Genomic DNA, 130388 nt, shown 5'->3' on the forward strand with positions numbered 1-130388 from the left:
CTACTCAAACTTACCTGAACTCTGAACCTTTTAAAAGGGACAGCACAGCCTGACCAGGTGGCGCAGTGGACAGAGCATTGGACTGGGATGCAGAGGACCCAGGTTGGAGACTCCGAGGTCGCCAGCTTGAGCACGGGCTCCCTTGGTTTGAGCAAAGCTCACCAGTTTGAACCCAAGGTCGCTGGCTCGAGCAAGGGGTTACTCGGTCTGCTGAAGGCCTGCGGTCAAGGCACATATGAGAAAGCAATCAATGAACAACTAAGGTGTCGCAATGTGCAACGAAAAACTAATGATTAATGCTTCTCATCTCTCTCTGTTCCTGTATGTCTGTCCCTGTCTATCCCTCTCTCTGACTCTGTCTTTCTCTCTGTCTCTATAAAAAAGAAAAAAAAAAGGGACAGCACAAATATTCTAAACAGTTACTCTTATCTATAATAAAAAGGGTAGCGGGACTAGTCCGGGTCTTGGGGAAAGGGGCGTGGCTCCAGCTGCAGGTTGGGTGGGGAAGAGGGCGGGAGTTGGCTGGTTAAAAGCAGCAGAGCGTGAATATCTGGCAAAGTTGTAAGTGAGATTAAAAACAAACAAACAACAACTAAAAAAAAAACGGAACCAAATTGGATTTGCCACGAAATACTGTGTTATAAAACAGTATGCTGACCAAGGCTTGTGGCCTGACTTGGGAGCTGGCTCCTCCCACAGGGGTGGAGCCAAAAACCCAGAACAGGCGGAGTTCTGCTACTGAGCATGGGCACACAGTCCAGCCTGGCCTGTGGAGCCAAGGCTTACAGCCGTCCCACAAGTGGGCTCCTCCTGCAGGGGCAGGGTGAAAGCCCAGAATCAGACCCGCAACTGAACAAAGGTGCTCGCCAATGCCCTCAGGGCCGAGCATAATGCCATCCATGGGGGCGGGGCGAAGGCCAAGGTCGCCAAGGCTTGTACACCCAAGCACATGATCACAGCCACCCCGTGAAGGGAAGACGGAAACCACAGAAACAGCCCCAGTGGGAAGGCACTGGCAATGCCCATACCTAAATGCCCTAGGCAGCAACAGCAGAGAGGGTGGTGCAGACAGACCACACCTAGGGAACAGAGGACATACCCAGTGGACTTCAGTGGCCAAGACCTTCTTTTACACAGAGAAGATGAGAAGGCAGAGAAATGCAACACAAATGAGTCAAGAGAAATCCCCACAAAAGAACCTGAATGAATCAGATATAACCAAATTACCAGATGCAGAGTTTAAAATAACGATTGTTAGGATTCTCAAAGATATTAGAACAACAATAGATGGTCATTATGAACACTTAAATAAAGAGACAGCAGATATAAAAAAGGACATTGAAATAATAAAAAAGAATCAGTCAGAAATGACAAATATAATATCAGAAATGAAGAACATAATGGAAGGAATTAAAAGCAGGATGGATGAAGCTGAGAATCAAATCAGCGAGTTAGAGGACACAATAAATAAAGGCATGGAAGCAGAGCAGAAAAAGAAAAGAGACTCAAAAAGTCTGAGGAAACTCTAAGAGAGCTCTGTGACAACATGAAGAGAAATAACATCCGCATCATAGGGGTTCCTGAAGAAGAAGAGAAAGAACAAGGGATAGAGACTTTGTTCAAGCATATCATAGCTGAAAACTGCCCTCAATTAAGGCAGGAAAACATCTCACAAATTCAGGAAGCACAGAGAATTCCATTAAAGAGAAACCCAAAGAAATCAACACGAAGACACATCATAATTAAAATACCAAAGCTAAGTGATAAAGAGAAAATATTAAAAGCTGCTAGAGAAAAAAAGACTATCACCTACAAAGGAGACCCCATAAAGATGACTTCCGACTTCTCAACAGAAACACTTGAGGCCAAAAGGGAATGGCAAGAAATATTCAAAGTAATGCAGAACAAAAGACTACAACCAAGACTACTTTATCCAGCAAGGCTATTGTTTAAAATTGAAGGAGAAATAAAAAGCTTTCCAGACAAAAAAAAACCCTCAAGGAATTCACTACAACCAAACCAAGGCTGCAAGAAATGCTAAGGGGCCTGTTGTATACAGATCAAAGGAGAAAAAGAATATAGCAAAAGAGGAATACAATTTTAAAGAATAAACAATTACATATCAATAATAACCTTAAGTGTAAATGGATTAAATGATCCGATCAAAAGACATAGGGTAGCTGCGTGGATAAGAAAACAGGACCCGTACATATGCTGTCTATAAGAGATACACCTTAAAAAAAAAAAGATGCACATAGACTGAAGATAAATGGATGGAAAAAATATTTCATGCAAATGGAAATGAAAAAAAAAGCTGGGGTAGCAATACTTATATCAGACAAAATGGACTTTAAAACAAAGACTATAGGAAGAGATAAAGAACGTCACTACATAATAATAAAGGGAGCAATCCAACAGGAAGATATAACCATTATAAATATCTATGCACCTAATATAGGAGCACCTAAATATATAAAGCAGACTTTGATGGATTTAAAGGGCGAGATCAACAGCAATACTATAATAGTAGGGGATTTCAACACCTCACTAACATCACTAGATAGATACTCAAGAAAGAAAATTAACAAAGAAACAGCAGACTTAAAGGACATACTAGATCAACTCGATTTAATAGATACCTTCAGAACCTTTCACCCTAAAGCAGCAGAATATACATTCTTTTCAAGTGCTCATGGTACATTCTCTAGAATAGACCACATGTTAGAGCACAAAAGCGGTCTCAACAAATTTAAGAAGATTGAAATCATATCAAGCACTTTCTCTGATCACAATGGCATAAAACTAGAAATCAACCACAACAGAAAAGCTGAAAAATACTCAAACACTTGGAAACTAAATAGCACGTTATTAAATAATGAATGGGTAAACAATGAGATCAATGAAGAAATTAAAAAATTCCTAGAAACAAATGATAATGAGCATACATCAACTCAAAATTTATGGGACACAGCAAAAGCAGTCTTGAGAGAGAAGTTCATAGCATTACAGGCATACCTCAAGAAGCTAGAAAAAGCTCAAATAAACAACTTGACGCTACATCTAAAAGAACTATAAAAAGAATAGCAAGTAAAGCCCAGAGCTAATAGAAGAAAGGAAATTATAAAGATCAGAGCAGAAATAAATGACATAGAGGCTAAAGAAACAATACAGAGGATCAATGAAACCAGGAGCTGGTTCTTTGAAAAGGTAAACAAGATCGATGAACCTTTAACCAGACTCACCAAGAAAAAAAGAGAGAGGACTCAAATAAAATTAGAAACGAGAGTGGAGAATAACAACTGACACAACAGAAATACAAAATATGTAAGAAAATAGTATGAAGAACTGTACGCCAAAAAAACTAGACAACCTAGGCCCTGGCCGGTTGGCTCAGTGGTAGAGCGTCAGCCTGGCATGCAGAAGTCCGGGTTCGTTTCCCAGCCAGGGCACACAGGAGAAGCGCCCATCTGCTTCTCCACCCCTCCCCCTCTCCTTCCTCTCTGTCTCTCTCTTCCCCTCCCGCAGCCAAGGCTCCATTGGAGCAAAGATGGCCCAGGCGCTGGGGATGGCTCCTTGGCCTCTGCCCCAGGCGCTAGAGTGGCTCTGGTCGTGGCAGAGCGACGCCCCGGAGGGGCAGAGCATCACCCCCTGGTGGGCAGAGCGTCACCCCCTGGTGGGCGTGCCGGATGGATCCCGGTGGGGTGCATGCGAGAGTCTGTCTGACTGTCTCTCCCCGTTTCCAGCTTCAGAAAAATACAAAAAAAAAAAAAAAAAAAAAGACAACCTAGATGAAATGGACAAATTCCTTGAAACATATAATCTTCCAAAAATTAATCTGGAAGAATCAGAAATCCTAAACAGACCAATTACAACAAATGAGATTGAAACAGTTATCAAAAAGCTCCCAAAAAAGAAAAGTCCTGGGCCTGATGGCTTCACAAGTTAATTCTACCAAATATTCAAAGAAGAACTAATTCCTATCCTTCTCAAGCTATTTCAAAAAATTCAAGAGGAAGGAAGACTTCCAAGCTCCTTTTATGAGGCGAGCATAACTCTGATTTCAAAACCAGGCAAAGACAACAAAAAGAAAGAAAATTATATGCCAATATCCCTGATGAATTTATATGCTAAAATCCTCAACAAAATATTAGGAAACCGGATCCAGCAATATATGAAAAAATCATACAGCACAATCAAGTGGGATTTATTCTTGGGAGGCAAGGCTGGTACAATATTCGCAAATCAATCAATGTGATTCATCACATAAACAAAAGGAAGGAGAAAAACCACATGATAATTTCAATAGATGCAGAAAAAGCATTTGTTAAAATCCAGCACCATTCATGATCAAAACTCTCAGCAAAATGGGAATACAGGGAACATACCACAACATGATAAAGGCCATCTATGACAAACCCACAGCCAACATCATACTCAATGGGCAAAAATTAAAAGAAATCCCCTTAAGATCAGGAACAAGGCAGGGGTGCCCCCTTTCACCACTCTTATTCAGCATAGTCCTGGAAGTCCTAGCCACAGTAATCAGACAAGAAAAAGAAATAAAAGGCATCCAAATTGGAAAAGAAGAAGTAAAACTATCATTATTTGCAGATGATATGATAGTGTATATAGACAACCCTAAAGTCACAGTAAAAAAACTACTAGACCTGAGAAATGAATTCAGCAAGGTGGCAGGATATAAAATTAATACTCAGAAATCAGAGGCATTTTTATACACTAACAATGAACTGTCAGAAAGAGAAATTAAAGAATCAGTCCCCTTTACCATTGTAACCAAAAAAATAAAGTACCTAGGAATAAATTTAACCAGGGAGATTAAAGACTTGTACTCGGAAAATTATAAAACATTGATAAAAGAAATCAGGGAAGATACAAACAAGTGGAAGCCTATACCGTGCTCATGGTTAGGAAGAATAAACATCATTAAAATGTCTATATTACCCAAAGCAATTTATAAATTCAATGCAATACCGATTAAAATATCAATGACTTACTTCAAAGATATAGAACACATATTCGAAAAATTTATATGGAACCAAAGGAGAACACGAATAGCTTCAGCATCTTGAAAAGGAAGAATAATGTGGGAGGTATCACACTTCTGGATATCAAGTTATACTATAAGGCCATTGTACTCAAAACAGCCTGGTACTGGCATAAGAACAGGCATATAGATTAATGGAATAGAACAGAGAACCCAGAAATAAACCCACACCTTTATGGACAACTGATATTTGACAAAGTAGGTAAGAGCATACTTTGGAGTAAAGACAGCCTCTTCAACAAATGGTGTTGGGAAAATTGGAAAGCTACCTGCAAAAAAATGAAACTAGACCACCAACTTACAGCATTCACAAAAGTAAACTCAAAATGGATAAAAGACTTAAATGTAAGTCGTGAAACCATAAGCATCTTAGAAGAAAACATAGGCAGTAAGCTCTCTGACATTTCTCGCAGCAATATATTTGCCAATTTGTCTTCACAGGCAAGTGAAATAAAAGACAGGATAAGCAAATGGGACTATATCAAACTAAAAAGCTTCTGCACAGCTAAAGACAATAAGAACAGAATAAAAAGACAAACTACACAATGGGAGAACATATTCGACAATACATCTGATAAGGGGTTAATGACCAAAATTTATAAAGAACTTGTAAAACAATACTAGGAAGACAAACAATCCAATCCAAAAATGGGCAAAAGAAATGAATAGACACTTCTCCAAAGAGTACATACAGATGGCCAATAGGCAGATGAAAAAATGCTCAACATCACTAATCATTAGAGAAATGCAAATTATAACCACAATGAGATATCATCTCACACCAGTCAGAATGACGCTCATCAACAAAACAACACAGAATAAGTTCTGGCGAGGATGTGGAGAAAAGGGAACCCTCCTGCACTGCTGGTAGGAATGCAGACTGGTGCAGGCACTGTGGATAACAGTATGGAGATTCCTCAAAAAATTAAAAATCGAACTGCCTTTTGACCCAACTATCCCACTGTTAGGAATATATCCCAAGAACACCATAGCACTGTATGAAAAGAAGAAATGCACCCCCATGTTTATGGCAGCATTGTTCACAATAGCGAAGATCTGGAAACAGCCCAAGTGTCCATCAGAGGACGAGTGGATTAAAAAGCTTTGGTACATATATACTATGGAATACTACTCAGCCATAAGAAATGATGACATCGGATCATTTACAACAACATGGATGAACCTTGATAACATTATACTGAGTGAAATAAGTAAATCAGAAAAAACTAAGAACTATATGAATCCATACATAGATGGGACATAAAAATGAGACTCAGAGACATGGCCGAGAGTGTGGGGGTTACAGGGTGGGGGAGAGGAGAGGGAGGGGGATGGGAGAGGGAGGGACACAAAGAAAACCAATTAGAAGGTGACGAAAGACAATTGGACTTTGGGTGATGGGAATGCAGCATAATCTAATGTCAAAATAACCTAGAGCTGTTTTCTCTGAACATATGTACCCTGATTTATCAATGTCACCCCATTAAAATTAATTTTAAAAAAACAACAAAAAACAAAAAACCCAGTATGCTAAATAAGTCTAAAACATCTGCAAGAATCGAAACCAAAATGTCTATGGAGGCCCTGGCAGGTTGGCTCAGTGGTAGAGCGTCGGCCTGGCGTGCAAGAGTCCGGGTTCAATTCCCGGCCAGGGCACACAGGAGAAGCGCCCATCTGCTTTTCCACCCCTCCCTCTCCTTCGTCTCTGTCTCTCTCTTCCCCTCCCACAGCCGAGGCTCCATTGGAGCAGGGTTGGTCCGGGCGCTGAGGATGGCTCTGTGGCCTCTGCCTCAGGCACTAGAGTGGCTCTGGTCGTAACAGAGCGACGCCCCAGATGGGCAGAGCATCGCCCCTTGGTGGGCATGCTGGGTATCCCGGTTGGGCGCATGCGGGAGTCTGTCTGACTGCCTCCCCATTTCTGGCTTCGGAAAAATACAAAAAAAAAAAAATGTCTATGGAATTTTTTGCATGGCAGGATTTGTTATATTTTTTACTTATATCTTCCATTTTATACAATTCATGTCCTTGTTTTGTAATTAAACTAATTTTTAAACAATCACTTTATTAGCCTGATTTTTGGGAGATGCTATTTGACTTCCTACAAGAAATAATTTAGTCCACAAAACCTTAAAAATGTAAATGAGCAAATTTTGGAGGGCCTGTTTGAACTTATCGATGTTGTAACTGTATAACCTCTGTGGTAAGCAATCCAAATTGCATGAATTTTTTAGAGAACTGTGCTGTTGACAAGCTACCAGGGATGTTTGGAGCAACATTTTTTTTAGTAGTGACAAGTGGGAACAACCTAAATGTCCATTAATTGTGGACTAGTTAACTGAATTATCATACATCCATGCCACGTATACTTTGTAGCCTTTAGAAAGAATGACGTTGATCTGAGTGACGGGCATGGAAGATACCCAAGACAGACTAAATGAAAAGACAAGTCAATGGGCAGTGTTTAGTATGTTTCCATCTACAAAATAAGCTCCTACACATTGAACAACACTACATTTATGAATGTTTTAAGGTGTGACTTTGTCTTTCAGGTACCAAAAGGTACTAACTGCTCTCTTTCAATTCTTCTGAACCCAGTTTCATCCTTGTATTAGTCTGCTCAGGCTGCCATAACAAAATACCATAGACTCATTGGCTTAAACAACAGAAATTTTCACAGTTCTGGAGGCTGGGAAGTCCAAGGTCAAGGTTCTGGCTGATTCAGTCCCTGGTGACTTCCTGGCTCTCTTCCTGCCACCTTCTCATAGTGTGTCCTCACTGTCCTAAGTGAGAAGGGAAGCTCCTCTTGTGTCTCTATTTTTTTAAGTGACCTTTAAATTTTATTTTTCAATGACAGTATATATTCAATATTATTTTGTATTAGTTACAGGTGTACAGAACAGTGGTAAGACAATAATATGCCTTTTTGTGTCTTTTCTTATAAGAACACCAACTCTATTATGAGAACCCCACCTTCATGACCTCATGGAACCCTAAGTACCTCTCAGAGGTCCCATCTCTAAATGTGGGAGGACAGAAACATTAAGTCCATAAGAATCCTTCCAAAAAAACTCAGTCTGTAAAACAATGCTTTGTATCTGAACCAATCAAAGCTTTTTAAAATTAGCACAAAGGAAAACAATGCCACAAAGGACCTGGATTGGTCATTCAGATACTTGATGTAGAGATGGTTAAGACAACTTCCAAGATAGCTGACATTAATTACCAGAAAAAATCCAGAGTAACAAGCTAGAAGAAACATGTTAGGCCATCAGTAATATGTATATATCATCATGACTCATGCTATGGCTCATTTTATCCTTTAATGGGAACTGTGGGAATGGCAATCCTCCCAGTTTCCGAAGCAAGTGCCGGAGGGAAGTGCTATAATGGGGACTTTTTAAAATGTGAATTGCACAACAGTCCTCCTGAAATGAAAAACAATTTGCTAACGAAGAATAGTATTACTAACCCACATCTTCTCCCAGCACCATACTAGTTCATGTCACTGCTGATAGGGTGAGGTGACACTACAGAGCCACGAACCAGACAGAGAAATGATTCAGAGACCCAACAAAAAATAGCGAGGTAGGATCTTATAGAAAAAAAAATTATTAAAGAGGTTTGAAATGCAGAGACAAAATTTTTCCTCGTTAAGACCCCATTACTAACATAGAATAAATTGCACCATGAATAAAATAGTGTAAGGTGGTGGGTGGTCCTTTTCAGAAGGCAATAAACAGTAGAGTTAAATAACACAAATATCTGGGATTTTCAAAGAAAGCCCATTTTACTGAAGCTGTCAAAAGGTTTAAAAGCTTTTAGAGCAAACTGGGGAATTGGTTGGATCAGTAAGGATAGGCATATAGAATTATTATAGACGTTAAATAACATAGACTTCAAAACTTAAAACATATCTATAAAAGCTTTTTATTTTTTTACTTTAGAGGGATCTAGTCTTGTAAATCTGGTTTTCTGAACAGAAAATTTTCTTGTTCAAGTTTCAATCCAAATGCAACTGCTCTGAAGAGAATGTCATACATATTAGAATTAGTCAGCTTTCTTAGATTTCCAAAAAGAGGTGGATGAGTGTGTGGGGGAGTGAGATACAAAAACCGTGTAGCTAGCACAAATTATAAAAGTCAAACAAGACAACTGGTATGACCTATGGAATCATGGTGTGCTTTCTCACAGTTTAATTAAGCATTTGCTCAAAGGCACAAAGTAAGCAAAGTTTAAAATTTATTTATTTTAGTGAGAAATAAAGAGAGAGAGGGACAGACAGGGATAGACAGACAGGAAGGGAGAGAGATGAGAAGCATCAATTTTTCGTTGCAGCACTTTAGTTGTTCATTGATCACTTTCTCATATGTGCCTTGACCAGGGGGTTCCAGCTGAGTGGGACACCTTCCTCAAGCCAATGACCTTAGGCTCAAGTCAGCAACCTTGGACTTCAAGCCAGCGACCATGGGGTCATGTCTATGATCACACGCTCAGGCTGGTAACTCCGCACTCAAGCTGGTGAGCCCGAGCTCGAGCTGGCGACCTCGGGTTTTTTTTTTTTTTTTTTTTTTTTTTTATCTTTCTTGAAGCTGGAAACGGGGGCAGACAGTCAGACAGACTCCCGCATGCGCCCGACCGGGATTCACCCGGCATGCCCACCAGGGGCGATGCTCTGCCCACCAGGGGGCGATGCTCTGCCCCTCCGGGGCATCGCTCTGCCACAACCAGAGCCACTCCAGCGCCTGGGGCAGAGGCCAAGGAGCCATCCCCAGCACCGGGGCCATCTTTGCTCCAATGGAGCCTTGGCTGCGGGAGGGGAAGAGAGAGACAGAGAGGAAGGAGGGGGTGGGGTGGAGAAGCAAATGGGCGCCTCTCCCATGTGCCCTGGCCGGGAATCAAACCCAGGTCCCCCGCACGCCAGGCCGACACTCTACCGCTGAGCCAACCGGCCAGGGCCCGACCTCGGGTTTTGAACCTGGGCCCTCTACATCCCAGTCCAATGCTCTATTCACTGCGCCACCGCCTGGTCAGGCGCAATGTTTAACATTTATTTTTACAATTTCAGTATTCCGATTATTTTCTAATTCAAGTTTAGTCCAGTAGCAGGCATACAGGAGGCTCTCAAAAACTATTGATTCTTTGCTTACTTTGTGAAAATTCAAACCATGTTATTCTAAAACAACCAAATGCTGTAGTCAGTGGTTTCAGTCCTTGTTCCTCAGTAGAATCACCTGGAGAGCTATAAATAAATCTTGATGCCCACCTTCCTCCTAAAGCAAATGAATTAAGAATCACTGGAGGTGTGGCCAGGGTATCAGTATTTCTTCAGAGCTCCCAAGGAGTCTCCTACGAATTGAGAAAAGAGAACCATTAAGCTTCTAGGTTTAGAATCATGTTATAACAGGGGTAAAGAGAGGGTGAAATTAGTAAAGGAGGTCAAATGTATGGTGACAGATGGAAACTAGACTTTAGGTGGTGACCACACTATAGTGTACACAGATAATGAATTATGTTGTACACGTGAAACTTATGTTATTACCTAGTTACCTTACTAAAAATTATATATATATATATTTTAAATTTTAATTGACATAACTGACATAACATTAAATTAATTTTAGGTGTACAGCTTAATGATTTGACATATACAGGATGGGGAAAAATTAGGCTTACAATTGTTTGTATGGAAACTACAATAAATAATAATTCATGTACTCACAACTGTAAAACTTCTTTGGTCTCACCCTGTATATATATTTACAACAAATTTAGTTAACATCCATCACCACACAGTTACATTAAAAAAATTAAGTTTTTGAAATCCAAAATTGGTACCTGCACAATGCAGAGGAAAAGTATAGAAAAGTACAATTTTAAAAAGTTAATCTGGGCCTGACCAGGTGGTGGCGCAGTGGATAGAGCGTCGGAGTGGGATGCTGAGGACCCAGGTTCGAGACCCTGAGGTTGCCAGCTTGAGCGCAGGCTCATCTGGTTTGAGCAAAAGCTCACCATCTTGGACCCAAGGTCGCTGGCTCGAGCAAGGGGTTACTCGGTCTGCTGAAAGCTCACGGTCGAGGCACATATGAGAAAGCAATCAATGAACAACTAAGGTGTCGCAATGCGCAACGAAAAACGAATGATTGATGCTTCTCATCTCTCTGTTCCTGTCTGTCTGTTCCTGTCTATCCCTCTCTCTGACTCTTTGTCTCTGTAAAAAAAAAAAAAAAGTTAATCTGAAATCCTATTACTCCTTTTGTTTATCGTTTTAGTTTTTTTCTATGAATATATATGAAATAATATGCAAAATGTAAAAAAAATATGCAAAATGTATGAAAACATACATTTTAAAATTAAAAGGTAGCATAGAAGTCATCTAGTATTAAGTCCCTCGTTTTATAGATGAAGAAATTAAGGCTAAGACAGTTCCAGACTAAAAGTGACTCAGGTAGTTCATTTAGAATTAGATGCTAGGTTTCCCTTAATTTTTTTGCCAAACAAAATTTGTACCAAGACTGGAATCCTCAAAAGTTTAATTCCAAGTTAAAACTCCATTTCCATAACAAGTAGAGTTTTATAAAGTGCCTTCATCTCTCCTGAACTATAGCATACAGCAAATTGCCCCAAAGTGTTCTACGGAATATTGATTCCACAGACAGTAACAGATATGATAACAAAAGAGGGGGTGGGTTCTTATTTAGGTAGATTGGGAAACAAAATTATAGGAGAGTCTTACTGAATCACTTCTTGTGATTTTTATGTTAAAGTAATAGCACTGACCATCTCTGGGGTGGGTATACTCGCAGAATATACTATGCAGTATTTGACCTTGGACCCCTTCCTCAGCTTAGTCCCAGTATCTTTACATTCTTTGGAATGTTTTAGCAAATAAGACTGTGAGGCCTCCCAGGATAAAGGAATAAAAGATCTGGAACGCAGTGGTCCCCTCGTCTATCATGGGGGTTAGGTTCCAGAACTGCCCCCCACATAGGCGAAAATCCGTAAAGTAGCAATCTTGTATTTATTTTATTATTTATGTATAGTTTAGGCTTTATAAACCCTCCCCACACTCCTATAAACCTTTCCTACACTGTTATTAACCTTTTCCCACACTTATTTTGCCTAAAAAATAATTAAAATAATATATAAAACTACCTATATACTGCAAAATCTCGTGATATAGCGAAAAATCCACAATACCAAATTAGATATATACAATTTAAAAATCCGCAATAGAATGAGACTGTGAAAAGTGAACCGCGATATGGTGGTGAGGAACGAGTGTACTCTATTGAAGTCAGAGCAACTTTGATTCAGGTTATAATTACATTTTTTTTTTTTTAGATCTGGCCGGATAGCTCAGGTTGGTTGAGCATTGTCCCAAAGAACAGAGTTCGCCAGTTTGATTCCCAGTCAGGGTCCATAAGGAAAAGATTAATGTTCTTGTCTCTCTCCTTTCCTCACTCACTAAAATCAATAAATAAAAATAAAAATAAATCTTTTTTAAAAAGTAGGAGAATACTTAAATTTTTTTTAGAAATGTTAATTTTTATAGAGAGGAAGAGGGAGAGAGAGAGAGAGAGAGAGAGAGAGAGGAACATCAATCTGTTCCTGTATGTGCCTTGACCGGGGATTGAACCAGCAACCTCTGCACTTCAGGCCAGGGTAGGAAGTACTTTAAAATGGAAGGAATATATGAGTCAAGTGACTAACAATGTTTTAAAGTGTTCCTTTAAATTTTATTAAAGAAGCATAATAAAAATAGCTTGAAAATCAGACAAAATTGCACAAAAATAATTACCAGAAGACAACATATAACATTTTTAATGTATTCCCTTCTAATTTTTGTTTTACTTTATGTTATTATAGTATATTCACAGTTTTTTTTATTTATTTTATTTTATTTATTTATTTATTTTTTTACAGAGACAGAGTCAGAGGGATAGACAGGGACAGACAGACAGAAATGGAGACAGATGAGAAGCATCAATCATCAGGTTTTTAAAAAATTATTTATTTATTTATTCATTTTAGAAAGGAGAGAGAAAGGGAGAGAGAGGAGAGAGACAGAGAGAGAAGAGAGGGAGGAGCAGGAAGCATCAACTCCCATATGTGCCTTGACCAGGCAAGCCCAGGGTTTCGAACCAGCGACCTCAGCATTTCCAGGTCCATGCTCTATCCACTGCGCCACCACAGGTCAGGCAATCATCAGTTTTTCGTTGCGCGTTGCGACTTCTTAGTTGTTCATTGATTGCTTTCTCATATGTGCCTTGACTGTGGGCCTTCAGCAGACAGAGCAACCCCTTGCTGGAGCCAGCGAATCTGGGTCCAAGCTGGTGAGCTTTTGCTCAAGCCAGATGAGCCCGTGCTCAAGCTGGCGACCTCGGGGTCTTGAACCTGGGTCCTTCCACATCCCAGTCCAACGCTCTATCCACTGCACCAACGCCTGGTCAGGTGTATACTCACAGTTTTGTATTACTTTTACTTTCAATTAACTTACTCATATTCACTAAACATTTATTCAGTGCTTTATAAATGTAAGGCAACCCAGGCTGTGGAATCAAAGATAATTAACATATAATTTCTACCCTTAAGGAATTTTTTTTTTAATTCACTGAAAGGAGTGGCAGAGACAGACTCCCGCATGCGGCCTGACTGGGATCCACCCAACAAACCCACTAGGGGGTGTTGCTCTGTTGCTCAGCAACCCAGATCTTCTCAGCACCTGAGGCTGAGGTCATGGAGCCACCCTCAGCACCCAGAGCCAACTCGCTCCAATCGAGCCATGGCTGCAGGAGAAGAAGAGAGAGAGAGAAGAGGGGAGGGGTGGAGAAGCAGATGGGCACTTCTCCTGTGTGCCCTGACTGGGAATTGAACCCAGTACATACACACGTTGGCTGAAGCTCTACCACTGAGCCAACTGGCCAGGGCCACCCTCAAAGAATTTGAAGGCCAAGGCCTTTGTGAAGTGTTAGATGAATCTCAAAGGTTCATCAGAGACCATAGGAATCAAGGCAGAAAAGTAGAGAGAAGGAAAATGATCTACAAGCTGGGTCTATTATCAGATAGGAATACATTATAGAATCGACTGGAAGGGGAAAAGTCCTTTTCATTCCTGCCTTGTTCATGCAGTCCTCTATAAACACATAATATCTCTAAAATCAGAAAACAAAGTGGGGGGAGTGGAAACCTTCAGCCTCTTCATATCACCATCATCTTTAAGGGTCTAAATTCTTTAGTTGGCCAATGAAGCTCTTTTCAATCTTATCTTTCAACCATTGTCACAGTACTCCTCCCACTTGCCCCCAACTCCCAGCCATATCAACTATCGTGGAGTCAAAGTAATACAAATATAAAAATTATATGGTACCATTTTCAAATTTAGCAATTGAATTATTTTTATAATTTTATAGCTGGTGGAATGTAAATTGATGGAATTTTCCTAGTGGGCATTTTAAATGAAAATTCCTTTAAAATGTGCATACTTTGATACAGCAATTGCTGTTCTGGTATTTTAACTTAAGAAAATAAGACATGCAAGAATGTTCACATTAATATGGATTATAAAAGAGAAAAATAAAACAGAAAACAACTTAAATATCCAATAATAGGTTAAATTATGATAAAGGTGTACAACTGAATACAAATCCCAATAATGTTGTAGATTACTTAATGAAATTAAAAACACATTATGTGTCCTGGCCAGTTGGCTCAGTGGATAGAGCGTGGGCTTGGGGTATAAACGTCCTGCTTCAATTCCCTGTAAGGGCACAGAGCAGAAGCATCCATCTGCTTCTCTCCTTCTTCCCCTCTCGCAGCCAGTGGCTCAGTAGGTTCCAGTGTGTGCTCGGGGCGCTGAGGATAGCTCCTTTGCTTCTACAGTCAGCCTCAGGTGCTAAAAATAGCTGGGTTGATAGGAGCATGGTCCCATACAAGGGTTGCCTGGTGGTACCCGGTTGAGGCACTTGCAGGAGTCTGTCTCAGTAACTCCCCTCCTCTCACTTAAAAATAAATAAATAAAAACAAACAAAACATAAAACACATCATGCATGTGTGACAAGCACACCATTTAACCTTACCAGAAACCTTGAAAGTAGGTAGATTATTCAACTTTTACGTATGAAGAGGTTTGAAACAATTTAACTTGCCCAAGGTCATACAATTAAGCAATGAAGCCAGGATTCAAATGAAGGACATCTGAATCTCAAGCCACGAGCCTTTCCTTTCCAAAACTGCCTCCTAGCTTTTGTGCAGAACCGGGGTACACCTATCAACCTCGCAGGGTTACTGTGAGAATTAAATGAAGTAATAAACACAAAGCTCCTGGAACACAGCGGACATTCAATACTTGGAAGCTGCTAAATAACTCAAAGTCGCATAATCCGCGCTGATACCAAGATTTCGCCGGGGTAGTCAACCTTTTTATACCTACCGCCCACTTTTGTATCTCTGTTAGTAGTAAAATTTACCGCCCACTGGTTCCACAGTAATGATAATTTATGAAGTAGGGAAGTAACTTTACTTTATAAAATTTATAAAGCAGAGTTACAGCAAGTTAAAGCATATAATAATAATTACTTACCAAGTACTTTATGTCAGATTTTCACTAAATTTGGCAGAATAAATCTTTATAAAACAACTTACTATAGTTAAATCTTTTTATTTACACTTTGGTTGCTCCGCTACCACCCACCATGAAAGCTGGACCGCCCACTAGTGGGCAGTAGGGACCAGGTTGACTACCACTGGTTTAAGGGGAGATTTGAACTTTTTAATTTCCGGGAGAGCGCAGAACTCAAGCACCTTTTCTCGGCTTCAACTCTTAAAGCAGCGTCGAGGATGGACCTTCCCTCTGCCGCGTTAAGTGCACCTCAGCGGTCAGGGAACACACACCAGACCTCTTCAGCAAGGAGGGGACGCGGGAAAGTCGCTTTAGGAAGAATTAAGCTCTGTCAGCTGCCCTACTTGCCAGCCTCAGAACCTCCACACACGACCAGTTCCGCCGCCAGGCCGTGTCCGGAAAAGACGTATTACTCACGCGCCGGAAGTGGTTTCGCGGACTGAGACGTAGAAGGCGCGGTCGCCGGCGAACCTGACGTTCCTTCTACTCCTTAGGCTAAGGAAGTTCGCCGTTTTGGAAGGCGTCCTTTGCCATGACGGCTCAGGGGAGCCTGGTGGCCAACCGAGGCCGGCGCTTCAAGTGGGCTATTGAACTGAGCGGGCCTGGAGGGGGCAGCAGGTGAGGAGCCTGGGCGAAACGCGGCATCAGAGCCTTCCGCCCAGAACTGCCCCGGAGGCATGGAACCTGGACAGGCTAGGTGGCCTAAAGACGACTCCCGGGGAGCTAGCAGCTAGTATCTCTTGGAGGTTTTTGTGCCCAAAGGATGCTTATTTAAGTCTTTCGAATGGGCAGGTGTCTGACGAACCCACGGGAGTGCTTGATCTAAGCTGCGTAGGTGCATCCAAAGATCTTCTATGAGCAGTAGAACACGAAATGTGGCATATGAAGTGTGGGAGTCTGCAGCCTTAATTTCTTGGTTTGGTTCTTTAGGGGCCGAAGTGACCGGGGTGGTGGCCAGGGAGACTCGCTGTACCCAGTCGGTTACTTGGACAAACAAGTACCTGATACCAGCGTTCAAGAGACAGACCGGATCCTGGTGGAGAAGGTATAGAGGTATAGATGTCACTGCAGTCATGGGGCTAGTCCTGACCACAGACCCACTTGTCTCTCCCAGACAGCATACGAATATCTTGCTGTCCATGGTCCTTATACTGAATCTTTGGTAGCTCGGCTGCTTGAGATTAATGTTATGGTAGTTTACATATCAACTCCAAAAATGCTTAATAATTGGAAAAAGTAAAGACATTTGAAACATAAGGCATAATAAAGTAGGTTGAATATTACTTGTTGTTGGCGCCGCCTTCCAGTTGCCTTCGTTTTCTACTCTAATTTCCTTACACCACATAGTCTGTCAGGATATTCTGTTGACTTTACCTTCAAAATAGATTTAAAAATCTTACTTTTTTTGTGTGACAGAGACAGACAGACAGGAAGGGAGAGAGATGAGAAGCATCAGTTCTTCCTTGCGCATCTTAGTTGTTCAATGATTGTTTTCTCATAACGTGCCTTGACAGGGGTGGGGTGGGGAGGGCTCTACAGCAGAGCGAGTGACCCCTTGCTCATGCCAGTGACCTTGGGCTACAAGCTAGCGATCTTTGGGCTCAAGCCAGCAACTATGAGGTCATGTCTATGATCCCACACTCAAGCCAGGGTCGCTCAAGCTGATGAGCCCGTGCTCAAGCTGGATGAGCCGGTGCTCAAACCGGTGACCTTGGGGTTTGGAACCTGGGTCCTCTGTGTCCCTCTCAGATGCTCTATCCACTGTGCCACCACCTGGTCAAGCCAAAATCTTACTTTCTTACTACCTTCACCTATCATCCTGGTCTAAGCCAATACTATTTTTCACCCAGGTGCCTGCAACAGACTAAAAAAAGAAATGAATTCTTTTGAGTTGTGGTTTATTTACAATTAACTGTATTCATTTAAATTGTGATTTCCTGGCCCTGGCTGGTTGGCTCAGCAGTAGAGCTTCGGGCCTGCGTGTGGAAGTCCTGGGTTCGATTCCGGTCAGGGCACACAAGAGAAGTGACCATCTGCTTCTTCACTCCCTCCTCCTTCTTTCTCTTTCTCTCTCTAGCCCCTCCTGCAGCCATGGCTCCAATAGTTTGAGCAAGTTAGCCCGGGCTGCTGAGGATGCTTCCATAGCCTTGCCTCAGGCACTAAAATAGCTCATTTGCCAAGCAACAGAGCAGTGGCCCTAGATGGGCAGAGCATGGTCTCGTAGGGGGCTTGCGGGTGGATCCCAGTCCAGGGCCATGCTGTAGTCTCTCTGCCTCCCACCTCTCAATTAAAAAAAAAAAAAGGTGGTTTCTCAACCTCAGTCCTGTTTGAGTTGAATAATTAATTCTTCATTGTAGGGGCTGTACTGTGCACTGTGGAATGTTTAGCAGCAACCCTGGCCTTAACCATTAGGTGCCAAAGTTCCCTTCCCCAGTTGTAATAATCAAAAACGTCTCCAACGTTACCAGTCTCCAGGGAGACAAGTTGCTCTCCATTGAGAAACACTGATGATGATGATGATGATTTTGATTCTGAGAGTACATTCATTAAAGCTGGGACAGTGTAACAAGGAAGGTCCTAGGATAGAAGAAGCAACAGGAGAGAGACCAGTTGGGCTGCTTTGGCTCTCTAGAAAAGTTACAGGAAAGCAGTGAGCCAAGGCAAGGCTGCTGTCAGCTCACTGGGAAGTCAGAGAAAAGGGAGACTTGGAGACAGGTTGAGGGGATTGGCTGGGGGTGAGCTGTCACTCGATCCCTTGCAAGTCTTGTGAGGTCCCCCAGTCAGGAGATGCACGCCTGTGGGTGAAGAACACGAAGAAGGGAAGGGTGCTACTAGGAGGGAGAGTATATTGAGAAGCAATGATTATTATTATTTCTTTTTAATTTTATTATTTTTATTTTTTCTGAAGTTGGAAACGGAGGCAGTCAGACAGACTCCCACATGTGCCCGACCGGGATCCACCTGGCATGCCCACCAGGGGGCGATGCTCTGCCCATCTGGGCCATTGCTCTGTTGCATTCAGAGCCATTTTAGTGCCTGAGGCAGAGGCCATAGAGCCATCCTCAGCGCCCGGGCCAACTTTGCTCCAATGGAGCCTTGGCTGCAGGAGGGGAAGGGAGAGACAGAGGAAAGAGAGGGGGAGGGGTGGAAAAGCAGATGGGCGCTTCTCCTGTATGCCCTGGTCGGGAATCAAACCCAGGACTCCTGCACGCCAGGCCGACGCTCTACCACTGAGCTAACCGGCCAGGACCTATTTTTCTTTTTTTTTTTTTGAGAGAGAGAAAGGGACAGACAGAAGGGAGAGAGATGAAAAACATCACCTCAGTTTTCATACGTGCCTTGACTGGGGGGCTCCAGCTGAGCCAATGACCCCTTGCTCAAGCCACGACCATGGGGTCATGTCTGTAATCCCAAGCTCAAGCCGGTAACCCTGTGCTCTAGCTGGTGACCTCGGGGTATCAAACCTGGGTTTCAGTGTCCCAGGCTGATGCTCTATCCACTACTCCAGCACCTGGTCAGGTCCATCTCAAGCTTTTTGTACTTATTCTTCCCTTTTCCTGGAATACTCTTCCCCAGCTACCTTTGACTTCTCTCTCATCTCAAATGTTATCTCCTTAATGAAGCCTACCCTCGTGGCACTCCCTATCCTGTTTTCCCACTTTATATTTCTCCATGTCATTCATAAGTACGGTAGAATTTACTGTCTACCGTTTCATTCTTGTAAGCTCCATGGGAGCAGGATTTTGTTTCTCAAGTGCTTAGAACAGTGCCTGCTTTTTCTTTCCTCTCAGCCTTGCTAATGTTCAATACTATATGATCTTGGTTTTTTGAAATTCAAGTGATTTTCACAACATGAAAATGACAGATATTATCATTTCTTTCTTGGTAAGATCATTTTTCATCTTGGTATCAAATTGTAACAATACATGAGAGTAAAAGTATTAAAATGGCCTGATATTAAAGGTAGATTATCATAAAATATATACTTTCTTTAGAACAGTTCTGTTGTATGGATGATTTAAGTATGGCCATTTATTCTTTTAATAGAGTAAACCCAAGTGTATAGTGGCATATTATTTTTATATAGCTTAACTTTGTTAATGGTTTGTTTAGAATTTTTACATTTAGGTTCATGACTGATAGTGAACTTGAACTTTTCTCATAATGTTCTTGTCAGGTTTTGGTACTTATGAGGCCCCATATAATGAGTTGTAGAATGTTCATTTTTATTCTCTGAGTTTAAGATTAGCTTTATATTCTTCGTAAATGTTTAGAATTTGCCAAGAAAGACCATCTGGGCTTGATCACAGATTTAGTTTCTTAAACAGTTACAGGATTATATTTCCAATTTCTTATGCCATTTAGGTAGGTTGTATTTTTTCTAGGAATTGAACCATTTCCTAATATTCATAATATCACTTTAGTATTTGCAAGATTTACAGAGATGTCTTTTTTTATACTGATGTTGAATATTTATTTCCCATCCTTTTTTTCATCAGACTTACCAGTGTTGACCTTATTAATCTTAAAAAAACAAACAAACCCAAACACCTTCCGCTTTCTTGATTTAAAGATCATTTCATTAATTACTGTTCTCATTTTTATTTTCTTCCTTTTCCTTTCCTTGGGTTTGTTCTTTTTCTAACTTATTAAAATAGATGCTTGCCTGACCTGTGGTAGCGCAGTGGATAAAGCGTAGACCTGGAAATGCTGAGGTCGCCAGTTCGAAACCCTGGGCTTGCCTGGTCAAGGCACATATGGGAGTTGATGCTTCCAGCTCCTCCCCACCTTCTCTTTCTGTCTCTCTCTCCTCTCTCTCCCTCTCTATCTCTCTCTCTCCCTTTCTCTCTCCTCTCTAAAATGAATAAAATAAAACAAAAAAAACCCCCTCACTTAAAAAAAAATAGATGCTTAGTTTGTTTTTAGTCCTTTGAATATGTATTTGTTATATATTTTTAAAGTTTTTGCTGTGTCACACAAATGCTAATAATTATTTTGATCAGTTAAAAATATATTTTTCATTATTTAATTCATGAATTATTAAGAATATATTTGTTAATTTCAACTCAAGGGATTTTTTGGTTACCTTTTTGTTATTGATTTCTAGCTTAATTGCATAGTAATCAAAGAACATGCTTTGTTTAATGTGAGTTGTTATTTATACTTTATGGTTCAGCCTGACCTATGGTGGCGCAGTGGATAAAGCGTCAACCTGGAAATGCTGAGGTTGCCGGTTCGAAACCCTGGGGCCTGCCTGGTCAAGGCACATATGGGAGTTGATGCTTCCAGCTCCTCCCTTCTTTCTCTCTCTCTGTCTCTCTCTCCTCTCTAAAATGAATAAATAAAGTTTAAAAAAAACAAAAACAAAAAACCCTCTCGATATACTTTATGGTTCAGCAGGTGGTCAGTTTTGTGAATGTCCCTTTTGTGTTTGAGAAGAATGTGAATTCTGCTGCTGTTCGTGCAATGTTCTATGTCAGTTGGGTTAAGTTTATTAATAATGTCTTTCAATTCTTCTATATCTTGATTTCTTTGTTCTATTAGTTACTGATTGAGCTTTGCTAATTTCCTGCTATGTGGATTTATCTATTTCTTCAGTTGTAAGTAGAACAATGATAGATGCAGAAATACAGGACAGAAGCAGGGAAACCTTTGTTTAGTTAGGGGGAAGTGACACCTGAAGAACCTATAGGGAAAAATTTTAGGTGACATGGAGGCCAGAGGTGGTAGAATTGGTATGTCAGTCAGAGCACAAAATTGAGACTTGTGTTCATCTGACTTTAACATCAGTGATACAATTAATGTGAGACTGAGGGTAGTAATGAGAAGTTACCGTCGTGTCTTTTGTTTTAGCGCTGCTGGGACATTGCCTTGGGTCCCCTCAAACAGATTCCCATGAACCTCTTCATCATGTACATGGCAGGCAATACTATCTCCATCTTTCCTACTATGATGGTGTGTATGATGGCTTGGCGACCCATTCAGGCACTTATGGCCATTTCAGCCAGTAAGTATTCTTGAAGTAATAATCCTTCCCAACGTTTTAAGAGTTAAAGGCAAATTCTTAGGCAGAACCCATATTGGAAATCTCTGGCATGGATCTTGGCTAGTAGCAGGGGTGGAGGGTACCCAGGGTGGGTGATGGTAATGGTGGTGAAATGGAGGAAAAAAACAGTGCTTACCATGGTTATTTGTTCACTTTTAATAGTATTATTTGCTATTTTTACTGTGGGCCTGTTTATATTATTTATACTGTTTTAATATGTGGCCTGATTCATACTTTTTTTAAAAGTTGTTTTGGTTTTGACACTTTGTTATCCCAACAGCTTTCAAGATGCTGGAAAGTTCAAGCCAGAAGTTCCTTCAGGGTTTGGTGTATCTCATTGGGAACCTCATGGGTTTGGCATTGGCTGTTTATAAATGCCAGTCCATGGGACTGTTGCCTACGCATGCATCAGATTGGTTAGCCTTCATTGAACCCCCTGAGGTAAGGCAAAAGGAAAATTAACTTTGGGGCCACTTGTAATGAACAGTAAATAGCTGATCCATTTGATGATGGGGGATTCGAGTTGGTATTAACACCCATTTCTTAAGAAATAAAATCCATTAGGAGTTTGGAAGTTATTTCTTAAGGATAAAATAACTTGTGATTAAAATATTAAGTACTTGATTCAGGAAGTTATTTCAATGCTCATTCCCACTCATCAGTTTACTCTTTCTTGTTTCAGAGGATGGAGTTCAGTGGTGGAGGACTGCTTTTGTGATCCTGAGAAAGAAGCACCTGGTGCCTGTGTATTTGGATCTCATTTACAACCTTCTTTCGCCCTGTGGCTCCTCCTCAGCATAGTCACCCCTAACATTATCACTCGTGCTGAAAAGAACCGAGGCACTCTTTTCTCCATGTGAGGAGGCCCACAGCCTAGAAAGATAATGTACACATCATTATAAACACAAAGAAACTGCATTGCAACCTTTGACCGAAAATAATGTAGAAAACTTTATTTATGTTTCCAGTATAGAGCAAACAGCAAATAAAATCATAACTCTATGTAAACAAAAGAATGGTTGCTGCAAAATCAAGAACCACAGCAGCATCTTCTTTCAATAAATTAAATGGTCAAGAACAGTGCTTTAAAAAATATTGTACACATTTCCCTTAAATCTGTTTTCCTTAATCTTTCACTTCCATTTAACACAAGCTGGGACATAAAAATTCTGTTGGAGACACTTGCGGAGGATGTGAGAGGCTAATGCTGGATTCTGATTATACATGATGAAAAGAAAAATAAACCAGACAAAAAGAGCACATAAATATGCTCCTAGTGTAATTGCTACTTGAATATCCACAATGGATTTTTAACGTTTAGGGGGAATGAGGATTGGAGGAATGGTTGAGGCCACAGGATCTGAGGCAATGGAAGATACAAGTAGTCATCTTCCCCTGCCAAGAGGAAACCAGTACCTGTCAAGTAGATGCTAGAATTCAAACTTCAGCTCTTAAGATAGCTACAGAAGGCAGAGGGGCAGCAATGGAAAATGTATTATTATAACCTGCCCTGATAAAGTCATAGCTAAGACTTAAAAGCTGGATCTTACTCTAAAGGTAGGAGGAGAACTGTCTCTCTTTCCTTCTTAAAACACAGAACCCCTTCCCCTAAGGTGCATTCTTATCTAGTTTTCAGTATTGCTTTATTTGCAGTGATTAAAAGAGACAAGACGCTTTGCAGACAAACAACATAAGCAACACATGGACATGAAATGCTCTAGACAGAGACAAGTTTAAATCTGGCCTCATAACCATTTTCCCATGTAACAGTGATTTTGTTATAGGGGCTGAAGCAGTGGCTGTATTAGTAGCCACTAGTTCCCTTATCCCTTTAAAAGATTCTTATAGAGCTCCAACCACAGAAACCTTTTAAAACTAACCTTAACTTCTGCCCACATTTTATTATATATGGAAAAAATATATATATGTAAATATAATTTTGGCCAGAGGGTGTGTAGAGGAATTCCTGGGCAGGCTGACCTTTAGAGCATGGACCTTTAATATCTTGGGTCTTGTGGAACCTGTTCTATTGCTGGACTCAACAATGGAGGGTTGCAGTGGAAGTTGTAAACAATGCTTCTACCCTCTGCCAGATTAGCAGAATAAAAGATAAAGATTCTGTTGAAAGAAAAAACACAAGGAACATACTGAAATGACCCAGTTTCTTAAGCCACATTGAAGGGTTTTCTTCTCTTTCTGTAAGGGTCAAATGAACAATCTGCTAGCACCTACGTCAGCTTGTTCCATATCCTCTAGGGTAGTCAAAAGCTCCATATTTTACTGGGTAATCAAAAAAGTGGCACTATCAGTCAATAAAGTGAAATTCAAAAGCAGCCATAAATATAGGCAAATAGTTCCTCTAAATAACCTATCCTGTAAAAAATGATTTCACATATTTGAAATAACCACTTAGTCACACAGGGTAATTTCCCTATGCTTGAAAGCCAGTTGTTTTCTGATCAGTAAGTTAGCAAATAAAAAGTTAAGCTCGCATACGTATTTCTGTAACACAATGCTTCTAAAACAAAATAAATAGCAGAAGACAGCTTGGATAATCTCTTGGTTTAGAGTCACATTTCTACAGTCAGAATGAAGAATAAAATTGAAAGGAAAATGCATATATTAACATTTAAGTGATGGCCTCAAGTCTTCACTATGGCTTTAGAAATGAATCCACAGGTTTCTTAGTGAAATAAATTTCTTGAATCAGGACAGTGTCAATTGTATCCAATTTTTAGTGAAGTAGGAAAGCAGAATAACAGCATCTCAGTAACTTTGGCACTATGGAAGGAATATGGCTCTGGAACTTCGAATTCCATTGCTGGGTTTCCCCTTTCAAAGACAAATCTTTTAGGGAAGGTTTTAGCCAGTCTTCCTTGTGTTTGTTCCTGTGATTTTTGACCTGTGCCTACTCACCCAGAGGGCATAAAAGGGAGAAAGAAAGGTGAACCTATTGGTTGGTCAATGTACATTATCATCTCTATTTCTTTTCTTTCCTGTATTTTTTAGATAACAGCTTGTATGTTTTGATCATGTCACAGGTAACCAGATTATATTTCAGTAAATCTTAATAGCTATCTTTAGAATTTCCTTAGTTTGGCCATTTGAAAAGAACCTGAAAGAAATAATTTTTACTCCACTGTTTAAAAACAATTTCCACAGTAACACTGCCTGTATTACAATCTTAACTACAGAGTGGGTTTTGAGAAACAAACAGCTGAAATATACAACAACCCAGTATGTGTACCTAAACTTGGTATTTTGGGGAAAATCTTGTTTTTGAGGAAGAAGTAGAAGTTGCAGCCCATATTTAAATTTTTGTAAATTAGTACCCTAATATAACTTTAGAGTCCTGGAGAAGAGTGGATACACTCAAGAAAATTAGCTAAAAAGGTTTTCATCTTGGCTGGCCATAATGACCTTCACCAGGATGTTATATGCCCCTATTCTTGGCCATGAATTCCTTAGTATGATAGTGTTTCTGTTACCCTCATGGTGCCATCAAAGAACCATGACTTCTGAGACTCATCTTTAATATTTCATATGTACTTGCTTTTTGTCTTCAGTTGAATTTCTAGTGCCCCTTCTGCCAATTCATTTTATTGGTTCAGCTTGTTAAGTCTAACTTGCCTTCAACTGGTACAGACATGGCTTTAGGACTTGACCATTTTTCTAACGTTGAGGGAATATTTGCTTCTGCAAGGACAGCAGATCATCTGGGAGCAAAGAGCAGAACTATTGTTACTTTTCTGCACAAGTACTTGAGGCTCAGCTCATCAAGAGTTCATTCAGGTGATGCGTACAGAACACAGGCCTCTGTGAGAGTGGTAGGAAAGAGCTGGTGCTTCCATGAAGGATGGAAGCCTTTTGGGAAACATGAAGCCAAGCAGAGTCATTCAGGAGTAGATTACGAATAAATGGTGATCACTTCACTGCCACCACCTCGAACAAGGAGAACTCGCTCTAGTCCCTCGGTGAGCACTTCTAGGAACTCCATGTCTTCAGAATTTGTCAAGGAGACAAGCAGAAGAGCACACTTTACAACCTGGTATCATGATCATCAGAGTTTATCTGATTACAAAGGTGTAAAATCAACATGCTTGTTTTAATTATTTAATACTCAGAAATGGGACTACTTTGTGATTCAATTTCACTTTGTGAATCAATCCAGGGATCTAGTCCTTTTGCATATATAATACAGGGCACTTGTTAGATTTTTTTTCTAAATTTTTTTTTAAATAAGCAGAAACCCATAAGTAATGTGTTATTTGTAGCAAAATAAGCAAGAAACCCAAACAAACCAAACAAAAAAACACAGCAGGGCAGGTCATTAAGATTCCTAGAAAGAACCCAAGCAATTTCTTTTTTTTTTTTTTTTTTTTTTTTTTTTTTTTTTTTTCATTTTTCTGAAGCTGGAAACAGGGAGAGACAGTCAGACAGACTCCCGCATGCGCCCGACCGGGATCCACCCGGCACGCCCACCATGGGGCGGCGCTCTGCCCACCAGGGGGCGATGCTCTGCCCATCCTGGGCGTCGCCATATTGCGACCAGAGCCACTCTAGCGCCTGGGGCAGAGGCCGAGGAGCCATCCCCAGCGCCCGGGCCATCTTTGCTCCAATGGAGCCTTGGCTGCGGGAGGGGAAGAGAGAGACAGAGAGGAAAGCGCGGCGGAGGGGTGGAGAAGCAAATGGGTGCTTCTCCTGTGTGCCCTGGCCGGGAATCGAACCAGCAATTTCTAAATAAGTTGCTCAAGTTGAATTTTTCTGCCAGCTTTTTCCTTTTCAAAAAATCTCTTCCTGGCCCTGGCCATTTGGCTCAATGGTAGTGTGTCGACCCAGTGTGTGGATGTCTCGGGTTGGATTCCTGGTCAGAGCACACAAGAGAAGCGACTATCTGCTTCTCTGCCCCTCCCCCTCTCACATCTCTTTCTCTCCTGCACTCCTGCAGCCATGGCTTGATTGGCAGGAGTTGGCTCCATGGCCTCTGCCTCAGGCACTAAAAAAGAGCTTAGTAGCTAAGCAAGGGAGCAAGGGCCCCAGATGGGCAGAGCATCGCCCCTTAGTGGGCTTGCCAGGTGGATCCCAGTCAGGGCACACGCAGGAGTCTGTCTTTCTATATCTCCTCCTCTCACTTGGAAAAGAAGAAGGAAAAAAAATCTCTACCTGCCCTTGCTGGATAGCACAGTTGGTTAGAGCATCATCTGGAAGTGCAGAGGTTGCCGGTTTGACCCCGGGTCGGCACATACAGGAACAGATTGATTGTGTGTGTGTGTGTGTGTGTGTGTGTGTGTCGGCGGCACATACAGGAACAGATTGATGTGTGTGTGTGTGTGTGTGTGTCTCCTCCCCCCCTTCCACTCTCAGTAATACCAATCAATAAAAATTTTTAAGCCTTGACCAGGTGGTGGCACACTGGATAGAGCATCAGACTGGGATGCAGAGGACCCAGGTTCGAAACCCTGAAGTTGCTGACTTGAGTGTGGGCTCACCAGCTTGAGCACGGGGTCACTGGCTTGAGCGTGAGATCATAGACATGACCCCATGGTACCTGGCTTGAGCCCAAAGGTCGCTGGCTTGAAGCCCAAGGTCGCTGGCTTGAGCAAGGGGTCAACTTGCTCTGCTGGAGCCTACTGTTCAAGGCACATATGAGAAAACAATCAATGAACAACTAAGGTGCTGCAACAAAGAATTGATGCTTCTCATCTCTCTCCCTTCCTGCCTGTCTGTCTCTATCTGTTCCTCTCTCTGTCTCTGTCTCACAAAAATAAATAAATAGAAATAAATTAAAAAATCTCTGCTACTGGTGGGAATAGGCCCGTTGATACCACTGAAGTGCTAAAGCAGTGCCATAAAAAAATCCTGGGATCAGAGTATAATAAAAACCTTCATCTCTTTTTCCCCTCAGAGAAGGGTCTACTTCATCTGCTTCTTTCTAACACCATGCAAAAGAAGGAGGCTTTGCAAGTGGGTACAACCTGAAAAGGAAAAAGGATGTGGGTATTCTGTCTCTAAGATTGTCAGAAAGGGTCTTATACAATGTTAGAAGTAATGTTGCAAATATGCCACCTAAAAAGTCACTTTAGGGTTCAGAGAGAACATACGCCCCAACTCTGTAAAAGAAGATTAATTTCACTGCTTTGTAAGATCCTTGTCTAAGACACTTTTTTTTTTTAAGTGAGAGGAGGGGAGATAGTAAGACAGACTCCTGCATGCACCAAGACCAGGATTCACCCGGCAACCCTCTGTCTGGGGCTGATGCTGGAATCAACCAGCTATACTCAGTATGCAGGGCTGATGCTTGAACCAATTGTGCCACTGGCTGCAAGAGGTGAAGAGACAGAGAAGGAAAGGGAGGGGATGAGAAGCAGGTGGTCACTTCTCCTGTGTGCTCTGACTGGGGATTGAATCTGGGATGTCTGCATGCTGGGTTGATGTTCTATCCACTAAGCAAACCGGCCAGGGCTGCCTAAGACTTTTAAAAATCTTCCCTCTTTAAGAGGGGAATTCTGGCACAGACAGTGACTTTACAGGTACCTAGCCATCTCATCTAAAAAACAAGCTAATATTTTCCCTACTGGTAGCTCTACTTTAAAAGGATACAATTTTCATCACCCTCAGGGTTTCGGGGTGGCCCTGGCATATTCAACAAAACCAGCTTTGCTTCATGGGACTTGTTGACTATAACCTCATTGAGCTTCACAGCTGTATGCATTCGTCTCACATTTGACTTGTCCCTGGGGAAGGAAAGGAGAGGGAGGGGGAGAAAGAGAAGTGGTTAAGACAAAGAGAAAACTAGGCACATAGTCAACAACCTTAAAAACCTTGGGGGTATAGGCCCTGGCTGGTTGGCTCAGTGGTAGAGCATCGGCCTGGCGTGCAGGAGTCCCGGGTTTGATTTCCGGCCAGGGCACACAGGACAAGCGCCCATCTGCTTCTCCACCCCTCCCCCTCTCTTCCCTCCCGCAGCCAAGGCTCCATTGGAGCAAAGTTGGCCCGGGTGCTGAGGATGGCTCTGTGGCCTCTGCCTCAGGCACTAGAGTGACTCTGGTCGCAACAGAGCGACGCCCCGGATGGGCAGATCATCGCCCCCTGGTGGGTGTGCCGGGTGGATCCCGGTCGGGCGCATGCGGGAGTCTGTCTGACTGCCTCCCCGTTTCTGGCTTTGGAAAAATACAAAAAAAAAAAAACAACCTTGGGATATAGAGATTTTTTGCTTTGAGTATGAACAATGTAATGAAGAAAATGACTTCCTTATTAAAATATTAGTATCTTGGGTCTACTCATTCTTTGCTTGTTTTATACCAGGGACACAGTATAGAGAAGAAGGATAGTTAGCTGTGTACAATGTTAACTGGTAGCTGATATAAATAGTCAAACAACAGAGAGATGGCTGGATTTGGGGTGAAACGAACAGATTCCATCCTCTGTGACACTGACTAGGATACTACGTTCTGTGATAAGCTTGTGAGTTGGAAAACTTACGGACGCATGTTGAGCAGGTCCTGGAACCCTTCCATTGACTTGGCCTTTTGCCCCCGGGATGCCATGTACTTGTCTTTTGTCCAAGTCATGTGCACCTTCTCCTGATAGGTTTCTGTCTCTTCATCCTCATCAGAGCCAATGCTGGTCAAGCGTAGCATTGAATTCCGGTCTTTCACCAGCTGTGCCTGAGGAAGGCCCAACACAGCTCTGATTCTATACCCAATTTTCTTTCATGCTCCATCTTTCAATTATTTTCAAACAATAATGTGATTATAGTGGGATAACTGACAAAGCAAGCAGGAAAGAATCTGTCATCTTATAAAAACAATACAGACCATCCCTGTCAGTGACAGACTTCATAGGGCCAGGATCAGATCAATGCAACAGGGTCTCACCTCTCTGTCCCGCTCTGTTTTGGAGAGTCGCATGTGCCGGAGCATCTGGGACCTTTGCTCCATCATCAGAGTGCGCTCATAAGTATAAGCTGATATGTCACTGTCATGCTGCCACATTCATCAGAGTGGGCAACAAGCAAAAAGGAGAAAGAAGGGTGAACCACACATTTCCATTTCCACTCACTAAATTAAACCAGGGAGAGTATCACAATATCCACCTAAGTTTCACTCCTATTTTGTTTTGTCATTGAGCTACAGAAACACAATACTGTGGACTGCAGATCAAATCCAGGAGCTCTGATAATCTTTCTCATAATCGAACCATTACTTGTGTTTCCTTAAACCACAAAACACAAACTCTAGCCTTTTTTTAAAAAAAAAAAATACTGGTAGGTTATAAAAAAAAAACCTCTCTGTGATTTTAGCTTAAATATATGAATGAAAATGTAATAAAATTATATTAAGCAGACAAAAACCTGACAAAAATATACTGCTCACAAAAATTAGGGGATATTTTTCAAATGTATATGAAGCAATAAAATATCCCAATTTTTGTGAGCAGAATATAAGGGCTATGTAACAAATAAAGAAGAAAACAAAAATTAAGAAAACCATGGCTTTGGCCAGTTGGCTTAAACAGTGGAGCATCTACCTGGCATGTGGAAGTCCTGGGTTCGATTCCCGGCCAGGGCACACAGGAGAAGTGCCCATCTGCTTCTCCACCCTTCCCCCTCTCTTTTCTCTCTGTGTCTCTCTTCCCCTCCCGCAGCCAAGGCTCCATGGGAACAAAGTTGGCCCAGGTGCTGAGGATGGCTGCATGGCCTCCACCTCAGGTGCTAGAATGGCTCCGGTTGCAACGAAGCAACGTCTGCTGGTGGGCTTGCTGGGTGGATCCCAGTCGGGCACATGCGGGAGTCAGACTCTCTGCCTCCTCACTTCTCACTTCAGAAAAATATATATTAAAAAAAACACCCAACACATATCAAATACTATATACATATTCTACTTGTCTCTATCAATATGTTAGGGTTGTGTTGAACTAAGGGATTAATCCACATTTGCAGTTAAAGAATTTACCAAACCAGAAGAGGTACTAGGAAGACAGGATTGGGGGTGACGGGAACAGAGGGTGGTTTCTTTGATCTCAAAGTCAGCTATCTCACCATCTCCACCACTTCCACCTCAGCCTCAATGCGCAGGTGATACAGGAAGGTGGCCAGGTCCTTCTTCATCTGGATACTGTTATCCTCTAGTTGGGCTACTGTGAAGATCCGTATGCTGCATTTTCGCCACACCTGAGAAAGTGCCATACATACATGGAGAATTTGATGTAGGAAGGCAAAGTGAGTTATTTCTCAAAACACAAGGCATTTTTACCTGGAACACCTTGCTATAGTATCAGAGTATTGGTTCCTAGCTTCCTGCTTGCAACATTATTGTAGTACTAGGCAAAAGCTTGACTAAGAAACACATTAAGTACTATTTTAAAGAGTTCTTAAATTCATTAGGAAAGCGTCTGGCAAAAAAGGCATGTGATACATTAAGAGAGTGCTTTGTTCAGCTAGCATATTGATGGCCCCATACATTCAGACTATATTTATTATTTAAAATTACAGTTTAATTGTCACACATGCATGCACACACACACCCTTGGGTTTCCAAAATTTGAGACCCTGGCCTTTTTTTCTTTTTTTTTTTAAAGAATGTGTTTACTTGTTAGTGTTTTTTCCCAGGCCTCACAGAAAACTTGATCAATTTATGGAATTTCATTAGGAGATAGGTAAATATCAAACTACAAAGAAAATATTTCTCATAAGGTTGAAGTTGGTATGAGGGGACAGCCAAGAATAATCCCAGACTCTTCAATTCTAAGCCCTAACACTATATAAACAAGGAGGAAGAATTTCTCTAATAAATAAGACAAAAGTTAAGAGAGAAAGACTTCTTCAAAAGATGTCTAACACACCTTGTGCTGTTTGAGCAGGAACGGTAAGAGCATGAGCATCCCCCCGTCGTGCACAATCCACCAGACATCAATGTTGCCCTCAGAAAACTGCTCCACGTTGCTGGGAAAGAACGAGATGTTTTTAGCCACTAGCAGGGCCAGATGGGCAGCAGTTGTCACTCGAACTGTTCCTACGGAGAAAAAAGAGAATCAGGATGAGCAGAGAAGCCTTAGGATTGTCCTGCCTCCCACCGTGACAGGAAAGCAAGGATAAGGTCCCTTTACATTTGTTTGAGCAAGGTGTACTATTTATATAGCAGGTTGTTCCCATCAAGTAACAAAAACCACTGAGAAAAAAAAGAAAAGCTAACAGAATTAGATTAAATACCAGGACGTACATTACTAGATATATTCTGTTTACTACATCTCTAAGGGGGGATATGTGAATTTGGGAGATTCTGGAGCTGAAGGACAATGCTTCCAGTTCTTGTGAGAATGCCAATGTGGGAGCTCGCAAATGAAAACTTCCATTTCTGCAATACTTCCTAAGATAAGACTTGACAGAGATCAACACTCACAAACATAATGTAAAGCTGGGGGGGTGCATAGAATTAGGTGATTACTACTAGTAGCTACTTAGGTGCCCTTATAAGACTATGCTTAAGCAATGGCATGGTCTCTACTCAGGGGGGTAGGGGATGGGGCTGGGGTAACAGGGATTTAACTATACCCCCTATTGGGACCCTTGAGATAGTATGAGAAATAAATGTTTGTACCAATAAAAGTCTTCCAAGCTCGAGCATCTTCACTTTGGCGCCAGCCATTAGGCCATCCCATCACCACTGTGTTGTGCTTCATGCCTCCAAGGCCGCATGACTGGATGAGGTGGGAAATGCCCTCTTTCAGCTTGGCGGCCACCACCAGCTGGCTGAATCCTTTCACCTTCTCTGCCTCCATGAGGTGCTTTATGGTCTGAAAGAGAGACAGAACTTCAGCACTGAATTGCTTCGTCCTGGACCTTTCAACTTCTTACTCCTTCTCTAATTCCCTCCCTCTTTCCAGTCTGCCTGCAACTGTATCTCCCATAGAAAAGTCCAAAGAGTTCAATTTATCCCATTGAAATTTCATGATCCTTTGTCTTTTGCACTTTCCAAGTGCTTAATATATCTAGGTGGTTGTCTACATGTAGTTCCTCTGCCTTTTTCTCTATTCTACTTTTTTTTTCTTTGTAACATACCCCCAAAATTGAGAAATAGGGATCTTCACAAAATGAATAGTCGATATTCTTTTTTGATTGACCAAGATGAATATGATCTTCCTTCCTCAGTCAGGCATGCCCTGACTCATATTACTAGAAACTTAATCTGATAATTCAGTTTTGCTTGAGAATTTTCTCAGGTATGTTTTCTTTTTTGTCTCTCCTATTTCCATATTCTTTTTTATATTTTAATGATTATTGATGACATTTATATTTGCTTTATTATTCTTTTATTTATTCAAACCAATTTGGACATGTTTTTCATTTAATCTTACTCTACCCTCTTGGTGGAAAGGTGAAGGGAATAATGATATGGAAAATGGAAATGATTTTCCCAAGATTAAGTTAGTGGTATAGCTAGGATATTATAGTTTTTATACAGTTTTTAGGGTTTCAAAGAATTCTAAAATAAAATCCAATAAAAATTTTGAAATATATATATAATTGGAAATGTGTCCAAACATAGGCTTAGTTCTATCACTTATAAGAAGTATTAGAGTGAAAACTATTTTCTTCTTCAGGGAGAACTTCAATATTTAGTTAATCAGAAGTAGCAGAGAAATCTTGCTTATGATACAATGTAGACTAGCAAAGAAGAAGAAAAGTTGCTCTTTGCTTCTTGTAGTCAAAAGATTGAGAAAAATCATCCCCATACTTGGAAGGGTAGATTTATTTACGACTGCTCTCAGGGCTGAGACAATGTGTGGAGTCTTCTGGAAATAGTGCTTAGCCTTGATACCCTTATAGTTCAGTGATGCTTTAAATAGGAAGGAAGGCGCCCTGGCCGGTTGGCTCAGTGGTAGAGCGTCGGCCTGGCGTGCAGAAGTCCCGGGTTTGATTCCCGGACAGGGCACACAGGAGAGGCGCCCATCTGCTTCTCCACCCCTCCCCCTCTCCTTCCTCTCTGTCTCTCTCTTCCCCTCCCACAGCGAGGCTCCATTGGAGCAAAGATGGCCCGGGCACTGGGGATGGCTCCTTGGCCTCTGCCCCAGGCGCTGGAGTGGCTCTGGTCACGACAGAGCGTCGCCCCAGAGGGGCAGAGCATCACCCCCTGGTGGGCAGAGTGTCGCCCCCTGGTGGGTGTGCCGGGTGGATCCCGGTCGGGCACATGCGGGAGTCTGTCTGACTGTCTATCCCTGTTTCCAGCTTCAGAAAAATAAAAAAAATAAATAAAAAAAATAAATAAATAAATAGGAAGGAAGGCTACATTACTATCTTTTGGCTTATCTTATTATTTGGGAGAATATGATTGTTCAAAGCCATCCTGCAAAGGGAAATCTAGATTACTCAGGAAAGGGAGTAACTTGGATCTATGAGGTCTTACTACTTAACATCACAAAACCATAAGCTAAATTCCACTGAGCTAATAAGCCTTGACTCTTACCTGTTCAGCAGCTAAAGCTTCACCATAGTTCTCCAGGAAGTTCCCCACAATGACAGAGCCCACAATTGTGAGACCCTTTCCTGCTTTAAGCTGTGAAGCAAAGGTGAGGAGGCGAGGATGCTTGACGTGTAAGTCTTCATCCAGTTTCAGCAACACAAGCAACTGAGGCCTGTAAAGAAATTGTTGGGGAAGTGGGGGACGCGGGTGTGGGTGAAAACAGAATGGCAGTTCTACCCCTTAATTCTTGAGATCTGTATCAAGTATATACTTTGACAGAAGGAAGAGATTAGCAGGAATGATAAGAGTATAGAATTGTTTTTAATCCTTCCAGTATTATCTCAAATTGATCAATCTTCAAGGAAGAATAAAAATGGTAGAAACTTAAATCAGAAAAAACATAAAGAAAAGTAATAAAAAAAATCAAGGATTTGAAACATGAAGAAAAAAGAATAAAGAAATACAAGATTTGGGACAGTTCAAAACAGGTCCATTATACCAATTCCTTGAGCCATGTGATTTCCTTATCCTGTAATCAATGATACACACATTTCTGGGTGTAGCTATGTGCCAAACACTACTAAAACTCTGTTAATTTTCTTTCTTTTTTTTTAAAGTCTTGTTTATATATATATATATTTTTTTTTTTTTTTTTACTGAGGTAACTGGTTAATAACATTATAATTCAGTATCTGTATATGCTATTACATGCTCACCACCAAAGTCTAGTTTCTATCCATTACCATATATTTGGCCCCTTTAACCCACTTTGCCCTGCCCCACCCCTTCGTCACCTCCAGTTTTTAGTGTGCGGAGGGCCTTCCTCCAGCCGAAGCAAAGCAAACCGGGCTGCACTGAGGGATAACCCCCGGATACCATCACCCCATTCTTTCTCAGCTCTGGGAAGAAGGAGAAAGGAGAAAAGAACAGGAACAGATTTAAACTAGAGCAAGTACAATTTCAAAAAATAACATTTATTTTTTCTGAATCTAAAAGTAACATATACACAAGGCAGAAGATTAAAACTATTAATGAGTTCTGTAGTGCTCTTTACCAACATCATGAACTCACTGTAAGCAGATCACCACTACTGTTCATCAACACACAGCACTAAAAACAGTTCAGAATAATGGCTGGACGGGTCACTTACTTGTCCATCTATGTACTACTCAAAATAAATTATGTAAAGTAGCAATTTGAATTATGAAATTAACACAGACCCAAAGTTTATTTTGAAAATAATGGAAAAAAGTAAAATTCAATGTAAATTTGTGAATCACTGTTATTTACACACATTTCTGTGTGTAGCTTCCTGAATTGCCAATTGTTGGAAGTTATTAGTCAAGTCTTAGTTGTTACGAAGTTATTTAGGACTAACTTCTTTTTCAATTCAGAGAACTCCCTTGACAGAGGTCTTTATATCTATGTTATACTTTGTTTAATACTCATTACTATTTGGATATGTGCTTTTAGTTATTTTTCCATCACTTCATTCATACTTTCTCAACAGGTTTCCCTTGTAATTAAAAGCTGTGTCTATAGGATGGTTAAGAGAATCAGCAGGGGTTGATTCCTAATGCAATTTTCTTTGGGTTGACTTGAACTAGTTAGTTTTGATACTTTTAGCAGTGATCAAGGTCAAATCGACACTCACCCTTGGTACTCAATGTACTTGTAGATCATACCAGCTATTATCATAGCTACGATGGCATAATACCAGGAAGAAATGAACATCAGCGCTAGACAGACACTCATTCCCATGAAAGAGAGGGCCCTAGAAAATTAAAAACAAAAACACAAACACAAAAGTGTTCTAAGTAGCTCAAAAAGAAGTCTGTGCTAGAGGTGCTTTTTATTTTTAATTTTTTTCATTTACTTATTGATTTTAGAGAGAGAGGAAAGGAGAGAGAGAGAACAGTGATTTGTTATGCTGTTTGTTTATGCACTCATTGGTTGATTCTTGTATGTGCCTTGACCAGGAATGGAACCTGCAACCTTGGTGTTTCCAGATAATGCTCTAACCAACTGAGCTACCTGGCCAGGGCCTGGAGGTGCTTTTTAACCCTTTGAGCGTGAGTTTTTTTCATGCTCGCTGACTCCTAGGAGTGAGTTTCTTTTCAAAAAATGAAATTAGTTCCAGTTACAGTTTTATTAACTTAAAATCATGTTTGATAACCAATTTATGGAAACAAGAAGTACATTTGCCTTTTTTTTAATGTTGCTTTACACATTTTTAAAATAAAAATTTTTGTACGATCGTACTCTGGATGGTCAGGAGGCACGAGGACATACACGAACGTTCATACTACTCAAAGGGTTAAACTGTGGCAAGATATTATTTTTTTAAACAAACCAAAAAAAACACACAAAAACAAAACAAAACCCTAACTTGTGTAAAATGCAATAACAATGAATTAGACAACTATATTTACTGAAGTTTTTCTGTGTAATTTCTTAGCTCTATAATTGGTTTCAAAGAATAAATAGGAGAGCTGTTAATCTGGAGAAGATTAAGATCTAATGAAAATATAGGGGAGTAAGAGAAAGAGAAAACACAAAAGCAAAATAGTAAAAAAGTTCATAATGAACTTTTAACTAAAGTTAAAGCTAGGAGGAGGATTAGAGGTGTTAAGATTGTTGAAGATCTAAGTTTTTGTCAGATAAAGGTCACATGAATGCCTACTGGTAATTGAAGCAGAGAAGGGTCAAGGAGAAAGAGGAATGTAGCAACAGGTACATACAGGATATATTAAAGAACTTTTAGCTATGAAAAAAAAAGAAATGGGAAAGAAATGGGGTGGTGGCTAAAAACATGATGGCTCCCTTAGCACTGAGGAGTCTTGAACATGATAGCAGCAGATGCAGCAACATTTCACTGCGAGCTTTACTGTGCGATAAGCACTTGAGAGTAACTCAAAGCAACCCTATGAAAAACATCCCTAGGAGACAGGTAACACTAGTTTATAAATAAGTAAAATAAAATTTTTGTGGTTATGTGCTTTGTTGAAGGTTACAAAGCTAGGAAATAGTAAAGCTGACATTTCAAGTTAGCCAATAAGGATCAAGTTAGTACAGTTAAAAGTGTGAACTTTCAACTGTACTAAATGAAATTGTCATAAGGAAGAGAGTTTGAGGATAATAATGATGAGAACACTAGAGCACAGACAGAAAACAATGAAGTCCACTGCTTAGCCAAGAGTGAAATGGGAAAAGAGACATACAAAGGGAAAGTGGTTTTAACCTGAAGAATGTAGCAGGATGAACATATTTATTTCATAATTTTGACCTTTATTCTTAAGTGGGTGTTATCAATTATTATAAAGCAATATATAAAAAACATGGTAGTAGGTTGGGAATTTAGGTGAGCATTAAAAGTTGAACTAGCTGGCCAAGAAAAAACTTGGAACTAGCTGGCCAAAAAAGTTTGGTCCCAAACTTCCTGGTTTCCTAAATTCAATGATAGGCTCTCTCCAAATGTGAGGGTGTGGGGGGAAGAAGAAGGACAGAAGACTCACCAGTGGTAATAGCGGAACCGGGGTCTCCAGTTGGGTGTTCGAAGTAACGTTTGCAAGGCACATGCCAAGTTCACAAAGAGGTAACACATGAGAAAAAACCTGGCAGAGTGAAAAGTAAAAGGAATGATTCTTCAAGGGCTATTTTAAATAACCCGGATCTTTGCTGAATTGAAACCTTTGTCCTAACCCACTAGCCTTTGATTAAGATAGGAAGTAGAGAAATGTAAACTTTTTTCCTACAAAGCTGCTCACTCACCTGTGTTCTCTCTTGGCGATGATACAAATATTCCTCACCCAGATATTATTCGCTACTCATCCTGGTCTCAAATTCACTTATCAAGTCCGATGGATTGTACATATTTAAAAATCTCTAACACTATCACCTTAGTTTAGGACCTAATTGCTTCTTTGCTAGATTAGTTAAATAAGCTTCCAACTGGCACTCCTAGCTTAATTTTAGCTTCCTTCTGTCTTTTGTATCAAATTGATGATTCTAAAACATAAATAATCATTTTGTTCTCAAAGTATTACCATTCTTCCAGGTAAAAGTTCTAGGTACTTTGTGATCTGGCTCTACCTGCTTCTCTGGTCTGCTGCTTCCCAACACGCACCCTCCACTAACTGCTTTCAGTTCCCCGGATGTTCTGCATTATTTTATCCCTCAATTTCTTAACACACATGTTCTGCCTGGAATATCTTTTACCCCTTTGTTACTTAGCAAATAGCTTATCTTCCTTCAGGATACAAATGTCACTTCCTCTAGAACACCTTTCTTGATTCTCAGTCCGTTTAGATGCCTCACTTAAGAGCCCTTCTAGCACTCAGCGTGCACCTTTACCACAGTCTTCACCACACTGTACAGGGATCATTGCTTCCTTCACCTACGCATTCCAAGTATAGTGCCCAGTGCTATGTAGGTATAAGTCATGAATAAGTCCCAGCTGAATGAATACAAGCTAACAGTGAGAGTAAATGCTACTACCAACTGATAACAATCAGACATGAAAGCAAAGAGCCTCTGAAGTTACATAGGAAGAAACCATGACAATTAGCTATACTTTCATGTAAATATTTATCGCGAAAATACTTATTATTTAGGTGAAGTTACACCTGTAATTTGCTCAATCTGTTATCACTACTGTTATATGCCTGATGGAAATCAACATATATTTTACATTACATAAGCAAGAGTAGTGAAGCCAATAAATGGCTCTTACATGGAAAGAATTGGGGCCACAAGATCCAGAGAAGCGATCAGGATTCCCAGCTCTGCAATGGCAGCAGTCAGAAGTAAAGCCCAGGTAGGCTCGCCGTTGGCTTTGCTGTGACCAAAAACCTGTACAGAGAAGGGAAACATCAGACAATGGAGTGTGGGGAGTGTTTGAGTCAATGCTACAGTTTTAGATATCCAAAAATAATAGTCTTACAACTGTACTATCTTTTTATTTCTATTTTTTCTTTTTTTATTTATTGATATTTCGAGAGAGGAGACAGAGAGATAGGAAAGAGAAAGAGGGGAAGAAGCAGGAAGCAGTACTAGTTGTTTCCCACATGTGCCTTGACTGGGCAAGGCAGGGGTTTCAAACTGGTGACCTCAGTGTTCCAGCTTGACGCTTTGTCCACTGCGCCACCACTGGTCAGGCAATTTTACCACCATTACTCAACTTACATATAAACTTATGCTATAGATTTACAGCCTTATACTAAAAACCCACATATATATATTTTTTTTATTCATTTTAGAGAGGAGGGAGAGACAGAGGAGAGACAGAAGGGGGGGAGGAGCTGGAAGCATCAACTCCCATATATGCCTTGACCAGGCAAGCCCAGGGTTTCGAACCAGTGACCTCAGCATTTCCAGGTCACTTTATCCACTGCGCCACCACAGGTCAGGCCACATATCTTCATAATATATGATCTAGTAATTTCTAAGCCTAAAAGACCACACTGCTTCTCATAAGACCTGAGGAAAAAGGCAAGCGGAGACAAGAAAGGGTGACTCACCCTCAGAAAGGGTATGATGTTATCCTTTGCAATAGCCTGCAGCAGCCGCGGCGCACCTGTGAGACTCTGAAGTCCAGCCCCACATGTTGAGAAGAAGGAGCCAATAAGGATCACCCATGGGGATGGCCAAGATAAGGTGCCTACCACCAGATTACCCTTCACAGCATCCCCAAACCTGAGGGAGAAATAAGAGTGAGGAAGTTTAATGTGGAAATAACTTTAGACTGTTTGGTGCAAGAGGCCTAGCTCTTGGTCTGTCTTGGCATTCGGCATGCCTTCCTCACTAAGCCTAATGATTTCTAGCTTTTTGATTTAAAAATGAGAAACGTGAGACACTTTCTTTCACTTAAAAACATAGAGGTCATTGTAGGGTACTGTCTGGCCCAATTTCAATATTGTTGTGTCTCAGGGAATGGGGAAGCCTGAGGAGGGGAGGGAGAGAGACGGGGGAACTGCAGTCAGAGGAGCAGTGAGAACAGATAGAACATTTATTAAGTTTACAGTCTTACATGGGCATGGTTTGTAGTGCCCCAAAACAATTACAATAGTAACATCAAAAATCACTAATCACAGATCACCATAACATATATAATTTAAAAGTTTGAAATACTATGAGAATTACAGAAATGTAAGAGACACAAAGTAAGCAAATGCTATTGGAAAAATGGCACTGATAGACTTGCTAGATATATTGTTGCCATAAACCTTTAATTTGTAAAAAAACTCAGTCTCTGTGAAGTGCTATAAAATTAGGTATGCCTGTATTAGTGTTCCTGTTCTCAAAGAACTCAATCTAGTAGGGGAGAGAGATATGAAAAAAAGCTGCAATATAGTATGGTGACTGCAATAATACAGCATGTTCAATACAGTGGTTGAACAAAGGGAGGGGTGGTTATCCCAGTTTGGATGAGTCTGGGATGCTTCACAGGATAGGAGATTCTTAGTTTATTTACTTTTAAAGAAATGATGTCAGAGTAATGGCGGCATGAGAGATACTCCTGATATCTTCACTTGAAATTTCAACAAATTGAACAACTATAGTGCAGTGAAGGAATCCCAGCTGGGCTTGCAGGCATGCCTGAAAGATCTGTGTATCACATGGGCTAAAGGTGGGATGGGGTGAAAAGGGGGGTGGGAGATAATACACAATCATCATTGGCTTCGGAGAGGAGACAAACCCAGGGTTTTTTGTCTGTTTTTAAATTTTTTTTAATTTATTCATTTTAGAGAGGAGCGAGAAAGACAGAGAGAGAGAAGAGGGAGGAGCAGGAAGCATCAACTCCCATATGTGCCTTGACCAGACAAGTGCAGGGTTTCGAACCAGTGACCTCAGCGTTCCAGGTCAACACTTTATCCACTGCGCCACCCCAGGTCAGGCCAAACCCGGGTTTTTTTATTCTCTGCCACACTAGGGAGGAGGGGAACTCAGGCTGTTTGGAATTTGTCTGAAGGGTATGGAGAAGGGAACCTAGAATGACTGGGTCTCCTTCTGCCAGGAAGAGTGGTAAGATAGAGGGGCAGAGAAACCAAAGTGGCCAGAGCACAGGGTCATGGCCAGTGTTCCTGCAGTCTGCCTGCAGTCTGCACTCAGCAGACACAGAGAAAGCTAAGGTGTGGCTCCCAGCCTTCCAGATACTGCCTCCCTCACCTCACAGTATGAAGAGTGGCAGAGACAAACCCCACAGCTAGCTCTCCAAACCCACTCTCCCCTAAAGAACAGAGGTGGTCCCTGTTTGGTCTCCAGGTCTGTGGAAACAAGGGGAGGAGCACCCAGAAGCTTGAGATTGTCATTGCTAGAGCCATAATGCTGAAGTCGTAAAGCCCCCATAACACGCCCCACCCACCAACATGACTGGCCCTGCCTACATCATTTCCACAGCAACACCTCAGTGGAGGACAGCCAGGAGTTTCACAGAGCTAAAACTTATAATAATACAGCAACACCTACTGGAAGAAACCTCTCAAAACCGAAATTTATCTTTCATGTATTTTCTTCATTTTTTTCCTTTTTCTTTCTTATTTTTTTTCTCTTCTCTCTTTTGGATTTTGTTTTCTTTAATTTTTATATATTTTATTCTTATTTTCTTTCTGGGTGTTTTTTATTTATTTTTTTGGTTTTCAATCTTTTTTTTCTGAGGTTTTTCTTCTTGGCATAATTTTTAAATTTTTTATTACATTGTTTTAATTTTTCTTTTTTTTTTAAAGTTTTTTTTATGTTAGGGTTCTTAACACCACCACTTTCAAATGATATCAAGGAAGAAGAAATCGAATACCATGGCTACGTAAGACAAAGATGTAGTTCAGAAAGAAAATAAAAAATCCCTAGGAAAAAAATCTCAATCACATGGAAACCTTGGAGTTAAATGATAAAGAATTCACAATTGAAGTTCTGAAAATACTCAACAAGGGGCAAGAAGACACCAAGAGGCAACTTAATGAGCTCAGAAAACAAAATGAACACCTTACCAAGGAGATTGAAACTTTAAAAACAGAGATGAAGAATTCAATACATAAAATGAAAACTGAGGGAGCAAGTTTGGCTAATAGAACAAGACAGATAGAGGAAAGGATCAGTGACATTGAAGGCAGGCAACTAGAGATGCTACAGAGAGAAGAGGAGAGAGACTTGTGAATTAAAAAAACTGAGAGCTCTACAAGAATTGTCTGACTTCATCAGAAAGAGCAATATAAGAATGGGTATATCAGAAGAAGAGAGGGAGAAGGGAATGGAGAGCCTATTCAAACAAATAATGGATGTGAATTTACCAACCCTATGGAAAGAGTTAGAGCCTCGAATCCAAGAAGCAAACGGAACACTGAGTTACATCAACCCAAACAGACCTACTCCAAGGCACACCATAATAAAATTGTCAAAAAACAATGACAGAGAAAGAATCCTCAAGGCAGCTAGGGAAAAGAACATAACATATAAAGGAAAGCCCATTAGGTTATCATCAGACTTCTCAGCAGACACTCTACAAGCCAGAAGAGAGTGAACCCAAACATTCAAAGTACTGAAAGAGAGGAGTTCCCATCAAAGTTATCCTTCAAATATGAAGGAGAAATAAAAACTTTTATAGACATAGAGAAGCTGAGGGAATTTATCACCAGAAAACCCCCACTACAGGAAATACTAAAGGAGGTTATCTGACCAGACACAAAGAACAAAACAAATCAAAACTACAAATAAAAGTTCTAACAAGGTCACAATAAAAAATAATCTGTGCCAACAATAAACATAAAAGGGGAGAGGATAAAGATAAGCAGTAGCAAAGGAGGATGAACTGCAGGAGCACTCATAAGACAAAGTTTACTCTTAGAGGATGAATGTAAATTAGGCGGGGGGGGGGGGGGGGGAATAACCCATCCTAAGAAAGGAAACCACAGAAATGTGTGAATAAGTGGAGATCTGAAACAAGGTACATTTAAGCTATGGAGCACAGGGAGTTTATGATGAATGACAGTAGGTGAAATTAGAAAAAGGTAGACAGGGCTTGATCAAAGTAATAATAGGTCTTAAATGGGCATTGACAGGTCCTGAAGCAGGAAGGTTAGTATGATCAAATTTCATGTTGTAGGAAAATCATTCTGGTGGCAGCATGGAAGGAGGATTGTTAGAAGCTGGTACAACTGAAAAGGTAATTAAGATCCTGAAGCCCTGTACAAAGTGATGGGGATAAAGAACAGTGGAATGAATGAGATCTATTAAGGTGAAAGGTGGAATTTATAGAGCTTAGAAACCAATTGGATGAGGGAATTAATGGAAAAAGTCTAGGATGACACTGAGGTTTCTGTGAAAGTGGTGAAGGGTGAGGCTATTAATCCCCCAAGATGGGGAAAATGAGAACAGATACAGCAGATTCCAGGGAAAAGTTTTTCTAGAATTTTTTTGCAAAAACATATTTTATACTCATAAGTGAGAAGAAAGGAAAAACATTTTCATGAAGGATACAAAGAGAGTAAGTTTCAGCTTTTATTTAGAATGGCAAATAGATACACACTTATGTCTTAGAGGAGATGCTATAGACAACTGAATGCTTTTTTTTAAAATTTTTGTTTGTTTTTGTATTTTCCAAAATTAGAAGCGAGGGAGAGGCAAACAGACTTCCTCCCACATGTGCTCGATTGGGATCCACCCAGCATGCCCACCTGGGGGTGATGCTCTGCCCATCTGGGGCGTTGTTCCATTGCTACCGGAGCTGCTCTAGTACCTGAGGTCGAGGCTATGGAGCCATCCTCAGTGCCCGGGTAAACTTTGCTCCAATGGAGCCTTGGCTGCGGGAGGGGAAGAGAGAGACAGAGAGGAAGGAGAGGGGGAGGGGTAGAGAAACAGATGGGCGCTTCTCCTGTGTGCCCTGACCAGTGAATGCTTTTTTTTTTTTTGGTTTGTTTTTACTTGCCTTACTTTACTTTTGGTCTTGGTTTTCCAAAAGCTCTTAATGTACAGGAAAGTCATTATTATTCAGACAAATTCACTATTTCATTGAGAGCTATATTCATTGTATGTCACATATTTAGAACATAATGACCCTTATAATTCACTAATCTTTTTGGGAACTATATACTGTACATATATTTCCTAATTGTTAGTTATAATAGGTACCTCAGATTGAGTTTTCAGTCTTGGAACTATGTGGAATGATCAGATATTAATAGAAGATAGACACATAATTATTACAAAGAAATCAACTACTCACTTGTCTCTGAGAACAACGCCTTCAATACATGCACCAAAAAGGACAACATTGCTTAAATCTACCATATTGAGAGTCAAGGAAACTGAAGTTCACTCTCTAAGATGAGACAAAGTAGACATTTAAGATATATACAAATACATATGTGTGTGTGTATTTTCTTTTTTTTAGGTGACAAAAGGGGAGATAGTGAGGCAGATTCTCATATGCACCCTGACTGGAATCCACCCAGCAACCCCTTTAGGTCCAATGCTCAATATAGAGCTATTTTTAGCACCTGAGGCTGACGCTTGGACCACCTGAATTATCCTTAGTGCCAAGGGCCATGCTTGAACCAATCGAGTCACTGGCTGTGGGAGGGTAAAATGGAGAGAAGGGGGAAAGTGAGGGGAAGAGAAGATGGTTGCTTCTCCTCTGTGCCCTGACTGGGAATTGAACCTGGGATGTCCATACACAGGGTTGATGCTCTATCCACTGAGCCACTGGCCAGGACCAAGATATTTCTCCTATCAGTAAAATGAGTTGTTACATTTACTATTCTTATAAATCCTTTCCTGAATTTTAAAGATGAGGTGGGCAGACTATCTGGTGAAAAGTGATGTTGTAGAAAGCAACTATATTACGAGTATAAAAACACTGATCACCCTAGTTCCTCTAGATGTTCCTATGACTAAGACTCAGGCTGGATCCATGAAAAGGATACACACAAAGGAGGTGGTCAGGATGGCGAGGATAGTGCCAATAGGAATGGATTTTTGAGCATCTTTCAGATCTCCAGATCTGTTTGATCCAGCCATAATACCTTTAGAGAAGGAAAAGAACAAGTTAACTTATTGAGTTCCTGGACACTTCTATAGTCACACTAATACAGACACAAATCAAGAAACCCTCAGAATATAATTCTGTCACCTGAGAAAAATCACACCTGTGCCTGATAGCTTCTAAAATAGACAACAAACTAAATGCTTACCTGTGACAGAGGGAAAGAAGATCCCCACCAGAAGAGTAAAGGAGGTGGTAATGTCAACAAAGACGTATTCATGGTCGTAGCTGCCTAGAACGTCAGAAGATTTGGCTGAGGGCTTTTCAATGATCTCTCCTTTTGGTAGATAATTACTCCAAAGATTCTCTGCAGTGGGGAAAAAAGGGGAATAAAAAACAGCAGTAAGAAAAGATGATAATTAGATAATTTTTCTATCTAAATGTCCTTCTAAATCAGATTCCTCATTTATGTAGTTTTTAAAGGTATGTTTGTTTCTACATGAGCACAGAAATATGCACATGTATATCGTACCATAAAGCACACATAAGTGAAAAACCCTTTTCATTTGGTTCAAAAATAATTTGACAAAATGCTTTGCTAAACACAAGTCAAGTTTACTAATGCAAATTAGGAAAATTTAAACAGACTAAAGCTAAATGCTTTGCAAAGCCTGTTATTTTTTTTTTAGTAGTCATCAATGCTGTTTCTTAGGGTAATCTTGTTTATGTGCAAAGAAATTTGTGGAACAAACCAGTAAGTCACAAGGGAAAAATTGCAGAAGTTAAGTCAGGAAAACACACAATGTGGATGTAGTGACATTAAAATAGTTATATTCCGTCATTGCAGGAGGAACATTAACAATTTTACAATAATATAAATAACATTTTATTAGCTTATTCTAGGTTAAAAAGTGATTTGCTCAGCTCTGCTCTCAAAAGGAGGTAGTAATTTTTAGCAGACAAAACTGTTGAGTCCCGCAAAAGAATATTTTCACTTATAGAAAAGCAGAAAGACATTGAATTAAGAACTGTGTGCTGAACTTCAGGGAGAAGTGATAACTGGCAGTGAGTCTTCATGGACTAAAGAACAGTCTAAGACAGCGGTTCTCAACCTGTGGGTCGCGACCCGGACGGGCGGGAGTCGAACGACCAAACCACAGGGGTCGCCTAAAGCCATATGTATTTTCTGATGGCTTTAGGTGACCCCTGTGGTTTGGTCCTTCGACCCCCACGGGGGTCGCGACCCACAGGTTGAGAACCACTGGTCTAAGATGACAAAGCCCATTTTCCTCAGAGAAAAAGGAAAAACCTGTCCAAAAACCTCCCAACTTACCTTTAATGACACCACTAGCCAATCCAGGAATGCCCTGGATCAAAGTGACATTATTGTGAACAAAGTATTCATCACAGGTGGCATTGAAAAAGTGACTTGAGTTACAGAATAGGCCCCATAACTTTGATGGGACTGTTGTGTTGTTCATTTCGTTGGTCTTAGAGCATTCGCTGACATTGTCAATGTGTCTTGATGAGAGTGTACGGTTACCCAGCATGCAGACCCTAAGTAAAAACAAACAGGGAGACAAATGAAGCAAAGGGAAACAAAATTTTAAAAGAAAATAGGTTAGCTTGGCCTGTGGTGGCACAGTGGATGGAGTGTCAACCTGAAATGCTAAGGTCACCAGTTTGAAACCTGGCCTTGCCTGGTCAAGGCACATACAATGAGCAACCAATGAACAGCTGAGGTAAGGCAATTATGAGCTGATACTTCTTGCCCTCCACCTCTCTGTAAAATCAATAAATAAAATCTTTAAAAGAAAAAAAAAGTTTATAAATGGGTTATTAAATAATAAATAGGTTAATAAAGGAAAATAATTCATTTATAAGAGCTTCACTGTCATGGATGGGCAAGAAACTATTGACCAGCTCTGTAAACAGTGACTTACATTTTCTGCCAATTTAATTATGATAGCAGTCTTACAAAATAGGTATTATTTTGATTTTGTGGATGGAGGAACTGAAGTTAGGGAGACAAAGTAGCCTTCATGAGGTCACACTGATGGGAGGTGACAGTGACAGAATTCAAATAGAAGTGTCTGAATACACTGCTGACTCATCTTCCAAAACTTCTAGGTTATTAACCAATTGTTAGGTCTAAAAGAATCTTGGGTCCTTTTGTTCTTACAAAAAAAAATATTTCCTCTAATTTTATTTTCAGCTTAAAAAAGCTAAAGGTCAAACCTCTGGCTACTGTTTGGAGGAGTATAGCTTGGCTAGAATTAAAAAGCACATCTCTCTGTAGCCTAACAGACAACTGTATTTATTTATTTATTTATTTTTTTGCATTTTCTTTTGCATTTTTCTGAAGCTGGAAACAGGGAGAGACAGTCAGACAGACTCCCGCATGCTCCCGACCGGGATCCACCCGGCACGCCCACCATGGGGCGACGCTCTGCCCATCCTGGGCGTCGTCATGTTGTGACCTGAGCCACTCTAGCGCCTGAGGCAGAGGCCACAGAGCCATCCCCAGAGCCCGGCCATTTTTGCTCCAATGGAACCTTGGCTGCGGGAGGGGAAGAGAGAGACAGAGAGGAAGGCGCGGCGGAGGGGTGGAGAAGCAAATGGGCGCTTCTCCTGTGTGCCCTGGCCAGGAATCGAACCCGGGTCCTCCACACGCTAGGCCGACGCTCTACCACTGAGCCAACCGGCCAGGGCCGACAACTGTATTTAAAGATATACAAATATTCATTGCTTATTTTATTTTTTCTTTAACCTGGAGATACAAATATGAACAAAGGAATAATATACTCCCAGTTAAAATACCTTTCAAGAGGAATAAAGCAACTTTTAAAATATGCAAAATGATAGCATGCACACACATTGTACCATGAACCATGTACCCACTGCTCAACTTCAACAACTTTCAACATTTCCCAACTTTGTTTCATGCATTCCTCTAGGTTTCTGTCTTGTTTTGTTGGATATTTTAAAGAAAATACCACATATTTTGACCTTTTATGCACCAAAAAAGATAAGTATCAAACGAGAACTAGAGGCAAAATGAAATTTCCCAAGTCAAGGTATCTTCAGAATGTAGCCATTAGTATTTTTATGACTAACATGGATCTGAGGCTGCTCTGTAGTCTCTTGATGATCAGACTAAAAGAGTACGGTGGAACCTATTGCTGACATCATTCAGCACAGAAGAAGCACTGGACTGGGAGTCAGAAAATCACAGCGTTCATGTTCTTGCTGTGCTATTAACCCTTTAAGAAGTGAGTTTTTTTCAGGCTCGCTGAAGCCCGGGAGTGAGTTTTTTGTTTTTTTTTCTCAAAAAATAAAATTAGTTCCAGTTTTATTAACTTAGAATCATTTTTGTTTGATAACCAATTTATGGAAACAAGAAGACCATACATTTACCTTTTTTAAATGTTGCCCTGCACATTTTTAAAATAAAAATTTTTGTATGATCCTACTCTGGATGGTCAGGACATACATGAACATTCATAGTACTCAAAGGGTTAACTAACTTTGGGGCAACTAATTTAATTTAATCTCTATGAACCTAACTTTTCATCTTGAAAAATCTATTTTCTGCAGTCAGGTTAACTCAACATAGGACCGTTGAATTGAATTCCTGGATAATTCAGATGACTTTTTCAAGGCAATCTCTGTAACAAGATTACAAATAACACTCAGTGCTGGCTAGTGCCTATGCCACTAGTCAAATGGAAAACAGGTGGGCCTGTGAATCATATAGCCGCACAGATCCACTACTGCTTCAAAAAATATATAATACTTTAGGGTACCTGAACTATTGAATACTTATGATGTGTAACTTATATACAGAGAAATCATAAATGTAAATGACATGTATTTCTCTTTATTTTATGACTAGGAATTCCATTATGGTATTAAGAGAATTAAAAAATGTGGCCCTAGCTGGGTTGTTCAGTGGATAGAGTGTCATTCTGACATTCTGAGGTCACAGTTTCATCCTTGCTCAGGGCACATATGAAAAGCAACCAATGAGTATACAACTAAAATGGGAATTTTTTTTTTTTTTTTTGAGAGAGAGGCAGGGAGCGAGAGAGGCGGGAACATCGAGCTGTTCCTGTATGTGCCCTGACTGGGGAACTGAACCAGCCATCTTCACACTCTGGAAAAACCAACGGAGTTATCCAGCCAGGGCTTAATTTTTATTGATTTTTAGAGAGACAGAGAGGGGAGGGAGAAGAGAAGCATTTATTTGTTGTTCCACTCAGTCGTGCATTCTTTGGTTGCTTCCTATGTGTGCCCTGACCGAGGATAAAACCCACCACCTTGTTGTTTGGGATGATGCTGTTAACCTATTGAGCTGACTAGCCAGGGCCATTTTCTCTTCCTTTCTTTTTATTTTATTTTATTTTTTACAGGGACAGAGAGAGAGTCAGAGAGAGGGATAGATAGGGCCAGACAGGAATGGAGAGAGATGAGAAGCATCAATCATCAGTTGGTTTTTTTTTTTTGTATTTTTCTGAAGCTGGAAATGGGGAGAGACAGTCAGACAGACTCCCGCATGTGCCCGACCGGGATCCACCCGGCACGCCCACCAGGGGCAACGCTCTGCCCACCAGAGGGCGATGCTCTGCCCCTCCGGGGCGTCCCTCTGTCGCGACTAGAGCCACTCTAGCGCCTGGGGCAGAGGCCAAGGAGCCATCCCCAGCGCCCAGGCCATCTTTGCTCCAATGGAGCCTTGACTGCGGGAGGGGAAGAGAGAGACAGAGAGGAAGGAGGGGGTGGGGGTGGAGAAGCAAATGGGCGCTTCCCCTATGTGCCCTGGCCGGGAATCGAACCCGGGTCCCCCACACGCCAGGCCGACGCTCTACCGCTGAGCCAACCGGCCAGGGCAATCATCAGTTTTTTGTTGTGAGACCTTACTTGTTTATTGATTGCTTTCTCATATGTTCCTTGACGCAGGCCTTCAGCAGACCGAGTAATCCCTTGCTCAAGCCAGCGACCTTGAGCTCAAGCTGGTGAACTTTGCTCAAACTAGATGAGCCCGCACTCAAGCTGGTGACCTCAGGGTCTTTTTTTTTTTTTTTCCTGAAGTTGGAAACGGGGAGAGACAGTCAGACAGACTCCCGCATGCGCCCGACCGGGATCCACCCGGCACGCCCACCAGGGGCGATGCTCTGCCCACCAGGGGGCAATGCTGTGCCCCTCTGGGGCGTCGCTCTGCCGCGACCAGAGCCACTCTAGCGCCTGGGGTAGAGGCCAAGGAGCCATCCCCAGCGCCCGGGCCATCTTTGCTCCAATGGAGCCTTGGCTGCGGGAGGGGAAGAGAGAGACAGAGAGAAAGGAGGGGGGTGGTGGAGAAGCATATGGGCGCTTCTCCTATGTGCCCTGGCCGGGAATCGAACCCGGGTCCCCTGCACGCCAGGCCAACGCTCTACCGCTGAGCCAACCGGCCAGGGCTGACCTCAAGGTCTTGAACCTGGGTCCTCCGCATCCCAGTCCGACGCTCTATCCACTGAGCCACTGCCTGGTCAGGCTGTCTCTTCTTTTCTTTCTCCCACTTCCCCCTTCTCTTTCTCTCTTAAATCAATGGGCAACTTTATTTATAAATTTAATGAATTATAAATATTTAGTACGAGTTTAGGTTTCCTTTGACTTGACTTTTTATTAATAAAAGAAATCCAATATTTATATACTTCATAAAGGTTGCTAGCAATAACTATACTATTTGAAAAGCCCTTTGTGAATAGTTTAACTATATGCAATCATTATCAGATGGTTTTGAAAAACCTACTATTTGTAACCCAATGACGGTTACAGCTACCAGTTCTATGCCTGGGACAAAGAAAGAAGACCAACAGCAACCACAACAAACTAGGCAGTTTGCCAGGAGGCTTCCTGCCTGACTTCTAAGAGTGAAGTTTCAGAGATATTGTAAAATTCTTTTTATTGATTGATTTTAGAGAGAAAGGAAGGGAAAGGGAAGGGAGGAGGGGAGGGAGAAAAAGCGGGATGAAAAAGAGAAAGATTTGGTGTTCCACTTATCTATGCATTCATTGGTTGATTCTTCTACGTGACCTGATTGGGGATTGAACCCACAACTTTGGTGTATTGGAAATGGTACTCTAACCAACTGAGCTACATGTCCAGAGCTGAGACTGTAAAATTCTAACTTGAAATGATCATATCATCAGATAATGTCAATGACTACCCAACAATGATTAGTCAGAGACAGACACGTACGAGAATTGCGGAGGGGCAAAAGATGACTTGATGGCTCCAGCATAGATGGCCAAGATGGACACAATGACACAAGCCAGAAAAAGTGAAGCAAACTTGTTCACATAGCGTACGCCGATGAATACCACCAATACCATGAGGACCAAGAAGGCTGTGCCATAGACACGCATGTTATTTAGCATGGCTGATTCCTTGGCATCATCGCTGCGAAAGATGGCAGCCTGGGGGACCATATATACCTGTTAAGCAAATAAAGTAGAAAATTAGGTAATTTCAAAGTAATCAAGTAAAAGGATATAGTTTGATATGCTTTCACAAAGGAAAGCAAAGCTGAGGCAGAAAATGGCTGGAGACTTAGCCTAATTCCTATTTGGATCTAGAAATGGGTTGAGGTGGTCGAGTGGTGGTGGTTGGGTGGAGAGGAAGGAGGAGGCAGTCAAGGATACCCTCAACCTTTCTCCTCCATATTCTCACTAGGAGGCCATATGTATCTGTGGAGGGCAGTAAAGCAAGGCACAACACAGTGAAGTGCAATAAAATGAGGTATGCCTGTAACAGCTGATTACAATCACTCACTCATAGCTGATCTCTCAGAAGCTTTGACATCAAAGAACAAAATAAAACCAAATCTATATTATTATCTATACAGCAGTGGTTTCCAACCTTTTTACACTTCAGGACTGGTGAAAATAGGAGAATTATTTCAGGGACTGCTAAGGCAGAAATCACTCTGAGCATTAGTGAAGTCAACTAAGATCATTGGGTCTATAATCTTCATACAACATCAGGGTGGTTAACTCTTTTGAGGACTGACATGAAATTTGTGGTGGACTGGTTGGCAGATTGGCAGTTGAAAAATGCTGCTGTAGAACACAATTAAATCATTACTCACCAGAAAAATCTCAATGGCACCAAGGATATACATGGCTGCTGCAAATGTGGTACCAAGATAAAAGCAGAGGCCAACAGCTCCACCAAACTCTGGGCCCAGAGCCCGGGAAATCATAAAGTATGAGCCTCCAGCTAAAACACAATGTAGAAAGTGATCAGGATAAAGAAAGTACATTAGTGCCCTGGCCGGTTGGCTCAGTGGTAGAGCATCGGCCTGGCGTGTAGGAGTCCCGGGTTCGATTTCTGGCCAGGGCACACAGGAGAAGCGCCCATCTGCTTCTCCACCCCTCCCCCCTCTCCTTCCTCTCTGTCTCTCTCTTCCCCTCCCGCAGCCAAGGCTCCATTGGAGCAAAGTTTGCCCGGGCGCTGAGGATGGCTCTATGGCCTCTGCTTCAGGCGCTAAAATGGCTCTGGATGCAACAGAGTGATGCCCCAGAGGGGCAGAGCATCGCCCCCTGGTGGGCATCCTGGATGGATCCTGGTCGGGCGCATGCGGGAGTCTGTCTGACTGCCTCCCCGTTTCCCGCTTCAGAAAAAAAAAAAAAAAAAAAAGGTACATTAGTAAGAGGTATGTAAACAAATCATAAGTAAGAATAAAAATATGCATAAAGAATAAATATTTGAGGCTTCTGAGAAGGTAAAATGTGATAAAAAGATTTGCTAGTGGGAAGTAAAAGATGAAATCTTTATGGTAGTATATACTGCACATCTGTGCTCTATAGGAAGCACAATTTGTCAGCATTAGAAAACTATCAGGCTCTGGCCAGTGGATCAGTGGATGGAGCGTTGGCCCAGTGTATGGATGTCCAGGGTTTGATTCCTGGTCAAAGCACACAGGAGAAGCAACCATCTGCTTTTCCCTATCTCCCTCTCTACTTTCCCTCCTCTCCCTCTTCCCCTTTCACAGCCAGTGGATCGATTGGTTCGACATTGGCCCCAACGACTGAGGATAGCTTGGCTGGTCCAAGTGCATTAGCTTCAGGCACCAAAAATAGCTTGGTACTCGAGTATCGGCCTAGACAGGGTTGCTGGGGAATTCCAGTCAGGGCACATGCAGGAGTCTACCTCCATCATCTCCCCTCCTCTCACCAAGAAAAAGAGAGAATATTTACTGTAGGCATGAGACAGCCTAATAAAATATATCCTAACTAAAAGAAGCAAAGAATGCAATAAAAATTAATGATTTTAGCCTAGAACATAAAGAAATTTTTAGTTTTTTTTTATTTTCTTGTTCTTAAATTTACTTATTGATTTTACAGAGAGAGGAAGGGGGAAGAAAAAGAGAGAAAGACAGGGCCATAGATCTGTTTCTGTATGTGTCGTGACTGGGGATTGAACCAGCGACCTCTGTGCTTTGGGATGATGCTCTAACCAAGCAAAATATATGGCCAGAGTAACTTTTTTTTTTTTTTTCATGAAGAAATTCTAGGTAGCCTGACCTTTGGTGGCACAGTGGATAAAGCATCAACCTGGAATGTTGAGGTCACAGATTCAAAACCCTGGACTTGCCTGGTCAAGGCACATACGAGAAGCAACTACTATAAGATGTTTCCTACACCTTCCCAACTCCCTTTCTCTCTCTCTCTCTCAAATCAATAAATTAATTAAAATTCTTTAAAAAAATAAAAAAGAAAAAAAGAAATTTTTAAAGAAGATATCCTGAAGTCAAATAGCATTAGTGTCTATGGCCAACAGATTAAAATAGTATTCTAGCCCTGATCAGGTGGCTCAGCCGGATGGAATATTGCTCTGATGAGCTGGTGTTGTGGGTTCAATCCCCGGTCAAGGCATATGTAGGAGTCAACCAAAGAGTATGTAAATGGGTAGAACAGTGGATTGATGTGTCTCTCAGTTTCCCTTCCCCTCTCTAAAATCAGTCAATAAAAAATATTTTGTTGGCCCTGGCCGGTTGGCTCAATGGTAGAGCATCGGCCTGGCATGCAGGAGTCCCAGGTTCGATTCCCGGCCAGGGCACATAGGAGAAGTGCCCATCTGCTTCTCTACTCCTCCCCCTTTCCTTCCTCTCTGTCTCTCTCTTCCCCTCCCTCAGCTGAGGCTCCATTGGAGCAGAGATGGCCCGGGCACTGAGGATGGCTCTGTGGCCTCTGCCTCAGGCACTAGAATGGCTCTGGTTGCAACAGAGCGACGCCCTGGATGGGCAGAGCGTTGCCCCCTGGTGGGCGTGCTAGGTGGATCCCGGTCGGGCGCATGCGGGAGTCTGTCTGACTGCCTCCCCCGTTTCTGGCTTCGGAAAAATACAAAAAAAAAAAATTTTGTTAAATAAAAATTTAAAAAATATTCTATTTCTAAAAAATGTATACTTGTGGCCTTTATATCATAAACACACAGTAGTCACCGACAACCCCTGAAGCCCACACAGCCTACTGACCTGGCACCACTCCGTTAGTTGCAATAGCACTCATGGAGATAGCAGTCAACAGTGTCTGTGAAGAGAAAGAAGGGAGAAGGTTCTTACTGTATAAAGAGAGCCTTTCTGTACTCTTCTCCTTCTGTGGTCCTAGGAGAACTTATGGAAACTTGACCTCTACCTACCTTTATGGAGGGAGTTACCTGTCATATCTAATGGCATGAAAATGAGATGATGTGGTTCAACTCATCACACAAGTTACACTATTATTATCTGCAGTATTCTGTTAAAATGCCCCTACATCATAATCAGTAGGTGTGGTACTATATTGATATGCAAGCTCAGATGGTTTGTATTCTGAATTCTGACTATTGCTACAATAACCAATATTCAGTAAGGAAGGAAACTACTGAAGATTTCTGAGCTTGTAAGAACTGTCTTTTAAAAACATGGCCTGGTGACAGAGTATAGCATGGATGGCAGACAGGGAGTAGATGGGAGCAGAGTGACCTGTCAGTAGATTATTATCGTGTTCAGTGAGAGCTATGGATTGCAGTGGTAGAAGTGGAAACATGAAGGAAGGGTTGATTGTAAGAGATTTCAAGGGGAGACATGACTGGCCTGGGTAGCTGACTGGGTGTGAAAGGCAATCAGGGAGCCAAACATGGCACTGAAGTTTCAAGACTACAAAACTGAAAAAAAAAATGATGGCACCATTAATTTTAACTTGCCAGTGATATGAACTATGACTGCTTACCCTATTCTGTATAGTACTCTGCTGGGCAAAGTACACATGAAGGGTGTAGTGGTGATAGTAATAAAAGAGGTCAGTTGTTAGTTAAATAACTTACTGGCTTGAGCAAGTACCTTGCTGGCTCGAGCAAGGGGTTATTCCGTCTCCATTCCTGTCTGTCTATTATAAAATAATAGTTAGAAATTATCTATCGGCCTGACCAGGCAGTGGCGCAGTGTATAGAACATCAAACTGGGACATGGAGGAAGCAACCAGGTTCGAAACCTTGAGGTTGCAGGCTTGAGTGCAAGCTTAACAGATTGAGCATGGGGTCGCTGGCTTGAGCGTGGGATCATAGACATGACCTCATGATCGCTGGCTTGGGCCTAAAGGTCACTGACTTGAACCCAAGGTCACTGGCTTGAGCAAGGGATCACTTGCTCTGCTGTAGCCTCCCAATCAAGACACATATATGAGAAAGCAATCCGTGAACAACTAAGGTGCCACAACGAAGAACTGATGCTTCTCATCTCTCTCCCTTCCTGTCTGTCCCTACCTGTCCCTCTCTCTGTCACAAAAAAATAATCTATAAACAACTTATAATAAAATTTACAGATATGGTTTGGAAACATAGATAAAAAGATTTTAAATTGAAGAATAAAATGTTCTCAGTATGGTGAAGAGAAGACCTGGAAAAAACATCTGAGTATCTGGGGAAGATAAAATAAATGAGACCTGCCTGACCAGGCGGTGGCACAGTGGATAGAGCGTCGGACTGGGATGCCGAGGACCCAGGTTCTGAGACCCCGAGGTCGCCAGCTTGAGCACGAGCTCATCTGGTTTGAGCAAAAGATCACCAGCTTGAACCCAAGGTTGCTGGCTTGAGCAAGGAGTTGACCCACGGTCAAGGCACATATGAGAAAGCAATCAATGAACAACTAAGGTGTCGCAATGTGCAATGAAAAACTAATGATTGATGCTTCTCATCTCTCCGTTCCTGTCTGTCTATCCCTGTCTATCTCTCTTTGACTCTCTCTCTCTGTCTCTGTAAAAAAATAAATAAATAAATGAGACCCCAAAACAAAACAAATAATCCTCATCCCCAAACAGCAATCAGTTTTGTTTCTAACACTCTAAGAGAATGGTACACCCCATTTCCTAACACATTTTTTTTTGTCACAACATTGGTGCTATCAAGCTCAGATGGTTTGTATTCTGAATTCTTTATAGGCTATATTTGCTGCTTCCTATAAAATTCTTACATTATATATATATATTTTTTGACAGAGACAGTCAGAGAGAGGGACAGATAGGAACAGGCAGATAGGAAGGGAGAGAGATGAGAAGCATCAATTCTTCGTTGTGGCACCTTAGTTGTTCATTGCCTTCTCATATGTGCCTTGACCGGGGCGCTACAGCAGACTGAGTGACCCCTTGCTCAAGCCAGTGACCTTGGGCTCAAGCTGGTGAGCCTTGCTCAAACCGGATGAGCCCGTGCTCAAGCTGGCAACCTCGGGGTCTCAAACCTGGGTCCACCGCATCCCAGTCTGACCATCCACTGTGCCACTGCCTGGTCAGGCCCATTATAATTTAAAATACATATTATTATAGATATAAGCAGTGAGTGACTACACTAAATAACTGAAAATCCTTTTGATTTTAATATCAAAATAACCTCTTCTGTTGAGAGTATTACTACTCCCTAGTATTTTGTTTTTTTCCCAAAGAGGTCAAGTGCATACACGCTCAAGCATGGGCAAGGCTCCAGGTGATCTCCAGGAGCCACCTCTGGACTTACGCAGCAACAGCAGATAAGGACAATTGCTAAGGCCTGAAGAACTCCAGCTGTGCCTACTACCCACGTAAGGCGTAGAAACAGAATCACTCCAAAAATATTCTGTAGACACGGGAGGTAGACACCCATGAAGGTACCCATTTGGGGGATCTGGAAAGGAAGATGTTGACAAAAGAAAAAATTATATAGTCATCTAGAAAAGATGATTTTATCTCTTTACTTTTATATGAAAACTTGCTCTCTAACTACCACATTAATCTCAAAGCAGAGATGATAAGTTTAACAAATATCTTAAAAGAGGCACATTCATAAAATCTTCATCTTAACAGTATTGATCACTATACCTTTTACTTTTATTATTCCTAGAGCTATAGATTTTTACCTTTCATAGGTCTCCAGATGTGTTTACATAGGCATCTGACCAGATAAACTTTTAAGTGCACCCCAACAACTTAAAAAATTTCGGTTGTTTAAAGCTGTTAGCTTTTTTCTCTTTTCATTTAAAATTGAACTACTGGCTTGATCTTCAGAATTTGATATAAACCCTTCACAGTAGTTGGTAAAATAAAGATCTGAGGGTTGTTTTACCCCTGAACCACCAAAAAACTAGCTTGTAATATTGTTCCATATTTTCATTTTGATAAAAAAGACTGATGTTTGGTCTTTGAAAAACCCAGTGTGAACACTCATCTTTTGAAGTGCTGTCTGGAATGCTTTTCTCCCGCTATCACATGGCTCACTCCTCACAGCAGTTAGGGCTCTGCTCAAATATCACCCTATGAAGGGCTTCCCCTGACCAAACTCTCAAAAATTAATAAGCACTCTCAGTCTCTTTACCCTGCTTTTATTTTTCTTAGAGCATTTATCAACATAGTTAAAAATTCCTAAGGACTGTGTCCACACTAAAATTTAGATTGAATGACAATGAGATATTGTATGGTCTTTTTGTGCTATGAATCCAGCGCCCAGGACAGTGATGGCATGTTATCAAGCATTCAATAAATAGCTATCACAGAGCACAGAGTAATGTCCTGGATAGTCTTCCTTTCTTATATATGGGGCTCGTTTTATTTATCATGTTTTCTAAGCCTTCACCTTGGTGGGCTTCTTTTTTCCTTCAGGGATGTTCTCTGCCTCTTCATGTTCCTTTGCTCCTTGAGTCAGATTAGTGTAATTAGCCATGCGGTTGAGGAGAGAAGACACCTTTGGTCTGGTGTCCATTTCTTCCTATAAAACCAGAAGTAGGATGAATGAGTGATGAAGAACACACTGGAAATAAGCATCAAAATGACCACTCAACCAGAAAATTGCATAGTAAATGAGAAAATATTTCACAGATAAATATTGTAAGACTATCAATGGGACTTTATTTCCCCCATTAAAAGATCACAATCAGGTCTACATGAATCCTTATAAAAATCTTAAATGAAAAGCTTTATGATTCTATCTAATAGCTTAACTTTATAGTAAAAAAAATATTGGCCCCTACAGACAGCTGTAACCTTGTAAAAAATATTTACAATATGATCTTTAACCAGAAAACCCTTTCTTTAGGATACTAACATTCTAGTGACATTTATGGTATTAGTTATAGCACCAAGGATAGACAGGTCAATGAAAAACTTTTGTTATTGAGCTAAATATTAACCTCAGACTTTTTCTTGAAGGAAGCTGAGAGGAAATATCATTTAAAAAATAGGCACCCTAAAAGAAGTGGCACCCACATCATTATACAAAGCCAAAAAAAAGCAGTGGACATAAATGCTGGAAAAAAATAGGTTCCTTTCAACAACTTGACTGCAGAGTTGTCCTCTGACATACAGGTCCTCTGACTCTAGAAACCTGCTTCCTACACTGATTTTTTGATTGGTAGTTTGAAGGTAAATACTCTTCCCAAGCACAGAGTTGAAAAATACACTATTTTATACTTAGAAGAAAATTCCAATGTAAATATTTAAATCCGCTGAATTTGATAGCAAGATCTCCATGTGCCTGTGATGTTGACATTTGATTTAATGGCCACTCATTCATTAGTAGTAATTAGAGTACGTAGATTAAATCAACCACAATGACAAGTTCTAAGTACTGTATTTTAACAATTTATTAAATTATCCCGCTTATACTGTTTTAAAACTAAATGAGGTAGAAAACACCTATCTTGAAATCTCTGTTCCTGAAATCTGTCCTAGTTTTCTCCCAAATATTACCTCAAAGAGTGCCAAGTTTTTATCAAAATATTCATCTCCTTCTTCATAATTGGTATTATTGAGATAAGCATTTCGAGCTTTCTTATGGCCATCATCTGGGAAAAAAATTGAACCAAGTTAGTTTCTCTTCGGTTTTGAAGAAGCACAGTACCAAAAAACTGTATGTTGCCTTTGTACTAATATAAAACCCACTTTCATATTCAAATTTAAACCTGAGTGTGGTAGAATGCAATCAGCACTGCTTACACAATGTGGCTCCCTCTCCAACAAGAGCAAAAACAAATCTCTAAGAAGTCAACATGGGTCATTCCTTTCTTAACAATATAAAGACCTCTAGAAACACTATTCTTTTAGGATTCTAGCAGAGTAGGGTCTCACAAAGTCATCCAATCCTATAATGAAAAAAGAAACTGAATTCTTTTTTTTTTTTTTAGAAACTGAATTCTTATTGAGTACCTGCTCTGTGAATAAGCCCTGTACTGGACATGGGCTAATTTCCATACTGCTGCTGCTGCTGATGGCAGTAAAAGCTCTCTGCCTCCAGTGCTGTCTGACCTTTGTAAATGACATTAGGTCATTCAACCAAGTATTATTTTTGTACAAACACTTGCCACATATTTTATGTTCAAAGGGGAAACCCACAATAATTTGGTGAACCAGCCATGAAGATAAACAGAGAAAAAGATATGTTTCCCTAAAACAGTAGTGTTTGTGTTGTTTGAGCACTTCCTTAACTCTGATTCTTTATTGTGCAAGTTATATAATGACAACTGTCTGGTAGAAGAGAAAAAAAAATTAAAAACTGTAAATGTGATTAGAAACTAAGATTTTAAATACTGAGGCAATAGATACCAATATAACTTAAATACTGAGGCAATAGATACCAATATAAAACTTAAATAATTAATTAAAGTTCTATAACCTTAAATATATATAGGATAAGCTTGGGAAATAGGCAACAAACTATCAAAATAACTGAGTCACACCAAAGGACAGGAGAGCCAACTTAGAGGGATTTCCACTGGCAAAAATGGAATAAAATGACAAAAAAAAATGCAATGGATTGCCTGACCAGTAGCGCAGTGTATAGAGCATTGACCTGGGACACTGAAGACCCAGATTTGAAACTTTGAGGTTACTAGTTTGAGTGTGGAATCATAGACATGACCCCCATGGTTGCTAGCTTGAAGCCCAAGGTCGCTGGCTTGAGCAAGGGGTCACTGGCTCAGCTGGAGCTCCCATCAAGGCACATATGAGAAAGCAGTCAGGCCCTGACTGGTTGGTTTAGTGCACAGAGCATTGACCCAACGTGTGGACACAGTGAGTTCGATCCATGGTCAGGGCACACATGAGAAGTGATCATCTGCTTCTCTTCTTCTCCCTCTCCCCATTCTTGCTCTCTTCTCCTCTCACAGCCAGTGGCACGATTGGTTTGAGTGTCAGCTCCGGGGCCCTGAGGATAGCTTGGTTGGTCCAAGCATCAGCCCCAGACCAAATGGATCCCGGTTGGGGTGCATGTGGGAGTCTGTCTCTGTCTCCCCTTCTCTAACTTAAAAAAAAAGCAAGCAATGCACAACAAAAGTGCTGCAACTATGAGTTGATCCTTCTCATCTGTCTCCATTCCTATCTGTCTGTCCCTCTCTCTTTCTTGTAAAAATAAATAAATAAAGTGCAATGGATTGAAATGCAAATATGTAAAATAGCCAACATATTTTTAATATCTAATCACTTTTACAAATACCATATGATTCTACTTATACAGCATGTGGAATCTAAAGAACAAATTAAATGAACAAAACTGAAACAGACTCAAAGACACAGAGAACAGACTGATAGTTGCCAGAGTGAAATGGAGTTGGAAGAGTGGGTGAAAAAGGTGAAAGGATTAAGAAGTACAAATTGAAAAAAAAAAGAAGTATAAATTGGTAGTTACAAAACAGTCATAGGGATGTAAAGTATAGCATAAAAAATATAGTCAAGGCCCTGGCCGGTTGGCTCAGTGGTAGAGCGTCGGCCTGGCGTGCAGAAGTCCCAGGTTCAATTCCCGGCCAGGACACACAGGAGAAGCGCCCATCTGCTTCTCCACCCCTCCTCCTATCCTTCCTCTCTGTCTCTCTTTTCCCCTCCCGCAGCCAAGGCTCCACTGGAGCAAAGTTTGCCCAGGCACTGAGGATGGCTCCGTGGCCTCTGCCTCAGGTGCTAGAATGGCTCTGGTCGCAGCTAGAATGGCTCTGGTCGCAACAGAGTGATGCCCCGGATGGGCAAAGCATCGCCCCCTGGTGGGCGTGCCGGGTGGATCCCGGTCGGGTGCATGCGGAAGTCTGTCTGACTGCCTTCCTGTTTCCAGCTTCAAGGGGAAAAAAAAATACATATATAGATATATATATCTCTATATATATATCTATATCTATATAGATATAGTCAAGCCTGACAAGGCAGTGGTGCAATGGATAGAGCGTTGAACTGGAACGCAGAAGACCCAGGTTAAAAACCTCCAGGTCGCCGGCTTGAGCATGGACTCATCTTGTTTAAGCAAGGCTCACCAGCTTGAACCCAAGATTTCTGGCTTGAGCAAGGGGTCACTTGGTCTGTTGTAGTTCCCTGGTCAAGGCACATATGAGAAAGCAATCAATAAGAAACTAAGGTGCCGCAATGAAGAATTGATGCTTTTCATCTCTCTCCCTTTCTGTCTGTCCCTCTCTCTGTCTCTTACACACACAAAGAATATAATCATGCCTGACCAGGCGGTGGCGCAGTGGGTAGAGCGTTGGACTGGGATGCAGAGAACCCAGGTTTGAGACCCCGAGGTCACCAGCTTGAGCGTGGGCTCATCTGGTTTGAGCAAAGCTCACCAGCTTGGACCCAAGGTCACTGGCTCAAGCAAGGGGTTACTCGGTCTGCTATAGCCTCATGGTCAAGGCACATATGAGAAAGCAATCAATGAACTAAGGTGTCGCAATGAAAAACTAAAAACTAATGATTGATGCTTCTCATCTCTCTCCATTCCTGTCTGTCTGTCCCTATCTATCCCTCTCTCTGACTCTCTGTCTCTGTAAAAAAAAAAAGAAAAAAAAGAATATAGTCAATAATATTGTAACAACTATGTATAATACCAGGTGGATACTATACTTATCAGAAGAATCACTTCACATATTATATAAATGTTTAACCAGTAGGTTGTACACCTAAAACTAATAGAAAATAATATTGAATGTAAACTGTGATTGAAAAATAAAGTTAAAATCTAATAACTTTTACAGAGTTGCTTTAAAAAGCAATATGTAATTTCTAAAAATAAATAAATGGAAAGAATCAAGCAATTATCCTGCCTTTCCTAAACCAACTATATTTCAGGGTAGCTAAATAAAGAAAACTTTTTCAGCCTGGCCTGTGGTGGCGCAGTGGATAGAGTATAGACCTGGGATACTGAAGGTGCTGGTTCAAAACCCTGGGCTTGCCCAATTCAACGCACACACAACAAAGAAGCAATAAACAACCAAAGTTAAGCAACTCTGAGTCAATACTTCTTACCCTCCCCCCTTTCACCTGTCTCTGTAAAATTAATAAAATATTTAAAAAACAAAGAAAGTTTCTTCATTATAAAAACATTCTGGCTAATAAATACAGAAAAATATAATTAGAAAATAAAACCAGTTGTCAACTTCTAGTGAAATAATGGATCTAGGCAATGACCATCAATAGTTGCTAAAACCATTAAGTGAAACGCTGAGGCAGAACTTATAATGGGTGGATCAGGGTGATCTGGAACTCACTAGTCAATCTTTTTTTTTTTTTTTGTATTTTTCTGAAGCTGGAAACGGGGAGAGACAGTCAGACTCCCGCATGCGCCCCACCAGGATCCACCCGGCACGCCCACCAGGGGCGCGCTCTGCCCACCAGGGGGCGTCGCTCTGCCACGACCAGAGCCACTCTAGCGCCTGGGGCAGCGGCCAAGGAGCCATCCCCAGCGCCCGGGCCATCTTTGCTCCAATGGAGCCTTGGCTGTGGGAGGGGAAGAGAGAGACTGAGAGGAAGAAGGGGGGGTGGTGGAGAAGCAAATGGGCACTTCTCCTATATGCCCTGGCCGGGAATCGAACCCGGGTCCCCCGCATGCCAGGCCGACGCTCTACCTCTGAGCCAACCGGCCAGGGCCCTCACTAGTCAATCTTAACACATCATTAAAAATGAACAACACAATCTCTTAATGCAGGGGTCCCCAAACTTTTTAACAGGGGGCCAGTTCACAGTCCCTCGGACCATTGGAGGGCCAGACTATAAAAAAAAACTATGAACAAATCCCTATGCACACTGCACATATCTTATTTTAAAGTAAAAAAACAAAACGGGAACAAATACAATATTTAAAATAAAGAACAAGTAAATTTAAATCAACAAACTGACCAGTATTTCAATGGGAACTATGGGCCTGCTTTTGGCTAATGAGATGGTCAATGTGCTCCTCTCACTGACCACCAATGAAAGAGGTGCCCCTTCTGGAAGTGCGGCAGGGGTTGGATAAATGGCCTCAGGGGGCCGCATGCGGCCCGTGGGCCGTAGTTTGGGGACCCCTGTCTTAATGTAATATAATGAAAAGTACACTGTGCAACCTGTGATGTATCCTCACTAAAAGAAAGGAAGTTAAATAGAAACAAGGCTTTAAATCTAACTTCCAGTTCACAGAAGACATAGGCGGTACATGTTTAATAAAACCCCAAAGATGCAAACATCAAATTCAGAATGTAGCAAATTCTACAAGATAAATAACCTAATTTCTTTAATAAATGGTATAAACTAAGAAAAGATGAATTCATACATTAAAAGTGACTTAAGAGATATATCAACCAAATGCAAACTGTGAAACTTGTTAGAATCCTGATTCAAATCATATGTAAAAAGACATTTTGAAACAATCAAAGAAATTTGAATATGACTGGTTATTTTTTTTAAAGGGTAACTAAAAAACTAAAATCATGATATCTGGAATTTTCTTTAAAATATTCCAGGAAATGCACTGACTGGATAGCTTGGTTGGGTGCAGCATCATCCCAAATTGCAGAGGTTGCTGGTTCGATTCCCATTCGGGACATACAAGAACAGTTCCTGTCTCTCTCTCCCTTTTTCTCTCTCAAATAAATAAATAAATAAATAAAAGAAAAAGAGAAATGGAGAAAAAAATATTTAAAAAAATATTCCAGGATAAAGTTAGGTGGAGGCTTAAAAGCATTATTGAAGCTAGGTTATGAGTTCATGAAGGTTCATTATGATAGTCTACTTTTCTGTACCTTTGGAGAGTTCCATAATAAAAACTTATTAAAAAAACAAAAATGTAATTCTTTTCCTCTAATGGTTCTACAAAGTTGAGTTATTCACTTATGCAATTAATTCAAAAAGTACTTATTCAGTTCTGATGATGTGCTGGGCACTATTCTCAGCCCTTGGGATATGGCAGTGGACAGGCATTTAGATATGCTGCTTTCACTGTGAGTACACAGAAGTAATGGAGAACAAAATAAACCAAAACCAAAACCAAAAAAAGACATTTCCACAAGAAATAAGTTCAATGATGTAGGTACTGAGATAGATTATGACTGGAGGGAGAAGAACAACTTCAGGTAAGATAATCGGCGTGCTGGTAAGCAGGCTCTCCAGAATTGAAAAATAAAAATTACTTATTTCTAATATTTGCCAGTTTCTGTGGTATAAATACTCACATGCCAATTTTCAACTACTAATGTGAAGTCACTGACCATGGTTTTGGGAGAAGATGCAGTTGGTTCCCATGAGCTGGTATGAGCTGACTGGAGCATAACCTAGGTATAAAATGGTCAGGAAAAGCCTGCATTTCGGCACAGGGAATACCAATTTTAAAAGATCCCAAGGTAGAAACAATCTTAATGGATTCATAAAACAGAACAAGTAACATGGTTGAAATAGAATGAGCAAAAAAGAGAACAGTTAGAAAGACGGGAAGAAGGCAGACTATGTAGCTAGCAAAAAGAGAGTCCTTCCAAAGCTATTTACAGTCCCTCTTTTTCCCATTGACCTACTATAGATAATAACAACATGATGGGTTGGAGTTAGGGCCAGGGAGAGAGTGTGATACGAGAGTGTGATGATGTTAGTTCTTTTATTTGTGGGATGGGTCAAAATATATATATATATTTGCAAGTAAGAAGAGACTTAAAAAGCAGCAGAAAAAGTGGGAAAAACAAATAATAATTTAAGATGGCAGAATGGTTCAAATATGTCAATAGTACCGATAAGTATAATAATGCAAGTAGACTAAATTCATTAGTTAAAATAAAGATTGACAGATTGGATAAAACACCAAAAATCCAGGCATATACTGTTTATAAGAGCCACAATACAAGTACATGCAAGGGCTGAAAGTAAAGGAAAAAGATATTCAGGCAAATCCTAACCAAAAGAAACTTGATACAGTTTTATTATTATCAGACAAATAATTTTTTAAGAGAAAAAATTTATTAGGGAATGAGAAGGGAATACCAAAAGGCCATTCACCAAAAAAGTATAACAATTTTAAACATATATCTATTGTTTATAGTTGTCTTTTTGTGTAAGAAATTAATTCCAAATTTAGTGGCTTAAACAACATACACTATTCTCAAAGTTTATGTGAGCTAAGAATATGGGCATGGCTTAGCTGGGCCCTCTGCTTCAGTCTCCCATGAGGCATCAATCAAGGTTCTGCCAGGACTGTGGTCTCAATGTGAAGGCATTGGGAAGATTCACTTCCAACCTCACTCACATTGTTGTTGGCAGAACTCAGTTCTTTTCAGGCTTTCTGGCCAAAAGCCTCTTTCAGCTCCTTGCCACGTGGGTTTTTCCATAGGATAGCTTATAGTACGGCAGCTGGATTCTCTCAAAGCAAGCTATCAAAGAGAACCAAAGAGCTAGTGCAAGAAAGATATCATAGTCTTTTTGTAATCTCATTTTGCAAGTGACATTGCTTTTGCTATATTCTATTAATTAGAAGGAGTCATTAAGTCTAGCCTTCACTCAAAAGAGAAAGGATTACACAAGGGCTTGAATACAGGAAGAAATGAGCATTGGGAGCCAATTGACAAGCTGCCTACAGCATCCATCCATCCAGCAGTCCATCCATCCATCAGTCCATTCATCCATCAGTCCGTCCGTCCATCCATCCATCCATCCATCCATCCACCCACCCACCCATGCCTCAAATATCTGAGGCAAAAAATGGACTGAACAATAGTGAGAAATTGATAAATCTGCTATCACACATGGAGATTTTTAACATATTTCTTTCAATAACAGATAAAGCAAACAAAATAAGCAAGGGTAAAAAGATGTTAAACATACAGGGAAAACTTACTAGAAGTTATGTACTAGGTCTTAGACTGAACAAATTTCAAACAGGTATAATATAGTCCATGATCGTAATCAGTAAAAACAATTCAGTAAGAATTTATTTATAAAAAGATAAATTTAAAAATCCTTACAAATTTGGAAATAAAAAAAGCATACTGCTAAACAATTCAAGGATCAAAGATTACAATACTTAAAAATTGAGTTTCAATGAAAACATTACCTATTGAAACCTATATGATCCAGCAAATGTAGTAAAAAAAAAAATTATATGAGTTAAGTAGCTATTTCAGACTAGAAAGACAGCAGAATAAATCCTAAGAAAATAGAAGGAAAAAGGTAATGATTACTCTACTAGCTGTCTTTTGGTTAAATGGCCTATTCTGCTTTAGGTAGATCTTGTGTAAACAGCAAATAGATAAATTTTTCAAAATCCGACAATCTGTCTTTTTGTCAAGTTTAGTCCATCAACTTTAGAGACTGATATACTTGGACTGGATTCTATCATCTTTTTCTATTTGTCCTTCTTTCTCTATGATACATTTTCATTTTCTCTCTCTGGAATTTTTGGTTTTCCCTTATTCCATTTTTTCTCTATCCTCTCTTGAAGTTTCTACACTCCATTTCTATTCTTTTAATAATTACTCTTGAAATTTTACCACATATTTTACTTTAAAAAAGTTAAGTAAATTAAACAATAGCTTGTTATCCTCCCAAACAAGAAAAACTTTCAAACACATCAGAACCAACTCTCTCCTCCGGACTTATATATTTATATTATTTTCCAATAATTCGAGTAGTCTGTTTTTTTTTCTACTCCACAAATAAAACACTAAAATTATTCCATAGAGAAAATATTGACTTGGGTCAAGGGCTATGCTTACTATTTCATTTGTTCAACAATCTTGGTTGCATTTCAGAGTACTAATCTGCTGGGACCATTTTCCTTTTACTCGAGATACATTCTTTAGAATTCCTTTCGAGGAGGGTTTCTCAAACTCAGCACTATGAAATTTCAAACCAAAACATTATCTGTTGTGGGGGAACTGTCCAGCAGAGGTTAGAATGTTGAAGAGCATTTCCTGGCCTCTACTCACTAGAGGCTACCAGCATCTTCAGTAGCAACAATAAAATATGTCTCCAAATATTCATAAATATCCCCCAGGGAGCAAAATGGCCCCTAGTTGAAAAACACTAGTTTACAGCAAGACTTATGAAAAATGTCCTCAACTTTTATATACCTATAAATTGCCTTTACTCTGCCTTATTCCTGTGTGTCTTGTTAAGCATAATTCTAGGATAGTAATTTGCAAACATTTAAAAACATTATTTGTTATCTGTTCTGCTGTTGAGAATATTTCTGTCATTCTGTTCTTTGATAATCTGCCTTTTCTCTGTGGCTGCTTTCAAGATCTTTAAAAAATGCTGTGCAGCTTTCATTAAGATATATCTAGGTGTAGTCTTTTTTTTTTTTTTTGACCATACTCCTCATGTTTCTAATTTATTACTGGTAACCCTCTTCATTTTTATATCAATAATTACATATTTTTTTCTCCTTAGAAGTTCCATTTATTTCCTTTTTCTCTAAACAGCCTTTCATTTCTAAGTATGCTCATTTTCCTAACTGCACCCTTTATTGACTTGCCATTTAGTAATACTGTATCCCAGGCTCAAGACCACTTCATCCCTCTTGAGGGTTAAAGGAGTAGGAGTCCCAGCTTCAGCACATTATTTCCCTGCTGTTCAACAGCCTTACAATACTGTTGCTATAAAAATCTGGACTCAGAACATTCCTGCCCCATCCTGCTGCCTGCTGGTCTAAGCCACCTCCCAGCAGCTCTGGCTCCCCTTGCTGCGGTCCTGGCACATCTATGTTTGGGGTTATTCAAGTCTCAAGTTTCAAGTGCAACCACCTTAACTTTCAGACATTCTGGTCCTAACTGTTTCTGGCCTAACTCCCATTTGCTTGCTTGCTGATTATTTTAGGAGTGAAAGAATATCTCTGGAGTCTTCATCTACATTTATGAGACCAAGGATATCTTTAAGATTGTCCAACCAGCCTGACCAGGCGGTGGTGCAGTGGATAGAGCATTGGACTGGGATGCGGAGGATCCAGGTTCGAGACCCTGAGGTCACCAGCTTGAGCATGGGCTCATCTGGTTTGAGCAAAGCTCACCAGCTTGAGCAAGGGGTTACTCGGTCTGCTGTAGCCCCCCAGTCAAGGCACATATGAGAAAGCAATCAATGAACAACTAAAAGTGTCGCAACAAAGAATTGATGCTTCTCATCTCTCTCTGTTCCTGTCTGTCTATCTCTATCTATCTCTCTGACTCTCTGTCTCTGTCAAAAAAAAAATTGTCCAACCAAAGGCCTACTTGTAGTGGTGGTATAGAATGGGAGGGTCCCGTAGAGCTCCTGGTCAATCAGGCAAGGAACAAAGCTCCTGTTGAAAGTGGTATTTTGAAGGCATGGATCAATCAGGCATGAAATCAGAAGTGGTTATACGGAAAGGCATCCATCAGTACTTCGTGGGAAATCATGTTGCTTTAGAGAGGTGTACAGCCTTCAGAAGGTTGCATCACCACTGTGGCCCCAGGAGATCCCAAATGGAATAGGAGTTCTGAAGTTTGAATAGCAAATAACCTTACTCTGCAAAAACCAAGAACTGAACCCACATATTAGGGCTATTTAGTTTTATTCAGAATTCTAAGATTCCTTTGGAGGTTACCTAGTGAGATGGGCCTCAGTAATGCTTTGAATTAAACAGCCCGCAGAATAACTATTGTTTCTTTTTTCTCATTCTACTATCCAAATTATGCTGATATTATGAAACTCACTGCTGGGTGTTTAATTGTACAATTCAAATGAAAACTGATAGGTGTGCCATTGCTTCTACTGAAGACTTCAGATTTCCATTTTTAAAAAAATTTTTATTTATTGATTTTAGTGAGAGGAAGGGAGAGAGAAAGAGATAGGAACATCAATCTGTTCCTCTGTGTGCCCTGACTGGGAACTGAACTGGCAACCTCTGCGCTTTGGAACGATGCTCCTACCAACTGAGCTATCTGACCAGAGCCAGATTCCATTTCTTATGACATAGGTTTTTTTTTGCAAATAGAATGTCTTACTCTTTATAAAAATAAAAACTTAATTTTGTGGTGCTATACTTCTATAATACTGCTTTTGTCAACTTACACTTACACTACAGTTTGGGCTTACAGTGAATCTCAGATTCTTCCCTATCCTCCTGACCTTGTTAAACAGCCTTTTGCTGGTCTGAACTAGGCAGGAAAACAGTAAAGTCCTTAATTTCCCTTGACACAGGTTTGGGTTTGAATTGTGGGACTATGTGAACATGAACGGCCTTAAATGTTAAAAATTATGTTTCTGATTTTTTAAACTTTCTTTTCTTTTTCTTTCTTTCTTCCTTTCCTTTCTCCTTCCTTCCCTCCTTGCCTCCCTTTCCCTTTCCTTTCCTTTCCTTTCCTTTCCTTTCCTTTCCTTTCCCTTTCCCTCTTTCTTTCTTTCTTTCTTTCTTTCTTCTTCCTTTTTTCTCTCTCTCTGTCTGAGACAGATTAACAAACAGAAAGGGAGAGAGATGAGAAGCATCGACTTATACTTGCGGCACCTTAGTTGTTCATTGATTGCTTCTCAAACATGCCTTGATCGGGCGGCTCCAGCTGAGCCAATGACCCCTTGCTCAAGCCAGCAACCTTGGGCTTCAAGCCAGCAACCTTTGGGCTCAACCAGTGACCAAGGGATCATGTGCTCAAGCTGGCAACCCCACACTCAAGTTGGTGAGCTTACACTCAAGTTTGGGGTTTCAAACTTGGGACCTCCGTGTCCCAGTTTGATCCTCTATCCATGGTATCACCACTGGTCAGGCTTAACTTTATTTTTCAATTACAATTTGCATTCAATAGAATTTTGTATTAGTTTCAGGTGTATGCATAGTGGTTAGATAATCGCACACTTTACAAAGTGTTACCCTGATATTTCCAATACACACCTGGTACCATAGTCACTTCCCTATTACTGACTATATCCTAATATTGTACTTTACATCCCCATGACTATTTTGCAACTACCAATTTGTACCTCTTAATCCCTTCACCTTTTTCATCCAGACTCCACAACCATCCTCCCATCAGGCAATCCCCAGTTATTCTTTGTATCTACGTCTGTTTCTATTGTTTGTTCATTTATTTTGTTCCTTAGATTCCATTTGTAAGTGAAATCATATGATATTTGTCAGCATAATACCCTCTAGGTCCATCCATATTGTTGCAAATGGTTAAATTTCATTCTTTTCTATGGCCAAGTAATATTCATTTGTGTATGTGTGTGTGTGTGTGCGTGTGCGCGTTTGTGTGTCTCCCAGATTTTTTATCCACTTGTTGAAGAAACTATGTCACTTGTTTAGTAGTTTCTGATGGTTTGAATTTTGATGATGGTATGCATGTGATGTTTAACATTTTTTTTAATATTTCCTATAAATTGGTAGTTGGGTCTAGAGGCTTAATTAAATTGGTAGTTGGGTCTAGAGGAAGGAGAAGGAAAATTCCTTCATTGTGGTGTTTTGGTCTTCTTTTAGGAAGAACAACATCACCTGGTTGTCTTTCTTTTTGAGATACCTATAACTATTGATGACTGATGCTTAGATCCACTAATTTATGAGGGGTTAAAAATGGTGATATTCTGAATGTATTATTCTTTCTTTTGTTAGTTGAAATACGTTTACAAAAAGACATTCTTCTAATATCCTATTTGGTTATCCATTGGTATAGTTAAAGGAAAGAGAAATACCATATTTCCCCATGTATAAGACGCATCTTTCCCTGAAAAATTTGGGGTCTGAAAACTGGGTGAGTCTGATACAGTGGTTGTAGATTTTTAAACTTGCATTTCCCTCTTTTTTTGCGCTTGTTTTTGCACTCATTGTTGAAGACAGTGATTCGTCATCAGATACAGATGAGGACAAGCTAATGGATGGGAGTTTGAGGAGTTGTATGAATTTTATGATGAATAAAACGAGTTCAATAACTTTATGTAATACATTTTTTTCCTCAATTTTGGGCCCCAAAATTAAGGTGTGTCTTATACATGGGGAAATATGATGCTTCATTTTTATACCTTATTAACCAATTCTCAGAATTATAAATTGGTTCACTAAAATACTCCATTGGTGGCCCTGGCCGGTTGGCTCAGCGGTAGAGCGTTGGCCTGGCGTGCGGGGGACCCGGGTTTGATTCCCGGCCAGGGCACATAGGAGAAGCGCCCATTTGCTTCTCTACCCGCCCCCTCTCCTTCCTCTCTGTCTCTCTTCCCCTCCCGCAGCCAAGGCTCCATTGGAGCAAAGATGGCCCGGGCGCTGGGGATGGCTCCTTGGCCTCTGCCCCAGGCACTAGAGTGGCTCTGGTCGCGGCAGAGCGACGCCCCGGAGGGGCAGAGCATCGCCCCCTGGTGGACAGAGCGTCACCCCTGGTGGGCGTGCCGGGTGGATCCCGGGCGCATGAGGGAGTCTGTCTGTCTCTCCCTGTTCCAGCTTCAGAAAAATACAAAAAAAAAAAAAAATACTCCATTGGTGATCAATAAGTTTTTAAAACTTATTCATTATAAACTCCAATATTATGAATTGAAATATTGGATATGTTTCAAATCACATATTTCTCCTATATCTATTAAGATGATTATATATTTTGATTATAAATTGATTTTTTTAAACTTTTTATTTAAAAAAAATTTTTTTTATTTATTCATTTTAGAAAGGAGAGAGAGAGGGAGAGAGAGAGAAATAGAGAGAGGGAAGGGGAGGAGCAGGAAGCATCAACTCCCATATGTGCCTTGACCAGGCAAGCCCAGGGTTTCGAACCGGCGACCTCAGCATTTCCAGGTCGACACTTTATCCACTGCGCCACCACAGGTCAGGCTAAATTGATTTTTAATGGTAAACCAACCATATCTTTCTAATAGAAACCCAACCTGGTCACAGGGACAATTAAAAAATATATTGCTTGATTCAGGTTGCAAATATTTTTATTAGGATATTTATATCTGTGTTCATGAGTAAAACTGACCTATACTCTTCCCGTATTGTCACTGTTAAGTTTTGGTATTCAGGTTATGCAAGCCTCAAAATGAGTTGGGAGTGTTTACTTTTTTTTCTATTCCTTAAGAGCAGTTGTTCAAGAGTAGTATTATTTTTCCTTGAATGTTTGGTAAAAATTATAAAAATGCTAAGGCCCACTTACTCATTTGCTTTCTAAAATTTTTTACATTGAAAATTACACACACACACACACACACAGAGTGAGACAGAGAGATCATAAATCATAAGCGCAGAGCTAGATTCTTTATCACATCAGCTGTGTCACCCTTTCATACGTCTCCTCAGCCTGACCCTGAGTTTTGCAAGATATCTGATGAGTCAGTGGGAACAGCAGGTACATTAAAATAGCTGTACCCTGTTGACAGGAAAAACACTTAGAAGGCCTGGAAAAGGCTATTGTAAATTCCATTCAGCAGGCAAGCAAGGCAAACGAACCAGTTTTTCACCTACTAGGCCAAATTATCCTAAATGTGGTTTTTATAAAGAGCTGGCAAGATTAAAATTTTTTTTTGCTTGTGATGAGAAGTTTTTTTTACAAATTTTATTTATTGATTTTAGAGAGTTGGGGGAGGGAGAGAAAGGAAAGGAGAAAAACGAAGAGAGGGAGAGAGTGGGAAGGAAGAAGAGGGAAAAGAAAAGGGAGAGGGAAATAGAGGGGGCAGAAAGGGAGAGAAGGGGAAGGAGGGCGAGAGAGAAATGCTGATTTGTTGTTCCACCTATGTATGCACTCATTGGTTGATTGTTGAATGTGCCGGACCAGAGATCAAACCCTCAACCTTGATGCTCTAATCAACTAAGCTACCCGGCCAGGAAAAAGTGGCAAGATTTCTTTTTTTTTATTAACTGAGAGGTGGGGAGGCAGAGAGACAGACTTCTGCATGCACCCAACTGGGATCTACCCGGCAAGCCCCCTATGGGGCAATACTCTGCTCATCTGGGGCAGTTGCTCTATTGCTCAATAACCGAGCTATTTTAGCGCCTGAGGTGAGGCCATGGTGCCATCCTCAGTGCCCAGGGCCTACTTGCTCTGAATGAGCCCTGGCTGTGGGAGGGGAGGGGAGGGGAAGAGAGTGAGATTGAGTGAGGAAGAGACAGAGACAGAGAAAGGGGAGGGGGAAGGGTGGAGAAGCACATGGTTGCTTCTCCTGTGTACCCTGACTGGGAATCGAATCCAGGACATCCATACGCCAGGCCAATGCTCTACCACTGAGCCAACCTGCCAGGGCCAAGAGGTAGCAAGATTTTAATTCAAACTACCAATGCCTTTTCTGAGAACTATAAGGTAATTATAAAATATAACAAAATATCATCTTTTACTTTTTTGCAAACACACAAATATTTTTTAAATAAACCAGTGTTTTTAAGGATTTTAAAGCTGTAGTTAAGACAAAGATATTTAAGATGGGAGACAGAAGATGGTGGTTAGTAAAATCATGAGAAAAACATAAAATACAATCTGACCTAATGAGCCCAGGAGAGAGAGGCCAGGATAGCAAGCAGGATGAACTTACTTGAGAATTTAGCCAGAAGACTCTGGATAAATTCCCAGGTTTAAAATTGAATGCAATTGTAGGTAGCCAAATGTCTAGAGAAGTCTCTCTGAAAATACTATTTTTTTAGCTAATACTAAGAAAACCTTTCCTTCACAATCCCATACTATTTCTTTTTCCCTACAATTCATCTGCAGTCTTTTATTAAAAGTGCTTAATTGGAAACAAAATCCAGCTTAGTGACACTGGAACAGTGCCAACACTCCCAACATACATTTCATTAGCCAAGTCCTTCCCTATCTTCATTATACACCTGTTCCTGGTCAGATGATGAACTAATTACTTTCAAATGTCTCTACCAGTCAGCCATGAATCAGACAGGAGCAATTTAATAGTTTAGGGGAAAATATACTTTTCATGGTATAACAAAAATTTTTAATGAAATCTTAACTATTCCTGTTCCAAATATGACATTTTTAAACAGAGAAGACTCATTTTGAACATTTTATTTCTTTTTTTATATTTAGAAATTAAATTTAACAGAGTGACTGGTCAATAAGAGTACACAGGTTTCAGGTAAACATTTCTATAGCATTTGAACTGTTGATTGTGTTATTTGCCTATCACTCAAAGTCCAATCATTTTCCATCACCGTATATACGTCCTTCTTTACAGTTTGAACATTATAAATAAACTATCTAATATAAAAGTATAAAAAGGAATGGTGACAGCCCCAATACCAACAGGCTAGGACCCTGTTGATAAATTTCTAGCTATATGTTTATGTCAAGTCATTTACTTAACAAATATCTATTTAATATCCAGGGTGTCAGGTACTGTTCCAGCACATAAACTCACTCAAAGGAATGAGAAGACTAGAAATTTATGCCCTTAACCTTGAAAGAAAAGAAAAGAGGTATCCCAGTTTCTTCAGCTAATACTCTGAACCTTTAATAAGCAAACAAGTCAAGTACTTCCCCTACTTCAAATATTTTGATACCTTGTATTGTGAATATTTTTCACAGCTGCTTTGCACATATTCAAACAGCTAAAAAAACCACAAAAACTAAAAGTTCAACAATATACAAATCAAAATAGGCCTCAAACCAAAAGATACGCACACAAAATGGCTGTTAATGTATTTAAAATACTTACTTGTAATTAAAGAAGTACAAATACAGACAAGAGATGCCATTTTCACTGATTAGATGAAGAAAAAATTTTATGATTGATAACACCTACTTTTGATGATAGGAAGCCAAGTATGCCTCCATACTCTTTATTGGTGGGAGTTTAAGTTGATGTATCATTTACAAAATGTACATACCCTCTGAGCAAGGAATTCATCCCTTAAGAAATTTATTCTACAAATATACCAGCAAAGGGAGTACAAGGATGTATGTACAAGATGTTCATGGCAAAGTTATTTGTAACAGTTAAACAGTTGGAAATAACTTAAATGCTCCTGAATAGGGAACTGGCTGAGAAAAAAACATAGCATAGAAATACAATGGAAACTATTCTACCACAAAGAAACGAGGCAGGTCTTTACATACTGATATGAGATGTCCAACACAAAATGTTAAGTGAACAAAAGGAAGTCAACAGAACAATCTCTATAATTTCACTGATAGGAAAAGTAAAAAAAGATAGTCACCTATAATATGAAAATTAAAACTTTTAGAATAAGTCAGTACCTATGGGGCATAGAGGTGAGGTGGGGGGAGACAGTAGTCTAGAGGGCTTTTACTAGAGTATAGATTTTTGTAGTCTAAATTCCTTATCTGAGTATTTTATTATTTTAAAAATCTATCAGTTCTGAGATGTGGAATTTTCATCAAATTATAAGCTTACTACAATTTAAATATGTGATACCTAAAGGAAATCAACTCATTTTCATAACATATTTCACAGATAAGGAACCAAAATATTAATTACTATAGCTTACTTAAGGCCATGCCATTTATGAAGTACTTTCAGTATTTAAAATTAAGGTCAAAAGACCATGAAAAATAACAGAAAGGGAAAGGTAGCTGCAAAGCCCAAGATATTACATAGTATTGTATCTTTTTCTTCAAAATTTTGGAAAAAAAGTTCCAATTCTTACAGATTCTTTTAAAATGACAGACCATGTAAAATTATCTTTTTTATTGAAGTACAATTGACATAAAACATTACATTAGTTCTAGATGTACAAAATAATTTGGTATTTGTATTAAAATTATTTTTCGTATAACTAAATTGAGTCTTAGCAATCAATTGCAAAAATAATTACCTAAAACTTACCAAGTTGGGACTAGAAACAGCAGGCAAAAGAGTTGAGGAGTAAAAAGTGGAAAAGGAGATAGAAAATAGAATTAGAGAAGGGCGTAATGTCTGTTAGAATAAACAGGAAAAGGGTGACCTTAGAAAGAGTCAATCCCCACAGTAATACTATACCTAACAGCTGGCTGTGTTCCCCTGTGATGGAGTTCTGACTCGGGTCTGAAAAACAAACAATTGAAAAAAAGAAAAAAAAATGAATGACAAAAACAAATAATTTCTTAAAAATCAGCAACAAAAGTTAACCAAAGAAATAAGCAAAAAAATATTTTAAGTGCTTAAGAAACATTAATGAAAGAATAATAAAAATATAGTGAAGTATAAAAAATTACACTGCTTCCTTGAAAAGTTAAATGAATTACCACATGACAGCAATTCCACTCCTATGTATATATCCAAAAGAAAAACAGATACTTGTATGACAATGTTTATAGCAGCATTATTCATAATAGCCATAATGTAGAAACAATCCACGTGTCCTTCAAAAGATGAATAGATAAAACAAAATGTGGTATGTGCATACAATAGAATATTTTCAGCATTAGAAATGATGTTCTGATACATACTACAACATGGATGAACCTGAAAATATTATGTTAAGGGAAATAAGCTGGATGCAGAAGGACAAATATTGTATTATTCTATTTACATGATATAAAAGGCAAATAAATATATATAGAGAAAGTAGATTAGAGGTTATCAGGGGCGGGGGTAGTGGGAAGGGGATGCTATTGCTTAATGAGTACAGAATTTTTATTGGGGGGGATGGGGAATTTTGGAAATGGTGGGTAGCAGTTCTACAACATTGTAAATTGCAATGAGTGTCAATGAATTGTGCACTTAAAAATGGTTAAAAGGGTAGATTTTGTTTTATATATAATAAACAGTCAATTAAAAAATACAAATTTGATGAAGCAGTACTAGTTCCATAAAGCAGAAAGATGATTCAGGGCCTACAGCATGAATTATATTTTCTCTTTAATGACAAAGGAACATATGACATACAATCATAGCAACTCAAAATCAAGATATAAGTAAAGCACTCATAACTACAGTGTGTCCGTAAAGTCATGGTGCACTTTACCGGTCACAGGAAAAGCAACAAAAGACGATAGAAATGTGAAATCTGCACCAAATAAAAGGAAAACTCTCCCAGTTTCGTACCTGTTCAGTGCAGTTCGATGTGGGCCCATGCACAGATTTTTTTAGGGCTCCTTAGGTAGCTATCCCGTATAGCCTCTACAGACTTGTCACTGACTGATGTCCTACCAGAATGGGGTTTCTCCACCAAACTGCCTGTTTCCTTCAACTGCTTATCCTACCGAGTAATGTTATTCCTCTGTGGTGGCACTTTGTTATAAACGCGCCGATATTAACGTTGCACTTTGGTCATGGAGTTGAATTTAGCGAGCTACAGAACACACTGAACTTTCCTCTGTACCATCCACATCTTGACTGGCATGGCCATGGGCTGCTCCACTGTATACATGGCATACGTTGTCATTTGTGCATGCACACATGCTGCCCCATCATCCTACAGAAACTGGGAGGGTTTTCCTTTTATTTGGTGCAGATTTCACATTTCTATCGTCTTTTGTTGCTTTCCTGTGATCGGTCAAAAGTGCACCATGACTTTACGGACACACTGTATTAGCAGATATGGTCTCCTTTGACTTTAAGATGATGACAAAACTGGGTTTTATAATTATCTATTTCTTCAGTGATCTATTATAAAATTAGTGGCTATAAGCCAAATTCCTAATGCAAAAGATATTGACAATTCACCATTTAACCAACCACTTGCTTATTTTAAAGGCTTGAAAAGCATTAAGAGAGGAAAAGACTGAGCTCCACTTTCCTCAAAGATTAAGTCTCTTGTGATACAGAGGATTACATCTGGCTTCCTCAAATGTGTCTGGGCAATACAAATTTTAGAGGGGGTGGGGGAATAATCTGTAAACAACAATGTGAAAAAATTACACCTTTATTTTTACTGACCTCTAATTATTTATTTATTTTTGCGAAAGAGATAGAGAGAGGGACAGATAGGGACAGACAGGCAGGGAGAGAGATGAGAAGTATCAAATTTTCATTGTGGCACCTTAGTTGTTTACTGATTGCTTTCTCATATGTGCCTTGACTGGGGGGGCTACAGCAGAGCAAGTGAACCCTTCCTCAAGCCAGCAACCTTGGGCTCAAGCCAGCGACCATGGAGTCATGTCTGTGATCCACACTCAACCTAGTAATCCCATGCTCAAGCTGGATGGCGACCTCGGGGTTTTCAACGTGGGTCCTCTGCATCCCAGTATGATGCTCTACCCACTCTGCCTCCGCCTGGTCAGGTTAATCTCTAATTAAAGTTTAGTATTTTCTCCAAATATAATGTAGGCAACAAGTTACATAAAAGTACCTGCCATTTTTGTAACAACAGATATCAGATATTTTCATATCACATTTACAGTTTCTGCATATATTGCAGTATCTTTTAGGTTCAATACTACTTTGAAATTATGGTAATTATTAGAATGGATGTTAGGTCTTATTCAATGAATCAATAAAGAAGCACTTATTAGATGACAAGTTTAATATTTTGATTACCATACTTTAAAAGGGTTATTTTTAATCCTATACATCTTTATCAATGTGAGCATTATTTTATACATTTAAAAGCATTATTCTGAAAAGGAATTTGTAGGCTTTGGGCCTGCAAAGAAATCTAAAATACAAAAAAGATTAACAATTACTCTTTCAGACAAAATTCAAGTAATATTTTCCATGGTACTTATAAATGTTTTATATATAATTTTAATTAAATCTAACACTTTAAGCATCCCAGACAGAAAGAATCAATTGGCATACCTAATAAATTCTGGTTTCCACAGAGTACCCTACACACTCTAGAGGAAATAAAGCAGAAACCTGGTTCAGACAACTAAGTTTTAAATGCTATTGGTATATTTTAAGATATATTTTTAGAAGACCTTCACTTTTAATTTAGTTTTGAAAAAGAGAAGTTCCAAATTTTTCTATTCTAACATATTTTCTGCAACACTCTAGCAGGTGAATTCTCAGTTTTTTTTTTTTGTTTTTTTTTTTTTTTTTTTTTACAGAGGCAGAGATAGACAGAGACAGACAGACAGGAACTGAGAGAGATGAGAAGCATCAATCATCAGTTTCTCGTTGCGCGTTGCGACTTCTTAGTTGTTCATTGATTGCTTTTTCACATGTGCCTTGACCGTGGGCCTTCAGCAGACCGAGTAATCCCCTGCTGGGGCCAGGGACCTTGGGTCCAAGCTGGTGAGCTCTTTGCTCAAGCCAGATGAGCCCGCGCTCAAGCTGGTGAGCTCGGGGTCTCGAACCTGGGTCCTTCTGCATCCCAGTCCGACGCTCTATCCACTGCGCCACCACCTGGTCAGGCGAATTCTCAGTTTTAACTTAAACTTACCTTACTTCCTATCTAAATAAATAATTCAGTTATATTAATGAATTCTACTAACAATTCAAAAATTTAATACCAATCTTCTTCAAACTCTTCAAAAATAAAAAGGCAGTGGAGAGACTACTTCCAAATTCATTTTACAGGGTTAGCATTGCCCCGATACCAAAATCAGACAAGGATACCACAAAAAATAAAAGAAATACAGGCTAATATCCCTAATGGACACAGATTAATAATCTTAAACAAAATATTAGCAAAATAAATTCAACAATACATTTAAAGGATCATACACCATGATAAAATGGAATTTATCTCATCACAAGAAAAAAAATTCTGCAACTATGTATGGCGACAAATGTTAAATAGACTTAGGTGATGATCATTCTGCAGTAGTACCATATATACAAAAATCAAATCATTATGTTATGTTCCTGAAACTAATATAATGTTGTATGTCAATCAGATCTCAATAAAAAATAAAGATAAAAAAAGAGTCTGGGGCCTGACCAGGCAGTGGCGCACTGGATAGAGTGTCAGACTGGGATGTGGAGGACCCAGGTTTGAGACCCCAAGGTCGCCAGCTTGAGCGTGGGCTCATCTGGTTTGAGCAAAGCTCACCAGCTTGGACCCAAGGTTGCTGGCTTAAGCAAGGGGTTACTCGGTCTGCTGCAGCCCCATGGTCAAGACACATATGAGAAAGCAATCAATGAACAACTAAGGTGTCGCAATGAAAAACTAATGATTGATGCTTCTCATCTTTCACCGTTCCTGTCTGTCCCCATCTGTCCCTCTCTCTGACTCTCTCTCTGTCTCTGTAAAAAAAAGAATATGGGCTGTTCTTGCACATAAGACACAGTAGTAATAATAAGCCCATAGTAAGTTAATATATATGAGATCTTTTCCTTCTTCCTTTCCCCCCCTGTTCACCCCTTTCTCTCTCTCAGGTAGGGAAAAATTTGGGTACCATTATTATAGAAAAGAAACAGTATGGAAGGAAGAGTAGAGAAAGAAAAACAGAATTTTAGAATCAGGATAATTTTGGTCATCATCTAGACCAGGGGTAGTCAACCTTTTTATAGCTACCGCCCACTTTTGTATCTCTGTTAGTAGTAAAATTTTCTAACCGTCCACCGGTTCCACAGTAATGGTGATTTATAAAGTAGGGAAGTAACTTTACTTTAGAAAATTTATAAAGCAGAGTTACAGCAAGTTAAAGCATATAATAATTACTTACCAAGTACTTTATGTCGAATTTTCGGTTTGGCAGTATAAATCTTTATAAAACAACCTACTATAGTTAAATCTATCTTTTTATTTCCACTTTGGTTGCTCCATTACCGCCCACCATGAAAGCTGTAACGTCCACTAGTGGGCAGTAGGGACCAGGTTGACTACCACTGATCTAGACCTACTCTACTAATTCTAAAGGATAAGCTGGAGAGGGGTTATCAGCACCTTCTATTTCTCTCTCTAAAACTATACCAAGACCTCTTCTCAGGATTCTGATTCCCACCTACTGTAATTAACGGGAATGCCTTTCTTTTTCAGGTGTGCTAGGACAGAACAAATTGAGAATCTCAGTGCCTGGGTTAATAAGTGACTAAAGGCACATCTCACTACTGCCAAAAAAGAAAGGTTAGAGATGTAGTCTTGTCTTCAGAAGCTATATTCTTGCTTCTCAATATTCTCATTCTAAAACAAACTACAATAGGCCCTGGCTTATTGGCTCAGCGGTAGAGCATCGGCTGGCATGTGAAAGTCCCAGGTTCATTTCCAGTCAGGGCACACAGGAGAAGCAACCACCTGATTCTCTACTCCTCCCTCTACTCCTTCTCTCTCTCTCTCTCTCTCTCTCTCTCTCTTCCCCTCCTGCAGCCATGGCTCAAAGTTGGCCCCAGGTGCTGAGGATGGCTCCATGGCCTCATCTCAGGCACTAAAATAGCTTAGTTGCTGAGCAACAGAGCAGTGGCCCCAGATGGACAGAGCATCACCCGGCAGGGGGCTTACAGGGTGGATCCAGGTTGGGACACATGCAGGAGTCTGTCACTCTGCCTCCCAACCTCTCATTTAATAAAAATAAAAAAATAAAAAAATAAGAAAGTACAATAGCCTAAAACGAATTATCTAGAATCGCCAGGGAATGTATTCATGAGCAAAAAGAAACAGAACACTTAGGCAGAGTAGGCATGATTTTAAAGGTGGGAGTATAGATGACTTTTCTTAAAAAGAATTATGTCCTTCTGTACTATATAATATACTTCCTTGCCTTCTGAGCCAGGCATGTGATGCATGTGCATCCTCTAGTCCAGTGGTTCTCAACCTGTGGGTCGTGACCCCGGCAGGGGTCGAACAACTAAAACACAGGGGTCGCCGAGGCTGCTCTAGTCATACCAGTACTCTTCCTTTTAAGTTCTCTACAAATTCACAGACACACACAAAGTAAAGAGAATTAGAGGAGGCCCAGTAAGTCAATCAGGGATTGAGGTTTGGCAGGGGTTGGGAGGGTGCTACGTACTCATTATAAAGTGCTTTGAGGGCAAGAACTTTAACGTTGCTGTGACAATAACAATTTTTTGTAACACAGAGCTTTGTACACACTATAAAATGTTCAATACATGTTTGTTAAATACTTGAGTGATGCAATCTCAAAAGAAAAAGACCCAGAGATAGAAAACCAGGACTAATTTTAATAAAAGATTAATGATATAAATAGTAATTTTAAAGTCATCATCAAAACGTAAGAGTTGAAGATAAAAGGATAAACTTTCCTGTGAGTCAATGTAAAAAGAGAGGAGCTGAGATCAAGCTCTGGAAATGCAAGCAAACAAGAAAGCACAACCATAGAAGGAAACAGAAAACAAATCACTGAAAGAACTATGATGGCAATGCTGTCACGCCAATTTCCCTGAACAAATCTACACACTAAAAGGAAGTTCATTAAGGTAGGAAGTAGTGAAAATGCAGAGCCAAACATGCCTATGGGAGCAGAGAACACTATACGCATGTCCTGAAGAAATTTAAGATAATTCATTCAGCAATATACCCTCTGATTCAATAAACCCCTCGTTTATTGAAAAGGTGGTGAGACAACACTAGCCAGTAGGTATGTATGTAGCTGAAGCGTGAGTAAGTCAAGAAGCAGGACCTATATTAAGTCTTATACAGGCCACTCAAGATCATCTCTTGCAGCAGGGGCAAACTATAGTGCAGGGAGGGGGACAGTTCGATGTTGGAGGAGGTAGAACTGATGGCACTGGGGAACAATGTTGGGAACCAGACATCCAGACAGAAAGAAGTGGTAGGAGACACTAGGAAGTACAGGCAGATCTGCCACTAATACTGGGTACTGGTCACCAGTATCCTTCAAATTCTGGAGCATAGGCTAAGTATTAGATTAACAGAGGCCCTTGAAGAAACCAATGCTGTTCAGTTGGGTGTCCCAAGCATGAAAAATGTTCTTTGAAGGCCACATTCTTTTTTGGTTTGGGCTTCAGATTTGCATAAAAAAATAAGCATAATGTAAGTTATGTTCTAAACTCATTTGAATAATTAAGTTTTGTTAAAAATTTCCTAGATATGTGGGAACATCCACTAGAAGCTGAAACTCATCTGTGATGAAGACAGTTGTGATTTTAATGTGCAGTCTATATAACACTTGGAAGATAGCAAGCATAATATTAAATCAGAAAGCAGATTTAATATAGCCTGCAGATAATGTAAAGACAGTTTCTTGGGCCAAATCCATAAACTGATCAGCCAAGAAAAGTATAAATGCCAGGAGAGGGCAGTACTTACACAGTTAGGAGAAAAGATAGAAAACTCTCTCCAAGTAGTAACAGAAGAAAGGATTTGGGGATTGTTTCAAACATTCAAGAATATTATTGACACCTTATATACTTCTTTGGCTTTGTAGATATTCAAATTATTCTTCATGCACTGTAGAAAAATGTGTGTCATGCTTCCTTCACTTTAAGATGGTTTTGAAAGGCCCTGATCAGTTGGCTCAGTGGTAGAGCTTTGGTCAGGCATGTGGAACTCCCAGGTTCAATTCCTGGTCAGGGCACAGAGAAGCAACCATCTCCTTTTCCACCCTCCCCCTCCCATCTCTCTCTTGCTCTTCTCCTCCCGCAGCCATGGCCCGATGGTTAGAGCAAAGTTGGCCTTGGGCAGTGAGGATGGCTCCATGGCTTCGCCTCAGGGGCTAAAATAGCTCAGTTGCTGAGCAGCCCAGACCCTGGTAGGAGGCTTGCCGGGTGGATCCCAGTCAGGGTGCATGTGGGACTCTGTCTTTGCCTCCCTGCCACTCAAGTGGAAAAAAACAAACAAAAAAATCCCAAGATGGTTTTGGAAGAATAAGGCCTGACCATATAGATCACAACGTTAACAAGGATGAGGGGAAAATGACCCAACAATCCAAATTCAATGAAGCTAAACAGCTAAAGAACTAAGGAGCTAAGAAAGCTTTGCATTATGGATGCTAAAAGAAAATGATAAATATTTCTGATATTTTAAGAGCCTGTTTTGATTTCATGTCATGGTGAAACGTTAACTGCTTAATGCAAGCTGAATTTAATATTTTTCTAAATTTTCAAACATACAAAGAAAAAGTAAATACTATTGCACATGCATGTTGGAATTTTTAAAAACAGTTTTGAGTGTGTATGTGTACACACTGATATATAGTAAATGTGTCACGATCTACCATAATTAAAAAAATAAAGTGAATCTTAAAGAATTTTGAGACTGGCTTCTTTCATTCAGCTTAAGCCTTGAAGATTCATGCAAGTTGTTGCGTGTTATTTAAAAAGTTTTACTGATATAATTTACATACCATATAATTCACCCATTTAGTGTTCAATTCAAAGCTTCTTAATATATTCACATTGTTGTGCAACTCTCACCACAATCTAATTTTAGGATTCAGTCCCCCTCTGAACGAATCCTTATAACCACTAGCACTCAATCTCTATCTCACTCCACCTTGCTCAATCCAAAGCAACCACTTATCTACTTTCTGTAGATTATATTATCAAGGTTCATCCATATTGTAGTGTGTATTAAGTACTTCATTTGTTTTCATTGCCAAATATCCCATTATATGAACGTACCACATTATAATGATTTATTCATCAGTCAGTGGACACTTGGGTTGTTTCTCTTTATTTCTGGCTATTATGAACAAATACTGCTATGAACATTCCTATACAAGTTTTTGTATGAACAATTATTCTCATTTCATTTGGGTATATACCTAGGAGACTTGCTAGGTGATATGGTAGCTCTATTTTTAACTTTTTGAGGAGCTGCAAAACTATATTCCAAAGTGGTTATACTATTTTGTTCCCACCAAGTGTATAAGGGTTTCAGTTTTCCAACATCCTCATCAACACTTGTAATTGGCCATCTTTTTTTCTTTCTTTCTTTTTTTTTACAGAGAGAGAGTCAGAGAGAGGGATAGACAGGGACAGACAGACAGGAACAGAGGGAGATGAGAAGCATCAATCATCAGTTTTTCATTGTGACACCTTAGTTGTTCATTGATTGCTTTCTCATATGTGCCTTGACCGGGGGGCTACAGCAGATTGAGTAACCCCTTGCTTGGGCCAGAGACCTTGCATCCAAACTGGTAAGCTTTTTGCTTGAACCAGATTAGCCTGCACTCAAACTGGTGACCTGAGGTCTCAAGCCTGGGTCCTCGGCATCCCAGTCTGACGCTCTATCCACTGCGACACCGCCTGGTCAAGCTGGCCATCTTTTTGATTAAAGATTTCCATGTGGATAGAAGTAATGATTTTAAATAATAAAAATATGATAGTAATGATAGAAATAATAATTTTAAAGTCATCATCAAAACATAAAAGTTGAAGATAAAAGGATAAACTTTCCTACAAGTCAATGTGAAAAGAGGACCTGAGATCAAGCCCTAGAAATGAGAGTGAACAGAAGAAAGCACAACCATAAGGAAACAGAGAAAACAAATCACTGAAAGAACTATGGCAATGCTGTCACGCCAATTTCCCCGAACAAATCAACACTAAAAGGAAATTCATTGAGGTAGGAAGTAGTGAAAATGCAGAGCCAAACATGCCTATGGGAGCAGAGAACACTATATGCAAGTCCTGAAGAAATTTAAAAGAATTCATCTGGCAATCTTCCCTCTGATTCATATGACTTGGTTTAACGAGAAGGTGGTGAGACACCAGCCAGCAGGCATGTAGCTGTGGTATCTCATTGTAGCTCTGATGTGCATTTCCCTGATGACTAATGATTTTGAGCAGCTTTGTATGTGCTTGTTGGCATCTTTTCCTCTCCTCACCTCCAGCTGGAAAGCTTTTACCTCTTCTTCTTCCCACAATTCTGAGATTTCCCACAGACCCTTGGTTGGCAAACTGAGGCTCATGAGCCACATGCGGCTCTTTGGCCCCTTGAGTGTGGCTCTTCCACAAAATACCACATGCAGGCGCTACATTGATAAGAAATGTACCTACCTATATAGTTTAAGTTTAAAAAATTTGGCTCTCAAAAGAAATTTCAATCGTTGTACTGTTATTTGGCTCTATTGACCAATGAGTTTGCCGACCACTGCCATAGACTTATTACTTTTACATGATAAATATCATTGAATTGCTCCCTGCAGTATGTTCCTTTTGGTTAGAGTCCTAACTTACCATTTACATAACACCTACCCAGAGAGTTTTGTCATTTTCCACTATTTCTCTTTCATCTTGTGATCTCTGTTATGGCTCAAATATTCCCAGGGGGGTAATACACTCTCCAATATTTTTATATTTGTAACATATTTCCTCTTTGTAAGGGGAATAATATCTTCACTGGGAATAGGGATTCGAGATTATTTTTTCTCTTGGTAATCTGTGATACTCTTCTACTGTCTCCTAATTCTCAGAATTATGGATTATAATAAATTCTTTTTAATTTTTATTGATTTTATTATTTTATTTTTTATTTAAATTGTTTTAAAATTAAGGGAGAGCAGGGGAGGCAGAGAGACAGACTCCCACATGTGCCCTGATAAGGATCCAGCCAGTAAGCTTTCTCTGGGGTGATGCTCTGCCCATCAGGAGTGTTGCTTTGTTGCTCTACAACTGACCTATTTTTAGAGCCTGAGGTGGAGGCCACAAAGCCATCCTCAGTGCCAGGGCCATCTCACTGGAATTAATCAAGCCATGGCTGTGGGAGGGGGAGAGAGGGAGAGAGGGAGAGAGGGAGAGAGGGAGAGAGGGAGAGAGGGAGAGAGGGAGAGAGAGAGAGAGAGAGAGAGAGAGAGAGAGAGAGAGAGAAAGATGAGGGAGGGAGAGGGATGGAGAAGCAGATGGTTACTTCTCCTGTGTGCCCTGACTGGGAATAGAACCTGGGACTTCCACACACTGGGCCAACACTCTATCACTGAGCCAACCAGCTAGGGCCTGTTTTTATCGATTTTAAAGGGAAAGAGACAAACAGAAACATCAATCTGTTCCTATATGTGCATGAGATTTAGCCCATAACATTTGCATACTGGGACAACATTCTAACCAACTAAGCTATCTGCCAGGGCAATAATTTAAAAAAAAAATTAATTTATTGGGGTCACATTGGTTAATAGAATCACTTAGGTTTCAAGTGTACAATTCTATGCTACATGATCTTTATAGTGCACTGTATGCCCATCACCCAGAGTCAAATCATCTTCCATCATCCTATATCTGGTCCCCATCTCTACCCTCTTCCCAGTTTTATATGCCACATGAGTGAAATTGTATGGGTTCTTAGCTTTTTCTGACTGACTTATTTCACTTAGCATAATATACTCAGGGTCCTTTCTGGAAGCCTCCAAGATGAATCCTTGGAGTTAAAATTTGTATAAGGATAACTCTAGGTGTATGTACGTTATCTATCACTGATCTTTCCTGAAACTTCATTCTGCACAATGAAGTCTTTATTTAACTCAGGAAACTTATTTATATTTTCCTCCATTTATTCCTTTTTCTCAAACTTATGTTAGCCATGTTAAGTGTCTGGAATTTATCCTTCAAGTCTCTTATTATTTTTTTCAATCTCCTTATATTTTTGGCTCTGTGCTTTGAAATATTTCTTCCACTTGATCTTCCAGGTCAATACATAATCATACTCATGCATTGCTTTTTACGTGCAAGACAGGGTTGTAGGTCATTGGATATTGACAACAGATCAGCAGTGTATACAACAGAAAAAGTTCCTGTTCTCAGGGTGCTTATGTTTCAGTGGAGATAGTTTTTTTCTTTTTTAAAAAAAGTATATACATGGATTGAGTCATCTAGTAATAAGTATTTAGCTGGGAAACCATACTTTTGCTCAATAATGGCTTTTCTTATACTACACTTGAACCTCCTTAAAAGTTCCTATTCTTTATTATTTTCATATTCGAGCTATTGTCTTCGCCAGCATTTCTATTTAGCCGGTCTATTACATTGTTTATTCTTAGTTACTTTTTTCTTTCTGGTTGCCTGGCTTCCCCAGATGGGTTGTTTTCTTTGTTACTTTACAGGGGCTTAGGTTTCGCTGTTGAAGCACAAGTGGTAGCCGTCTGGAGAGAACAGAAAGGCACAGGAGTCTCTGCCCCAGTAGGTGGTGGGCAGTGCAGCTGCCAGGCCTGTGGAGACCCAGGAGAAGCCTCCAGGCGCTCAGGTCTCCTTACATCTCAGCCTCAGGGATGGGGAGACATGAGTCCCTTTGCTCTTTCCCTTTCTCCTTCCCGCAGCGTTCCATGGATCTCTACCAAGCCAAGCTAGACCTGCCATTTTTAGCCTTACCCCCAAGTTTTTGTTCGGCCCCTGAGGAATAAAGCCTGGGCCAGCTCTCCCTGACAGAGCCTCACATAGCCCAGGCTTCACGGGCACCCAACTTGTTCTTTAGATCGAGATATCATTTGGCTCAAAGGGAGGCAAACAGGAATTGGAATCAGAAACAAAGAATAGTGAGATTTACCTTCCTAGAACCCTCTCTGAAAAGTAAATATAGTTTACAGACTTATCCTAAAAACATCCAAATGTTGGTAAATAAGTCAAAAAATTTTTTTCTTTTTCTTTTTTTCAAGTGAGAGGAAGGGAGATAGAGAGACAGACTACCGCATGCGCCCTGACCAGGATCCACCTGGAACCCTTACCTGGGGTCAGTGCTATTCCCATCTGGGGCCATGCTTATAACTGAGCTATTATTTATTTATTTATTTATTTATTTGTATTTTTCTGAAGTTGGAAACAGGGAGGCAGTCAGACAGATTCCAGCATGCGCCTGACTGGGATCCACCCGGCATGCCCACCAGGGGGTGATGCTCTGCCCATCTGGGGCATCGCTCTGCTGCGACCAGAACCATTCTAGCGCCTGAGGCAGAGGGCATGGAGCCATCCTCAGTGCCCGGGCCACTTTGCTCCAATGGAGCCTTGGCTGCGGGAGGGGAAGAGAGACAGAGAGGAAGGAGAGGGGGAGGGGTGGAGAAGCAGATGGGTGCTTCTCCTGTGTGCCCTGGCTGGGAATCGAACCCGGGACTCCTGCACGCCAGGCCGATGCTCTACCACTGAGCCAACCGGCCAGGGCCCTAAGTCAAAATTTTAAAAAGCCTCTGTGAGGTGCAAGTATCTGTGGTTTGTACCATTATCAACTACTGCCCTAAATATTAAGCTTTGAGAAATGAAGATCTTAATGTAAGCTGAATTTAAAAGAGTACAGATTAAAGCCCAGGCCAGTTGGCTCAGTGGTAGAACGTCGGCCTGGCATGCAGGAGTCCCGGGTTCGATTCCCAGCCAGGGCACACAGGAGAAGCGCCCATCTGCTTCTCCACCCCTCCTCCTCTCCTTTCTCTCTGTCTCTCTCTCCCCCTCCTGCAGCCGAGGCTCCATTGGAGCAAAGTTGGCCTGGGCGCTGAGGATGGCTCCATGCCCTCTGCCTCAGGCGCTAGAATGGCTCTGATTGCAACAGAGCAACGCCCCAGATGGGCAGAGCATCGCCCCCTGGTGGGCATGCCAGGTGGATCCCGGTCGGGCGCATGCCGGAGTCTGTCTGACTGCCTCCCTGTTTCCAACTTCAGAAAAAAAAAATACAAAAAAAAGAGAGTATAGATTAGATGAATAAACTTGAAAATAATTATGTTGTATAAAAGCAGTCAGACAAAAGAGACTAGGATTTCATTTACATAAAATTCTAGGGAATGCAAACTAATGTGTATCATTTTCAAAAAACTACTAAAACACTCTCCCTCACCTTCAGATACAAATATAATTAAAGGCCATTGCAAGTTCAGAGCATACTACAAAGTATGTTTTTGTGCTGATGGATACTTACTGATGGAATAATCAAAAACAGGGTAGAAAATTAGGCAAGTCATCTTGGAGGAAAAGAGTAAGAACCTGGTCTTGATGTCATGTGGGTTTGTGTAATTTTCTATGGCAGATAGGATGCAGAAAGCAGAAGAGAAGAGTTCAAATGAAGAAAAATACATGATCAAAGGCAATGCGGTGGGGGAAAAATGAAGAGAGCTTTTGAAAAGCACTCTTACTATAGGTTCACCATTTCTAATCCAATCATTGAAATCTCTTATAACAAAAATGTTTTATGTTATAGTGGAAAGAACACACAGGAAAGGAAACTAGGTCTAATTCACTATATAAGGGTTTGGAATTGATCAAAATCATTTATGTTATTTATGTACCAAATTTAATTTTTACCATGCCTATGTTCTACATTTATTAGAATTTTCTCTAATAGACTTGTGCCATTATCCAGTTTCATTCTAAGTAATAAAACACTTGAAATATTACATTTTTTCTAGAGCACTAAAATATACATATTAGACCTTCAGACATATATTTATTCTTTTTATATTAAAATTCAGTATTTACATTTGGAAGATTCTACATCAAAGATTTTATTTATTCATTTTAGGGAGGAGGAGAGAGAGAGAGAGAAGGGAGGGGAGGAACAGGAAGCATCAACTCCCATGTGTGCCTTGACCACACCAAATCAGCGTTTCAAACTGGCAACCTCAGAGTTCCAGGTCAACGCTTTATCTATGGAACCACCACAAGTCAGGCAGAATGATCTGCTTTTTAAATATATTCAATTTATATGACAGTATATATTTTTCTCTCTGTATTTGTCATTATAGAAAGAAAACCACTCAATGGAAAAAACCAACAACTGGTTATATAACTGGCTAGTATTAGAAGTGCTTGTAAAAAAAAACCCCATAATCGGCCCTGGCCAGTTGGCTCAGTGGTAGAGCATTGGCCTGGCGTGCAGGAGTCCCGGGTTCGATTCCCAGCCAGGGCACACAGGAGAAGCGCCCATCTGCTTCTCCACCCCTCCCCCTCTCCTTCCTCTCTGTCTCTCCCTTCCCCTCCCACAGCCAAGGCTCCATTGGAGCAAAGTTGGCCCGGGCACTGAGGATGGCTCTATGGCCTCTGCCTAAGGCACTAGAATGGCTCTGGATGCAACAGAGCAAAGGCCACGATGGGCGGAGCATCGCCCCCTTGTGAGCATGCCGGGTGGATCCTGGTCGGGCGCATGCAGGAGTCTGTCTGAGTGCCTCCCAGTTTCCAACTTCAAAAAGATACAAAAAAAACAAACAAAAACAACAACAACAAAAAACAAACCCATAATCAATTTTGGATTTTAAAACTCAGAAGAACAGTTGCATTTCAAGCAACCATCCAAAAAAAAAAACAAAAAAACAACAAAACCTCCAAAAGCATCATCTATCCTCAAGAACATTCTACTCCTAAGTAAAAAACAACAAAACTTAGATTTTTCCCATACATCTCCCCCCTTCTTTCCCTCTAATTTAACTCTACAATAAAGATAAATACAACTCAGGTAATAGATTCCCATCAGTTGTTCACTTACCAAACACAATAGTTCATTCAAGCAGACAGTTTCTGGGCTGTCATGGAAAATGCCAATAAAAAGCCTATTAAATTCAAGTTAGGTTTCATCTGTCACTTCTTCCTGGTCCAAAACAATTACTATGGAGGAAAACAAATTAAGCCCAGCAATGTCATTTATTACAAAGTTGGCTGCTATAAACTTTTTTTTTATGGCTTTCCTAGGTGACTGCTAATAGATTAAATGATTTCAACACTGTTCCTATCTGAATACAGCAAATTTCCTTCAACATCATAGAACCGGTAAAGTTGAAATAATAAAATAGCAATGGTGAAGAAAGAAAATAAAAAACAATGGGAAGTAAAATGAGGTAAAGACAGACATTACTTGTTTGCATTTGTGAAATTAATGAAGACAATAGCAAAGACAAAAGCCTAAAAGGATTAAAATCTAACGACGACAAACATAAGAAAGTGCAGCTTCAAATACACACAATTCCGAAAGAGAACCTAACTTCTTTGCGCTAAACTTGTGGAAAATCAGGTTTCAGTTCCAAGTAGGTTAAACTTAAATTCGACTTATTGTCCTGACTATTCAGCAGAATGAAAATAACCTGGCAAAGAGTTTCCATAAAAATTTATCTTCACTAGTTAAGTTCTCTCACCTACAAGGAAAAAATAAAAGGAACTTTGTTTTTAATAGTTCTTATCTTTAGTTCAATTCTTAAAAAATTATGAAGGCTTGATAAGACAGGAGAGAGTAAAACAGCTGTTGTCAGCAAGGAATTGTGAGGTATTACTGGCTATAGGAAAAAGTTAAAACCAAAATAAATTTTGAGAAATTATTTATTTCCTTAGCCTCCCTCATTAACATACAGGGGAAATTCTTGACAATATATAGTATTTACAGACTTAAAAAACAGGGCTTCAAACTACAACTATATTTAATACCATAGTATTAACCAAGCTTTTAATTGCATATTTAAAATTCAGAACCACAATTCCTCCAGGAAGTGTAACTGCTACAATTAAAAGAAAGTAATAGGGATAATCACATTCATCAAGTTTATTAAATCAAGTCCTATGCCAGTCATCATAATGATCTACTGTACTTCTGTTCTTTCATTAAAGAATTCCTAGGCCATTTGCGGTTAAACTACTGTTTAACTGGTAAACTGAGGCAAAATACTAAATAACTTGAGAAGTCACAAGTGCAAAGTCCATTGTACAAAACTACTGAACCATGCTCCCTTTTATGCGCGTTTCCAGGTGTTATTTAAACTGTCTGAGCAAAAGGTGAATTCCAAATTCCACATAAATTGACTTTTACTGTGCCTTTCTTTTTGTTTGAAAACTCCTTTCATACATTGCCACCGATTCAATTTCACCTGTAGGTAATGAACACAGAACTCATTGTGGGGAAAAACAAACCACAATGTGAAAAAAGAGACGTTATCAGATACACAAAGGAGTGAAACAGTTGACTGAAAAACACTTTAACCACAATACTTTTTCTCCATCCTAAAAGAGGTATTTTGAATATTTGTTACCATTTCTTTCACAAAAAACCCTCTAAGTTTCAAAAGTTCCCAAGTTGAGTACTTACCTGTTTCATCTGAATGCTGAATCCGAGTTTTTATTTCTGCTAAGCTGGTCTCTCCCTCTTGGGAGACAGAAGCTGCTGCCCCCTCCTCTAAGTCCTCTACCTTAGTCACGGTAAAGTGTGGCATTGTTATAGAAGTCCTGCGCTTTTTCTGTATTTAAACTTTCTTCCAGTCTACTCTGCCTACCCCTTCGCTGCTGTCCCCCTCAGACTCCAATCCTCTGATCACTGCCTAAGGGAGACCAAGAGAACAACGCTGGGAATCGGGAAGTACTTTCAGCTCACGTGACCCTAGGGAGTGGATACTAGAAGACACGCCTTCCTTGGCGTTTATCTTCCACTTAGAAGATTTAGCACTCTACCCTTCACTTATCAAGATCAAGAATCCCAAGAGCTGTTTAGGCTGCTTTCTGAGAGCAGTCAAAAGCTGGAAAGTGGGCAGAATTCATGAAATGCAGCCCACTGTGTGCTCTCCCACTTGTTTCCTTCACTTAAGTTAGTTTCACCCCTAAGCCCAGTCATGATCTCAACCTTTGCCCTCATATTTCACACCAGAAAGACTAGGGACCAGTTCATTTTACAAACTTTCCTCTTTAAAGAAAGACTGGCACTACATCAATTTAAAAATGAAACATGAACGATTTGTAAGCTTCTGTTGTTGCTTTATTTCAAAGCATATGGATAGTAGTCATATAAATCAATAAAAGTGTTTTATCTTTCAAATGAGAATGTTCATTCATCATGTTTAATGAACACCTACATATTTTATGCAAGGCATAGTTTAGACACTGTAGTGTATACAAATAGTGTATACAAGATCATCCAAGGAGAGACATTAATTTTCCCGAAAGTCCGAAAGAGCAAAATATTTAAAGAAAAAATATCCAAGGAAATCCACCTGATTAAGAGGTGCACAGTTCCTTCAGCACACACTTCATGTACTTAACATACATTTTTTCAGATAACTGTTTATATCAAATTTTCAGTTGATGATGTAAACTACAGAGTATAAAGCCCTATGCAATCTCTGCACTGAGAGGAAGGAGTTTAGTAATTGAGCCCTGTATTAATTTCCAAGTTGATAATATAAGGGCTTTGTTGTTAGTTAACACCTGACAAGTAAGACTTCCCTCAATTTAAGAAAAGAAATGGTGATTTATAGTCCTCATTTATTCAAATATGTACCACATCTAAAAATGAAGAAAATCAATAGTTGTTAAAGACCTACTTTGTGCTCTTCATTGAATTAGAAACTTTTCATTATGATCTCATAATTTAATCATCAGGATAAAGAACTTGCCCAAAGTCACAGAGCTTGTAAATGGTGAAGCCCAACTTAAAAACTTCTAAACTGACTGGTGGTGATACAGTGGCCAGTGTCAACCTGGGATGCTGAGGAACCCAGGTTTGAAACCCCAACGTCGCAGGCTTGAGCGTGAGATCATTAACATGATACCATGGTCATTGGCTTAAGCTCAAAGTTGCTGGCTTGAGCTCAAGGTCACTGGCTTGAGCTCAGTGTTGCTGGCTTAAGCAAGGGATCACTGGCTCAGCTGGAGCCCCCTGGTCAAAGCATGTATGAGAAGCAATAAATGAACAAAAAAAAGTTTCACAGAGTAAGAAAAGTCCTATGCTCATCTAAACTTTTCTTTGGGGGGGGGGCGGTGAGAGACAGACAGGAAGCGAGAGAAATGAGAAGCATCAATTCCTTGTTGCGGCACTTTAGTTGTTCATTGATTGCTTTCTTATATGTGCCTTGACTGGGGCCTTAGCCAAGCCAGTGACCCCTGGCTCAAGCAAGCAATCTTGGGCTCAAGCCAGTGACTTTGAGCTTCAAACCAGTGACCCTGCACTCAAGCCGGCTACCTCGGGTTTTCGAACCTGGGTCCTCAGTATCCCAGGTCGATGCTCTATCCACTGCACCACCGTATGGTCAGGGTCATCTAAGTTTTCTTTTATCCCTGGCCAGCTGGCTCAGTGGTAGAGCATTGGCCTGGTGTGTAGAAGTCCCGGGTTCATTCCTGGTCAGGGCACACAGGAGAAGCAATCATCTGCTTCTCCACCCCTCCCTCACCCCTTCTCTGTGTCTCTCTTCTGCTCCCACAGCCATAGCTTGATTGGTTCAAGGGCATTGGCCCTGGGCACTGAAAATGGCTTCATGGAGCCTCTGCCTCAGGCACTAAACATAGCTTGGTTGTGATCATGGTTCAAGATGGGCAGAGCATAAACCCCAGATATGGGTTCCTGAGTGGATCCTGGTAGGGGCACATGTAGGAGTCTGTCTCTCTATCGCCCTTTCTCTCACTTGGAAAAAAAGAAAAAAATAAGTTTTATATTATGAGTTCCTGTATAGCACTGGCTTGTAATTTTGGCTGCACAGTAGAATCACCTGGGAGATTTAAAAAATACTGATGCTGGGCTTCATCCTATTCTGATTTCATTGATTTGCAGTAGAGTCTGGGCAACAAACATTTTTTTTTAAAAGCTTAGTGTTTTTTTTGTTTGTTTGTTTTTTATTTATTCATTTTAGAGAGGAGAGGAAGAGAGAGAGAGAGAGAGAGAGAGAGAGAGAGAGAGGAGAGACAGAGAGAGAGAAGGGAGGGAGGAGCTGGAAGCATCAACTCCCATATGTGCCTTGACTAGGCAAGCCCAGGGTTTCGAACTGGCGACCTCAGCATTTCCAGGTCGACGCTTTATCCACTGTGCCACCACAGGTCAGGCCTGGGCAACAAAGTTTTAAAAACACCCCCTACCCATGGTACTAAGATGCAGCCAAAGTTGAGAATTACTACCATATGGGAAAGAGAAAAGTTTAACCTATTATGTCTTTGTTAAGTATTTAAAAATATTTTATTTTTATTGTTTATTTTAGTGAGAGGAAGGCAGAAACAGACTCCTGCATGTGCCCAGACTGGGATCCACCCGGCAAGCCCACTAGGGGGCGATGCTCTGCCCATCTGGGGCATTGCTCCATTGCTCAGCAACCAAGCTCTTCTTAGCACCTGAGGCCCAGGCCATGGAGCCATCCTCAGCACCAACTTGCTCTAATTGAGCATTGGTTGCAGGAGGAAAGAAGGCGGGGGAATGAGAAGGGGAGGGGTGGAGAAGCAGATGGGTGCTTCTTCTTTGTGCCTTAACCAGGAATCCAACCCAGGACATTCACATGCTGGGCTGATGCCCTGCCATGAAGCCAACCGGCCAGGGCTCTTTGTAACTATTACAAAAAATAATAATAATAAAAATAAATAAATAAATATATTTTATAAATAAATATATATATATATAAATTTCAGAGAGAAGGGAGAGACAGAAACACCAATCTGTTTCTATATGTGCCTTGACTGGTGATTGAACCAGCAACCTTTGCGTATGGGGATGATGCTCTAACTAATTAGCTACTTGGCCAGGGCTATAACTATTTTTATTTTATTTATTTATTTATTTATTGTATTTTTCTGAAGCTGGAAACGGGGAGGCAGTCAGACAGACTCCCGCATGCGCCCGACCGGGATCCACCCGGCACGCCCACCAGGGGGCGATGCTCTGCCCATCCAGGTCGTCGCTCTGTTGCAACCAGAGCCACTCTAGCGCCTGAGGCAGAGGCCATGGAGCCATCCCCAGCACCCGGGCCATTTTTGCTCCAATGGAGCCTTGGCTGCGGGAGGGGAAGAGAGAGACAGAGAGGAAGGAGAGGGGGAGGGGTGGAGAAGCAGATGGGCGCTTCTCCTGTGTGCCCTGGCCGGGAATCGAACCCGGGACTTCCGCACGCCAGGCCGACACTCTACCACTGAGCCAACCGGCCAGGGCCTATTTTTGATCTTGAAAGAAATCAAGTCGGGTGTGGTAGTACCCTGGGTGACTGTAGCTAGTCTACTAATTTATTCAAAGGAACTTAAAACACTACCAAATTGTCAAAGATTTCAATATTATATTCTGAGTTTTAAGTTCTTGAATATGTTAATGTGATTGGATATTTCCAATAGGACCTTGCCTTTCATAGATATATTTATATTATAAAAAATTGGATTATGAATAATCTATAGTTGATGGACAGAAATGACTTGTGTTTATGATTCTGTGTACAGCTTGTGTGTATAAGCCTACAAACAATATTATCCTGTCACCTCTCTCCTCTAAAAGGTCCCCCAAACTAAACAAGTAGGAAGGTAACAAATTCCCATTAATCTATTACAGGAGTGATTTATTTATCAACTTGATGCTTTGGTACCATAGTGGTCAGCAATTTTAAAATTGTTCTCTCCTAGAGTGGACTACAGGTAAAAGTTCAGGAACACAAAATAATTAAAGGCAAAGTTAAAGTAGTACAGAAAACTTGGGGGAAGATAGTAAAGCTGAGGTATGTGAGTGCTATGCATGAGGAATGGTTAGGTAGAGAAGGTGCAACGTAAGAAATAGCTATTTTAAGTACAATAAATTACCACAGCGAGGTACCATTACACATCCCCCACAATGGCTAAAATTGGTAAGACTGACACCAAATTTGGTGAGAGTATGGAACTTAAGGAACTTTCGTTCATTGTTACTGGGGTGTAAACTGGTTCACCCACTTTGGAAAAGGGTCTGGTACCTTCCCATATAGCAGTTTATTACTAATAGCCCCAAACTCAAAACCCAGGTGTACATCCACAGGAGAATGTATAAACTATGATATATTCATACAAAGAATTACTATGCAGCTCTAAAAAAGAATGACTCAGTGGTACATGCAAAAATATGGATGAAACTCAAAAACATTATGCTACATGAAAGAAGCCTTAAACAAGAGTACATAATATTAGAGTCTCCTGATAGGAGGTTCTAAACAGGCAAAACTAATCTATGATAAACAAAAACCCAGGATTATGGTTGCCTCTGAGGAGATGGGGCATGAGAGACTTCCTGAGTGATGGTAATATTCTACAGCGTAATAAAGTTTAGAGTTTCACAGGTGTATGAATTTGTCAAAACTCAGCCAATGTTCACTTAAAATGTGTGTATTTCATTGTATAGAAAAATTATCTTCAAAGAAAAAAATTTGCAAATACTGAATTCTAATTAATAACATGAATTTTAAAGTGTTTGGGAGACGTGAACTGATGCTTGCAATTTACCTTGAAATGTACACACACGAAAAAAACAGATATATGATAGGACAAGTATAATAAAATGTTAATGACAGATGCTAGGTCGTGGGTATTTCAGTATTTACTTTTTTTTCCCCATGTATAAGACTCACCCTTTTTTGAAAATTTGGGGTCTAAAAACTGGGTGTGTCTTGTACAGTGGTTGTCAAGTCATTTAAGAAGTGTGGCATTTCAAATGAGGATGAGGCAATATTTGAAGACAGAGATTTGTCATCAGACACAGATGAGAACAAGCTAACGGATGGCAGTTTTGACAGTGAGGAGTTGTATGAATTTTATGTAATATTTCAGGCCCCAAAATTAAGGTGTGTCTTATACATGGGAGCATCTTATACATCGGGAAATATGGTAGTATAAAAGACTTTAAACTTTCTGTATATTTGAGAGTTTTCATAATATTATAAAATGTTGGAAAAGATACAGTGAACTGACACCATTATGAAAATGAATAGGCAAGTGACAAACTGGGAGAAAAATATACAAAGGACTTGTATTTAGAACACAGAAATACTTTACAACTCAATAATAAAAAGACAATACAAAATGGGAAACGATTTAAACAAAGGAAGTTATACAAATGGCTAATAAACACTTGAATAAGTAACCAACATCATTGGCCATTAGGGAAATGCACATTAAAATCAAAAGTAAGACTGACTGGTGGTGGCACAGTGGACAGTGTCAACCTGGGGATGCTGAGGTCACTGGCTTGGCCGCGGGCTCACCAACTTGAGCACAGGGTCGCCAGCTTGAGTGTGGAATCATAGACACGATTCCATGGTTGCTGGCCTGAGCCCAAAGGTCACTGGCTTGAAGCCCAAGGTTGCTGGCTTGAGTAAGGGGGTCACTGGCTCGGCTGGAGCCCCCCACTCAAGGTATGTGTGAGAAGCAATCAATGAACAAGTAAAGTGATGCAACTATGAGTTGATGCTTCTCATCTCTCTCCCTTCCTGTCTCTTTCTTGCTAAAAAAATAAAATAAATAAAATGAAAATAAAATCATAATGAAAACTGTTGGCAAGTATGTAAAACTAATTTTGGTGGCAATGTAAAATGATACAAACACTCTGGGAAAAGGTCTGGCAGTTTTTTTTGTTTTTGTATTTTTCTGAAGTTGGAAACAGGGAGGCAGTCAGACAGACTCCCGCATGCGCCTGACAGGGATCCACCCGGCACACCCACCAGGGGGTGATGCTCTGCCCATCTGGGGCATTGCTCTGTTGCAAACAGAGCCATTCTAGTGCCTGAGGCAGAGACCATAGAGCCCTCCTCAGCGCCCGGGCCAACTTTGCTCCAATGGAGCCTTGGCTGTGGGAGAGGAAGGGAGAGACAGAGAGGAAGGAGAGGGGGAGGGGTGGAGAAGCAGATGGGCGCTTCTCCTGTGTGCCCTGGCCGGGAATTGAAGCCAGGACTCCTGCACGCCAAACGGATGCTCTACCACTGAGCCAACCAGCCAGGGCCAAGGTCTGGCAGTTTTTAATAAATTTTAATAAATTTAGGTATACATATAACCTATGACCCAGTAATTCCTCTTCTAGGTATTTACCCAAGAGAAATAAAAGCGTACGTTCATTTAAAAAATTGAAAAAGTATGTTTATAGCAGCTTTATTCATACAGCCCAACAGGAAACAACCCAGGTATCTGTCAACAGGATAAAGAAATTGTAGTATATTCACACAGTAGGTTTTTACTCAACAATAAAGACAAATGAACTATTACTAACATTCAACAACATAGATCTCAAAAACTATGTATTATAAATTATTCATTACACATTAATTATATACATAATTGTTTTAGGGGTGAAGCACACTGATGTCTGCAATTTACTTCAAAATGTTTCAAAAGTGGATGAGTCAATAGAAGGAATAAATATGTGATAAAACAAATGTAGGAAATGTTAACTATAGCATCTGGAGGATACAAATATGGGTGTTCACCAAACTTTCATTCATCAAATTCTTTCAACTTTTCTGTATGTTTGAAAATTTTCATAATAATATGTTGGAAAGAAACACAATGAACTGAAATCTAAAGACCTTAGGATCTAAGTATAAAGCACATCACTTATGGGTCAAATTCTGTTTCACATAAAATTTAGGAAGTTGCAAAAAAAAAAATTAGGCAGTTGCACAAATGCTTTCCCAGTACTTTGATTTTACAGTGTTGAATGTTTGAAATTTGAGTCATAAACAAGTTTTCAATATTTACATTTTTAGATTATAAAAATCTATGATATTTTTCAGTATTGAGATATAAGCCATGCTAGGGTAAAAGGATCTCTATAATGGCATTACTCCATTGTACAAGAGGCCAAATATTATACATTATACTTAAAAAAATGTTTTCAATTTATTTGAAGATGGAGGAGAGAAGCATCAACTTGCTGTTCCACTTAAGTGTTCCATTTAGTTGTGCACTCATTGGTCGCTTCTCATATGTGCCCCGACCGAGATCGAACCCATGACCTAGGCGTGCTAGGACGATGCTCCATCTACTGAACCACACGGTCAGGGCTATACATGTTATACTTATTTTGCTAATTACTTTCAGTAAAACACTTTTTTATTTTGGTCTGTCCTGTGGTGGCGCAGTGGATAAAATGTCAACCTGAAATGCTGAGCTTGCTGGTTCAAAACCCTGGGCTTACCCAGTCAAGGCACATACAAGAAGCAACTACTACAAGTTGATGATTCCTGCTCTTCCCCGCCCCCTTCTCTCTATATGTATCAATAAATAAAATCTTTTTAAAAACCCACTTTTTTTGTGACTATGTCTGCTTTAAAAAAAGAAAAGTCCATTCTTTAAAAGAATGGGTCTACTTTAGGTAATATTTTCAAAGTACAATTTCCTCTGCTACACTACCCAATTATATATTTGTAATCACAGATGACAACTCATGATAACCAGCATTTTGTTTTATTCAACCCATCTATTAAACAAAAACAAATTAGATTTAGTAAAATGACTGAAATAATTAAAGTCAATGAAAAATTATTTTCAACCTAAGGATTCTATATTAGATTATAATATATTGTTATACTATATTATGAAAAATCAATCAATTTTAGAGCAAATCATGTATTTCTTTTGAGAATTGTATTGTCCAAAAGCTATGTAGACAATCTAGAATCACAAAATCTCACTGCTGAAATGATTCTGAAAAATAATCTAGTAATGCATGCTAAAAATTGATCTGTGATGCAGTAAGCAAAATCCCTGGAATTAAAAAAATCACAGGCCTGACCTGGGTGGCTCAGTGGAAAAGCATTGACCTGGAACGCTGAGGTCACTGGTTCAAAGTCCTGGACTTAGCTGGTCGAGACACATGTGGGAATTGATGCTTCCTGCTCCCCCCGCCCTTCTCTCTCTCTCCCCCCTCTCTAAAATGAATAATGTATTAAAAAAATTATTTTTAATCACATACATTGTGAATACATGAATTTTACCAAATGTCATTTTGTTCATTTTTGACAGCATCTTGCAGATAAAATGTTGAGATTTTAATAATATGTTCACTGATACTCTTTTTTAAATAAAAACACACAAAGCTTGATCAAAGGTATCACCAAGCTATTAGAAAGCTGGAAATGTGTAAAACAGAAGAGACTAGATTTCACAAGCACATAGTGTAGACTTAATTCACCTTATCTGTCCAGACCTTTTCACAGAATTCTCTCAATCTCGCATGCACATCCTAAGAAAACATTTTATGCTAGTACCGTTGTGTACATGTATACATGCACACACTGCACATACACAAGTTCAGTGGGAGTACTAAGCAAAGAACAATAGTTTTGATTTGGAAACAGATTCAAATCTATGAATATCTCCTAAACTCTTATAGTTTGAAGACATCATTCAGAGAGCTTTACTTGCTATTAAGATCTAGCCACCCTTAACCTTTAAAATTGTAACCAATATTAACAGTATTTGGTTTATTAGAAATGGAGTTTTTACAATAAATAGTAAAGAAAGTGGAATCTACTTCTAAGCAGTTGCTACTAATGTTGTTATTGTTTCAAGATACTTAGGGTGGACATTCTTATTGAATCATTGCAACCACTAACCAGCAACTAAATACAAGTAGAAGCTATCTACATTATACTTTACAGTGGTACCTTGAGATAAAAATTTAATTCGTTCTGTAACCGAGCTCATAAGTCAGTCAACTCGTATATCAAACTGCTGATACTGGACCCGTGCGCCAATGTGCCAACTAGCAGCAGCTTCCCAAGTCGCTACTCGTATCTTGGAATTTCGCTCGGATCTTGACCAAAAATAGACCGAGTCGCAACTCGTATCTTAAAAATTCATATGTTGGTCTGTTCGTATCTCAAGGTACCACTGTATGTATGTATGCATGTCTTTATTTATTTATTTTGTATTTTTCTGAAGTGAGAAGCAGGGGTGCAGGGAGACAGACCTCCACATGCGCCTGACCAGAATCCACCTGACATTTCCACTAGGGGTAGATGCTCTGCCCATCTGGGTTATTGTTCTGTTGCAACCGGAGCCATTCTAACGACTGAGGCAGAGGCCATGGAGTCATCCTCAGTGCCTGGGGCCAACTTTGCTCCAATGGAGCTCTGGCTGCAGGAGAGGAAGAGAGAGACAGAGAGGAAGGAGTGGAGAAGCAGATGGGTGCTTCTCTTGTGTGCCCTGGCTGGGAATCGAACCCAGGACTTCCACACACTGGGCCGATGCTCTACCGCTGAGCCAACTGGCCAGGGCTATATTTTAATTTTCTTGATTAAAATATGTTCTTGGGCCCTGGTCGGTTGGCTCAGTGGATGACATCGGCTCGCCATGGGGATATCCCAGGTTTGATTCCCAGTCAGGCCACACAGGAGAAGTGACCATCTGATTCTCTCTCCCCCTTCTCTTCGTTCCTCAGCCAGTGGCTTGATTGGTTCAGGAGCTGAGGATAGCTTGGCTGGTCTGAGTGTCAACCTTAGGTACTAAAAATAGCTCAGCTGATTTGAGCATCTTCCCCAGACAGGGGTTGCTGGGTAGATCCTGGTCAGGGCATGTATGGGAGTCTGTCTCACATCTCTTCTCCTATCACTTAAAAAAAAAAAAAAAAGTTCTTGATCAAGGTAAGTTTATGAAGGACTTTAAGCTACAAAGGTTAATCATGCTTTATCCTCAGTTGTAATCTCTTCATACTCTTTATTCTATAAATCTTTATCATAATCAATCTGTAATGATTTGTACTATTGAGAGAGATGTGTTTCAGAGGTAAAAGAAGTGAATTTCTTTAAAATATCTAACTTCAGGTACAGAGCTCTACAGAGAACAAAGAGATCATATGTGTTAAAGCAGAGATTGTGTGTGTGTGTGTGTGTGTGTGTGTGTGTGTGTGTGAGAGAGAGAGAGAGAGAGAGAGAGAGAGAGACAGGGAGAGAGATGAGAAGCATCAACTGGTGATTGCGACTCTTAAGTTGTCATTGGTTGCTTCTCATAGGTGCCTTGACCAGAGGGCTCAAGCAGAGCCTGTGACTCCTTGCTCAAGTCAGCGACCTTGGGCTCACACCAGTGCCCTTGGGCTTCAAACCAGTGACCCTTGGGCTCAGGCCAGCAACCATGGGATCATGAACTCACGTAGAACAGATTCTTTTCTTTTTGTAAGTACTTTATTTTTTTGGGAGAGGTGAGACAGAGAAAGTGGGGGGTGTGGTGGGGTGGAGCAGGAAGCATCAACTCTAGTAGTTTCTCGAATGTGCCTTGACCCGGCAAGCCTGAGGTTTTGAACCGGCAAGCTCACATTCTAGGTTGACATTTTATCCACTGCACCACCACAGGTCAGGCAGATCAGAGATTCTTAAGAAAAATATCAGACTTACATGAAAGACTAACCTACTCCCCCACCCCCATTCAAAGAGTCATACTTCAAAGGGCCACTGGTAGAGAAACACAACTTCGCGCTCCCTTGAATGTGGTATCATTCAGGTTAGGCAAACATATAAAAGGCTGTGAACCATTATTTTAGAACAGTGGTCCCCAACCTTTTTTGGGCCACGGATCGGTTTAATGTCAGAAAATATTTTCACGGACCGGCCTTTAGGGTGGGACAGATAAATTTATCATGTGACCGAGACAAGCGTCAAGAGTGAGTCTTAGACGGATGTAAAAGAGGGAATCTGGTCATTTTTTAAAAATAAAACATCGTTCAGACTTAAATATAAATAAAACGGAAATAATGTAAGTTATTTATTCTTTCTCTGCGGACTGGTAACAAATGGCCCACAGACTAGTACCAGTCCGTGGCCCGGGGGTTGGGGACCACTGTTTTAGAACACTGACTTACAAATTACCTCTGGGGTAAAGGACTATTTTTCCTTAAATTTCTAATTCATTGTGGGCTAAACATTTTATAAAAAAGAAGTGAATTACTGTAAAATAAAAAATATACAAAATATAAGTTTCAATTAAATTTTTTTTTTAATTAAGAGGAGAGGAGATAGAGAAATAGACTCCCACATTCACCCCAACCGGGATCCACCCGGCAGCCCCCATCTGGGGCCAATGCTGGGACCAACCCAGCTAACCTCAGCACACAGAGCTGATGCTCAAACCAACTGAGCACAAGCTATGAAAGGGGAAGAGAGAAAGGGGAGAGGGAGGGGGAGAAGCAGATGGTCGCTTCTTCTGTGTGCCCTGACTGAGGATCAAACCCTGGACATCTGCATGCCAGGCCAATGTTCTATCTAACCAGTCAGGGCCCAGAAGGAAGTATTACCTTTTACAACAGCATGGATGGACCTGGATATTATTATACTAAGTGAAATAAGCCAGGCAGCCTGACCAGGCAGTGGCACAGTGGATAAGGTGTCAAACTGGGAGGTGAAGGACCCAGGTTCGAAAGCCCGAGGTCGCTAGCTTGAGCGCAGGCTCATCTGGTTTGAGCAAGGCTCGCCAGCTTGAGCTCAAGGTCACTGACTTAAGCAAGGGGTCACTTAGTCTGCTGTAGCCCCCCAGTCAAGGCACAAGTAAGAAAGCAATCAATGAACAACTAAGGTGCCACAACAAAGAATTGATGCTTCTCATCTCTCTCCGTGTCTGTCTGTCCCTATTTATGCCTCTCTCTGTCTCTCTCTGTCCTGTCTCTCTCTCACACACACAAACACACACAAAAGAAATAAGCCAGGCAGAGAAAGACAAATGCCATATGATCTCACTTTTATGTCGAATATAATAAACACAGAGTGTTGAACTGGAACACAGAGGAACCAGGTTTGAAACCCCAAGGTTGCCGGCTTGAGCACCGGCTCATCTGGCTTGAGTGTGGGCTCACCACCTTGAGCACAGGGTTGCTAGCTTGAGTGTGGGATCATAGACATGACCTCATGGTTGCTAGCTTGAGCCCAAAGGTAGCTGGCTTGAGCCCCTCTACCCCGTCTAGACACATATGAGAAAGTAATCAATGAACAACTAAGGTGTCGCAACAAATTGATGCTTCTCATCTCTCTCCCTTCCTGTCTGTCTGTTCCTGTCTCTCTCTGTTGCTGTCATAAATAAATAAATACTTCCTAGATAGGCTTCTAGTCAACATTATAAACAGTGTATAGAAATAAAACTAGTATTAAGCAACATGTTGTCAATACTTAGGTTATATTTCCAAAAAAGGAAAAAACATAATGCCTTTTTTAAATTTTCACCTCATTGCAAAAGTGTCTTTACCAGTGGTGGCACAGTGGATAGCGCATCAACCCGGGACACTCAGGTTAGAAACCCTGAGGTCGCTGGCTTAAGCATGTACTCATCCGGCTTAAGCGCGGGCTCACCCAGCTTGAGCACAGGGTCGCAGGCCTGAGCATGGGATCATCAACATGATCCCATGGTAGCTGGCTTGAGCCCACAGTCACTGGTTCAGCCTATGCTCCCCCCCATCAAGGCACGAATGAGAAGCAATCAATGAACCACTAAAGTGTCCCAACTATGAGTTGATACTTCTTATCTCTCTCCATTCCTGCCTGTCCCCACCTTGCTAAAAAAAAAAAAAAAAAAAAAAAAGACTTTATAAGTTATGACTTCCTACCCTGCAGCAAAACTCCATTTCAAAATAGATCTACTGAGCCTGACCAGGCGGTGGCACAGTAGATAGAGCGTCAGAATGGGATGCGGAGGACCCAGGTTCGAGACACCAAGGTCGCCAGCTTGAGCGTGGGCTCATCTGGTTTGAGCAAAGCTCACCAGCAAGGTCACTGGCTTGAGCAAGGGGTTACTTGGTCTGCTGTAGCCTCACGGTCAAGGCACATATGAGAAAGCAATCAATGAACAATTAAGGTGTCGCAACAAAAAACTGATGATTGATGCTTTTCATCTCTCTCCATTCCTGTCTGTCTCTATCTATCCTTCTCTCTGACTCTCTGTCTCTGTAAAAAACTAAAAAATAAAAAAAAAATAGATCAGTGCTACTACATTGCCCTAGATATTTTGCACATCATTTGTTGTAAAAACAAAAACAAAAACAAACAAAAAACAAAAACAAAACAGCCTGACCTGTGGTAGTATAGTGAATAAAGCATCCACCTGGAATGCTGAGGTTACCAGTTCAAAACCCTGGGCTTGCCCAGTCAAGGCACATACAAGAAGCAACTACTATGAGTTGATGCTTCTCGCTACTCCCTCCACCTCTCTCTCTCTCTCTCTCTGAAACCAATAAAAATAAAATATTAAAACAAACAAAAAAAAACCCCCAAAGAGTAAAATATACATTGCTAGGATAGATTCCCTTTTAGGGATTTAGAATCTTTAAAATTTTGTTATTTGGGAAATACCATTTTATGAACTGCCCCCACCCCAATATTTCCTTTCATGCCCCCAAATGCCACATAATATAATTGCAAAAATGTACATAGAACATAAAAATTACATTTCTTTGCCTGACCAGGCAGTGGCGCAGTGAGTAGAGCATCGGACTGGAGATGCGGAAGACCCAGGTTCGAGACCCCAAGGTCGCCAGCTTAACTGCAGGCTCATCTGGTTTGAGCAGAGCTCACCAGCTTGGACCCAAGGTCACTGGCTCGAGCAAGGGGTTACTCGGTCTGCTGAATGCCCACGGTTAAGGCACATATGAGAAAGTAATCAATGAACAACTAATGTGTCGCAATGAAAAACTGATGATTGATGCTTCTCATCTCTCTCTGTTCCCGTCTGTCTGTCTCTATCTATCCCTCTGACTCTCTCTCTGTCCCTGTAGAAAAAAAAAAAAAAAATTACATTTCTTTTATGCTTCCTCTACTGTACTATACAGCTGAAGCTTAATAAATGTTTCAACAGAGCCAACTACAGTTAGTAGAGAAAGTGCAATGACAAGACAATGGTACTTAGAATCACATACCTGGTTTCAAATCACTATTATTCAATGTATTACGTGTATGACCTTGGGCAGCTTATTTACTCATATTAGCTTCAGTTTTCTCCTGAATAAAAAGTCCCATCTTAGCTCAGAAGAAAATGACTTATTTTATTTTTTAAAAGATTTTATTTATTAATTTTAAAGAGAGGGGAGAGAGGGAGAGAGAGAAGGAGAAAAGGGGGAAGGAGTGAGAAGCATCAACTCATAGTAGTTGTTTCTTGTATGTGTCTTGACCGCACAAGCCCAGGGTTTTGAACCTGGGACCTCAGCATTCCAGGTCGACGTTCTATCCGTTGCACCACCACAGGTCAGGCTACAAATGATTTTTTTAAGTGAAAAAATATCAAAACTGATAATTTTTCAGGAAAAGATTCGATTTCATCTAATAGGAAAGAATGTTTTCCTATTTCCTATTTATTATTAAAATTTTATTTGGAAATTAGCACACACTGCCAAACTAGAAAAAAATAAGTTAACATGCAATTTAGGATGTAAATTAGCCAGCTGTGAAAATAAATTTTATTTCTAGGTATTTTTTAAAAAGCTAGACATTAATACTCTCAAAATAGAATAAAGATAAATTTCTGTTGGATTCAATTTCTCACAGCTCCTCACATTAAAAATCTACACATGTATGCAATAATTTTAAACTATTACTGTTTTCTTTTTTAAAACTAGCAATATGAAAAATAAATAGCCTATGTCTAAAGTAACAGTAGACTCAGCTGGTAAAATGGAGAAAATTCAGATACCACCATGCCAAAAATTAAAGTATCTTTCAACTGTAAACAGATGAATGCTATAAAGTGAGTATCTTACATGAGTTTCTCAAGGCCATTAGAAATGTAATAAGGTGATAAGGCTTAGCAATGCAGTGATAAAAATGCAAAGCAGAAGTTGCCACTGACTAATTTAGCACAGAAACCAGAGACTGAAACCCAGACCTTAGCTAAAATAACAAGAAATTTTATATAAAAAAAAGCGAGAAAAGAACAAAGTTAGGATTAAGATCTAAACATACTTGTCATTTCCTTTAACTTAATAAAGCACTTATTTTCTAATATTGTACTTTTCAACTACAAAAAACTCAATTTTAGAGGGAAAAACGAAAACTTCAGCCCTTACATTTTTTTTTTCAATTAAGACATCCAAAGATTTTTGCAGAGCCTCTCAGGTTGATTTATATACAATGCTGACTTGATTCTGAAATTTTGTTAACTCTAAATTCCATCAATGAGTTTACAGTAGCTTAAAATTCTTCAAAAGTAAAATGCACTTGAATATCAGAAAATATGACAAATGAACACCTTAGAACTGAGCAAATTTGGTAGTATTTCCTATTAATCAACTATTGCACTTAAGCAGTTAAAACAAGGGTGCTGTGTGTGTGTATTTATATTCTGAAATTTTGTGCTCACATCTTCATATTTAATTGCTGGGATTAAACAAAATACAACAAAGCACTAAATCACAATATTTTAATGGGAATATCTTGTTTTCCCATTTACTTACAACACTTCATTAAAATAATTGTTCTATACATTCACAAAATAAAATGATTTCATAATTCCTACAATATAGTTTCCCAAATTTTCATACCTACTGTTAAGAATCACATCACCAAGACCTTAAAACCCATGTATTGTAATTTTCAATGCTCTGCGTCAACAAGCCCACCAGAAGCAGCTGTGCAGACTGTGTCAGGACAAAAGAGCAAGGACTGAAGGCTGTGTGCTGGAATGCAGGCCCTTCTCCAGTGACGTTTGGAAGGGGTGCTTTTTAGAATTTGCATAAAGGTCTTGCTAGTCAAGTATTTATTAGGCAGAGGGGACAAAAAAAGAGTTCACTATCCAAAAGTTCATAGCATAATATCATCCTCATAGGTCATCACAAATTGCCTTAAAAGTCAGCATTAGAAACATTCATTTTATAACAGCCTTAAATGACAAAGCATGGCTTTTATGAGGTCCGCAGGTTCCCAAGAGTGTCTTTTTCCTTCTTTTCTATTCCAGTACAGGTAATATCAAAGCAAAACTTATGAGAATCTGGAATTAAGAAACATGCCAGTGAGAGAAAAAGAATGAAGTCCCTGGTAGGAAGAATCAGTGATGACACAGAAGAGACTAAAGATAAAAGACAAGAAGTTGAAGCAATCGCTTTACCAATCACTGATATTTAATACAATTATCTAAGGCAGAGTTTTTCAGCTACCACTCCGTGAACTGCTGCTTATCTGCCAGAAATTTTGTGTGGGTCTGTGAAAGAATTAGCCACCCCGATGTTTCATGAAGATTATAGACCCACTGATCTTAGTCGAATTCACTTATGCTCAGGGTAACTGACACTTATCAGCCTGTATTGATGAAAACTCTATTGAGGTAGTCTTAGATATCTTTGGAACTTGTAGGCTTGTTCAAACAACCTTTTGCACCTTGCAGAGCATTTATCAATTACAAGCAACAGAGAAGAAACACTTGGACAAACTTATGTAGTATTCAATGCGTTGTACATGTGGAATTCGGAAATCAAGAACCAACTTGTACCATGTTGAACTGTTAGGTGTGGGTAAAATAAAAATTTATGTGATGAGTGAGTGTTTCCCTTTCTGGCCGGTTAGGTCACCGGTCCCTGAGTGTAAAAGGGTTGAAAACCACTGACCTAAATAAAGAATTCTATGACAGACTTCTATAAAACAAAGTCCTTTCTATTATAGCACCTTAACTGCAGTTCAATCTTTTAAAAGTTTTTCACTATAGACATTTTCAAATATACACAAAAGCAGAGAGAACAGTAAAATGCATCCTCACGTACCTTTGATTCCAATTCAATAAATTAGATATGGTTGTCAATCTTGTTTTGTGTATCTCTCCTCAAATTTTGTTTGGGGGTGGGGTGGGGAGGACGTTTCATTTCATCTATAAATACTTCAATATGAAACTCCAAAGATAAGGCCTTTACATTACCAAGTCATAAATATATGTGAAAATTCAAAATTCCTTTATATCATTTAATACCAAGTACATGGTCACATTTCTCTGATTATCTTAGTGTCTTTTAACAGTTGTTTCGTTCACATGTGGATCCAAACAAAGTTCATACACTGCATTTGGTTGATACACTTTTTATCTGAAAAGCTTTCCCTCCCTTGTCAAAATTCTATCTCCACTCTAGGACTTTTATTTCTTGAAGAATCTATTCAATAAAATCTCCCATATTCTGGATTTGGCTGATTGCTTCTTGTGGTACAAAATAGCATCTTATAAAGTCTAATCATTGGATATGGAGTATGGAGGAGAAAACAGCTGTGGTTTATAACCAAAATATTTCAGACAAGTGATACTAAAAACCCATAAAAAATCTATTAGAGGATGTTATTAAGTAGGTGAAGAAGGTAGCAAATCCATGTATTCTTATAAAACTATCCATTTTATAAAACTATCCATTATAAAACTATCTTATACATTTTTCTGGCTCACTAATAGAGTGTCAAAGTGAAATGGATAAGTATTCAACACTCATACAATATTAAAAGTATACTTAAAAGGAGGGTAATTAAGCCTGACCTATTGTGGCACAGTGGATGAAGCATCAACCTGGAATGCTGAGGTTGCCAGTCAAAACCCCAGGTTTGTCAGGTAAAGCACATACAACAAGCAATAAATGAACAACAAAAATGAAGCAACTCGTCGGCCTGGCATGCAGGAGTCCTGGGTTCGATTCCCAGCAAAGGCACACAGGAGAAGCACCCATCTGCTTCTCCACCCCTCCCCCTCTCCTTCCTCTCTGTATCTCTCTTCCCCTCCCGCAGCCAAGGCTCCACTGGAGCAAAGTTGGCCCAGGCGGCGAGGATGGCTCTGTGGCCTTTGCCTCAGGCGCTAGAATGGCTCTGGATGCAACAGAGCGATGCCCCAGATGGGCCTAGAGCATCGCCCCCTGGTGGGCATGCCAGGTGGATCCCAGTCGGGCGTATGCGGGAGTCTGTCTGACTGCCTCCCTGTTTTCAACTTCAGAAAAATACCAAAAAAAAACAACCAAAAAACCCCCCCAGCAACTATTAGTTGATATGTCTCGCTCCCCCTTCTCTCTCTCTCTCTCTCTCTCTTTCTCTCCTCATTCTAAAATCAATCACTAAAAAATAAATAAATAAAAGAAGAGTAATTATCACTTGTGACTGGCAATGCAATATAATTCACTTGCAGGGAGTCCTTGGGTTACGACAGTCTCAACATGTGGCGCTTCGAGTTTATGACACTTACTCCCATAAAAACTTTAAAAAATTGAGACGTGTTTCGGCTTATGCTGTTAGCGTCATACTTACAGACTATGTGGGTGAACTAGTTTCAGACTAGTCTGGAACAATTCTTGAAGGCAGAGAGGCCTAGAGCAGATCCTGTACCCTCCACATCAGCTGCTTCTCAAGGTGAAACACCTGTAGTACAGGTAGAATCATCTCCAGTGTCTCCAGCGTGTTCCTAGGCAATCCTGATTCACCTGACCCAGTATCTCCAGCACCTTCTGCAGGTTCCCCTGCCTCTCCAGCTTCCTCCTCCCAAAGGTCACTCTCTCCCACCTTGCAATACCCCTTCTACTGTGCAAACCAACCAAAGGAATAAAGGTAAAAAAAATTTTTTACACTCATTTTTAGTCATTTTTTCTGTTACTACAGTACAGTGTACACAGTACATTTATGTCCTTTTCCTTTTTCTGTGGCTTAGTTGTGTTTTTAAGTTCTAGATTATGATTTTACAACTATGTTAGGATAGGTAAGTGACTTAGGCTAGGGCGTGTTTCGACTTACACCAAAATTCAGGTCACATCACTTTTGTAGAAACTGAACTGTGTTCTAACCTGAGGACCCCTATATTTTGGTTTGGAGCAAAAAACCAGAAGTTTTTTTGAAAAGTATAAAAAGAGTGCTTGGTATTTTGAAACATGTTCTTGTGGGGAAAAAAAGTGTGTTGTTGTTGTTTTTTTTAAAGTAAGAGGAGGAGAGATAGACAGATTCCTACATGCGCCCCAACTGGGATCCACCGGCAACCCCTTTCTAGGGCCAATGCTTAAATCAGCCAATCTATCCTTAGCGCTGACACTCGGGCCAATCAAGCCACTGGCTATGAGAAGGGAAAAGAGAAAGAAAAGAGGGGAAGAAAAGCAGGTGGTCACTTCTACCATGTGCCCTGACCAGGGATCGAACCTGGGACATCCACATGGTAGGCTGACACTCTATCCACTGAGCTGACTGGCCAGGGCCAAAAGAATTGCTTTTAAGTTACTTAGTCAAACATTACTCTGATTTAACCCTACAATGAGTCACTAATGAGACCTACTGTTAACAAAGAATTGGTAGACCAGCCCAGTAGGCTAAATGTCCATATGTCAGTGTAAGACATTCTGACAGTTAAGGAAAAGCCTGCTGTGCTTAATCCACCCTTCAAAGCCCACCTCAGGTGGAAAAGTTCATCCCATGGTGGTAGCATTAATCACTTTCCCCTTTTGAGCTATGGTTTTCAACTCTGGTCTTTTATGAGAACATGCTGAAGAACTTTTTTTTTGGGTGACAGAGATAGAGACAGAGAGGGACAGATAGGACAGATAGACAGGAAGGGAGAGAGATGAGAAGCATCAACTCATAGTTGTGGCATCTTAGTTGCTCATTGATTTTTCATATGTGCCTTGACTGGGGGGCTACAGCAGATCGAGTGACCCCTTACTCAAGACAGCAACCTTGGGTTCAAGCTGGTGAGCTTTGCTCAAAACAGATGAGCCTGCAACCTCGGGGTTTCGAACCTGGGTCCTCTGTGTCCCAGTCGAATGCTCCTGGTCAGGCCAAGGTGAAGAACTTTTAAAAACTACTCATGCAATTACATCAGAATGCCTGAGAATGGGGCAGAGGTGTTTTTTTTCTTTTTTCTTTTACAGAGACAGAGAGAGAGAGAGAGAGAGTCAGAGAGAGGGATAGACAGGGACAGACAGACAGGAACGGAGAGATGAGAAGCATCAATCATTAGTTTTTCGTTGCGCGTTGCAACACCTTAGTTGTTCATTGATTGCTTTCTCACATGTGCCTTGACCACGAGCCTTCAGCAGACCGAGTAACCCCTTGCTTGAGCCAGCGACCTTGGGCTCAAGCTGGTGAGCTTTTGCTCAAACCAGATGAGCCCGCGCTCAAGTTGGCGATCTCGGGGTTTCGAACCTGGGTCCAGTCCCACTCTTTACCCACTGCACCACCGCCTGGTCAGGCTATTTTTTTAGAATGATTGCTAGGCCCTGGCTGGTTGCGTAGTGGATAGAGCATCACCCCGGAGTGCTGAGGTCGCCCGATGGAACCTGGGGTCACTGGCTCTATCCCAAGATCGCAGGTTGGAGCCCCAATCAGGGCACATAGGAGAAGCAATCAATGGCACAACTAAGTTGAAAGAGTTGATGCTTCTTTCTCTCCCTTGCTCTCAAAAAAATTTTTTTATCCTGACCAGTAGTGGCACAGTGAATACAGCATCAACCTGGGACACAGAGATTTGAAACCCCAAGGTCGGTAGCTTGATGAGTGTAGGCTCATCTGGCTTGAGCACAGGCTCACCAGCTTGAGAACCGGGTTGCTGGCTTGAGTGTGGCATCATCTACATGACCCTATGGTTGCTGGCTTGAGCCCAAAGGTTGCTGGCTTGAAGCCGAAAAGTCACTGGCTTGAGCCCAAAGGTTGTTGGCTTAAAGCTGAAGGTTGCTGGCTTGAGCCCAAGGTCACTGGCTTGAGCAAGGGGTCACTGGCTGGGTTGGAGCCCCAGTCAAGGCAAGAAGCAATCAATGAACTAAAGTGTGCAACTACCTGATACTTCTCATCTCTCTCTCTTCCTGTGTGTCTGTCTCTCTCGTGCACCAAAAAAATTTTTAATTAAAAAAATAAAAAAGATTGCTAGATAATGCCAATATGTAGCCAAAGGAAGCTTCACTGCTTTAGTAGGTAGATGTCATTTGCCTTTATCACAGTATGCTTTTAATTTTTGTTTGTATTTCTCTTTTTATCACTCTAGATCTTTAACTCAATATATATTTATGGACTACAAGTTATGTGACATCACCATTATTCTAGGTGCTCAAGATACAAAAACAACTTTGTGTCCCTGTCCTCAAGAGAACTTTACAACCTAATTAAGAAAAATATAAATATGTAAATAAAACAAAATTAAGTGAAATAGGTACTGCTGCAGTAATAATCCGTGTAAGAGGTATGGGGACATAAAGAACTAATCTCTCCTATCTGGATATGGAGTTGAATCAGGAAAGATTTCAGAGAAGGTGACTCCTTGTAGGAGGAACTTACCTTAATTACTTCTGTATCTCTAGCACCTAACACTGCTCCATAAAAACTTGGTAACAGCTAGTCTCAAAGTTGTATACATAGAGTTCCTTGACTCAATTGGCTTTTACTTGTACTCCACTTCAGAAACCCACTCCCAAGGCTGCACAACATATCATGTTAATACTGGAATTGCCTCTCCTCTGAAACCATTAACTCCAACATTAAACATTCTGACCACAGTGTTTATTTAATCTTTCTACATATTTCACAACCACTTTACCTCATCAATTCCTCCAGTCCGTAAGCGTTTCCATTTTACCTCAGTTCATCATTTTCATTTACTGTTTTTATTCTTCTACTGCATTATTCTAAAATTTGCTGTATTTTTCTTTTTTGTATTTTGTAGTATATTTCTATTGTTATATTATACAGCACTATAACTTATATGAAAATTTGTTTCCTTTTTCTATTAGATCATAATTTTCCTTAGAACAGTTACGGGGCTCTTTTTATCAGTCCTGCATCCTTAATACCCAGAATAGGGCCTGACCCATAAATGCTCACTCAGATGTTTGGTGAAGGAATAGATAATATTCTCATCATTTTCACCACTGTGGATGAGCTCTTTAAAGGTAGAAACTATATCTTACCTGTATATTTCCTATAATTCATACCTTAGTCCCTCACCCATATTGGAGCCATAGTGAACTGTAAAGGTTGAAATGTATTACGGCCTGTATAAGACATGTAAAAATACGTTCCCTGATCTTTTTTGATATTCTTGTTTTTATATCATCAAGATAATCAAATGGTTATGAGGCAAATGTAATAAATGTTCATCCTAGCAGAGGCTAATGATATAAATGGAATGTACTGGATAGAAGCCAGGAGGCCTGCACTTCAGTCCTGGCTTTGTCACACTGTGATCTGCCAAATAACCATCTCTATAAGCCTTAATTTCCTCATTCACTAAAATGAGATTTGACCAGAATTCGATTCTTGATTATGTGAGGTTCCCTAGCATGCTATACCTCTTTAAAAATTTTGTTATCAAAATGATACACTTAATATAAAAAACAGTACCTGTCCTTCTGAATTGTTTAAAGGAAGAGTCTCACTCTTCATTCTATTTTCAAAACTCTCCAGAGATATCCATTCTTAACAGTTCCCCCTGTGTTTTTAAGGCATTCTTCATGCATAAGCAAATACAATGGTAAGAGATTTCATTTTATTTACTAACTGGACATCCCCACAAATTCTAATGGGACCCTGATGCAATGAAAGGAGGACAATAAATACTTTGATAGCAGAAAGATAATTACCTACTTTTAAAAGGCCAACAGCAGAAAAAAATTAAAACCTAGAAATAAGTATTTAAAACTTCATGTGTCACCCTGGCCTTGGTTATGCAATATAATATAAGTAAAAGATATATAATAAGAAAAGAAACTTTGGTGGTAAGCTTCTCTACAGGAAGAAACACGGAGGGCATGAGGATTGTGAGGAAAGGATTGAAAATCATGCCAAAATCATAACCCCATAAGGATGTATAGAAAGGCCCCTCCCAAAAAATCACGTAATTCTAAATATTAAAATAGCAAACACAATTCTGAAATGCAATTCTATGAGCTTAAAGATAGAGTCAACTGTAGAAAAGGAAATACCAGTTTTCCTATAGTAACTACAGCCCAGAGACAAATGTAGATTGCATGTCCTTAATCTTCTTGACAACAGTATCCTTTGAAGATCTATGTCTAATAAGAGTATCATGAAGCCAAAGGTGAAATAATTATATTTCTAACCAATTATCTCTAATGGTGGGGAAGATATATTGTAGGATGATAATCATCATAAGAATAAAATATATTATATATATATATATATATATATGAAGAAAGAGAAAAAGTAGGTCATTGGGAAAGTAGGAAGAATGTAGGATATTAGTTTCCCAAGAATATGGGGGAAAGTGTGATCCAATGCTGGATAATTTCCCTTTCATCTGGTACCAGAGAGTATTCAAACATTAAGGAACGTGTTAGATACAGAGCCAAGCTTTAACTTATGTACTCACAGACAACATAGATTTCACCTAGACTTGTACCCAGTTTTACCCTTATAGTATAAAATGACACCACTCTGGACTATAAGGAATGCTTACAGGTAAGAGATCCTGAACAAGAATCCTGTTCTGCAAAGCTAACACATTACAGAAACAAGCCCACTTTTTAAAACAAAATACAAATACAATTCCATAACATATTGTCCAGAAGTCTAATAACATTTAACTATAAATCACCTAATGAAATAATTAACTGTTACAGTCTTTACCTGGCATTTTTACAACTTAAAATACAGTAGGATAAATAACTAAAACTATACTTCAGAGTTAATGTGGAGAAAAAGAAATTATTTTTAGTTCATAAGTTATTTGATAAATTATTTTTATTTCACCATGTAATTTTATATAAAATTTTACGTGGTATACAGTGCAAAATTTGTTAAGTTGAAAACAGTTAAGTCCAGGAACTAACTTGTAATATCTCCTACTAAATAAATGATTAGTTGAGTTTAAGTGAATTCTAGGACTATAAACTTCTACCAAATCTACCTTGTTTCCAAACATTTAAAAATACAAACAGAAATAAGGAACTGAAATCATTCTGTTTTCCTGCACCCTTTAGGTTAGGAGGAACAACATTTCCTGACACTAGAAAATGGCAAGTCAGCCTCACTTTCACAAGTCAGTGGTTGAAGCTATGGTTTTCAAATCTGGGTAGAACATCATTTTCAGACTCTAAGATTCTTACAAGAAATTTTCATTACCAGACATACCTACATAAACTAGAATACAGAACTAAATATATAAAGAATATTAAACTAAATATATAAAGTAGTACAGCAGTTCTCAAACTTTAGAGTCCTAAAAATGTTACGATCTCTTCATTCACCTCTCTCTTCATCGCCTCTTCCCACTATTTCCAATGAAAATTTCCAAGTTAGCCAACACAAATTGGTTCAGAAAGCTAAAAGTCTGTCGTGGTCAATTAAGTCATAAGTGGCTCATGTGCTACTTTCTGACTGCAAAGGCTCAATACTCAATACATTCCACTTAAAGTTCAAAGTGAAATGATTATGTAGCAATTAGGCCCTAAAAGACTCTTTAGAATTTCTCTATTAGATAGGATAGCACAATAGATCTATTTGGCCTCACCTGGAGTGAGCTTAGATACTTGATCCACTGTCACTGTAAAATATACTTTTTTTGTGTGTGTGACAGAGAGAGGGACAGACAGGTAGGAAGGGAGAGAGATGAGAAACATCAATTCTTTGTTGTGGCCCCTTAGTTGTTCATTGATTGCTTTCCCATATGTGCACTGACGGGGGGCTACAGCAGACTTAATGCCCCCTTGCTCAATCCAGCGACCTTCGGCTCAAGCTGGGGAGCCTTGCTCAAATCAGATGAGCCCATGCTCCAGCTGGCAACCTCGGGGTTTCGAACCTGGGTCCTCCACGTCCCAGTTCGATGCTCTATTCACTGAGCCACTGCCTGGTCAGGCTAAAATATACATTTTTAAAAAGAATTTTGTGATACAATACCTGAAGTCTTTGTAGGAAAGCCAATAACTAATATGGTCAATAACTACTCCTTGTAAGAGGCCTTAAAAATAGACTGTTAAGTTAGAGCCCCAAAGCTAGCTCTCCACTAAATTTTACAATCTTGGATTCTCTGTGATGAAAAACTATTAAATTCTTTGCCATTCATCCTTAACCAAAATACCCATTTCAATTCTAAGGAGACAAAAATGAGGCAGTCAAAATATACACCTACTTTCCTTCTTGCCATATACCTTACTGCATGTCACATTACTACTACCGAGAGTCACTATGCTAATAATTATTTCAAAGGGTTCCTAAGCATCTGGAAAAGAGGTATCTTGGTTCCTGATTACTGTGTAACAGAAAAATGATCTTCCCAGAAGACAGTCATCCTTGGCAAATAAGCAATAAAAGAATCCTGTCATCTGTGTTTTACTTACCCTCAGTAACATCCTGGGGGTTAGAAGTCCGGTCACTGGCCGGATCCAGTGCCACAGTTGCCAGTGAAGTGGTGGCTCCAGACATCTCACTCATAGGCTCACTACGGCTTGTTTCTGGCACACTCTCCCGGGAACTAAATCTTACTCGGGAACTGGATCGGGAACTGAGGTCTGGGCTGGTGTCTGACAAACCTGGAATATCATCAATCTTTGTTGGTGTCACCATGAACCGAACTGAAGCCATCTTGGTGGTTTCTGGAGGATGCATTTTTTCTTTTTCTTTTCCTTTATAAGGGCAAAGAAAAAAAGGGAAAAAACTGCAAAATCCTTCCTCCTACGCTAGCTGATTTTGATCACAAAAATAGAAAAGATAACTTAAAACCCCCCTCAGTTATCTTGATTTACACCACAAAGAGCCCCAAATAAGAACCTTTATACTCAGAATTCAAGCGGACTGTCTTAGAAAGTGCACTACTAGCAGATGAAAAATAAGGGGGAAAAAAGACAAAACGATGCCAATTTTGTGTAACTTTGTTCCTTCAGAATGACGAGCTATCTAGCTATGCCTCCTGGTCCAGGGCTGCGGGTTTAGTGCCATGGTCTTAGAGAAAGAAGCAGGTGAAGACTTTCTCCCTTTGACCCCCAGGTTTCAGCCGAGGTAGTTAGTCCTTTTTCTGGTAAACGTCCCACGGTTTTAGTTGAGCGAGTGCGCACAGGGCCACCCTTATCATGCAAATATAGCGGAGAGATCGTAAAACCAGTGTACACCAGCCACCTGTTGTATATCAGGTGAATACCCCACAGGTCTGGCTGGGAGGAGGTGTGTGTAGAGCCACCCGAGGTTTCTGAGGCCGATAATCCACTTGGGTCTGGTGGGAGAGGTGCGCATGCATAACGGGAAAAATATCCCACACTAGGACAGGAGGAGGAGGAGAGAAGGGTGAACAGAGAAGGATGCAGGGGCAGAGCAGATTCCTGCCTCCAAGAGGTCCGCGGGGGTGGCCCGCCCGCTCTTCTGGCAGAAAGGTCCCTGGGATTTGGGAAGAGCGGCTAGCGGATCGAGACACCTCAGACTGTAGCTCAGGGTCGTGGCAGGTCGTTGCTAGTCCATCGAGTCCACGGTCCGCTTGTCGGTTTCCCCTGCGTGTAACAGGACGCGCGACTCCTTCCAGGAGACGCTTCCTCCCCTACCAGGTCCCTGGCGCAGGTCAGCCCCTCGCCGTTTTTCCTTCGAGTCCTAGCAGAAGAGGAGACGACCTCTTAGGCTGGCTCTTGCTGTAAGGAGGGAGAGGCGATGAAGGGAGGAGGAGGTCGCAGGTGCGGGATCCCGGCGCCAGCTGATGCAGGGTGCGCGCGCAGCTGTTGTTTACGAGAGGGTAACTGTTTCAGAGCCGCAGCACACCCGGGAGCGCTCGGGCTGGCGGGGAGGGCGCCCCCTCCCCGACCAGACGCCGGAACAGCAGTTACGTGACCTCGCCGCTCCCGGCCCTGGGCCCGGCGGGCTGAGCCGGCGCCGCCGTAGCCCCTCCCTTCCCTCCCGGCTTGTTCCTCATTCGAGGTTAACGGTCCCAAGAGAAGCGAGGGTAGCGGTCGTAGGGTGGAACCGCGGGGAGCTCCGCCCAGCCTCTGCCACCGGCAGTAAGACGGACAGACTTGCGCGCATGCGCTCGCTGGAATTGCAGCGGGATTGGCGGGTGAGGGCGGGGCCGAACGTGGGAGGTCCGGGGCACTCCGGATGTTCGGACCTGAGCTAAGTGTACTATCCTTCTCCTTCTTGGTCCTGCTTTGTTGGCCATTTTCACTCTGGAGGCATCTCAGGGAGCAGGCGCTGAGCCTTACCTTCAGAACCTCAAAAATCCCCTTTAATAAGTGTCTTTGAAAAGTCTCGACTGACTTTTAAAGAAAACATAAACTTCCTAATACCATTTATCTAGGTATGACCCTTAATGGAATTTTTATGTAGAGGACTATCCTAAAGCATTGTAGCAGCAATTTTCAGCTAGTGTGCAGAAAGAATTTTTAAAGCATTCAATACCTTACTATTTAGTCAGGGGCACGAACTTCTTTTCTCAGAGGTTGTCAAATAAAAAAATGACAATAGCCAGCCAGACTGTGGTGGTGCAGTGGCTAGAGCATCCACTTGGGAATGCTGAGGTCCTAGGTTCAAAACCCTGAGGTCACAGGCTTGGGTGGAGCTCATTGGGCTTGAGCTCAGGGGTTGCTGCCTTGAAGACCAAGGTCGCTGCCTTGAAGACCAAGGTCGCTGGCTTGAGCAAGGGATTACTGGCTTGGCTGGAGTCCCCCTGGTCAAGGCACATATGAGAAGCAACCAATGAACAAACTGAAGTGCTGCAATTACGATTTGATGCTTCTCATCTCCCTTCCTCTCTTTTTAAAATTAATAATAGTAATAATAGTGCCCTAGCTTACAGAGTCATAAAGACTAACCACCCCAAATCAGGTGATATTAGCCATTATAAAAGTATCCACTTTTCTCCATGCAAGTCTCTCATGTGAAATAGGAAAACGAAACAAAACAAAACAAAAAGCCGCTGCAGCTATAGCCATCTGATGTGAATGAATCAAAATTATACCTATTTTTCTGTCAGATCAGCAAAAAAATATTTTGGTGTGCCAGAATTTTAGTAACTAGTTTATGTGTATCATGAGATGAAAAAGGTTGAAAATTGTTGCATTGTATCCTCAAATTTATGCACTTTTTGTTATATTTCCCCCCTTTTCCTTTCCTTTAAATAGTGGTCCCCAACCTTTTTTGGGCCACGGACCAGTTGAATGTCAGAAAATATTTTCACGGGCCCTGGCCGGTTGGCTCAGTGGTAGAGTGTTGGCCTGGTGTGCAGAAGTCCCGGGTTCGATTCCCGGCCAGGGCACACAGGAGAAGCGCCCATCTGCTTCTCCACCCCTCCCCCTCTCCTTCCTCTGTCTCTCTCTTCCCCTCCCGCAGCCAAGGCTCCACTGGAGCAAAGATGGCCCGGGCGCTGGGGATGGCTCTATGGCCTCTGCCTCAGGCGCTAAAGTGGCTCTGGTCACAACAGAGCATCGCCCCCTTGTGGGCATGCTGGATGGATCCCGGTAGGGCGCATGCGGGAGTCTGTCTGACTGCCTCCCCGTTTCCAGCTTCAGAAAAATACAAAAAAAAAAAAAAAAGAAAAAAAAGAAAATATTTTCCCGGACCGGCCTTTAGGGTGGGATGGATAAATACACAAAATAAAATTATGTGACTGGCATAAAAACTGTGGTATTTTAAAATGTAATTGTCGAACTTATGAGACAAGCGTCAAGAGTGAGTCTTAGATGGATGTAACAGAGGGAATCTGGTCATTTTTAAAAAATAAAACATTCAGACTTAAATATAAATAAAATGGAAATACTGTTAAGTTATTTATTCTTTCTCTGCGGACTGGTACCAAATGGCCCATGGACTGGTACTGGTCCGCAGCCCGGGGGTTGGGGACCACTGCTTTAAACAAAATGCTGTCTTTCACCATGTATACCATATTGTGCACCTTAATTATGTAGTTTGTTAACTATACTTCAATAAAGCTGAAAAAAAGTGCTATGTTGGTCCTGGCTGAGTAGTCAGGGCAAGTAGAGAAGCAATCAATTAGTAAACAACTAAAAATGGAACAAAAAGTTGATGCTTCTCTCTTTCGCTCTACCCCCTTCTCTTTCTGTCTCTGAAATCAATGGAAAAATATTTTAAGATGCTATGTTCACTTTCTATTCAGACTAACATTCCATTAATAAAAATGTCTTTAATATTAAACCTGAAGATATTTTCTCTTGACTGTTTTCCCTACTATTGCCACCAGAATATTTTTCTTAGTATGCTTATTTAATGCATGAATAGAGGTGGTCAATATATTTTGGCTTATCAATGTTTTAATCAAAAGTTGTTTCCTTCCCTGGCTAGGTGGTTCTGTTGGTTAAGCTTCGTCCTGAGCTAAGGTTGTGGATTTGATCGCTGGTCAGGGCACATACAAGACTCAGCCAATGAATGCATAAATAAGTAAAACAACATACAATGTTTCTCTCTCTCAGCCTCCTTTTTAAAATCAATAAATTAAAAAAAGAAGTTATTTCCTATAGCTTTGATCAAGACATGTAAATTTAGCAATATGGGCCTTGGCTTTGCCTGTGTCCTTGCTCTACACAAGTGGAAATGTTTAAGCATCATTCTTAGCAGGAGTTCAGAACTGTATTTAAGACTTGAGCCAGGAAATTCTCCTTTATCAAATGACAAAGTCCAACTAAAAAGATCCAGGTAACAAAATGAGAAATAATTCCCACTTAATATGTAAACCTCTCCAAAGCTAGATGCTTTATAAAACTTGGTGTTACTGATTCTAACTTGAAGAAACAAGACATTTACCTCCCTAAAGGATGTTTTTTTTTCTCAGGCAGGCCTATTGTTCATTCAAATCTCACAGAATTTCCCTTTATAAATAAATGCTGGAGTTCTTCAACAGCCAATTTTGTTTTATACAAGTATTTCCACTCATATATTTTTATTGCCTAATACCAATGTATTAACCCTCTTAAGACTTCTGTCTCTGAGCACATCTCAGATGTTAATACAGTGTGTCTGTAAAGTCATGGTGCACTTTTGACCAGTCACAGGAAAGCAACAAGACGATAGAAATGTGAAATCTGCACCAAATAAAAGGGAAACCCTCCCAGTTTCTGTAGGATGATGTGGAAGCATGTGCGCATGCGCAGATGATGACTTAACACCGTGTATACAGCGGAGCAGCCCACGGCCATGCCAGTCGAGATGTGGATGGTACAGAGGAAAGTTCAGTGTGTTCTGTGGCTCGCTAAATTCGAATCCGTGACCAAAGTGCAACGTGAATATCGGCGCATTTATAACAAGGCGCCACCACAGAGGGATAACATTACTCGGTAGGATAAGCAGTTGCAGGAAACCGGCAGTTTGGTGGAGAAACCCCATTCTGGTAGGCCATCAGTCAGTGGCGAGTCTGTAGAGGCTATATGGGATGGCTATCCAAGGAGCCCTAAAAAATCTGTGTGTGAGCCCACATCGAACTGCACTGAATAGGTATGAAACTGGGAGAGTTTTCCTTTTATTTGGTGCAGATTTCACATGTCTATCATCTTTTGTTGCTTTCCTGTGACCGGTCAAAAGTGCACCATGACTTTATGGACACACTGTATGTAGTGGATATTTTAAGGAAAAAGTCCTTAGTATATTCAAACCAGTTTACCTTTCTCCTCTACTTCAATTCCGAATATTTCCAGGTCAAAGTCTTTTCAGTTCAGTCTACACAAAACATGGGATGGAACAAAACTAATTGCTTTTTTGGGGGATTATATTTGGGGAGATAAATTATGAAGACAGAATTACAGTCAACATTTATAAAAACTGAGAGATTTCATTAACTGACTTTGGTACTTAAGAAACTTCCATACCAGCCTGACCAGGCGGTGCCGCAGTGAATAGAGAGTCGGACTGGGACACAGAGGACTCGGGTTCAAGACCCCGAGGTCCCCAGCTTGAGCGCGGGCTCAATGGGTTTGAGCAAGGCTCACCAGCTTGAGCCCAAGGTCGCTGGCTCGAGCAACCAGCTGGCTACTCTTGGTTTGCTGTAGCCCCCTGGTCAAGGCACATATGAGAAATCAATCAATGGACAACTAAGGAACTGAAACGAAGAACTGATGTTTCTCATCTCTCTCCCTTCTTGTCTGTCCATCCCTATCTGTCCCTCTCTCTGACTCTGTCTCTGCCACAAAAATAAAAAGAAACTTCCACACCAGATCTTTTTTTCTAGCCATTTGCAGAATATTTAACATTTCATCATTATTCCCTTACTAGGACAGGATAACTTTTTAAAAATTTGTCAGATCCGCCTGACTAGGCAGTGGCGCAGTGGATAGAGCGACGGACTGGGATACCAAGGACCCAGGTTCGAGACCCCGAGGTCGCCAGCTTGAGCGCGGGGTCATCTGGCTTGAGCAAAAGCTCACCAGCCTGGACCCAAGATCACTGGCCCGAGCAAGGGGTTACTCGGTCTGCTGAAGGCCCACGGTCAAGGCACATATGAGAGGCAAACAATGAACAACTAAGGTGTCACAACGAAAAACTAATGATTGATGCCTCTCATCTCTCCGTTCCTGTCTGTCTGTCCCTGTCTATCCCTGTCTCTGTAAAAAAAAAAAAAAAAAAAAAGTCAGATCCATTGCTATGAACCCTTTAAGTGAATAGGCTAATATATAAAAAATAGCTCAACAGGAAAGAAGTATTTCATTTCATTATTCCTATAAGTTAAATAATTGATTTGAAAATCATGTCTTCTATTATCTATGACCAAGTTTAGATTTTTTTCCCCCTCTCAGTAGTCATCAACTATCCTGAATTTTTCTACTGGGATTATCTGATGCCAAGAGAAACATATCTACCCCTTTTCAGGGCCAGTCTTTTAATTTTTATTTACTGATTTTAGCAAAAGAGAAATAGGTAGAGATATTAATAGATAGATAGAGGATAGATAGATAGGAGACAAAAACATCAAGCTGTTCCTGTATGTTTCCTGACCAGGGTTGAACCTGCAACCTCTGTGCTTCGGTATGATGCTTAACCAACTGAGCTGTCTGGCCAGGGCCAATCTTAATAAATCAAATTTACGCTTATTTAAATTACATCTGCTTTTTGAGTCTAGAATTGTGATGCAATAAGAAAATATTGTATAATTAGAAGACAATCTACAAAACAATTTTTTTTTTCAGAGACAGAGAGAGAGGGATAGACAGGGACAGAGAGATGAGAAGCATCAATCATTAGTTTTTCGTTGCACGTTGCGACACCTTAGTTGTTCATTGATTGCTTTTTCATATGTGCCTTGACCGCGGGCCTTCAGCAGACGGAGTAATCCCTTGCTCGAGCCAGTGAGCTTTTGCTCAAACCAGATGAGCCCGCACTCAAGCTGGCGACCTCGGGGTTTCAAACCTGGAACCTCTGCATCCCAGTCCAATGCTCTATCCCAGGGGTCCCCAAACTTTTTACACAGGGTGCCAGTTCAGTGTCCCTCAGACCATTGGAGGGCTGGACTATAAAAAAAACTATGAACAAATCCCTATGCACATTGCACATATCTTATTTTAAAGTAAAAAAACAAAACGGGAACAAATACAATATTTAAAATAAAGAATAAGTAAATTTAAATCAACAAACTGACCAGTATTTCAATGGGAACTATGGGCCTGCTTTTGGCTAATGAGATGGTCAATATCTGGTTCCATATTTGTCACTGCTAGCCGTAACAAGTGATATGACGCGCTTCTGGGGCATGGCGCGTGCGTCCTGCGTCACCAGAAGTAGTACTGTACGTGAGCGATGCCACGCTTTGCGACGCCGCCACATACAGTACTTCAAGAGCACAGGATGCAGATCTCCCCTCCTCTCACTGACCATTAATGAAAGAGGTGCCCCTTCCAGAAGTGCAGCGGGGGCCAGATAAATGGCCTCAGGGGGCCGTAGTTTGGGGACCCCTGCCCACTGCACCACCGCCTGGTCAGGCTCTACAAAACAATTGTTAAATCTGTGGCATTAAGTAAATATTCAAATCCCATGTCAAAAGCCACAAATAAGACTGGGAAATGAGTGGATTAACTTGACAAGGAGAGGTAGAAAAAAAAGTCAGCTAGCCTTTTTTGAAACAATATTTTGCCTCATGTTCCCTCTAATATAAAGTAATTGGGGCCCTGGCCGGTTGACTCCGTGGTAGAGCACTGGTCCCACATATAGATGTGCCGGGGTTGGATTCCCAGTCAGGGCACACAGAAGCAACCATCTGCTTTTCCACCCCTCCCACTCTGCCCCCACCCCATGGCTCCATTGGTTAGAGCGTATCAGCAGGGCTCGAGGATGGCTCCTGGAGCCTACACATCAGGGGAAATAGCTCGGTGGCAAGCATGGCCCCAGATGGGGGTTGCCGGGTCAAGGTGCACGCAGGAGCCTGTTTTTTTTATCTCTATCTCCCCTCCTCTCACTTGGAAAAGAAGAAAAAATAAATCAAGTAATTGGATTAAAAATTTATGGTTGCCCCATGACAGCCACTCCAATCTATAGACATCTCCACATTACTTTGTCATTAACCCTCAAAAGTAGCACAAAAACAACAAAGTCCCTGCTTGAATCTCTTATATCTCATCTCTTAAACTAAGATTCATGTAGAGTTCCATATAGCAGCTAGCTACCAGAGAGAAATATAAAGTTAGGTGTATGTAAGAGGGCAATTCCTTAAAGGAGAGAAATAAATGCCTGGGAATACTGAATATTACAACAGGGGCAGTAAATATGCATACAGACATTTCCTATTCACAATGGTTGGATGACACTTTAGATTAATATTAAAGACCACCACTGAACCCAATCAGTTTTAGAGTTGAAAAGGAAGTAGAAATTATGAGAAAGTGGGATTAAATAAATTAAGTGACTTTCTTAGTTATACAAAGAGGAGAGAATCCTGATCTCCTTTCAATTCACTGCCTTCCTTTTACAACATGGCTATTATTTGTCAAGCAACTCTTCTGTTTTGAGTCAAGATGTCATTATAAGGGGCAAAAAATTACTTACCTGACTACTTGGATGTTTTTCAGCGAAAGCCAACAATTATGTACGAGCCTTCTCTTCCCTTCCCCAACACCCTCCCATCACTAACAGCACAGCACTGCTCCTGCTACAGCAGCTACTTAAGATTTTCTTTCAAGTGTACTCCTTGTACCCCTGGGTTACTCTTCCCTCCCACTTCTATCGTTTTTTGTTTTTTTTTTAAACTACTCATTTCTTCCCACAACATATACAAAAGAGCTCTTTCAAGTCATTTTAATAACCTGGCAGTGAGTCAAAATATGAAAAGAAGATTCAGACTTGTCCTGAAGGGGAATGCTATCATGATTGCCTTGCACAAGCATGACCAAAGGTAATGACGACACCGGATTCCAAAGAGCAAGGGTGGTAAAAAGGCTTCAAGGCTCACGGATTGAAGAGCTTGGATTTGGAAAGTCTCAGAGGGGAAGCGGGCGGCAGGAGAGACATGAAATTTAAGGGTCCCTCAGAGTACAGGGCGCGGTTGCTGGGTCATCAGCACCTTGAAACGTTTCTTGATGGTAATTCGGTGTCGAGAGTACTTGTCGTCTGGGGAGAACCGAGCAGGATGAGCCGAGCAGGTCTGGTGTCCCATAGGGTCAACCTTCTGCTCGGAGAAGAAAGAGAGGACAAGAAAACTCCATCATTGGCTTCGTAAGGGTCATGGAGGTTGGGATGGGGAGGCGAACAGGGGAAAAAAGGTAAACAGGAAGACGGGAGGCGCGACGGTCAGAACGAGCAGTCACACACTCCAGCTTCTACCGCGTCCGACATCTGCGCTTTCTAGCACCCCTTACCCAGCTCCGCACCTCCGTGGCTGATTTCAACCTCTCCTCCCACCTACTTTTCTTTCCACGCTCATTTACAATCTGTTCCCTCTTCTCACCTTCAGGGTATAGACCCGGTCCCCTTGTTCGTTGAGATAATACTGGAGAAACATGACTACGCTGGAGCCGAAGGATCCAAGTGCTAACTGATCGCCTCACGTGTTTCTCAACTTCCTTCCCGTGTAACCGGAAGTTTCTCTCAAGGCATGCCGGTAAATGTAGTCCATTGTAGGCTTTTCTCCAGCGGGGCAGAAGGCGGCGCACTATTGCAGGATTTGGCCCAGTAGCAACCATGTTGCAGCCTTGCAAACATTGGCGCCCAGTTGCTACATTGCAGGCTTTTTAAGACACGTGGAATGTGCCCATTTTGTGCCAGACACTGCTAGGCGTTACGGGGGGATAGGAGTGGATATGGGTTGAATATTAGTGAGTAGAATCCTGTCTTTATTGTAAGATGCACACCCATTTCAGGGGCAGTGGGTTTCTATTGCCTGGAAAAACATAAGGCTCCAAGATTCAGAGTCCCTTTACCCTAGGAAAGAAACAAAGTTTTCTTTCCTCCCCTCTTTTATATCCAGTTTCCCCTGCCCTATTTCAAAGCATTGGCGGTAAAGAGGGCATGATGGGTATTTAATATTCTGTACAGCAGAGAGAGCGTGAAGTTAGTTCATGAAACGGGTGAAGTGTGTTTTAGTGATTGAATCAAGATTCAAACTCAGAACTCTACCACAAATTTATCGCATTTTCTTATAGGGGTGAGTACCTATTAAAAGCATAATAAGAGCTACCTCCTAGGGGTATTTCTAATATTTTAAAGAACTTAGAAATTCTCCTTATAGGGTTCTAAAGATATGAAAATTGGAACTCAGGTAATATAAAGATGATTGTTGCAGTATTATTTATAATCGAAAAAACATTGGAACATAATTAAGTTTAGTTTTAGTTTAGTTTTGTTTGTATTTTTCTGAAGTGAGAGGAGCAGGGAGGCAGAGAGACAGACTCCCTCATGCTCCCACTGGGATCCACCTGGCAAGCCCACTAGGGGGCAATGCTCTGCCCATCTGGACCCTTGCTCGGTTGCAATCGGAGCCATTCTAGTGCCTGAGGCAGAGGCCATGGAGCTGTCCTCAGCGCCCAGGCTGACTTTGCTCCAATGGATCCTTGGCTGCGGGAGGGGAAGAGAGAGCTAGAAAGAAGGGAGAGGGGGAGGGGTGGAGAAGCGGATGGGTACTTCTCCTGTGTGCCCTGACCCGGAATGAAACCCTGGACATCCATATGCCTGGCCTACGCTCTACCAGAACCAACCGGCCAGGGCCATATATTAATTTTAAAACCAAAAAAATCTGAAAGCTCTTTAAGAAAAATAATATAACTTAATGATATAGACATATTTACTTGCAGTGCATAAAATTCTGCAAGGATTCACGAGAAACATAATATTGGGACAAATAACTTGGGTTCCAGAGGAAAGGAGTGGGAGGGAGATTGCTGAATACTATTTTGCATACTCTTACTTTAGGACCATGCTAATG

General features: G+C 40.5%; 3 protein-coding genes and 1 long non-coding RNA gene across 10 annotated transcripts; 1 reads left to right on the forward strand and 3 right to left on the reverse strand.

Moving 5' to 3' along the window:
- Positions 1-8993: 8993 nt before the first annotated feature.
- On the reverse strand, positions 8994-16060 carry LOC136376243 (uncharacterized). Its single transcript, XR_010746159.1, has 3 exons — positions 15866-16060; positions 10027-10411; positions 8994-9608 (listed from the first exon to the last, which is right to left on the reverse strand). It is a non-coding gene; the product is annotated as an uncharacterized lncRNA (long non-coding RNA).
- A 54-nt stretch (positions 16061-16114) lies between these two features.
- EMC4 (ER membrane protein complex subunit 4) lies at positions 16115-22995 on the forward strand. Of its 3 annotated transcripts, XM_066342709.1 has the most exons (5): positions 16115-16301; positions 16614-16728; positions 21537-21690; positions 22010-22170; positions 22412-22995. In XM_066342709.1, exons 1-5 carry the CDS (start codon positions 16216-16218, stop codon positions 22445-22447), a joined length of 552 nt encoding a protein of 183 aa, XP_066198806.1. In that variant the 5' UTR covers positions 16115-16215; the 3' UTR covers positions 22448-22995. The 3 variants fall into 3 exon arrangements, with proteins under 3 accessions (XP_066198806.1, XP_066198809.1, XP_066198807.1); XM_066342712.1 differs by lacking the exon at positions 22010-22170; XM_066342710.1 differs by lacking the exon at positions 16115-16301 and having other exon boundaries at positions 16612-16736.
- Positions 22656-120929, reverse strand: SLC12A6 (solute carrier family 12 member 6). Of its 5 annotated transcripts, XM_066342705.1 has the most exons (26): positions 93565-93687; positions 91981-92017; positions 76782-76826; positions 59394-59488; positions 58282-58413; positions 57190-57336; positions 54680-54734; positions 52292-52422; positions 51403-51638; positions 46499-46722; positions 45374-45532; positions 45107-45205; positions 44407-44464; positions 39710-39884; positions 38923-39041; positions 37706-37804; positions 35845-35964; positions 34985-35089; positions 34194-34362; positions 32328-32523; positions 31573-31742; positions 30770-30901; positions 29607-29714; positions 29212-29396; positions 28330-28463; positions 22656-25728 (listed from the first exon to the last, which is right to left on the reverse strand). In XM_066342705.1, exons 5-26 carry the CDS (start codon positions 58405-58407, stop codon positions 25637-25639), a joined length of 3039 nt encoding a protein of 1012 aa, XP_066198802.1. In that variant the 5' UTR covers positions 58408-58413; positions 59394-59488; positions 76782-76826; positions 91981-92017; positions 93565-93687; the 3' UTR covers positions 22656-25636. The 5 variants fall into 5 exon arrangements, with proteins under 5 accessions (XP_066198802.1, XP_066198798.1, XP_066198800.1 ...); XM_066342701.1 differs by lacking the exons at positions 91981-92017; positions 93565-93687 and adding an exon at positions 119404-120928; XM_066342703.1 differs by lacking the exon at positions 91981-92017 and having other exon boundaries at positions 93565-93812.
- A 7323-nt stretch (positions 120930-128252) lies between these two features.
- Positions 128253-129036, reverse strand: NOP10 (NOP10 ribonucleoprotein). Its single transcript, XM_066341972.1, has 2 exons — positions 128916-129036; positions 128253-128636 (listed from the first exon to the last, which is right to left on the reverse strand). Exons 1-2 carry the CDS (start codon positions 128967-128969, stop codon positions 128496-128498), a joined length of 195 nt encoding a protein of 64 aa, XP_066198069.1. The 5' UTR covers positions 128970-129036; the 3' UTR covers positions 128253-128495.
- Positions 129037-130388: the final 1352 nt, after the last annotated feature.

The sequence above is a fragment of the Saccopteryx leptura genome, chromosome 6 (genome assembly GCF_036850995.1).
Source record: "Saccopteryx leptura isolate mSacLep1 chromosome 6, mSacLep1_pri_phased_curated, whole genome shotgun sequence".
Classification (NCBI taxonomy): Eukaryota; Metazoa; Chordata; class Mammalia; order Chiroptera; family Emballonuridae; genus Saccopteryx; species Saccopteryx leptura.

Bases quoted from the DNA above. Each gene is read 5' to 3' on its own strand.
- EMC4 (XM_066342709.1), top strand. From the start codon at position 16,216: ATGACGGCTCAGGGGAGCCTGGTGGCCAACCGAGGCCGGCGCTTCAAG. The intron at 16,302-16,613 runs GTGAGGAGCCTG...TTGGTTCTTTAG, and splicing joins GGGCCTGGAGGGGGCAGCAG to GGGCCGAAGTGACCGGGGTG. The intron at 16,729-21,536 runs GTATAGAGGTAT...CTTTTGTTTTAG, and splicing joins ACCGGATCCTGGTGGAGAAG to CGCTGCTGGGACATTGCCTT.
- SLC12A6 (XM_066342701.1), bottom strand. From the start codon at position 119,671: ATGCATCCTCCAGAAACCACCAAGATGGCTTCAGTTCGGTTCATGGTG. The intron at 45,206-45,373 runs GTAAGCATTTAG...CCTTCTCTAAAG, and splicing joins CTTCTTTCCCTCTGTCACAG to GTATTATGGCTGGATCAAAC. The intron at 29,715-30,769 runs GTGAGATAGCTG...TGAATGTGGCAG, and splicing joins AGGTGGAAGTGGTGGAGATG to CATGACAGTGACATATCAGC.
- NOP10 (XM_066341972.1), bottom strand. From the start codon at position 128,969: ATGTTTCTCCAGTATTATCTCAACGAACAAGGGGACCGGGTCTATACC. The intron at 128,637-128,915 runs GTGAGAAGAGGG...TTCTCCGAGCAG, and splicing joins ACCGGGTCTATACCCTGAAG to AAGGTTGACCCTATGGGACA.